The following is a 144,179-nucleotide window of genomic DNA, read 5'->3' on the forward strand; positions in this document are numbered from 1 at the left end:
TGAAGACAGGCACAGGTCAAGGCATTAGTCTTTTTTTTTTTTAAAGTAAAGAATACCTGTTAAGAGATACCATTAAGCCCAAAGGTGTGGGGCAAAGAAAGGCCTACTCACCTTTACACCATGCTGGCAGGGTAACAACTGTTGAGTGAGTACAATGGAAATGGCACCACAGTGCAATTGCCTTCAGCAATTGCAGTAAACAGATCGTGTAGTCTGTTTTTTTCTTTTCCACTAAGTCCAGAATGGGATCATAAACAGAAAGAAGACAGGAATGCAAGGGGCAGATAGAGGCACTTTTCCATCATATGTCCTGCCTGGTGCTGAGCTGTCACAGCTCAAAGGGCAGGGGGGCTGCGTGAAAGGGAGATAGCGTCCTACTCACGTTCTGAAAGAAAATAAACCTCGCTCGCTACAGATGGAGAGCTAGGGGAGACTAGCTGAGCCTGCAAGGAGGTGGCACCTTGCCAGTAGCGCTACTGAACATACTTGCAGCCTGCAAGCCTAGCTGAGGTGAATTCACCCATCCCGCATCTGTGCCCCATTATGAGCCATGCACTTTGTGACCTTCCCTTGAGCCAGACAGCACTATCTGTGACTGGGTGTAAAACACAAGCCTTGAAATAAGCATTCTCTTTAATGAGTCACCAGGTGCCACACCTCTTGCTGCATGCCTACCGCCTACATTTGGACAGAATGACCTGAATGGGAAGAAGAATTTGGAGCAATTCCTTGGGGGGCTGGTGACGTTTGATGACAACAAATAATTTAAAGTTTCCAATCCTAGTTGCTTGAAATTCAGTCTGTGAATACTCTGGTCCATCTGTTGCCCTGACTAAGGATAGGTACCTGTAAGAGGAAGGAGACAGGCAGTTGAACACAGCAGTGTATACAAGAGTTGTATTATTTAATCTGTCCACACTGTGCCTTCCGCACCTAAAAAGCCACAGATGGTGCTGCATAGACACTGGATCAATTAAACACACTTACCATGGCTAGGCCCAGCAACCTCTGGCTACTTAAACAAAGGCACTGTATCTGTGCCAAGAGGGCAACGCTCCCTTGATGAGCGATGCTAACAGTTGTGGGAGAACGCCCGGGGGGGGGGGGGGGGGAATATCATGGGAGATGGTATGGGAAGCCATTAACCAGCTATGAGTTATGTAGGGGGTGACGTTTAGAAGGGGAGGCTGTAAAGCAGCCTGAAAGGCATCAATGGCATGCAAAAGGGGCCTCCTGAGAGAGGCTTGTAAGAGAAAAGGGAAATAGGTACCTATATACCTCTGAATCGCTGACCTTTCCTGCCCCTGGTTGGGCTTTTGTGAGGCTTGTATCACACAGCAGCTTGCCCAGCACTCTCGCCGGGGGGGGGGGCTGCTCCTGTTTGCTCTCCACTGATGGCCTTCTGGCTTGTTTATGGCCCATGCCTAACCTAATTGCCTTGCATGAATTTAGGTACCCTCTCACTTCTTGGGCCCAGGCCTAATTCCTGCGCTAAAATCAAGCAGCACTAAGATGCAAGCCTGGGTTTCCCATATTCCACCTAGCCCCGTAGCCATTGGTTATAAACAAACACACACTCTTCCGCCACCCCCAGCTCTCGTTCAAGAATGCCCTGAGCCTGTTTGCTCAGTTCCCCCCCCCCCCAGCAAGATAGCGCAGGGGCTGCATAGTTTTACACTGCTGCTAGGTTTACATACGCCAGCGTGATGCACAGCCACATGGCATTAGGACGTAGGTGGTTTTTCCACATAGCCATACGTAGCAGGTTGGGGGCTACTTTACTGCCTGACCTCATCCTCATCCCCCCCCCCCCCCCCAAACCTGGTGACTGTAGGGGTATGTCACCTGTTCTGTGGCATCTAAATTATGGCCTTTAGCAGCTAAAGCCAGACATATAAAAGAAGAGTCCAGCCATATAAAAACAGCATGGTCCAAACTACTCTTCAGTTCCTTTGAGCCACTGAAGGTCAAATGAGCTTTGATTACATGTGCTGTTCTCCATGCTTCCCTTCTCATTTTAATTCTTTTGCCCTTATGAAGCAAATTGTATTTACCCTGAGTGTTAAGATGCTATAAGAAAAAGAAGAGGAGATACTCATCGCACAAAGCTTTGTCTGGACCTGCGGCAGCAGCAGCAGGGTTGCGCCTCATAGCCCTCCTGACGAGGGCGGCTCTTCAAGCCAGTTGACTAAGGTTGGCATTGTGCAAGCTCTGCATCAACCACAAACACTGGTGGGCCAGCTCAGACACCACCCGCTAGTAGAGGCTCTTCCTACATAGTTGATTAAGTTTGTCCATCTATAAAGTCAATATTGCTCTAAGCAGTCACGCACCATCAAGATCCTTCTGACTGTCATGAGCCTTAAGTTACTCTAGAAAGTCTGGCTGTGTGCCCAGACTGGCTTTCTAGCTGCTGACACCAGCTCCTGACGGAACTGGCTCTGTAAAGCCCACATCCAGCACTGAGCTGAGAGCTGTAAAAACTAGTACCAAGCACAGCCGTGGATGCAGGGCCTCAAAGCTCTGATCGACCTCCATATGTGGCCTCATAGAAGGGAATTTTATCAGCTTATTACCAAGCTCTGAGCTACCAACCTCCAATTTTAATTAGCTTTCCATTCTAAGCCAGAAGCCTTTTTTAGGTTGTGTACTGGCTTAGTTCCACTGTAAAATACACATCAATTCAGAGAATCAGCGCTAATCACCCCTTAATGCCAACAACTTCCTAGGTACTATCTCAATGCTTAAAATTTAGTAGTGGCTTTGTTAACCCGTTTGGAGCATCATCTTGGGATACTCATCCTGCATTGGCTCCAAAGATGGCTTGGTAAAGCAGAATATTTGGGTCCAATGGAGCAGTTGGCCTGCATATTTAAGACGGTCGCAGTAAATCAGCTTTGATTCCTCCCAATTTAGAAGGCACTATGGACTATTAGACTCTGAGTCAAGAAAGCCCTGGAATCAAGGCAGACCGCTATCAGTAAAACTGTACTTTATCCTTTGGCCGTTCTCTGGCAGCAAGTGTTCAATTAAATGCCTGGATGTCATAATTATTCATCCAGAATAATGGGTGGCTATAGCTGTCTAGATTTGACCCTCAGTAGAGTGTTTGTCCTTACACTTTATATAACTAAAGAAATTTTTATTCCTTCTTAAAATAAAATATCATTGAACCCTTGATATAGTCCAAAGCTGTATAAATTTCTTGCACTGGACAGATTCCTTGTCCAATTATGTGGTAACTTTAGGCTATGGCTGAGGCCTCAGCATGATGCTACCACCCAGCCTTGAACATCTGAAACAGCTGCCTTATTGTATAAGATGGGAAAACCATGCCCTCCAGAGCGTTCTGCCTGTCATCCACAGTGATAGTTCTAGCTGATGGAAGAGAATGGTTAGCATCAGCTCCATCCACTCCCAGATATGTGATCCCTGTGCAAGATGTGGCGCCACATAAAAGATCCTGGAGCTGAGACCATTTCTAATTGCAAGAAGGAAGTATTAATGCCATTGTACAAGGCACTGATAAGACCTCATCTGGACTACTGTGTACAATTCTGGTCACCCATGTACAAGCCAGATGCATTCATACTTGAACAGGTGCAGAGCATGGCTACTAGGGTGATCAAGGGAATGGAGAGGCTAGCTTATGAGCAGAACCTAAAAGAGCTGGTACTGTTTAGGCTAGCTAAAAAAGGCTCAGAGAGGATATGCTTGTTCTCGCTTCAGACATCAGGGGTATAAACACAAAGGCGTGAGAAGAGCCACTTAATGTAGCGCAAGCATAAATGGATAATAAATGACCATGAATAAATTTTGGCAGAAAATAGAAAGTTTCTAATCATCAGAGGACTGAGGCTCTGGAACAGCTGCCTAACAGGAGTTAAGGGACAAACAACCTAATTAAGGTTGATAGCGAGCTGAACAAATTTATGAATGCCCTTGTGTGATGGGGTTGCTTGTGATGAGAGGGGATAGGGCTCAGCAACCCTGGGGCTCACATCCAGTTTCTGTCTTCAGTTCCTATAAGCTCATGCGTCCAGATTTCAGCCAGCCAACAGCAAGTGTTAGGAAGGACTTCTCCCTGACTGCCCCCCCGCAAAGTATTTTGGGAGTGTTTTTTTAATCTCCTTCCTCGGCCGCATCAGGGATGGCCACGGCTGGAGATGGGACATTGGATGGGGAAGGCAAGGGCTCTGAGATGGCACCAATCATTCTCTCCTTCAGGCGTGGGTGACTGATTCTTGCTCACATGCTCGGGATCTGACTGATCACCATTTGTAGGGTTGGGAAGTAATCTCCCCCAGACTAGCGTGGCAGTGACTTTGGGGTTTTAGCTGCCTTCCCCTCCAGCAGGTGGGTGTGGGTTACTTGCCAGGATTATCTGAGTATAGCACACTTAATCATTCCCTACCATCCCTCCATTGGGCACTAGTGCACCTTGGTCCCTCCTATTCTCTGACCATAGCACATAATAGTCTAGTGTCTTGTGGGCTGTAATACTTTGGTCTAATTTTGGTTGCTGGGTTTAGTGTGCAGGTGCTGAGTGGGTGTTGGTGTTGGTGGGCTGTGATTAGTTGATCTGGTGGTCCCTTCTGTCTTTAAACTATGACAACTGCAGGAGATCTGAATACCATGGGGTACAGAGGCTATCAATATTACTGTGGCTTGGTCATGTTAGATATTTTTTCCAGGTCTCTGGACATTAAAGGAAATGGGGGAAAGGAATAATGAAGCTCTTTCTTCCAGCTAAGAAAGAATGCATCTGATGTCCATGCCTACCCTCAAGCAGAATTTTTGGTCTTTGTTGTAGTGTACTGCAAATAGGTCTAGATCTGGTTTACCCCACTGAATGAAGATCCAGTCTGCTATTAGATTGTTCAGGGCCCACTCGTGTTGAGCTTGTTGGTTCCTCCTCAATTGATCAGTTATAAGGTATCTTTCCCCAACAGGTGAATAATACCCAATAGGTGAATAATATAGGGTAAAATCTCTGAAAGCCATAACTTCCTTGCATAGCTAGCTGGAATAAATATTGCTGTGCCATTGTCCGTAGCCACTTTGCACTACGTTTCTTTGATACTGGGTGAGTTCAGTTTTGAGGACCCAAATGATTGCTCTCAGTTCCAAAATATTTAAATGACGCTTCAGATCAAATAAGTTCCAATGGTCATGGATCCTCAGGCCCTGACAGTTTGCATCCCAGCCTTGACTGGAAGCATCTGAGGTCACCATGGCAGAGGGAGGAGAATTGAAAGCCATCCTTCTGATAACATTTCTTCCTTTTGTCAATAGATGACAATTTCCAAACTCAAAGTGTTGCTCTCAACACAGGGGAATTCTATATTAAAACATCTTGACACATAAAGAGGAAGTGATTTCAAAACTAAAAATTTAGGTGCAAATGATCATGATTTGATTACATTTGTTATGTGCTTTAAAAGGGCAAATTTCAAAGTTGAAAACAATTATAACTCAGATCAGCTGAGAGAAAGAATTTAAACAGGAGAACTTTTAAAAACATTTTACTAGATACCCCAAAAGCCACAACAGAAAAAGAAGGCAACATTGGTTTAAAAAACAACCTGGTTTAAAAGGGAAGTAAAGGCAGCTATTTTTTAAAAAGCATAACAAATGGAGAAAAGGGGGAAGGAAGGTACTAGCAATGAATATAAATTAGAAGCTGGGAATTGTAGAAAATCAATAAGAAAAGCAAAAGGAAACAAGGAGACAATCCATGAACATCAGAGTTAAAGAGTTTTTTTTAATTATATCCTAAACAAAAGGAATCCTAACAATGATATTGGCCCATTACTAGACAGACATGTCAGAACTGTCAATAATAATCCAGACAAGGAACAACTGTTCAATGGATATTTCTGTTCTGTAATCGGGAAAAAGCCAAGTGATGTATTTATATCAGATGATGATGATGATGATGATGATGAAATACTTTCCACTCCAACAGTAACTCATGAATATGTGAAAATAGCACACTAAAAATATACTTTTTAAAATTGGCAGCTCCCGCTAACTTGAATTTTAAAAGAGCTGGCTGAGGAACTCTCTGGATTGTTAATGCTGATTTTCAATAAATCTTCAAATACTGGGGAAGTTCTAGAGACGTGGAAGAAAGGTAATCTTGTGTCAATATTTTAAAAAGGTGACCGGAGTGACCCGGATTCTTATGGATTGTCATCACTCACATGCAAGGTAACAGAGTGGCTTACATTTGCCACAAAGCTGAATATAATTATGAGCCAAATCAGCTGGTAGGAAGAATTTAATCAGAAAAATGTCAATGATAATTTGGAATCAATTAACAATATTTTAGCTGATGCCCCAGAAGCCACAATCCCACAATTGAGGAAGAAGGCTGTGCTGGTTAAATAAACCAACCTGGTTTAGAGGGGAAGTGAAGACAGCTGTAAAAATATAATATATAACAAATGGAAGAAAGGGGGAATTGAGAGTAATGAATAGAAATCAGAAGTTAGGAATTGTAGAAGCAAAGGGACACAAGAAGAAAGCTATGGCCAGTAGAGTTAAGGACAATAAGGAGGAGTTTTTTAAATACATTAAGAACAAAAAGAATCCTGATAATGGTATTGGTCCATTAGAAAATAAGAATGGCCATACTGGGTCAGACCAACAGTACATCTAGTCCAGTATCCTGTCTTCCAACAGTGGCAAATGCCAGCTGCTTCAGAGGGAGTGAACAGATCAGGGCACTCGCCAAGTGGATTAGACTAGATGACCTCCTGATGTCCCTTCTAACCCTAATCTTCCATGATTCTTCTAAGTGATACATCCCCTCTTGTCCATGCCCAGCTTCTAGCAGTCAGAGGCTAGGGACACCCGGAGCACACCATTGTATTCCTTACCATCTTGAATAATAACCATTGGCGGCTCAATCCTTCCTGAATTTATCTTAATTCTTTTTTTAATCCAGTTGAAGTTTTGGCCTTCACATCATCCCCTGGCAACAAGTTCCAGAGGTGACTGTGCGTTCAGTGAAAAAGGATTTCCTTCTGTTTATTTTAAACCTGTTGCCTGTTAATTTCATTGGCTGACACCTGGTTCTTGTGTTTTTGGAAGGAGTAAACATTTCTTTATTCACTTTCTCCACACCATTCATGATTTTATACACAGCTAGCATATCATAGAATCATAGAATATTAGAGTTGGAAGGGACCTCAGGAGGTCATCTAGTCCAACCCCCTGCTCAAAGCAGGACTAACCTCAGCTATATCATCCCAACCAGGGCTTTGTCAAGTCTCAGCTTAAAAACCTCTAAGGATGGAGATTCCACCACCTCCCTAGGTAACCTATTCCAGTGCTTCACCACCCTCCTAGTAAAAAACTTTTTCCTAATGTCCAACATAGACCTCCCGCCCTGCAACTTGAGACCGTTGCTCCTTGTTCGGTCATCTGCCACCACCGAGAACAGCCTAGCCCCATCCTCCCTGGAAGCCCCTTTCAGATAGTTAAAGGATGCTATCAAATCCCCCCTCACTCTTCTCTTTTGCAGACTAAACAAGCCCAGTTCCCTCAGCCTCTCCTCATAAGTCCTGTGCTCCAGCCCCCTAATCATTTTGGTTGCCCTCCGCTGCACTCTCTCCAACTTGTCCACATCCTTTTTGTAGTGGGGGGCCCAAATCTGGACACAATATTCTAAATGCGGCCTCACCAATGCCGAATAGAGGGGAATAATCACTTCCCATGACCTGCTGGCAATGCTCCTCCTAATGCAGCCCAATATGCCATTAGCCTTCTTGACAACCAGGGCACACTGCTGACTCATATCCAGCTTTTTATCCACCGTTACCCCCAGGTCCCTTTCTGCAGAGCTGCTGCCCAGTTCGTTGGTCCCCAGTCTATAGCTGTGCATGGGATTCTTCCTTCCTAAGTGGAGGACTCTGCACTTATCTTTGTTAAACCTCATTAGATTTCTTTTCGCCCAATCCTCCAGTTTGTTTAGGTCACTCTGTATCCTATCCCTACCTTGCAGGGTATCTACCACTCCCCCCAGCTTAGTGTCGTCCGCAAACTTGCTGAGGGTGCAATCTACCCCATCCTCCAGATCATTAATAAAGATGTTGAACAAAACCGGCCCCAGGACCGACCCCTGGGGAACTCCACTTGTGACCGGTTGCCAGCTAGACATGGAGCCATTGATCACTACTCGTTGAGCCCTATGCTCTAGCCAGTTCTCTATCCATTTTATAGTCCATTCATCCAACCCGTACTTCTTTAACTTGCTGATAAGAATACTGTGAGAGACAGTATCAAAAGCTTTGCTAAAGTCAAGGTATATCACGTCCACCGCCTTCCCTACATCCACAGAGCCAGTCACCTCATCATAGAAAGCAAGCAGGTTGGTCAGGCATGACTTTCCCTTGGTGAATCCGTGTTGACTGTTCCTGATCACCCTCCTCTCTTCCAAGTGCCTTAAAATGGATTCCTTAAGGACCTGCTCCATGATTTTTCCAGGGATTGAGGTGAGGCTGACCGGTCTGTAGTTCCCCGGATCCTCTTTCCTCCCTTTTTTGAAGATGAGCACTATATTTGCTTTTTTCCAGTCCTCAGGGACCTCCCCCTGTTGCCACGAGCTTTCAAAGATAATAGCCAATGGCTCTGAAATCACCTCAGCCAACTCCCTCAGCACCCTCGGGTGCATTGCATCCGGCCCCATGGACTTGTGAATGTCCAATCCTTCTAAATAGTCTTGAACCCGTTCCTTCAGCACTGCAGGATGTTCGCCTCCTTCCCATTCTGTGCCACTCAGTACGGCAGTCTGGGAGCTGATCTTGTCTGTGAAGACAGAGGCAAAAAAGGCATTGAGTACCTCAGCTTTCTCCACATCCTCCGTCACTAGGTCGCCTCCCTCATTCTCTAAGGGGCCCACACTTTCCCGAACCTTCCTCTTGTTGGCCACATGCCTGTAGAAACCCTTCTTGTTCCCCTTCACTTCCCTTGCTAGCTGCAACTCCAATTGCGCTTTGGCCTTCCTGATTTCATTCCTGCACGTTCGAGCAGTGTTTATGTACTCCTCCCTAGTCATCTGACCAAGCTTCCACTTCTTGTAAGCTTCTTTTTTGCGTTTAAGTTCACCAAGGACATCTTTGTTAAGCCAAGCTGGACGCCTACCATATTTGCTATTCTTTCTGCACACCGGGATGGTTTGCTCTTGTGCCCTCAATAAGGTCTCTTTAAAATACAGCCAGCTTTCTTGGGTTCCTTTCCCTCTCATATTAGCCTCCCAAGGAATCCTGCCCATCAGTTCCCTGAGGGAGTCAAAGTCCGCTTTTCTGAAGTCCATGGTCCGTATCCTGCTGTTCTCCTTTCTTCCTTTCGTCAGGATCCTGAACGCGACCATCTCATGGTCACTGCTGCCTAGGTTGCCACCCACTTCTACTTCCCCTACCAAATCTTCCCTGTTTGTGAGCAGCAGATCAAGAGAAGCTCGGCCCCTAGTTGGTTGCTCCAGCACTTGCACCAGGAAATTGTCAGCGACACTCTCCAAAAACTTCCTGGATTGTTTGTGCTCTGCTGTATTGCTCTTCCAGAAGATGTCAGGGTGATTGAAGTCTCCCATGAGAATCAGGTCCTGTGAACTGGAAACTTTCCCTAGTTGAGTAAAGAAAGCCTCATCTACCTCATCCTCCTGGTCTGGTGGTCTGTAACAGACACCCACCATGACATCACGCTTATTGTTCTTGCTTCTAAGCTTAACCCAGAGACTCTCAACTGGCTTATCTCCAGTTTCATGCTGGAGCTCAGAGCAGTCATAGTGCTGTCTTACATACAGTGCAACTCCTCCCCCTTTCGCCCCTGCCATATCTGCCCCTTAGTTGTCTCTTTTCTGAGCCAAGGAAATCAGTTCTAGATTACTTGGTTGGAGGCTAGCCCTACAGGAATCTGGCATGGAAATAATTCATATCAAGGAGAATGTAGTGAATGTCTTATCGAGAATGGGGAAATCCTAATTTGTATTCAGGAGTATCAGACTCTTCCTTTTGTACACTAGTTTTCTGTTGGGGATGTGACACCAGCAGACCAGGCCAATTCCCTTGTGTATTATTATAGATCAAAGTGACTAATATATAAATGTATATTCAGATGTTTAAACTTCATGACAACTAGTAGAATGTTACTTGTATTGTTTTCAATTATCTGTTCTTTTCATAATGTAATAACAGACATTTACATTGTAAATATCCCTGTAACTAAGTAACTCATCAGACATCAAAGAAGCCCTGGGGAATGCTAATGAAGGACTTTATGAGAAACCTGCATCCGATGAAGTGGGTTTTTGCCCATGAAAGCTTATGCCCAAATAAATTTGTTAGTCTTTAAGGTGCCACAGGACTCTCGCTGTTTATGAGAAAAGGTGTTAATTCCAAAGTAAATGGCCATGATGCATGATGAACTGAGCTCAGAGGCTCAAAGTGCATTCAGCACTCATCTCAGGAAAAGCCCATGTGGATAGAGACACTGTCAGTGTGCTTTCTGTGTGAATATACTATAAAAAAGGATTCGAAGAAAAATCCCTTATCTCTGGACTGATTGGATTCTAACAGGGCAGAACAACTGAACAAGAAGACAGAGATCCCCAGAAATATACTCTGGGTAGCTCTGAGAGACTTTTGGGAAACTGACAGATTACTATGTCTCTGCTACCATTTGGAATTATAGACTGTGATTATCCTGTTATATTTTACCTGCTTTAACCTCTCAATAACTCATTTCCTTTTCTTAGTTAATAAACCAGTAGTTAATTTACTGTAGACCTGACTGCCAGCATTGTCTTTGGTGTAAGATTCAGAGTACCAACTGATTTGGGGCAAAGTGACTGGGAGAAACCTGATGTCATGTGATTTTGGGTTTAAGTGACCTTTTATCACACAGTCCAGTTTGTCTGGGTGGCAAGATAATTGAAGAGTCTAAGCGGACTCTATGTAAGACTCAGTGGTAAGATTGGTATAGTGATGCAGGAGTTCACATTTATTACTAGCTTGGTGAAATCTAGTTATAGAACATACCAATGGTTTGGGTGTGTGCAAGTCTAGTCTCCCATGTTTAAGGAAAATGAATTCAAACTGAAACACATGCATAGAAGAGCTACTAGGATGATCTGAGGAATGGAAAATTTACCTTATGAGAGGAGACTCAAAGAGCTTGGCTTGTTTAGCCTAACCAAAAGAAGGCTGAGGGGAGATATAATTGCTCTGTATAAATACATCAGAGGGATAATACCAAGGAGGGAGAGAAGTTATTTAAATTCAGCACCAATGTGGACACAAGAACAAATGGATATAAACTGGCCATCAGGAAGTTTAGACTCGAAAATAGATGAAGATTTCTAACCATCAGGGGAGTGAAGTTCTGGAACAGCCTTCCAAGGGGAGCAGTGGAGGAAAGAAACCTAGCTGGTTACAAAACTGAGCTTGATAAATTTATGGAAGGGATGATATGATGGGACAGCCTAATCTGGCAACTGACTGATCATAGATTACTAGCAGTAAAGTGCCCAATGGCCTGTGAAGGGATGTTAGATGGGGTGGGTTCTGAGTTACTACAGCGACTCCTTTCTGGGTGTCTGGCTGGTGGGTCTTGCCCACGTGCTCAGAGTTTAACTGATTGCCATATTTGGAGTTGGGAAGGAATTTTCCCCCCAGGGCAGATAGGCAGAGACCCTGGGTGGTTTTCACCTTCCTCTGTAGCATGGGGCAAGGGTCACTTGTGGGTGGATTCTCTGTACCTTGAAGTCTTTAAATCATTATTTGAGGACTTCAATAATTCAGTCTTAGGTTACAGGTCTATTACAGAAGGTGGTCTGTGAAGTTCTGTGATATGCATTGTGCAGGAGGTCAGACTAAATGATTATAATGGTCCCTTCTGACCTTATAGTCTAGTACGGAGAGAATCCATCTCCTGGGTGAGAAGGCCCTCAGGAGAGGAGTCCCTCAAAAGTGGCAGGGAGGGTGGCGGAAGATAGTTGTGTGGAACTGGATTGCATAACCATAAAATGATTTCCAACATACACATGCCTATTGTTATTGAAGCCCATGTTCTGTATTAGGGAAAAAGGCTATTCCCAAAAGGAACCAGGGAAGAAGAGATAGCTATATCCAGTTGAATGATTGGTTTTCAGCTCCCATCAAAAGGACTGTTTGCTAGTGGATGCACTTGTGAAGAGAAAGTGGGAGCAGCAGTCTTCCTTTGCAGCCTCTGATTCTTCCTTGGTCTCTGGGGACAAAAAGCGTCTTGTTCTCTGCCCTGAGTAAAATTGAGATGTCCTGTATTTTCTTTTTGTTAAAGCAATATAATCTGATGAGGTTCAACAAGGACAAGTGCAGAGTCCTGCACTTAGAACGGAAGAATCCCATGCACAGCTACAGACTGGGAACCGACGGGCTAGGCAGCAGTTCTGCAGAAAAGGACCTGGGGGTAACAGTGGATAAGAAACTGGATATGAGTCAGCAGTGTGCCCTGGTTGCCAAAAAGGCTATTATCATATTGAGCTGCAATAGTAGGAGCATTGCCAGCAAATTGAGGGAAGTTATTATTCCCCTCTATTCAGCATTGGTGAGGCCGCATTTGGAGTATTGTGTCCAGTTTTGGGCCCCCCACTATAGGAAGGTTGTGGACAAATTGGAGAGAGTCCAGAGGAGGGCAACAAAAATGATTAGGGGGCTGGAGCACAAGACTTATGAGGAGAGGCTGAGGGAACTAGGCTTGTTTAGTCTGCAGAAGAGAAGAGTGAGGGGGGATTTGATAGCAGCCTTTAACTACCTGAAAGGTGGTTCCAGGGAGGATGGAGCTAGGCTGTTCTCAGTGGTGGCAGATGACAGAACTAGGAGCAATGGTCTTAAGTTGCAGTGGGAAAGGTCTAGGTTGGATATTATGAAAATCTTTTTCCCTAGGAAGGTGTTGAAGCACTGGAATGGGTTACCTAGGGAGGTGGTGGAATCTCCATCTTTAGAGGTTTTTAAGGTGCGGCTTGACAAAGCCCTGGCTGGGATGATTTAGCTGAGATTAGTCCTGCTTTGAGCAGGGGGTTGGACTAGATGACCTTCTGAAGTCCCTTCCAACTCTAATCTTCTATGATTCTATGATGCATCATTACAGAAGTTGCTATTGAACACAAAATGGTATCTCCTTCATCTAAAGCAACCTGCAATGAAAATCTTGCTATCAAATGACATCGTTATTAAAGATTGAAATTGCTCTGTGTTCCTGCAAAAATTTGTCAATAAATTCCCTGACATTGTTATAGTTAAGAAAATCATAGATTAGCTCTTTCCATCAAAGAGCTCTACATGCTTGGAGTCTTTTTCAAATGGGGTTGATTTGGAGTGGTGCTGCATGGTTCTCTCATTAGCCATAGATACGACTAGTGAGACTGACTCTGGGTGGGAATGCAGGTATGCAGCATTCTTAGTGAGAATATAGTATGTCTCAGTCTTCATTGCAGTGGGAGGAGTAGTAGCAGGAGTTTGCCATACAGTTTTTACAGGCTCCAAAAAGGCATCATTAATCAGCAGAGCAATGGATCTTGGATCTGGATGTGTGAAGGATGCCTAGCAACTCATGAAGAATCTCTTAGACTTCCTCTAAGAGAATTTTGAGTGAATCAGCTATCTTCTTCATAAATTCCTGAAAGTTCTCAGAGTTGTGATGGTGAGGCTGATATTACTGCTTCATCAGGAGAAGAGGAGGAAAGGGTTACAGGAGTCTAACTGTCTTCTCTGAGCTGGTCTTCCTCCTGATGATAAAACTCAACAGGAATCCTGAGGCTCTGCTTCTGAGTCTCTCTCTCTGACAGGGCACCTGAAAAGGATGTTCTGAAGGATCCCAATATGGCCACTGTAGGGTATTGTATAGATAAGGAGAAGGGACCCAGGAGGAAGGGTACTAGAATCATAGAACCATAAGGTTAGAAGGGATTGCAAGGGTCTAGTCTAACTCCCAGCCAAGATGCAGGATTTGTTGCATCTAAACCATCCAAGAGAGATGACTATTCATCCTCTTTTTAAAAACATCCAGTGAAGGAGCTTGCACGACTTCCCTAGGCAGTTTATTCCATTGTTCTACTGTCCTTACTGCCCTTACAGTGAGGAAGTTTTTCCTGAGATTTAATCTAAATCCTGATTGCGGCAGAAGGGAGCCGTTGCCTAAGGACCAAGGTGGAGAACATTGTCACAGAGCTAAAAGACCGGTGCAGGCTCCTTGCTGCAGCCAAGGGGAGGGGAGATCAGCGCTCCCCTCTCCCAGCTGTAGCAGGAAGCATGGCAAAGTGCTCTGCCTGGGTCCATAGGTGCTGGGGTCCCTGCTGGAGCTAGAGGAAGGGGAGCACTGATCTCTGTCCCCCTGGCTGCAGAAGGGAGCCACAACCTAGGGACTCAGGTGGAGCCCACAGGGCTACAGTACATGTGCAGTTTCCCTGCTGCAGCAGGGGGCCAAAAGATCAGTGAAGAGGGAGGCAGCCTCCTCACTGAACTCCTTCTACCTGGTGGCAGTGGGGGGTGGGGGGACCACAAGGAGGGCTGCTGACAGAGATTGGTGGCCCTTCAGGGTTGTAACAACTATATCTGTGGCCCTCGAGCTAAAAAGGTTGGGAACCACTGTGCTATGCTGTAGTTTGTACCTAGTACCTCTTGTCCTACCCTCTGTGGCAAGAGAGAACAACTTTTCTCCATCTTTTTCATGACAGCCTTTCAAGTATCTGCAGACTGCTATCATGTCCCTCCTTAATCTCCGCTTTTCCAAATGAAATATACCCAGTTCCTTCAACCACTGCTCATATGGCTTGCATTACATCCCTTTGATCATCTGTCACTTGCCTCTTGATCTTTTCCAGTTTCTCTACATCCTTTCTATACAGCTGTGACCAAAACTGGACACAATACTCAAGCTGAGGCCTAACCAGCGCAGAGTAGAGTGGTACTATCACTTCCTGTGACTTACATGCTATGCCTCTGTTAATGCAACTCAAAATTGCATTTGCTTTTTTTGCAACAGCATCACATGGTTGACTGATGTTGAGGTTGTGATCCACCACAACTCCCAGATCCTCCCCAGCAGTGCTGCTGCCAAACCAGTTATCCCCCATTTTGTATTTGTGCATTTGGATTTTCTTCTGTAAGTGTAGCAATTTACATGTGTCTTTACTGAATTTAATTTTGTTATCCATAGCCCAGTTCTCTAATTTATCAAGATCCCTTTGAATTTTAGCAATCCCCCCAGCTTTAAGTCACCTGCAAACTTGATCAGTATGCTCTCTATTCCTTATCTAGGTCACTAATAAAGATGTTTAACAACACCAGAACCAGAGCAGATCCCTGTGGAACCCCACTGGAGAACTCTTTCCAATCTGACATCATTCCATTAACTAGTTTTTTTTTTGTTTCTGGTTGTTGAACCAATTATGTATCCACTTAATGGTATTTCTACCAAGCCTACATTGAGCAGTGGATCTGCACCATCCCTGATCTCTCTTCTTTGTCTCACATATTTGTAGAACCCCTTCTACATATTGGGACCATATATTCCCTGTACCTAGAACACTGACAATACGAGTAGTGATCAATGGCTCCTTGTCTAGCTGGTCACTAACCGGTCACAAGCGGAGTGCCCCAGGGGTCGGTGCTGGGGCTGGTTTTGTTCAACATCTTCATTAATGATCTGGAGGATGGGGTAGATTGCACCCTCAGCAAGTTTGCGGATGACACTAAGATGGGGGGAGTGGTAGAAACCCTGGAAGGTAGGGATCGGATACAGAGTGACCTAAACAAACTGGAGGATTGGGCCAAAAGAAATCTAATGAGGTTCAACAAAGAAAAGTGCAGAGTCCTCCACTTAGGAAGGAAGAATCCCATGCACAGCTATAGACTGGGGACCTACGAGCTAGGCAGCAGCTCTGCAGAAAAGGACTGGGGGTAACGGTGGATAAAAAGCTGGATATGAGTCAGCAGTGTGCCCTGGTTGTCAAGAAGGCTAATAGCATATTGGGCTGCATTAGGAGGAGCATTGCCAGCAGGTCGCGGGAAGTGATTATTCCCCTCTATTAGGCATTGGTGAGACCCCATTTAGAGTATTGTGTCCAGATTTGGGCCCCCCACTACAAAAAGGATGTGGACAAGTTGGAGAGAGTCCAGCGGAGGGCAACAAAAATGATTGGTGGGCTGGAGCACAGGACTTATGAAGAGAGGCTGAGGGAACTAGGCTTGTTTAGTCTGCAAAAGAGAAGAATGAGGGGGATTTGATAGCGGCCTTTAAGGCTACTTGAAAGGTGGTCCCAGGGAGGATGGGGCTAGGCTGTTCTCGGTGGTGGCAGATGACAGAACAAGGAGCAATGGTCTCAAGTTGCAGTTGGGGAGGTCTAGGTTGGACATTAGGAAAAAGTTTTTCACTAAGAGGGTGGTGAAGTGCTGGAATGGGTTGCCTAGGGAAGTGGTGGAATCTCCATCTTTAGAGGTTTTTAAGCTGAGGCTTGACAAAGCCCTGGCTGGGATGATATAGCTGAGGTTAGTCCTACTCTGAGCAGGGGGTTGGACTAGATGACCTCCTGAGGTCCCTTCCAACTCTAATATTCTATGATTCTATGATTCTATCCTAGAAGCTACTGACGGAAGCTGGTGGTTTTTGTACTCAAGAGACATGGCTGTGGTTTGAGTTTATGATTATGTATCTCTGATACATGATAAGACAATTAACCAAGTTGACATTTAAAAAGTCATTGTTAGGTTTCAGAGTCAAATGCACCCCTGAATGAATAGCCAAGTTCACATACCTGATTGGGCATCAAGAGAGGAACTTGCAGGAAGCTTTACTTAGGGTGGAGGAACTTCTCAAATCCTAACCCTGGACAGTTATGGGCCAGTGTTGGGATGGTGGACGTAACAGTTTCTTCCCTTGGCTTGAAAAGAATAAATATTCCAGCAATGCTTTGGCCTTTCCCCAGAATTATAAGGGGAGAAAGCTGAAGGGCTGGATGTACCAGTCCCTCACCCCTAGGTATCTATAGCTAGATACTTATTTTGCCCTGGCCCTCATAACCTTAGTATCTGAGAATGGTGGGAAACAGAACTCTGGGGAAGAGGTGTTCAGCCTTCTCCCTGGCTTCCCAGGCTGGGAGTGGACAGGGCTGATATAGGGTGTAGAAATGTGCCATTCCCTTAGCCCGAGGCTGGGAAGGAATAGGGTTTGGTTGGAAGAGATGCCATTCCTCCATTGAAGATCATGGGTTTTACCATACCCAGCAATTCCTACCTTTCATTCTGCAATATCTGCCTGCTCAGAATTGCCTCAGCCAGTCCAGATTCGATTCCCTCCAGCTGCCTCTTCACAGCATCAAACATGTTTACTTCCATCATGTCAAACACCACTGGCTTTCCGTACCTAAGGGCAGAAGCGTGAACGATGGAACACACGTGCTACAGGACAGTCTAAGGTCCTTAGAACAAAAGATAGAACAAACAATCTCTCTTAATAATGGTGGGCCTCAAGCATTACATGCATGGCTAGCATTCCCTTTAGCAACATGTGGGATGGGGACTGGGAGAAAAGACCTGCCCCCCTCAGCGAGCATTCCATTTGATGAATGAAGACCAGAGGGGTTAACTGTGAGGAGCTGGCAGAGGGTATCAAAAAGCAACTCACTTTCTCACAGCCACATGCACTACCAGCTAAGTGTTTCATTCCTCCAGCTCCCTCATATGCACACGCCAAGATCATTAGAAGTACCAATCTATGCTGTGTCCAATCCTACCATCCTGCACTCCCACTCCTGGCGCTCTGCCACCAACCTAAGAGCCCCAAGCAAGGCCAGTCGAATGGTTTCCATGTTCATATCGTTTGGGTTCAGTGTGTTCAAGTAATTGGTGTCTCGATACCGCAGGAAAATTGCAGCCTGTCCAGATGGATCAATGATTAATGGCCACCTGCATGGGAAAAAGAGGAAGAGACACCCATCGTTAGTGGGGACAGGGAAATAAGCATCTGAACGAGAGCTGAAAGACCCAGTACCAAAACCCAATACCACCAGCAAATATTTCTCTCCTCCTGTTGGAGAATTAGCAACAACTAGATACTCCCTCCAGCCACCCAGGGAGGGACCTGATGGCACCAGGGAGATGATCCCTCAATAAAAACGTTCTTCTTATGTGATTCCCAGAAGTGAGGCTAAAATAAAGCCATTCTATATGTCTCATCCTTCCTTTGGGTTTCCCTCCTCTTCTCCATTTCTCTCTCCTCCTTTAGTTTATAAGGTGATCAGGGAATACACTAATTTTGTGTCTTGTACCAGAGCTGAGCAGATTTCATGCATTTAACAAATAAATAATAGAATTAGTAATAACAACAATAAAAGGGCCTTCTTCACTGGTATGATGGTACCAGTCCATATAAGTATTGATGTCAGCCCCTTTGCAAGAGCTCTCTTCCTCTGTGTTGAGGGAGACAGCATTGTTGTGAAGACATTTTTACTGGATACGAACATGACAACAAGGACAATTTCTGTATAACCATTGTCTTTTCTAACTCACCGTCCATCTGAATGGATTTTGCCTCCCACATCCTTCAATAGCACATCATCAAGCTCCTGTATGGAGCATTTTAGCCCTTGGAATTCATTCCCCGCCCCTGGTAAGGCACAGAAAAAGCACTGAATAGGATTATCTATTCTACACAAAAAACTGCAAGAACATTAATGTTGAATGATTAAGCATTTCCAAGAAAAGTGGTGAAAGCACTGTCAGTAGAAACTATTACTGACTATTTGTATTACCATACCGCCACTTCTGTTGGGAGTGAAGTCCATAGCCTAACAACACTCACAGTCAGGAAAATTTCCCAGATATTCACCCTAACGTCTTTCCTAATTTCATCCTATTGCTCTAGGTATACCCGCTTGGACTACTCTAAACAACTCTTCTTCCTTCAGGGTGTTTATACTCTTTGGAGATTTGAAGACTGTTATCTTCATATATGTCTACATTATAAAAGAGAACATTAGGAAGTCCATGGGGCCGGATGCAATGCACCCGAGGGTGCTGAGTGAGTTGGTTGATGTGATTTCAGAACCATTGGCTATTATCTTTGAAAACTCGTGGCAATTGGGGGAGGTCCCTGATGACTGGAAAAAAGCAAATATAATGCCCATCTTCAAGAAAGGGAGGAAAGAGGATCCAGGGAACTACAGACCGGTCAGCCTCACCTCAATCCCTGGAAAAATCATGGAGCAGGTCCTCAAGGAATCCATTTTAAGGCATTTGGAAGAGAGGAAGGTGATCAGGAACAGTCAACACGGATTCACCAAGGGAAAGTCATGCCTGACCAACCTGATTGCTTTCTATGAAGAGGTGACTGGCTCTGTGGGTGTGGGGAAAGCAGTGAACGTGATATACCTTGACTTTAGCAAAGCTTTTGATACGGTCTCTCACAGTATTCTTATCAGCAAGTTAAGGAAGTATGGGTTGGATGAATGGACTATAAAATGGATAGAGAACTGGCTAGAGCGTAGGGCTCAACGAGTAGTGACCAATGGCTCCACGTCTAGCTGGCAGCCGGTTTCAAGCGGAGTGCCCCAGGGGTCGGTCCTGGGGCCGGTTTTGTTCAACATCTTCATTAATGATCTGGAGGATGGGGTAGATTGCACCCTCAGCAAGTTTGCAGATGACACTAAGCTGGGGGGAGTGGTAGATACCCTGGAAGATAGAGATAGGATACAGAGTGACCTAAACAAACTGGAGGATTGGGCCAAAAGAAATCTGATGAGGTTCAACAAGGACAAGTGCAGAGTCCTGGCTGTTCTCAGTGGTGGCAGATGACAGAACAAAGAGAAATGGTCTCAAGTTGCAGGGGGGAAGGTCTAGGTTGGACATTAGGAAAAAGTTTTTCACTAGGAGGGCGGTGAAGCGCTGGAATGGGTTGCCTAGGGAAGTGGTGGAATGTCCATCTTTAGAGGTTTTTAAGCTGCGGCTTGACAAAACCCTTGCTGGGATTATTTAGCTGAGGTTAGTCCTGCTCTGAGCAGGGGGTTGGACTAGATGACCTCCTGAGGTCCCTTCCAACTCTATGATTCTATGAAGAGAACATTAAAATAATCTAATCTGACTTTCTGCCTAATACAGGCCAGGGAACATTACGCAGTAACTCTTGCATCATGGCCATTAATTTCCATTCCCCATATAGATACTTATTGACTGTGATCAAATATGCTATTTGAGTTCTCAAACTGGGATTTAAGGGCCTACATTGGATATTTGAGCTGAAATACAAGATTTAAGTGCCAAACGTAGGTGACGAGGTGTTTAAAATATGCTTAGGACTATAAAAGACATAAAGAAGTTGTATTAGATCCTCCACCTCAGACAAAGTCTCTCCTGAGACAGAGGATGCTCATTCCCTATTCCAATGCAGGCAAGGTGTCTTCAGCAACACACCTGAGGTCATACAGGTTAGAGCAGCCCTGACCACATTTCAGTTCCCTCTTAACCACCCATAGCAGCAAGATGGAACAAAAGTGTCTGTCCACTAACTCTAAGTTTACCATCATTTTTTCTAACAGTTTTAGTCTTAATAATTAATATAATTAGTATAGATAGTTTATGAAGCATCTTGTGCTCAGCTGGCAGGATTGTGGGGGGTTTTCTAGTTCTGACTAGTGGCTCATTGCAAAGGAACTTTCCTAGCTGGTCAAAAGATTCCAATCTCATATTCATGGAACATGTGTGCACCATGAGTAGAATCATATGGACAAAGACTCAAAGAACTATAGATACACATGGGTCCTGATCAAGAATCTTGCCACCCGCCTTCCCTCCAATCTACTCAATCAAGCAGTTAATGACCAAGGCCTAAACCTACCTTCCTGAGTCTGTTCTCGCAACCTAAGCCTGGCCAGGGACAGTTTCTCCTCTGCTTTCTCAGCAGCCAGACGTAGAGTCTCCACCAACTTCTCTGCATCACTAATTGCCTAAAGTAAAGAAATGCATTAGGATAAATTTTTAATAGATTTTAAGGCCAGATGGGATTATTGGATCATCTAGTCTGAACTCTTGTATAAAACAGGCTATAGAATTTCATTCAAGTATCGGTCTCACCAATACTGAATACAGAAATAAAATCATCACCCTACTTTTACTTACTACTTCTGTATACACCTAAGGATTGCATTAGCCCCTTTTGCCACAGCATCACACTGGGAGCCCATGTTCAGTTGCTTGTCCACTAAGACCCCTAAATCCTTTTCAGAGCCACTGATTTCGAGGATACAATGCCCCATTCTGTAATATGGGCTGATTTCTTTGTTCTAGACATATGACCTTCCATTTGCCTCTGTTATAACACATTTTGTTTGAATAGACCCAATTTACCAAGCAATCCAGATCACTCCACATGACTATCCTGTCCTGTCCTTGTCATGTTTATCACTCTGCCAATCTTTGTATCATCCGCAAATCTAATCAGTAGTGATTTTATAATTACTTCCAGATCAACAAAAATACTGAATAGCATCAGTCTTAGTGCAAATCCCTGCAGAACCCTCTAAAAACACTTCCATTCAATGATGATTCCTCATTGACAACATTTTAATCTCATCAGTTAATAATAGGTTTTTCTGAATAGACCTGTTCTGTGTGCTCTTTTGCACTATTGCCACACTACAGGCATTTGACCTCTTGAGGTCCCTTCAAGCCTAATCTTCTATGATTCTATGATTCATTCCTTCAGTCTTATAGAGTTTCTTCAGAATTACAATCAGTGGAGGGTGTGCCTGCACTGCACTGTACCCCCAATTTAGAATAATGGATTCAGAGTTTAAGACCAGAAGGGACTACCAGATTATCTAGTCTGACCAACACCACAAGAATGAACTGAAAGAGATTCCCCATCTGAGCAGCTACTAAGTGGGTGGACCTGGGAAGGTCCTCCTTGACTATTAAACTATTACATTTGGGATAGTGAAAAACTCTTTGACGTCTCCAAGGCATTTGGATCTCATCTCTCCCTCTGACTCACATACAAAGGTCAAAGGTCTTTTCTTACCCTGCAATAACTTTATTTATGACAGGGTTCCTTCCACTACCCCAGGGCAGCTTGGGGTAGTTAATTTGCTCTAACAGCTGCAGAAAAGGAGACTGAATTCTCAACTACAATATTTGAAATGTGCTGTGAATACTGCAGAAGAATAGGCTCTTACTCTGTTGAGTAACTTACTCAAGATTACTTACTTTGTCTTACTCTGTAGGTGTTCCATTCTAGTGTGAACTAAGGGACTGTAATTTTTATCCTCACAAAGCTCATAGGCTTTTATTTAAACATTGGTCAGATTGTTCTCTATACCATTTCTCTGTGAAGATGACATTCTTGATAGCCCAGAAAATTACTAAGATAGAGGTTTAATGACTATCTCCTGTAAATCACATTCTTACAGAACAGGTGGTCCCATCTGCATTTCCATCCAATCAATAGTCTCAAGAGGTTGGTGCTTTCCATTTTTTTCAGATCACTAGCTTGTGTATATGTTCCAAAGCCTCATTTACATTCAGGGAGGCAGGAATCACGCTTTGCACATTCAGAGAACTGTGCCATTAATCTCTATGGTGTGTGACAGGGCCAGACCTGATGGCTATAGGAGAGTACTGGAGAATATATATATTAGCCTCAGGACTAACAAATCCTTGTTCCCTGGGTGATTCAGCTGGGGTTACTCCAGCTCAATTAGTCCAGCGGAGGCCAATTAAGGAGCTTGCCTCAGCAGTTAAAAGCCTCCCTATCAGGCAGATAGGGGCAGCTGAAAGGGAGTTAAAGAGAAGCCTGTCTGGGCAGGGACAAGGGTCATAGGCACAGAGGCCTGAAGGAAGACCCAGCTGTTCAGACAACTGAGCAACGGAGTTGAGGTGGGGTGACCTCACCCAAACAGGGGAAGATCACAGGGACAGAGAGACCCACAGCAAGGAAGGGGGAAAAACCCTCGCTCTGGTTCCAGGAAGCGGACCGCGAGCAGTGGGGCCAAAGACAGGTGACCCAGGAAAGGTAGTAGCTCTCACGGACTAAGCAGTTTGAGGCTACTTCTCACAAGGGTCCCTGGGTTGAAGCCCAGGGTAGAGGGTGGGACCAGGTCCCCCCCCTGCTCCCACCCACCCATACCACCGGTGTAGCCGAAAAGAACGCAGGACCTGCAGAGGGGCAGAACAGGCCGCCCTCGCCACAGGTGCTAAAACCCATCTGCAGGTTTCCCAATATGAGGCTGAGACCAGGGAGTCAGTCCATCATGCGCCAAAGGTTGTCCAAGCATATCTGACCACATATCATAATTATGATAATAGTCAGGGGCTCAGCCCCATGTAATTGTCACAGTTCTCAGCCACAACAAAGGGATCTTTCATAGCAGTCTCCACACTAGGTTGTGTGACCATATTATGTGTGTTTTAGCAAAAATGTTTCCCTGATTGTGAGACCAGGTGCATGAGGTAATATCTTTTATTGGACCAACTTCTGTTGGTGAAAGAGACTAGTTTTCAAGCTTCCTCACCAACAGAAATTAGTCTAGTAAAAGATACTGCCTCACCCACCTTGTCTCTCTAGTATCCTGGGACCAACATGGCTACAACAATCCATGTTTTTTACTTAGTTTTGGGACTTTGAGAGGTGAAGTCACTTTTAATTCACTCTTAGAATCATAGAATCATAGAATATTAGAGTTGGAAGGGACCTCAGGAGGTCATCTAGTCCAACCCCCTGCTCAAAGCAGGACTAACCTCAGCTATATCATCCCAACCAGGGCTTTGTCAAGCCTCAGCTTAAAAACCTGTAAGGATGGAGATTCCACCACCTCCCTAGGTAACCCATTCCAATGCTTCACCACCCTCCTAGTAAAAAACTTTTTCCTAATGTCCAACCTAGACCTCCCCCTGCAACTTGAGACCGTTGCTCCTTGTTCTGTCATCTGCCACCACCGAGAACAGCCTAGCCCCATCCTCCCTGGAACCCCCTTTCAGGTAGTTAAAAGCCGCTATCAAATCCCCCCTCACTCTTCTCTTTTGCAGACTAAACAAGCCCAGTTCCCTCAGCCTCTCCTCATAAGTCCTGTGCTCCAGCCCCCTAATCATTTTGGTTGCCCTCCGCTGCACTCTCTCCAAATTGTCCACATCTTTTTTGTAGTGGGGGGCCCAAAACTGGACACAGTATTCTAAATGCGGCCTCACCAATGCCGAATAGAGGGGAATAATCACTTCCCGTGACCTGCTGGCAATGCCCCTCCTAATGCAGCCCAATATGCCATTAGCCTTCTTGACAACCAGGGCACACTGCTGTCTCATATCCAGCTTTTTATCCACCGTTACCCCCAGGTCCTTTTCTGCAGAGCTGCTGCCCAGCTCGTCGGTCCCCAGTCTATAGCTGTGCATGGGATTCTTCCTTCCTAAGTGGAGGACTCTGCACTTGTCCTTGTTGAACCTCATTAGATTTCTTTTGGCCCAATCCTCCAGTTTGTTTAGGTCACTCTGTATCCTATCCCTACCCTCCAGGGTATCTACCACTCCCCCCAGCTTAGTGTCATCCGCAAACTTGCTGAGGGTGCAATCTACCCCATCCTCCAGATCATTAATAAAGATGTTGAACAAAACCGGCCCCAGGACAGACCCCTGGGGAACTCCACTTGTGACCGGTTGCCAGCTAGACATGGAGCCATTGATCACTACACGTTGATCCCTATGCTCTAGCCAGTTCTCTATCCATTTTATAGTCCATTCATCCAACCCATACTTCTTTAACTTGCTGATAAGAATACTGTGCGAGACAGTATCAAAAGCTTTGCTAAAGTCAAGTTATATCACATCCACCGCCTTCCCTACATCCACAGAGCCAGTCACCTCATCATAGAAAGCAATCAGGTTGGTCAGGCATGACTTTCCCTTGACCTGGCATCCAGATCACTTGGCAGTTCTGCTGTCCTTGTTCACCTCATTTTGATTTAAAAATTTCCACTGATCCACCAAAACCCTTGGTAAATTGACTAAACAGTTAATTACACTCACTGTTCAAAATCTGTGCCTTATTTTTAGTTTGACTTTGTCTAGCTTCAGACTTAGATCTTGTTATACATTTGGCTGCTAGGCAGAAGTATCCTCTATTCTAAAATTTCTGTTCTCCATTTAGGTACTTATAGTGTAAGATTAATGCCCCATCACCACCACCACCATCACTTTCTCAAGATAAAGCAAATTGAACTTGAATGTAACACTGTAAGGTTGTTATGGTATAGGCACGCTCCCTGAAGATGGTACAGGGACACACTGACCCTTCCTAAAGATAAGATCAGGATGACAGGATGTTTTGCTCAAACCAACAGGTACAAGGTGTAGGGTTGTAACTAATTACATCAGAAGGGTAACGCGTCACTCTTTGTATCAATGTATAAAGGAGGGATCACAGAAGGGATTTGTCTGACCTAGGCAGCAGTGAAAAATCTCACCACGGACTGAGCTGGTCCATTGTAACGGGCATACCTGTACCTGTAGCATGTATGGGGAACTAGGACCGTGCTCCGTTAACAATAAACCTGGCCAACTGCCTTCACCACTGAAACAAGTCTGTGGTCTTTTTGGGAAGTTCAATCGAGGTCTGCTGGGCCAGCTACCTGGCCAGTGCTGAGACAGCACACAGAGAGAACACTTATGCAGACAACTGACAACAGTAGAAAAAGGTGTTAATAAGATCCACTGGTTGGAACCTAAAGCTAGACAAATTCAGATTAGGGCCACATTTTTTGCATTCAAGGTATTTAACCATTGGAACTTCTTATCCAGGGATGTGGAGGATTCTCCATTACCTGGAATCTTTAAGGCCAAGATGGATTATTTTTCTAAAAGATATACTTTAGTTGAAACAGAAGTTATGGATTTGACACAGAGATTACTGGGTGATGTTCTCTGGCCTGTGTTATGCAGATCATAATGTTCCCTTCTGGCTTTAAAGTCTATGAATCAGCCAAGGGAGGGGATGTCCAGTGCACATGTGGAGGTTTAATCCCCAGCACACCCAGACTTTGCCCTGGGAGAGCGTGTGCATGGGTCCAATCATATTTCCATTTGCAGAGATTCACCATAGTCAGTGAAAAGAGACATAAGTGATTACACAATGCTCAGATCCCTCAAGGGGTCAGAACAATGAATATAAATTACAAAGTAGGAACTCTAGAAAATTGCTAAAGGAACCAAACAAACAAGAAGAAATCAATGGCCAGCAGAGTTGAGGACAATAAGAACTTTAGAAAGTATATTAGGAACAAAAGGAATCCTAATAATATAAGAGTATTGATCCATTGCTAGATAGAAATGATACAACTGTCAATAATAATGAAGAAAAAAAGCAGAAATGTTCAATAAATATTTCTGTTGTGTATGTGAGGAAAAGCCAAATGGTATATTCGTATCAGATGATGATGATATACTTGCCATTCCAACAGTATTTTAGGATTAAGCTACTACACTTATATTTAGGACATTAATTTGTTCATTAATGTTGATTTTCAATAATTCCTGGAGCACTGGGGAAGTTCCAGAGGAGTGAAAGAAAGCTAATGTTGTGCCAATATTTAAAGAAGGTAAACAGGATGATCCAGGTAATTAGGCCTGTCACTCTGACACTAATCCTGGGCAAAATAACAGAATGGCTGATATGGGGCTCTGTTAATAAAGAATGAGAGGAGGGTCAATCAAAGAATGAGAGAAGGGTCAATGTCAAGCAAAATGGGTTTTTGGAACATAAATCTTGTCAAACTAAACTGATATAATTTTGTGATGAGATTACAAGATTGGTTGATAAAGGTAATAGTGTTGATATAGTATACTTAGACTTCTCTAAGGCATTTGACTTGGTACCACAAGACATTCCGATTAATAAACTAGAGTAATCAACATGGTACACATTAAATGGATTAAAAACTAGCTAACTAACTGGTCTCAAAATGTTGTATGTAGTGTTATTGTAGCTGTGTTGGTCCCAGGATATTAGAAAGACAAGGCAGGTGAGGTAATCTCTCTCACCAACAGAAGTTGGTCCAATAAAATATATTGCCTCACCCACCTTGTGTCTCTGGTCTCAAAATGTAATTATAAATGGCGAATAATCATCTGGCAGGTGTGTTTCTAGTTGGGTACACGAGGAATCAGTTCTTGGCACTACACGATTTAACATTTTTATTAGTCACCTGAAAAAAATCATTGTAAATTGCAAAGATTGAGGGAGCTGTAACTAATCTTAAACTGGGTGCAACAAACAATTTGCAGTTCAATGTGGCCCCATGAAAAGCCATACACCTAGAAACAAAGAATGCAGGTCATATTTACAAAATGGGGGGACTCTATCCTGGGAGGCAGTGACTCTGAAAAAGAAATGGTGGATAATCATCTGAACATGAGCTCCTAGTATGACACTGTGGCCAAAAGGGCTAATATAATCCTTGGATGCATAAACTGCAGAATCCTGAGTGGGATTGGAGAAGTTATATTACCTCTGTATTTGGCTTGTGACTGCTTGTGACTGCTACTGGTATACTGTGTCCAGTTCTGGTGTCCACAGTTCAAGAAGGATGTTGAATAATTGGACAGGATTTAGAAAAGAGATACAAGAAAGATTAGAACAGTGGTTCCCAACCTTTTCTCTGACGTCACAAACCTTGATACATTTAACTATTCTGAGGCACACCACCAGGTTGCCTCCAAATGAACTCATGGATATTCATCAGCCAATCCAGAACGAGGCTAATAGGGTTAAAATCAAAACAATCATGGAGGCTAGTATTAGATTGTAATCTGTCTTTTGTGCCAGAATTAACATTTTCAACAGTGGAAACTAACAAACATTAAAGCTAAATGTAAGAATTCTAGACAAAAGCACGCTCAGGGGAGAAAGTGACATTCAACCCCCACCTCCCACCAATTCTGCCCTCCCCCATCCTCTCTAGCTCACATCCAGGCCCCACCTCCAACTTCAGGCCCTCTGCCACACCTCTCCTTCTCCTGGGTTCTTCCCCCCTCCCAACTCTGGAGGACTCCCAGGGGGGTCCTCATTCCCGTTACAGGCTGGGGAGGGGGGCAGCTCCTGGGGCTCTTCCCTCCACCCCAGCCAACAGCTGCAAGAGGAAGGAGAAAGGGCAAAGGAGCCAACCCATTGTTCACAGGAAGAGAGAGGAAAGGAAAGAGAGATTCAGCTCTGATTGCTTGCTCTGCCCTGTCAGAGTATCCAAGGGGACTGTCTGTGACTCCATGTTAAGACTGTTATAGTGCCTGAGAAGTTTACACTTGATAATTGGTTGGTAAAATCTAAGTATAGAACTCATAACCAATTTGGAGTTTGTGCCCTGGTTTTTTTTTACAGTCTGCCCTGAGGCTGGTACTCATGCTATTAAGCCACTGCAGGACTGCTTGATGATGGGTACAAGAAATATCCCTAAGCTTTCATATCTATAAATGTTATGTATCTTTGTCAGATAGGGATTGTATTCTAGCTCCATGGGGAAGGGTTATAGAATTAATTCCAATAACTAAAATAAGTGGGGGTTGAATCCTGCAAATCCCAGGACAGGTAAACAATTCCAGATAATTACCAACCCTGAGGAGCATCGTATATACTGACTCAGCCCAGTTTCAAGAGACCTAGATGACAAAGAAAGGGGTTTCTGCAGAAAAGGACCTGGGGGTAACGGTGGATAAAAAGCTGGATATGAGTCAGCAGTGTGCCCTGGTTGTCAAGAAGGCTAATGGAATATTGGGCTGCATTAGGAGGGGCATTGCCAGCAGGTCACGGGAAGTGATTATTCCCCTCTATTCGGCATTGGTGAGGCCGCATTTAGAATACTGTGTCCAGTTTTGGGCCCCCCACTACAAAAAAGATGTGGACAATTTGGAGAGAGTGCAGCGGAGGGCAACCAAAATGATTAGGGGGCTGGAGCACAGGACTTATGAGGAGAGGCTGAGGGAACTGGGCTTGTTTAGTCTGCAAAAGAGAAGAGTGAGGGGGATTTGATAGCGGCTTTTAACTACCTGAAAGGGGGTTCTAGGGAGGATGGGGCTAGGCTGTTCTCGGTGGTGGCAGATGACAGAACAAGGAGCAACGGTCTCAAGTTGCAGGGGGAGGTCTAGGTTGGACATTAGGAAAAAGTTTTTTACTAGGAGGGTGGTGAAGCATTGGAATGGGTTACCTAGGGAGGTGGTGGAATCTCCATCCTTACAGGTTTTTAAGCTGAGGCTTGACAAAGCCCTGGTTGGGATGATATAGCTGAGGTTAGTCCTGCTTTGAGCAGGGGGTTGGACTAGATGACCTCCTGAGGTCCCTTCCAACTCTAATATTCTATGATTCTATGATTCTATGATTCTATGTTTGGTATAAAGTCCCAGCCTGAACTGACTCAGTGATCCTCATATTAACATGAGACTGTAACTGAGAAGGAAAAACCCTTCTGTAAGGTTTGAAGAACTGGAAACCTACCAGGGTCTCCATGTGGATGATGGTTGACACCTGGTAAGCTTAGCATGCATGTAGATAATTTTTTTTATTATATGTACTCTGTAATACTTTTGTCCTATATATATCTATATCTATACATATTGTGCTTTGTGAAACAACCATCAGAGCCACTGGGAGAGAGCAGAACTGCAGGCACTGAACTAAAGTCAGACCTGCTGGGATAAGCACAGTGAATTGGAAGGGGGAATTCAAGCCTAAACATCTAGTTTGGAGGGAGAGAAACATGGGTCCCTACCCATAGAGAGATGGTGGTTGGAAGCCTGAGACTTAAAGGGGTGCCTTTGGGCAGACTGAGGCAGAGGTGCAGTTAACTCTGGAACTGTGATATTTCTATCACTGGACATTTTAAACAAAGTCTGGATATTTTCTAAAAGATATGCTCTAGTGTAAATAAGAATTCATTCAGGAAAGTCCAATGGCCTGTGTTATGCAGGTCAGACTAGATAATCATAATGGTCCCCTCTGGCCTAATAATATATGAGCCCTACCTTCCAGTGAGACACGATGTTGGGGGCATGCTCTAATGAGCTCCTATCCCAAAAACCCTGAAATTCCCAAGTTACCCCTCAGGTCCAATGGAACAAAGGAAGCTTGTAACCTCTGGGGAGTCCCTGCTCCTCAGGCCTAAAGGGGCAGAGGGGCCTGAGAACCTCACCTGAAGGGTCAGCTCTGTATTGAACATCTGCTTTCTCTGACACTTGTCATGCTCTGTGATTCTCCTGTTCAGTTCACAATAGGCCTGCTGCAGCTGCATGGGAGGAAAAAGTAGGAAACAGATGGGGAAGAAGAAGGTGGCCCTCAACACAACTTTGTACTAGGTGAGGAGGAAAAAACAAGGTTATTTACCAGTAACTGATGATCTTCGAGATGTGTTGCTCATGTCCATTCCATTATAGGTGAGTGCATGCCACTGCGCATGGTTCCCAGAACTTTCTTCCCCTTAGCAGATCCCGTAGGGCCGGCTCTGGTGCCCCCTGGAGTCCCACACATATGCCACAGTATATGAGGCACTGCCGGCCCTATGCTCCCTCTGGCAGCAGGGACGGGAGGTGGGTTGTGGAATTGACATGAGCAACACATCTCGAAGAACATCAGTTACTGGCAAGTAACCTAGTTTTCTTCTTCGAGTGATTGCTCATGTCCATTCCACTATAGGTGATCAACAAACAATACCTTGGAGGTGGATAGGAGTTACTGGTGAGCTGCCCTCACAGCACGGCTCTGCCAAATCCTGCGTCCTCTCTCGCCTGCTGGACGATGGCGTAGTGGGACGTGAAGGTATGCACTGACGACCAGGTGGCGGCTTTGCAGATGTCTTGCAGGGGCACTCTCCAGGAAGGCTGTAGACGAGGCTTGAGCTCTGGTTGAGTGTGCTGTGATGGTTCCCAGAAGCGGCACCCTCGCCTGCTTGTAGCAGAACTTGATGCACAATGTAATCCACAAGGAGATGCGCTGGGTGGAGACAGGTGAGCCTTTCATCCAGTCCGCCACTGCAACAAAGAGCTGTGTCGATTTTCGGAACAGCTTTGTACGCTCAATGTAGAAGGCCAGGGCTCGTCTCACATCAAGCAAATGTCATCTCCTCTTCTCCTCCGAACTGTGCGATTTGGGAAAAAACATGGGGAGAAAAATATCTTGGTTATAATGAAATTGGGAAACCACCTTGGGCAGGAAGGCTGGGTGTGGCCTCAACTGCACCTTATCCTTATAGAATACTGTATAAGGGGGCTCCGAGGTCAAGGCCCTAATTTCAGAGACCCTAATTTCGGAGCTGAGGTAATGGCCACCAGGAAGGCTACCTTCCATGAAAGCATGAGCAGAGGGGCATGAAGTCATGGGTTCAGAGGGGGGCCCCGTGAGTCTCAAGAGGACCAGATTGAGATCCCAGGGCGGCACCGGGTCGCGGACCTGCGGATACTGTCTCTCCACCCCCTTGAGGAAACTGACCGACATGGGATGGGAGAACAGGGATCTCCCCTCTAGCGGCTGATGGAAGGCCGAAATGGCCGCCAAGTGAACCTTCAACGATGCCAGCCCCAGACCCTGGAGCTTTAGCTGGAGCAGGTACTCCAGGATCGCCTGCAGAGGCAAGAGGCTGGGTGGAATGCCCTGGGACTCCGCCCAAGAGGTAAACCGTTTCCACTTAGCCCAATACACGACCTGTGTAGAAGGTTTCTTGATGCCCAGCAGGACTTGTTGGACCTGCACCAAGCAGGCTTTCTCTCCCTCCATCAGCCACAGAGCCTCCAGGCTGTGAGATGCAGGAAGTACAGGTCCGGGGGCAACAGGCGACCATGGTACTGGGAGAGAAGGTCGTGCCGCCTAGGGAGTTCCATGGGCGGGGCGATTGAGAGGTCCAGCAGCATGCTGAACCAGTGCTGTCTTGGCCAAGCTGGAGCAATGAGTATGACGTCTGCCCTCTCCCTCTTTATTTTCAGTAGGGCCTTGGGCAGGAGTGAAATGGGCAGGAACGTATACATGAGGGTCCCCGTCCAGTTGATGAGGAACGCGTCAGAAATTGACCCGGTCTCAGGACCCCGGAGCGAGCAAAACCTCGGGCACTTCGCATTCCAGGCTGATGCAAATAGGTCCAGTTGGGAAACACCCCACTTTTGGAAGATCATAGTCACTACCTCTGGGTGCAGTAGTGGCAGGGTAGAAATGACCTGCTGAGGCGATCCGCCTCGTTGTTCCTCACTCCCGGGAGGTGAGAGGCAGTCAAGTGGAAATCGTCTCTCATGGCAAAGTCCCACAGGCGGATAGCTTCCTCGCAGAGAGCTGAGGAGCACACCCCTCCCTGCCTGTTTATATAAAACATAGCTGCGGTGTTGTCGGTCAGCACCTGCACCACTCTGCCTGTCAGGAATTGGAAGAACACCCTGCACGCTAGGCGAATAGCCCTCTGCTCCTTCACGTTGATGTGCAGGCGCCTGTCCTCCCCCAACCAGAGCCCCTGAGTGCTCAGGTTGACGCTGATGTGGGCTCCCCATCCCACGTCCGAGGCATTGGAGATTAGTGTGACCGACAGGACCAGTTCCCTGAACGGAACGCCCTTCAAAACTGCCCTGGGAGACCTCCACTAGTCTAGGGAGGCTAGGATGGGTGGGGGAACTGTGACCAGCCAATTCAGTGAGTGTCTGCTCGGCACATATACTGAGCACTGAGAGAGGGACTCCTTGTCCTGAGTCGACACAGACCGATGACAACACCGACCTGGATCGACTGCTAGGGGAGTGTCCTCGCTCTACCCCGGTGGCCATCTGGCGGGAGATCTTTCTACCTATTACGGAGATCTCCACCGCCCTTCGGGGGACCCGAGTGGGATTGTCCCAGGACACCGGCCCCTTCTCCTTCGGCGGGGGGGAGGGGTGTGTGGAGGTGGCGTAGGCAAAGCCAACAAGGTTCTTGCCGCCTGAAAAGCCTCCGGTGTTGACGGCGTTTGCAGGGGCACTCTCCCGCTCCCAGGAGTCCAGGGAGGCTCCCTGCACGGAGATGCCAGCACCAGAGAAGACTTGACGGGCTGTATTTGATGCATCTCCACACTTGACCCTGCCCTTACCAGTGGTGCAGGGGAGTGTCCACACTTCATGCACTGTTTCTTCTTCTTCAGCACCGGGGATATCATTCGGTGCCGAGTTGAGGGTGGTGCCGCCAGTGTGCTCTGCACTGAGGCTACGCTCGGTGCCGAGGTAGAGTGGGATGGCTCAGATGCCATAAGCAGGGCTTTTAACTGAATCCCTTGGTCCTTCTGGGTCCTCAGTTTAAAAGTCCTGCGGAACTTACATTTATCTTTCTTGTGCTCTTCCCCCAGGCACTTAAGGCACCGATCATGGGGGTCGCTGACCGGGAAAGCGTTCCCGCAGGAGGCACATGGCTTAAATCCAGGCGACCGGGGCATATCCCAGCTGCCCTAAGTCCCTCAGGGACTTCTTATCTAACTAAATTTAACACTACTTAACAACTACTTAAAACTAACTAAAGTACTTCAAATAACAGTTCAAACAATGGGGAATGGTACTTGCAGAGAGCAAGGCTAGTTCCAGCAACCGTCACGGGCAGAAAGAAGGAACTGAGGGGGCATAGGGCCGGCAGTGCCTCATATACCGCAACATGCATGCAGGACTCCAGGGGCACCAGAGTCAGCCCTATGGGATCTGCTAAGGGGAAAAAAGTTCCGGGAACTGTGTATGGTGGCGTGCACTCACCTATAGTGGAATGGACATGAGCAATCACTCGAAGAAGAACAGAATTCTTTATACCACCTATAAGGGTTAAATTCCATGTCCCCATGCACAAGATGGGGATGCAACTTTCCTGCCACACAGAGGGGATAAATTCCAACCTACTGTTCTCAGAAGGGACAGTAACCCTTTGGTCTGATCAGAGGTTGGGATCAGTTGGTTGGCTCGGTAAAAAGATCAAAGAGGGCTGACTAGCAGATAGGGCAGTATGGCTGGCAGTGTCTATGCAAGTTTCTTTAGCTGAAGTTAGTCCTGCTCTGAGCAGGAAGTTGGACTAGATGACTTCCTGAGGTCCCTTCCAACTCTATGATTCTATGATTCTAAGTGCAACTGAGCAGCATGAATGTCTGTCCCAGGCATCCACCATGAGTATAGAACATATTCCATCAACTCTGTCTTGGAGAGAGAAAAGGTGGAACTGGGTTTTCTCTCTGCAGGTACAATCCAATCTTGCACAAATGACACCAATTAGCAAGTGCTGCCCCTCTCTTTAAGACTAGAAGGGCTGACAACTGTAAGTCCAGGGATCAGCATCTAAATTTGTACCAACTCCAACTCAATCCTTTCAGGGAACAGTTGAGCAGGAAAGTTGGGCACTGAAGAGTAAAAAGAAGTACAGCCTCTACAGGGGAGGGCTGGAAATAGGGAAACAATGACACCCTGGTGGCTGTTTAATGGTTTCTAAAAAGAGCAGTTCTGACCTCCTTGTTACATCTCTCTTGCTCTTTAGCCAGCTGCTCCACTTCTTCGCTCATTCTGTGGGAAAGAATAACACATTTCAGTCTCTGAGTCCCTCACAGGGGGGAGGAGCAGGGCAGCACTGCAGTTTCTGGACCCCCTCCCCTGAGTCTAAAAGATGTCCTGATCAGACAAGGTGAGGAAAAGGAACCAAATGACATCCCCCCCTGCACTGGGTCAAACTCTTGGGCAACACCTGGGCCATTAAGAGAGGGTTACTCACCTTGTGCAGTAACTGAGGTTCTTTGAGATGTGTGTCCCTAGGGAGCTCCACTGTAGGTGCAGCAGCACCTTTGCGTCTGGAGTCTGAGATCTTCAATAGCAGTACCCATTGGACCACATATGCACACTTCCCCTCCCTCACATAGTACACAGGAAGTACATATAGCGCTGTGTGGTCTGACCACCCTCAGTTCCTTCTCTGCCACAGATCCCATAAGTTACGCTCCGAAGCAGAGAGGAGGAGGGCAGGTAGAGGAGCACCATGGACAGACATCTCAAAGAATCTCAGTTACTGCACAAGGTGAGTAACTCTCTCTTCTTCTTTGAGTGATGTCCCCATGGGTGCTCCACTGTAGAGGACTACAAAGCAGTGCCGCTAGCTGGAAGGCTGGAGCTTCGGAGCGGCTTATGTGTTTGAGGCTAGGACTATGTCTGAAGATGGTGTCTGCAGAGGAATCCTGCATGATGGCGTAGTGTTGGGCGAATGTATCATAGGACACACATGTGGCAGCCTTAAATGTGTGTATTATTGGAACATTATTAAGAAATGCAATGGAGGTTGACAGTGCTTGTGTGGCGTGTGTCCTTATTGATATAGCAGGTTGCTTATTACGAAATTCATATGATAGGTACATGCACTGTGAAATCCATTTAGAGAGGCATTGTTTCAATATAGCATCCTAACCTTTCGGTGTTGGATATGAACAGTCGTGGCGATTTCCAGAATGGCCTAGTTCTATCCAAATAGAATGATAATATGTGTTTCACGTCTAGAGTATGAAGAGCTGTGTCCTGTTGACTAGTGAGTGGTTTTGGAAAAAAGGAATGGAGGTGTATGGGTTGGTTTAAATGAAAAGATATTATGACTTTTGGTAGAAATTTTGGATGTGGGTGAAAAGTCACTTTGTCCTTATAAAAACACAGTATATGACAGGTATGCCATGAGGAGCGAGATTTCTCCCTCTGTCGAGCTGAAATGATGGCAACAAGAAAGGCCGTTTTCATTGCTAGATATAGGTGTGAGCAAGTTGCCATTGATTCAAACGGGGGTCTAGTCAAGGAGTGTAAGACTAGTCTTGGACTTGAGGTTGTGGTGGGGACTCATCTGTGGGTATAGGTTTTGAATGGCCTTTATAAAACACTTAAAGAGGGGGTGTGTGAATACCGAGTGTCCCTCAATAGGGTAATAAAATGTGCATCTAGGTGCACCCTAACTGAACTATTTGTAGTCCACCTTCTTTGAGTCAACGGAGGTAGTCCAATATAAGTGGCAATGGAGCGTGAGTTGCATTGATATATCTTGAGGCTCACCAATGTTGGAATCCATTCCATTAATGTACATAGGTGCGTCTCGTGGTGTCGCGTTTGCTATGTAATAATATATGCTTTAGTGAGGCAGATCAGGCTATTTCTGGACCCCTGAACCAAGAATGAGCTACGCTTTCAGATCAAGTGTTTGTGAATTGGGATGATGAACGCACCCAGTGTCCTGTGAAAGGAGCCATGATGCTAGAAGAAGATTGATTGGCCAGCATAGCATCATACGAAGCAGGTAATTGTACCAAACTTGTCATGGCCATGTTGGGACTATCAGTATGATCCAAAATCAGACTTCCTGTATCTTGCATAAGACTCGGAACAGGAGGGGAAAAAAGGGGGGAAGGCATACAAAAGTGATCCATTCCAGGTCATGAGAAATGCATCCCCTAGTGATCCGTGTCCCAGTCCTACTCGCCAGCAAAACTGGGGGCAGTAGGTGTTCTGTTGAGTGGTGACAAGGTCTATGGCAGGATGATTCCATTGATGGAATATGGATATCTAGTTCCCATTCATGTTTGTGAGAAAAAGTCCTGCTCAATGTGTCCACGGTGGTGTTCTGGCATCCGGGAAGGTATACAGCAAAAATGAGATATTGTTTTGGAAACAAAAATTCCATAACTTGATCACCTTGGAACATAGAGAATGGGATCTTGCTCCTCCCTGTCTGTTGATATTCTACATGCAAGTGAGATTGTCTGTCATGACTCGTATAGTCTGGCGCTTGAGAAGTGGTAGGAAAGATCAGCACGCGTTGCGGATCACTCTTAATTCTAGAAGGTTGATGTGTAGGGTGGACTCGGTGGATGTCCATCTGCCCTTTATTTTGTGTTCAAGTAAGTGTGCTCCCCCGCTGATGGGGAAGGCATCGGTAGTTAAAATCATGGTAGGCAAAGATTGGAGAAAAGGGACCCTGACACAAACATTGAGATATGTCCACAAGAGCAGGTAGTCCTTTACTTATCTTGGCATGGACAAGAGTTTCTGCATGCTGTTTGTGAGGAAGGTACAGAGTGTGGAGCCAGTTCTGGAGACATCACATATGGAAACTTTTTAAAGACACCATAATAGATGCTCAATTTAAATGTATACCCCAAATTAAAAAACATAGTAAGAGAGCTAAAAAAGTGCCACCATGGCTATACGACAAAGTAAAAGAAGCATTGGAGGCAAAAAGACACCTTTTAAAAAGTGGAAATTTAAATTCTTTTGGGGAAAATAGAAAGGAACATAAACTCTGGCAAGTGAAGTGTAAAAATATAATTAGGAAGACCAAAACAGAATCTGAAGAACAGCTAGCCAAAGACTCAAAAAGTCAGCAAAAATGTTTTAAAGTACATCAGAAGCAGGAAGTCTGCTAAACAACCAGTGGGGCCACTGGTCGATCGAAATTCTAAAGGAGCACTCAAAGAAAATAAGGCTATTGCGGAGACACTAAATGAATTCCTTGCATTGGTGTTCATGGCTGAGGATGTGAGCGAGATTCCCAAACCTGAGCCATTCTTTTTAGGTTACAAATCTGAGGACCTGTCTCAGACTGAGGCTTTGAAACAAATAGATAAATTAAACAGTAATAAGTCACCAGGATTCACCCAAGAGTTCTGAAGTAACTCAAATGTGAAATTGCACAAGTACTAACTGTGGTATGTAACTTATCATTTAAATCAGCTTCTGTACCAGATGACTGGAGGATAGCTAATGTGAAGCCAATTTTTTAAAAAGTTCCAGAAGCGAACCTGGCAATTACAGGCTGATAAGCCTAACTTCAGTACCAGGCAAATTGGTTAAAACTATAGTAAAGAACAGAATTATCAGACACATAGATTAATACAATTTGTTGGGGAAGAGTCAACATGGTTTCTGTAAAGGTAAATCATGCCTCACCAATCTACCAGAGTTCTTTGAGGAGGTCAAAGGATAGGAAACAAAGAGTAGGAATAAATGGTCAGTTTTCAGAATGGAGAGAGGTAAATAGTGGTGTTCCTCAGGGGTCTGTACTGGGACCAGTACTGTTCCACATATTCACAAATGATCTGGAAAAGGGGATAAACAATAAGGTGGCAAAATTTGCAGATGATACAAAACTACTCAAGATAATTAAGTCCAAAGCAGAGAGAGAAGAATTACAAAGGGATCTCACAAAACTGGGTGACTGGGCAACAAAATGGCAGATGAATGTCAACATTGATAAATGCAAAGTAATGCACATTGGAAAACATAATCCAAACTATACATATAAAATGATGGGATCTAAATTAGCTGTTACCACTCAAGAAAGAGTTCTTGGAGTCATTGTGGATAGTTCTCTGAAAACATCCACTCAATGTGCAGCGGCAGTCAAAAAAGCTAACAGAATGTAGGCAGCAGATTTAAAACAAACAAAAGTGTTTCTTCACATAATGCACAGTCAACCTATGGAATTCCTTGTCAGAGGATGTTGTGAAGGCCAAGACTATAACGGGTTAAAAAAAAAACTAAATAAATTCATGGAGAATAGGTCCATCAATCACTATAAACCAGGATAGGCAGGGATTGCTGTTTGGCAGAGGCTGGGAATGGCTGACGGGATGGATTTCTTGATGATTACCTGTTCTATTCATTCACTCTGAAGCACCTGGCCTGGGCCACTGTCGGAAGACAGGATGCTGGGCTAGATGGACCATTGGCCTGACCCAATATGGTCGTTCTTATGTTTTTATATGTAGTCTTGCGTGTTTGACCACGAAAGTGGCTACAGCCATAAGTCCAAGGAGTTGAAGACATGTGCGTGCTGAGACTATGGGGCACACTCGAGCATTAGATATCAAGTCTATTATGGATGTGAACATGTGTGGCAGTAGGAATGCTCTTGCTTGTATGGCACTGAGTTGAGCACTAATGAATTCCAGTTTTTGCAACGGTCTCAAGGTGGATTTTTCTAGATTGATGAGGAAACCTATGTTTTGAAGACGTTCATTGTTATGTGAACTGCTTAGAGCACTTTGGCATCAGATGAGGCTTTGAGGAGGCAATCATCCAGGTATGGAAAGATTGTGATTCTTTCCTTTCTTAGGCAGACCACGACCTCTGCGAGTACCTTGCAAAAAACGTATGGAGCTGTAGATAGGCCAAAGGACAGTACTTTGTATTGGTAGTGATTGTTTCCTACAGTGAATCGTAGAACGTGTCTGTGAGCAGGATGTGTGGTGATATGGAAGTATACATCCTGTAGGTTGAGGGCCGGGAACCAATCCCCCAGTTCCAGTGCTGGGATGTGGGAGAGGGTGATCACCTTGAATCACTGCAGTTTCACAAACTTGTTTAGGTTGCAGAGATCCAGGATGGGACACCAACTGCCAAATTTCTTCTGAACCAGGAAGTAGTAGGAATAGAAGCCTTGCCCTCTGTGTTGTACAGGGACCAGCTCTATAGCTCATAGCTGCAGAAGATGGTTTACTCCTCTCTTAGGATGGGCTCATGAGAGTGGTCTCTGAAGAGAAACAGGGAGGGGGGTGGTGGGATAGAATATCCTTCCTTGACAATCTCCAGGATCCATTTGTCTGAAGTGATGAGCATCCAAGATGGTAGCAATGGAGCTAATTGGTTGCCAAACTGTTGATTTGTTCATAATGTTACAGATGGTGGGGACAGCTAGAACAGAGGGGAAGTTCTCAGGCCCTCAACCACACCTTCAATATTGTTGTTTGGTAGAAGGTGTTGAGACATTGCCCCTTGTACAGTGGGCTGTCTGCAATTATTGGGAGGGCATTGATGGTGGCGTTGATTGTCCAACTGCCACTGTGGATAGTAAGATTGAGACCGGGATCATGGGGGAAGCTGGTATTTTCTTGATCTACTCTTAGGCTGTGCAGTGCATATACCCAGGGATCTTAGTGTACCTCTGGAGGCTTTTAAGGAGTGTAATGAATTGTTGGTACACGCCGAGAATCTTTTGTCCTTCAAAACGGTAGGTCTTCAACCATCGTTTGTACCTCCTTGGGGAATCCTGAAACGTGTAACCAGTATGCCTGTCTCATTACTACTGCGGTACCAATGGATTGAGTTGCCTTTTGCCATTAGGGGCAAGAATTGTTCCTTTTTGACCTCTGGGAAGTCCTGACATAATTCCTCCAATTTACTATAGTCCATATAGCTGTATTTAGCCATGAGGACCTCATAGCTGGAAATTCTAAACTGGAGGGTGGCAGACAACTAGGATTATCTCCTGAATAGATCTAGTCATTTACAATCTCATTCAGGATATGCAGATCAGGATTGGTATTGACGATTCTTTTCCTGCAGAGTAAACAATGAAGGAGTTTGGAGTACGGTGTGAAAGCAAAATTTCCATGTTTTTTGCTGGCACATAGTATTTCCTATCTGCCTGTTTACATGTGGACGGGATAGAGGCTGAGGTGCCCATTGATAGGCAGTGCAATTTTTGCTGTAGAGGAAGTGTGGAGGATATCAATAAGCTCATGTTGCTATTCCTTGACCTTCTCTAGTTGGAGGTGTGGCGCGTCTGCCACTCTGCAAAAGAGGTCCTGAAAGTGTCTAAAATCATAGGCCACTGTGGGAACTCGTGGCATGATGGCCTCATCTGGTGAGGATGATGAGAAGCGTACAACTAGTAGTACCTCTTCTTCCTGTTCATGCTCATGCTGCTCCACATGTTCTTCTTCTTGTGATCATATTTGTGGAGGTTGTGCCTTTGGCGGTTGGGAGAGTGATGAGGATGGGATGGACGGAGGATGCTGTATCTGTTGTGTTGGGGGATTTCCAAATTGGGCCTTCTACATGGCCCAAAGGTCCCAGGATGACCAGTTCGGTGGGAGAAGAATGTGAACTTGCATCCAAAGAGGCATCTGTAATGACTAGATTCCCTGAGATGCTGAAGGATAAGTCTAGAAGGCTGGTGCTATTAGTGTCAATAGATGATCTTGCTGACCATGAGGGTCTCTCCAGAGAGGAGTAGGAACCCGCATCCGACACTGAGCAAAGGGACATTTCCATTAGGAAAAGTTTAAGTCTAATATCCCTGTCCTTCCTTGCCTTTGGTTTTAAGTCAAGGCAGTGGAAGCACTTCTGGGGAATGTGTTCCTCTCCCAGGCAACAAATACACTGCGTGGCCATCAATTATCAGGAAGGTGACCCCGCATGTCACTCACCTTTTAAATCCATGAGAGCTGGGCATAAGGGTGAGGGAATAGCTTCCCTATTGGGAAGGGAGGGAAGCAGGAGAATGAAAACATACGCTATACTAAAACTGTAGAACTGTGGAAGTTAATATAAAATAGTAAGGAAAAAAGTTTTAATTGGAAAGAAGAAAGAGAAAGAGAAATGAAGAACTGAGTATCTAAGGAAGAGTTTACTATCACACTGAGGAGAAGAGAAAAACCGGGCTCTGATAAGAGCTCTGTTCCAGACCACAGGCAGTAGAGAAGGAACTGAGGGTGGTAGGACTATACAGCACTATATATACTTTCTGCACACTGTGCGAGGGAGGAGAGGTGTGCACGTGCGGTCCGATGGGCAATGCTATTGAATATCTCCGACTCCAGACACAAAGGTGCTGCCGCACCTACAGTGGTGCACCCATGCAGATATCACTCGAAGAATTACTTGAAATTCCTTCTTTTACCCCCTCCTATTTTACTATTTCTGCCACTTTCTTAGCTTTCTCTTTTTGCCTTTTGTCTCATAAATTCCAAGTTCTCAAACTGTAACCCATTCAAAAGGTAAAACCTTTTCAGTTAACAGTGTTGTGACTGCTGTATCTAACCATCTTCCTTTTCCTGGCTATGGCTGGAGTGCAGATCTCACCGGTGAGTTTCAGCTTCTTTCTGCTTTTTTTCCACCAGGGCTCTTCTTTGCTGTTCAGCCTCCAGCTTCTGTAGCATCAGCTCTGTCAGGTTGATGTCCCAGGAGTGCAGAATGGCAACCAAGCTGTCCAAAGAAGCAACCTTATTGGAAACAAACACCATTGTGGCTGAAAATACATAAATTAATGGCTAGGAACAACCCTCCAAACTCAGCAGCACCAACAATGGATACTAGGGCTGGGAACACAAGCCCTCTTCTCAGCAGCATTCATACTGATCATTAAGGCTGGGAACTCGTCTCACAGAAGTGGAACCAAAGAAAGGGCAATCTGCATCACTAATCTCATAGGGACTGTTAACCCAGTGTAGTTTCCTTAATCCAAATAATCAATCTTAATTTGAGGTACTGTCCTGTTGACACTATTTTACTCTTTGTGAACCCGATAGGATGATTTATCTCAACCTTATAATTAAACTGTCTGCATCACTGCAACGTACGAGTGCCTGTCAATCAGCCTTTGCTTACATAAAGTATGGTGACTGTGATACGACCCGTGCCCAGGGTTGCCAACTGATAATGCCAAGGTCAGGGCAGGCTGCAAAAGGACAGCAGATTCTCCCCACGCTGTTGGGTGACACTGAAGCCCGACACGAACTGCTCCTGATTTCCCCACACTGGGCATCAAGAAGCCAGTCCACAAATGCCCACAGCCCCCTTTACTGCATTTCAGCTCCAGGCTCCCAAATCAACACCAGGTCCAGTAAAGAGATCGGTTACTAGAACTCTCTGCTCTTTACTAAAAAGGTTCCCTCTGACCCCAAGGGGTCAGCCACAGCACCAGTTCAATATAAGTTTGGATCTCACCTAAAATACCCACTGGCAGCCAATCCTTTAGTATCTAAAACTAAAGGTTTATTGTAAAAAGAAAGAAATAAACCATGAGAGAAATGTTAAAGGGTTAAAGTAAATCACAGATATACAAATGATTAAAAGTCCATTTACATCAGGTTTCTGGAAGAAATGTGGATTTGCAGGCTTGTGTAGTTCTCTCTGGTTCACATCCAGTACCTGGATGGGTCTAAGTCCTTCGGTTCAGTTGCAAGATGAATAGATCCAGAGATAGGTGTGTGTCTGCAGACTGGACAGGAGCAAAGACAAGATGGTTTCTCTGGCTTGATCTTATAAACCCCCTCCTCCGGCCATGCGGCCTGTGGGAGTCACAAGACCCAAAATGGAGTCCATAGTCACATGGGCCAATCCTGGTAACTCCTCTGGTGTGCCTCGGGTCCATAGTCACATGGGACAGTCCTGATGCTTCATCAGGTAGGCTGCCTTCAATGGAGTCCAGAGTCAAGCAGGTTCTGGTGACTCAGTGGTGATGCTGGCTTCTCCCTCAGGGCCCCTTGCACCTGGGAATGCCTTAATGGGCCATTATGCAGGCCATTGTTATGCAGGCCTTCCTATCTGGGGTGTTGCCCAGGCAGAACAATTTGAAATACAGATATCTCAAATACATCTATAACTTCCATTTCAAATATTACACATGAACAAAAGTATTATTATCTTACTTAGCACATTATAACCTTCCTAACAGTACCTGACATGGCATATCCCACATGGATTATTATGATTCTGCCATATTGATGTCACCCAATATACTAAATGCCCCCCCACTCAAGCCAGCCCGCATGACAGTGACTTACCCTACGTTAACTGTAGCTCGAGATGTGTTGTCGGCATTGGATTCCACTCTTGGTGCTCATGTGCCCCATGCATGTAAGATTGGATTATTCTAATAGCTGTGTCTGTTGGAGTCATGCCTGTATCGTGGGCACTCTTACAACTCTCACAGCTGAGGATGACCTCTTAGATCTCTTGTCAATAAGGATCCCTAGAGTCAGGACTTTTACTTGCAAAGACAGACAGCAGATCATGGAATCTGTGTGGACAATAAACCTAAGAACCACAGATACTGTAGGGTAAATAACTGTACTTTCTTCTTCAAGCAATTGTCCATACTGATTCCACTCTTCATCACTAGCAAGCAATATCCTTCCTTAGAGGTGAGTAAGAGGAGTATCACCTGGAGAACCGCTCTACTGAAGTTTTGAATCTGACCTTGAGGCCTGCACCAAGGTATAGTGTGTAATAAACATGTGGACCAAATACCATCTTGCTATTCCACAAATCTCTGTTAAAGGGAACTCAAATTGAATGGGATCTGATATGTCCAGGTAGATCCTTCTTGGCCAGAACATAGCAAGTATGCATGTAGTTCAAAACCAACTTGAATAGTCTCTCTGGGAAAATATCATCTGTCCCCTTCCCCAATTGTGTATGTGACATTTGCAGAATAGGTAAGTCCTATTCAGTTCAGTCTTGTTTAGATACAAATTACAAGGTCCTAATAACATCTAGGGTGTTTTGCTTCTGCTGGTGAAGAAAGAGATTTAGGAAGAAGACTGGGAGGTGAATTGATTAGTTAATATTAAATTCAGAGACAATTTTAGGTAGGAATTTAGGATGAGGTCTCAGAGTGACCTTATTCTTATGAAGGATGATATAAGGAGTACCTGACAGGAGAGCCTGAATCTCCCCTTTTCTCCTGATCAAAGCTATGGCAACCAGGAAGGCTGTCTTCATCAAAAGGAGATGGATGGGCTCAAATGGAGGTTCCATCAATCACACCAACACTACGTTGAGATATCAAGGAGGAAGTTCTCTAACTGGCAGAAAGGCATGGGTCAATTCTTTGAGGAATCTTGCCAGTGTGGGGTGAGAGAATATTGTCTGGGCCAGTACTGGGAGATGGGGAGGCATAACAGTGGCTAAATGTACCTTAATTGAGTTAAGAGATAGTCCCAAATGTTTTAGTGAGAGCAAACAGTCCAGTATGTTCAAGGGGATGACAACTGTGGCTCTTCAGATCAAATGGAAAAAATAGATTCCATTTAGCTTGATAAGTTTGTCTCATGGATGGTTTCCTACTCTGAAGTAAGATGTAAAGGATTACTAAGCAGCTCCTCTCATTTGGCATCAGCCAGCCAGCATCCAAGCTGTCAGATACAGTGACTCTGGCTTCAGGTGTAGGACCTGGTAGTTGTTATGAGACAGCAGGTCAGGCACACTCTAAGGTGTTCAGTTTCCAAACTGACAGTCTCATCCAGACTGATTGCAAGAACTCTTTCACCTAAGCTGGGGCTATCATGATGATAGTCCCTAAGTCCTGTATGGAACCTTGGTATTAATGAAAAAGTGTACATGAAGTTTGGAGCCCAATGGATGCGAATAGCATCAGTGATAGATCCCAAGCTCCTGCCTCCTCTGTTGTTGCTGTCTTATCCCATGACATTCATATCAGGCCATGAAGTTCAAGAATTAATTTGGTGGCTCTTACAGGGTCCTTTGTAAAGGCTTGACCATCTGTGTCAAATTTGAAGAGTAACACTTGCCTTCCAATATTACATTTAAAATTGTGGGCAGGTCTGAAAGTCTGCTGCCGAAAAAATTTGTAAACTGGATTCCATTTCTATTGATTTTCAGTCCTGTAGTGTGCCACATCTGGGATCTTGTGATAAGGGATGTTATAGTCTGAAATGTTTTAATATCGATCAGAGGTTCTTTTATCTTTCAACCATTTATTTCAGTTAATGTTTTCCTTGACAGGGAAACAATATCCTCGACCACTGTCACTTCTGAGTTTCCAATCTTCCAGCTTTGGACAGATCACTAGCTACCTTGCTCCTGTATATACCAACCTATGATGGAATCCATTGAAAAGTCAATTTATTGTGTTGCTCTCCAATCCTCTGAGCCTCCTTATGAATTTCACTGATAATGTTCTAGTTTCTTCAAAAGGAACAGAGGATCGCTTCCAATAAGTCAATAAATATCACTACATCTATCTCTGCTTCCACTCTGTTTAATTTTACCATGCTATAAGAATAGCTTTCATTTCAGCCATATAATTCAAGTTGATAAAACCTAAACTAAAGCTCTTTCTTGTACTCTCTCCATCACACCACTGGATGAAAGCACAATAACCACCATTCTTGAAGTATTTGTCTGATGTACCATCAGTATACATATTAATCTGTTTTCCTTGTGACTAATAATGGTTGTAATAGAAAGGGAGAGCCTGAGATATGAGGCCTGGTGTAAGGGGCCTGGTATGAGGCCTAAGGCCTGAACTAAAATCAGGTCCTGCTGATATAAAGCAAAGTTAGCAAGAGTCAGGCTATGAGCAAAAATCAGGTCCGGATACAAAGCAGATGCCTGCTTGCAGGTTCACTGTCCAATACATGAACTTGGCAAGAACAGGGCTGGCATTACAAAAACAAAAGCACTCCTAGGCTCTAAATATTCCTGTGAACACATTCCAGAAGGGTAGACTAAGAGATTTTAAGGTCAGCAGGGACCATTATGATCATCTAGTCAACCTCCTGCACATTGAAGGCCACAGAACGTCACCTGCCCACTCCTGAAATAGACTTCTGGCTGAGTTACTGAAGTCCTCAAATCATGATGTGACACCCTGCACCCCCATGTTCACCCTTACAGTACAATTGTGTATTGTTTAATGCAAAGTATGTCATAGAAGATGTTTTTGGAATGCTCATGATGTACTGAGCACTATTGTTATAATAATATGTTTGTTGCAGTGTCATGTGTATGGTTGTGAGGCTTCACTATGAAATATTTCCAAAGATGTAGCCTCATGGCTTGAAACACATCCAGGCAAAACTCTCCAGGAGCAGAGGGACAGTTCACACCTTGTCAAGGCTTGAATAGGACAAACCCAGCTCAGCTTTCCAGGAACAAAGAACTGGCCTAGGCATCAACGAAGAACTAATTGGTCTCCCCATTCCCTTGGTCAGCTTGGAACCACAATGAGGTAATGCTCACTATCTCAGGACATGGATGAGTTCATGTAAGAACATTATTTGTCACCTGATCCTGAGAGGGGGGGCAAAGCCACAGAGGGGAGAAGGAACATTATAATAAAGGGAGACATTTGCCATGCTCTCTCTCTCTTCCACTTCTATCTACAAATACCACCAAGCAACTGAAATGCTGACCAAAGGGGAGAGCCTGGCTGAAGGGAAACCAGCCAGCCTGTGGGGAAAAACACCTAAGTTTGTAAGGTCGCTGGAAGTGTTAAGCTTAGTTTATAATGCATTTTGCTTTTGTTTCCGCTTGACCAAATCTGACTTGCTATTTTTGACTTATAACTGCTTAAAATCCTTCTGTAGTTAATTAATTTGTTTGTTTTATCTAAAGCAATGTTTTGGGTTTGAAGTGTATGGGAGACTTCACTGGGATTAACAAAGCTGATGCATATCAATTTCTTTGTTAAACTGATGAATTTATATGAGTTTACATTGTTGGGCAGCACTGAACATTGTAAGACAGAAGTTCCTAGGGTTACATCTGGGACTGGGGATATGGCTGAGGTCATTCTGTTGTATAATGCAAAGAATGGCTGGCTAGAAGCACTTACTCACTTGGTTAAAAGCCACTTATATGCTGAAGGCTGTGCATGAACTGCCCAGGAGTGGGGGTTCTCAAAGCAGAGAAGAGTAAGATGGGCTCCAGGAGTGGAGGACTGGGGTTACACAGCAATTCACCAGTCCAGTTTGCACTAGGGGGAATGTCACATATGGTGTAAAGACTTCAAGTTACAGAGAATTCACCATTTACAGTAGTTTAAACCTGCAAGTGACCTTTACCCCATGCTGCATAGGAAGGCAAAAAAACCCAAAGGGAAGAAAATTCCTTCTCGACCCCAAATATGGTGATCAGTTAGTCCCTGAGCATGTGGGCAAGATCCACCAGGCATATACCCGAGAAAGAATTCTCTTTAGTAACTCAGAGTCCTCCCTATCTAGTGTCCCATCTCCAGTTTGGTATTTTTGCTACTGGCAGTCACTGATGGGCGAGATGCCATCATAGGCAGTCCCATCTTACCATCCCCTGCATAAACTTATCAAGCTCAGTCTTGAAGCCAATTAGGATTTTTGCCCCCACTACTTCCCTTAGAAGGCTGTTCCAGAACTTCACTCCTCTTATGGCAAGAAATCTATGTCTAATTTCAAACGTAAGCTTGTTGATGGCCAATTTATATCCATTTGTTCTTGTGCCCAAATTGGCGCTTAACTTAAATAACTCCTTTCCTTCCCTGGTATTTATCCCTCTGATGTATTTAGAGAGAGCAATCATATCTCCCCTCAGCCTTCTTTTGTTAGGCTAAACAAGCTAAGCTCTTTGAGTTTCCTCTCATAAGGTAGGTTTTCCATTCCTCAGATCATCCTAATAGCCCTTCTATTGTGCCTGTTCCAGTTTGAATTCATCTTTCTTAAACATGGGATACCAGACTTGCACACAATATTCCAGATGAAGTCTAACCAGTGCCTTGTATAATGGTACTAACACTTCCCTTTCTCTACTGGAAACACCTCACCTGATGCATCATAGGACTGTATTAGCCTTTTTCACAGCCATATCACATTGACAGCTCATTGTCATCCTGTGACCAACCCATACACTTAGGTCTTTCCCTTCCTTTGTCGCTTCCAACTGATACGTCCCCAGCTATAGCAAAAATTCTTCTTTTTAGTCCCTAAATGCATGATCTTTGTACTATTAAATTTCATCCCACTTCTATTACTCCAGTTTACGAGGTCATCCAGATCTTCTTGTATGATATTCCAGTCCTCTTCCATATCGGCTATCCCTCCCAACTTCGTGTTATCCACAAATTTTAATAGCACATTCTCACTTTTTGTGCCAAGGTCAGTAATAAAAATGTTAAATAAGATTAGTCCCTAGATCTATCCCATAGGAACTCCACTAATAACCTCCCTTCAGCCTGCCAGTTCACCTTTAAGTATGACCCATTGTAGTCACCATTTTAACCAGTTCCTTATCTACCTTTCAAGTCTCACATTAGTCCTCATCTTCTCCAATTTAATTAATAATTAAATTGAGATGTGGAACTATCTCAAATGCCTTACTGAAATCCAGGTAGATTAGATCTATTGCATTTCCTTTGTCTAAAAAAGAAATGTTATCTTCTTGAAGAAGGAAATCAGGCTGGTCTGGCATGATCTACCATTTGTAAAACCATGTTGTATTTTATCCTGATTATTATTCACTCACCTCTAACTACTTTCTTTTTCAAAATTTGTTCCAAACCTTGCATACAACTGAGGTCAAACTATGAGACCTGTAGTTTCCTGGATCACTTTTTTTTTTTTACTTTCTTAAAAATAGGAACTATATTAGCAATTCTCCAGTCAAAGGGTACAACACCCGAGTTTACAGATTCATTAAAAATCCTTGTTATTGGGCTTGTATCTTCATGCGCCAATTCCTTTAATATTCTTGGATGGAAATTATTCGCCACACTCTCTCGATTTAGTCTCATTAAGCTGTTTGAGTTTGACTTCCACCTCGGATGTGTTTCTTCCTCCATATCCTTGTTGCCATTAGCCACCCTGTCACCAAACCTAAGTTCTTCATCAGCTCATTAAAAACTGAAGCAAAGTATTTGTTTAGGTGTTGGGCCATGGCTAAATAATTTTGAATCTCCACCCCAACTTCAGTGCTTAGCAGTGCTACTTCTTATTTCCTTGCTTTCTTCTTATTTATATGGCTATAGAACTTATAAGTTAAAATTTAATTCCCTTTGCAAGGTTCAACTCTGCTTGGCTTTTGGCAGTTCTCCATACACTTTTTTTTTTTTTTTTTTTTTTTTGGGGGGGGGGAGGGGGGAGAGGCAGTTTTTTTTTTTTTTTGGCAGTTATCCATACACTTTCTGACCTCCAAGAAGTAGCTTTCCTTGTTGAATCCTCCCATCTTCCATTTCCTGTAGGCTTTCCGCTTTCTCATAATCACCTGTTTAAGATGCTTGCTCATCCAGCTTGGTCTGCAACCCTTCCCTACAAAGTACAAGAACACCCCAATACGAGCTTATAGTGTAAACACACTCCCTGAAGATAATACAAGGACACAATGATCCCTCCTAAAGATAAGGTCAGGATGTCAGGGTGATTGATAGAGATGTTTTGATAGCACCAACAGATACAAGGGTAAAGGGTAGTAACTAACCACATCAGAGATGCAATACCTAACTTGTCTGTATCAGTGTATAAAAGAGGAGTCACAGAAGGGGTGTCTTTGTCTGGGCGAGTGAGGTGTGGAAAGTCCTGCTGCTCATTGAGCTGGTCCATTGTAATGGGCATACATGTGTTAGTGGTCCTGTAGAGGCTACAGGATACTAGGACTGTGCTTTGTTTCCAACCAGGGCCAGTTCACCCCTCCTTAGCAACCCGGTGACCCTGAGCTTCCAGGGATCACCATATTGGTGCCAAACTTAGTGCGGGCACTCAATTGGTGTAGCACACTGAAGCCTAGAACTCCTGAGCTTAAGCGATCCACCAGTCTTTTCTGCAATTTTTCTTAGTGTAGCCAAGTCCATGTATTTTTTCAAGTAAGGCTCCAAAAAGAGACATTTACTGAAGTAAATGAGTTCATGTGAAGGAATTATTGGGCATACAAGCTTCTTCATGCACTTTACCCTCCTGTCATCAAAATGCTTTTGTTTCTTCTTTGTAGCTTTTATACACCTTCTGAAATAAAAAGATTGTTTCAGCCTTGATTTGGTTTTCCAATTCCTGAAGAAGCCTGAACAGTGATGACATTCAGGTAGGGAAGACGATTTCCGTATCAAATTAGCTGTTCTTTCCTACTATTCTCAAGAAGTTGAACATCAGACTTTTGTTCACAAATTGCAGTTGGAATAGATCCTACACTTCCAATTTCCTCTGGCACTTTTTGTAGCATGTTGTAACAAGCCAACCACAGAATATCTGCGTGGATGACTACCTGGAGGAACAAGGGCTTGAGGGACTACTCATGATTCTCAAATCTCTGCTGAGGTGATCCATTTGGGTGTTCTGAAGGCCTGGAAGATGGAAAGATTCCAGGGTCACCTGATGTTGAACGCTCTACAACCACAGGCTCAAAACCTCTTGGCAGGGGAGGGAAAATTATCACATCCAATCTTGCCAGTTGATGTAGTGGATCACTGTGGTGTTGTCTGTAAGCACTTGCATGGTGAGACCACAAAAGAGAGGTAGGAATGCTTTGCATGCCAATCAAATAGCTTGGAACTCTAGCACACTGATGTAAAGGGAAATCTTGAGAAGTGATTCCTTCCCCTGGATCTGGAGTTGACATAGGTGCACGCTCCCCACCCCTAGGTGGAGGCATCTACAATCAGGATCTTTGAAAGGAGGAATACAGAGAGTGGAACTCCTTTGTATACCTGGTCCAGTTGCATCCAACAGTTTAATGATGATAGGATCTCCCTGGGAAGGGTAATCCATTTGCCCATGCTGTCTCAGTTGGATTGATATGCTGAACTCAACCATCTTTGTAGCACACAAAGGTGTGTCCTGCATCATGCCAGGCTACATGTTCATGCCAACATGTGCTCCAGAAGTTTCATACAAATTTTCAATTGTGTTACCAGCCACCCTCTAAGTTATTATCTGATGTTTGTCATCCTTTGAATTCTTTGTTATGGAAAGTAAGTGCTTGCTGATTTGGAATCTAACTCTGCTCCTTTGAATTCTATGCTTTGTGTTGGAGTCAGTGAAAAATTGTCCTTGAGACCCACGGTGGTGAAGAGGTACCAGGTCTTTTGGAGCGTCTTTGACCTATTGTGGAGGACAGCCTCTGATCAGCCAAACATCCAAGTCCAGGTACACCTGAATCATTTTTCTTCTTCAGTGTTCTGCCACCACTGTGAAGACCTTGGTAAAGACCCTCGGGGCTATGGACAGACCTAAGGGTAGGCGCCTGTACTGACAGTGCTGGTAACATCAAGATATGGAAATAAAAGCATCCTGTAAGTCAAGAGCCAAAAACCAGTCCACAGGATCCAATAAGGGGATGATGGAGGCTAAAGTGACCATCCAAAACTTGAAACAGGTGAAGATGCTGAGATGTCAGAGGTCTAACATGGGTCCCTACCCACCCTTCTTCTTTTGGATCAGGAAGTAGTGGGAGTAGAAGACTTTCCCTCTGAAGTCTTGAGGAATTTCTTCCTCTTCTCCCATCTGTAGGAGGGAGTCAACTTCTTGTTGAAGTGTCTCAGGAGAAGGGCCCCCAAAGAGAGCCAGGGAGGGAGTTGGAACAGCCTGAAACAGTATGATCTCAAGTATGATCATTGTTCATGACCTCAAGGACCACCATGGTCTGAGGTACTCTCAACCTAAGCTTCTTTGAAATAATAAAGGCAATTGCTGAGGAGGATGGACCCACAGGTGGTCCATTTGGGCTCTCCACTGTCCTATCAAAATTGTTTCCTTGGCCATTCCAGAGGTTGTTATTGGAATTGTTGCTGTGGCCTGTATCTAAATGAAAACTAGGCCTTCTGTTGATGATGTTGTTTAAGCCTGGGCACTACGATATATAGCTCTAGTAAGCAGAAAGTGGCCCTCAAATCTTTTAACAAGTGGAGTGCCTCACTGGTGTCACTATTGAATATCATCATAGTGCCTAGGAGCTCAGCCATGGACCAGGAGCCAATTGTGTCAGGCACTGTACAAACAGAACAAAAATGCAGTTCCTGCCCAAAAGAACTTATAATCTAAAGTATAAGACAAGAGACAACAGATAGCTACAGACAGATCATAGATCATAGAATCATAGAGTTGGAAGGGACCTCAGGAGGTCATCTAGTCCAATCCCCTGCTCAAAGCAGGACTAACCAGGATTAACCTCAGCTAAATAATCCCAGCCAGGGCTTTGTCAAGACACAGCTTAAAAACCTCCAAAGATGGAGATTCCACCACCTCCCTAGGTACCAAAGATGGAGATTCCACCACCTCCCTAGGTGGGGGAGTACAAGGAAACAATGAGACAATATTAGTCAGCATGATAGATAGCGGTCTCAGCACACCAGTGGTCTACCTATTGTCAAATTTTTTGTAGACCTGACAGCAGAGTAGAGAGTTTTTAGGAGGATTTTGAAGGAAGATGAGTTAGTTTTACAGATATTTCAGGGGAGCTTATTCCAAGCATGAAAGGGTGGCATGGGAGAAAGCACAAAGATGCTTATTTGAAAATTTAACAAATGGATAATGGAGGCTGACATCATGGGATGATCAGAGGTGGGAGTCAACTTTTCTATATGGAATCAGAGATGCCTTCAATGAGGGAAATGTTGTCTAGATGACATTACAATAAGATGGATGCATGACTGGTTGAAAGACCATACTCAAAGAGTAGTTATCAATGGTTCACAGTCAAACTCAGAGGAACTATCTAGTGGGGTCCTACAGGGGTCAGTCATGGATCCGGCACTATTCAATATTTGAATTAACGAGTAGATGATGGAATGGAGACTATGTTTACAAAATTTGTAGATGACACCAACCTGGTGTTATTTTGGAACACAGGATTAGAACTCAAAACCACCTTGACACATAGAATGATATTAGCCTTTTTCACAACTCCATCACATCACTGACTTGTAGTCAATTTGTAATCCATTATAACCCCCAGATCCTTTTCAGCAGTATTACCATTTAGCCAATTATTCCCCATTTTGTAGTTCTGCATTAATTTTTTCTTTGCACTTGTTTTTATTGAATTTCATCTTGTTAATTTCAGACCAATTCTAAGTGTATTAACAAGAGCATCATATGTAAATACGAGGTAACTGTCCTGCTCTACTTAGCACTGGAGAAGCCTCAGCTGGAGAATTGTGTCCAGTGTTGGATGCCACATTTTAGGAAAAATGTGGACAAATTGGAGTCAGTCCAGAGGAGAGCAACAAAAATGAGAAAAGGTTTAGAAAATCTGATCTATGAAGAAAGGTTTAAAAACTGGGTATGTATAGTCTTGAGAAAAGAAGACTGAGAGGGAATCTGAAAACAGTCTTCAAATATGTTAAGGGCTGTTATAAAAAGAGGACAATGATCAATTGTTCTCCATATCTACTGAAGAAGTAATGGGCTTAATTTGCAGCAAGGGAGATTTAGGTTAGATATTAGGGAAAAAACCTCTTACTATAAGGAATATAGTTTGGAATAGGCTTCCAAGGAAGGTTGTGGAATCCCCACCACTGTAGGTTTTTAAAAACAGTTGGGACAAAACACCTGTCAGGGATGGTCTAGATTTCTTTGGTCCTGCTTTAGTGCAAGGGGTTGAACTGGATGACTTCAAGGTCCCTTCCAGCCCTACAATTCTATAATTTTATGATTCTACGATAGGAGGGGTAGGTATAGGTTAGGAAGGGCTTTGAATGTGAACAGAAGTAGCTTATGATCTATATAAAATAAAGAGGAGGGAGCCAGTGAAGAGATGCAAAGAAAGAGGCAATGCAGTCAAAGTGACGAGTTAGGAAAAGTATCTTTGCAGGAGCATTCTAAAAGGATTTCTTTGAAATGGAAGATTTTCAATGGTTGCTTGGACCTTGCAAGAAATGCCTCATATCTGTAGACAGGAGAAGCATCTCATTGTGACTGTAGAAAGCATAGTTCTGCCACTGTCTGACATGTCCAGTGCTGCCTGGAGCACTGTTCTGGTGGCAAGATGTCTTTCTATCAAGATGGATTTTAGATCCTCCTGATACTTGTTGGAAAGCTTGTCCATCATTGAATAGAATTGGTCCCATATGAAAAAATCATATTTATCGAGGAGCACCTGACAGGTGGCAACTAACTCACTGATGATTATATTTTGTGTCCAAAAAGGTTCGGATCCTTTTCTCTCAGGATCATTCTGATCTGTTGTTTCGATTGCTCCTGGGTGATTTTGATGATTGAAGATTCCCAAGTAGGTTGTCAGAAAAAGTATTCAAATCTCTTTGCCAGTACATCATACTTTCTATCTGCACACTCAGAGATGACTGGTATAGATGAAGGGTTTGTCAGATGATCTTGGCAAGTTCTAGGAGCCCTTCATAAATGGTCAGGGTTATTCTGCCCAACTGGCAGGTCTGGAGAATGTATACCAACTTGTGCTACCTCTCCTGGATGATTTTGAGGGGAATGTAGCAATCATCCACCAGCCATCTCATAAAACACTGAAGACCTTGTGTTCACCTGATAAGGGAACTCACAGAGGGTTGGTTCCTTTATCCAAGGATAAAAAGTATATGGACAGTGTTTGCTGGTGCTCTGGGGGCAGCTCTTCCCCCGACCTCTTACTCTTCCTCCACTATGGCAGTTGGGATGTTGGTACCATGGCTGATTGCGTGAGGTGCACCAATGAAGGGGATCTTGGATTGTAGATCATCTGAGCACCTGGATTTTTGATGCATGGATTCTCCCCCAAGAGTCCCCCGCCCCCAATGTCCATAGCTGCTAGGGCTACTGAGGAGAAGCAGGGCACATACAAGCTCAGGGCTCTGAAGAAGAGCTTGCTGATCTGCAGGTTCCTCTTGTGGATTCCTCCCTAGATCGTCTTTCAACATCCCATGTAGAATACAGGTTACTGCCAAAACATAATAGTCTGCTATGGTCTTCAAAATATACGGAGAAGGCAAAATCCCCTTCCATTAGAGGGGCACGGTTTTCTGAGGAGTCCTGCACAGTCAAGTCTATAGCCAGTGCTGTTGGAATATGAGATGGACCTGGTCTCTCCGTTGCCTCCCTAAGCATCTAATGTTGGGAATTCCAGTACTGCTCTTACTGCCAGCGCAGAGAAGTATATGGGTATGATGACCCCATCGATATCATTAAAGCACTCTGTTTTCCTGATGCCTTCAGCACCATGGTGTTCTATGTTGACAAGCTTTGGGTCAGTTTCCTCAGCGACAGGGTGGTCTGCAACGGGTCTTTTTTATACTGGTGTGCATGGTAATAGCACAGGGTAAGTAGCATGAGCAGTACGAGGTGCAGCGCAGTGCATGCTTTGGACAGCAACTGACAGTGCCAGATTTGCCTGCGCACTTGTATAGGGCTTAGGATAGGAACTCCATCTTCCAGTGGATGAGGGAGATCTACATCTCACTTGGTGCTGGATGCCTTGGAGCCTCGGTGTTGGGTTGCAGTACAAGCAGAAGAGAAATAGAGTTTGTGAACATCTCTGGTGTTTGGGATAGTATTACAGCTCACAGGAGCACTGATGGAATGAGACTGACTGATGGAGACGTTTCTTGGCCAGCTTGCCTGGATCAGACAACACTTGCATCAAAGCCACCAGATGATGTAACTTCAGTCTTACCTCTCTGAATTAAAGTATGTACTTTGAAATTTTTATGTTGAATAGTGCACAGGCTAATATGAGGGGGAAAGGAGTCCAAGAGAGTTGGTTCTATTTTAAAGAAACCTTACTGAGATTGCAGGAACAAACCATCCCGATGTGCAGAAAGAATAGCAAATATGGCAAGTGACCAACTTAGCTTAACAACAAAGTCTTCGGTGAGCATAAACAAAAAAAGGAAGCTTAAAGACAAGGACCCTTGGTCAGATGATTAGGGAGGAGTATAAAAATACTGCTTGAGCATGCAGGAGTGAAATCGATTCTATGATTCTATAAGTGAAATCAGGAAGGCCAAAGCACAATTGGAGATACAGCTAACAAGGGACGTAAAGGGTAACAAGAAGAGTTTCTACAGGTATGTTAGCAACAAAAAGGTGGTCAGGGAAAGGATGGGCCCCTTACAGAATGGGGGAGACAACCTAGTGACAGATGATGTGGAAAAAGCTGAAGTACTCAATACTTTTTTGCCTCTGTCTTCACAGACAAGGTAAGCTCCCAGACTATTTCTCTGGGGAGCACAGAATGGGAAGGAGGTGAGCAGCCCTCAGTGGTGAAAGAACAGGTTCAGGACTATTTAGAAAGGCTGGACATACACAAGTCCATGGGGCCGGATGCAATGCACCCGAGGGTGCTGAGGGAGTTGGCTGAGGTGATTTCAGAGCCGTTGGCTATTATCTTTGAAAGCTCGTGGGAACAGGGGAGGTCCCTGACGACTGGAAAAAAGCAAATATAGTGCCCATCTTCAAAAAAGGGAGGAAAGAGGATCCAGGGAACTACAGACCGGTCAACCTCAATCAATCCCTGGAAAAATCATGGAGCAGGTCCTTAAGGAATCCATTTTAAGGCACTTGGAGGAGAGGAAGGTGATCAGGAACAGTCAACATGGATTCACTAAGGGAAAGTCATGCCTGACCAACCTGATTGCTTTCTATGATGAGGTGACTGGCTCTGTGGATGTAGGGAAGGCCGTGGATGTGATATACCTTGACTTTAGCAAAGCTTTTGATACTGTCTCACACAGTATTCTTATCAGCAAGTTAAAGAAGTATGGGTTGGATGAATGGTCTATAAAATGGATAGAGAACTGGCTAGAGCATAGGGCTCAACGAGTAGTGATCAATGGCTCCATGTCTAGCTGGCAACCGGTCACAAGCGGAGTGCCCCAGGGGTCAGTCCTGGGGCCGGTTTTGTTCAACATCTTTATTAATGATCTGGAGGATGGGGTAGATAGCACCCTCAGCAAGTTTGCGGATGACACTAAGCTGGGGGGAGTGGTAGATACCCTGGAGGGTAGGGATAGGATACAGAGTGACCTAAACAAACTGGAGGATTGGGCCAAAAGAAATCTAATGAGGTTCAACAAGGACAAGTGCAGAGTCCTCCACTTAGGAAGGAAGAATCCCATGCACAGCTATAGACTGGGGACCGACGAGCTGGGCAGCAGCTCTGCAGAAAAGGACCTGGGGGTAACGGTGGATAAAAAGCTGGATATGAGTCAGCAGTGTGCCCTGGTTGTCAAGAAGGCTAATGGCATATTGGGCTGCATTAGGAGGGGCATTGCCAGCAGGTCACGGGAAGTGATTATTCCCCTCTATTCGGCATTGGTGAGGCCGCATTTAGAATATTGTGTCCAGTTTTGGGCCCCCCACTACAAAAAGGACGTGGACAAGTTGGAGAGAGTCCAGCGGAGGGCAACAAAAATGATTAGGGGGCTGGAGCACAGGACTTATGAGGAGAGGCTGAGGGAACTGGGCTTGTTTAGTCTGCAAAAGAGAAGAGTGAGGGGGGATTTGATAGCGGCCTTTAACTACCTGAAAGGGGGTTCCAGGGAGGATGGGGCTAGGCTGTTCTCGGTGGTGGCAGATGACCGAACAAGGAGCAACGGTCTCAAGTTGCAGGGCGGGAGGTCTAAGTTGGACATTAGGAAAAAGTTTTTTACTAGGAGGGTGGTGAAGCACTGGAATGGGTTACCTAGGGAGGTGGTGGAATCTCCATCCTTAGAGGTTTTTAAGGTGAGGCTTGACAAAGCCCTGGTTGGGATGATATAGCTGAGGTTAGTCCTGCTTTGAGCAGGGGATTGGACTAGATGACCTCCTGAGGTCCCTTCCAACTCTAATATTCTATGATTCTATGATTCGAAAAAGGCAATATAGTGCCCATCTTCAAAAAAGGGAAGAAAGAGGATCAGGGGAACTACAGATCAGTCAGCCTCACTTCAGTCCCCGGAAAAATCATGGAGCAGCTGCTCAAGGAATCCATTTTGAGGCTCTTGAAAGAGAGGAAGGTGATCAGGAACAGCCAGCATGGATTCACCAAAGGCAAGTCATGCCTGACCAACCTGATTGCCTTCTATGATGAGAGGACTGGCTCTGTGGATGTGGGGAAAGCAGTAGATGTGATATACATTGACTTTAGCAAAGCTTTTGATATGGTCTTCCACAGTATTCTTATCAGCAAGTTAAAGAAGTATGGGTTGGATGAATGGACTATAAGATAGATAGAAAGCTGTCTAGATCATTGGGCTCAACAGGTAGTGATCAACGGCTCTATGTCTAGTTGGCAGCCAGTAAAAAGTGGAGTGCCCCAGGGGTTGGTGCTGGGGTCAGTTTTGTTCAACATCTTCATTAATGATCTGGTGCATGGGGTGGATTGCACCCTCAGAAGTTTGCAGATGACACTAAGCTGGGGGAGGGAGTGGTAGATACCTGGAGGGTAGGGATAGGCTACAGAGTGACCTAGACAAATTGGAGGATTGGGCCAAAAAAATTCTGATGAGGTTCAACAAGGACAAGTGCAGAGTCCAGCACCTAGGACGGAAGAATCCCATGCACTGCTACAGACTGGGGACCAACTGGCTAGGCAGCAGTTCTGCAGAAAAGGACCTGGGGGTTACAGTGGACAAGAACCTGGATATGAGTCAACAGTGTGCCCTTGCTGCCAAGAAGCCTAATGGCGTATTGGGCTGGATTAGTAGGAACATTGCTAGCAGATCGAGGGAAGTGATTATTCCCCTCTATTAGGCACGGGTGAAGCCACATTTGGAGTATTGTGTCCAGTTTTTGGCCCCCTCTACAAAAAGGATGTGGACAAATTGGAGAGAGTCCAGTGGAGGGCAACAGAAATTATTAGGGGGATGGAGCATATGACTTACGAGAAGAGACTAAGGGAACTGGACTTGTTTAGTATGCAGAAGAAAAGAATGAGGGGGAATTTGATAGCAGCCGTTAACTACCTGAAAGGGGGTTCCAGGGAGGATGGAACTAGGCTGTTCTCAGTGGTAGGAGATGACAGAACAAGGAGTAATGGTATCAAATTGCAGTGTGGGAAGTCTACATTCGATATTAGAAAATAGTTTTTCACTAGGAGGGTGGTGAAGCACTGGAATGGGTTACCTAGGGAGGTGGTGGAATCTCCATCCTTAGAGGTTTTTAAGTTGCGGCTTGACAAAGCCCTGGCTGGGATGATTTAGTTGGGGTTGGCTCTGCTTTGAGCAGGGGGTTGGACTAAATGACATCCTGAGGTCCCTTCCCATGCTAATCTTCTATGATTCTATGATATGCCTTTTGCCTAAGCACAGGAAGCACTGAGCGTCAATCATGGGCTTTGCTGAGTTGCAGGTGGAAGAGATCTTGGATTCTGGAGCCTTGTCTTCAGAGATTATGGTTTTATGTATGAGTGGGGGCTATCTAACCATGTACAGAGGCTGGTATGGGGAGTGTGGGGATAGAAATCCTATCAACACACTGTTTCCACAGGGAATTATTACTTTTTTTAAACAGAGGACAGGTACGCTAAGTAATGAACAACTATAAATAGGGAATCGGAAAACAATAGCTAAATAATCTCTTGCAATATGGAGGTTGCAGATACCACAGGGCTCCATGTTGCAGACATGGGTGTAAGAAGAAACTGAAAAGCCATTCAGACTGCCCTGCTTTTTATACCCTCATCTATGGTGGTTGTGAGGGCTCCCAGTATGCAGGGGAGTCCCCAGTGGACACAGCTATTCAAAACAATACGATCACATGTGCACAGAGCAGATGTGCACCAAGAGTGGAATCTGTGTGCACAATCACTCAAAGAAATTAAACAATATTTAAATTGAAATTAAATAGACACTCTACTCAACACAAAGTCACTTGCTTTGGTGAAAATGCTTTACCTGTTCTTGCTACAAGTAACACCTGAGATCACTAGAGCTAAGTTTAGAGGAAAAAAGGATGTTTTCCCCCCTCTGTTTTCAGGTTTACTTCCCCACAGTTTATAGCACTTTGGGTAGAGTTAGTGCCACTGTTCTCCCTGTATAGTCAGACAATATCCACTCTTGTTCGTGAGAGTCATTCACAGAGCAACAGAGAACACAATATAATAGACCAAAAACAAGAAAGAATATTATTGTAATGCAAAGGGAAACAGAACGAATTGCTTCTACCTGTTCAGGCGTGTTGCCATCATCAGCATAAAGCCTGGGGTCTGCTCCATATTGAAGAAGCATCTCCACTGCAGCCATGTGCCCACCAAAAGCAGCACGATAAAGAGGGGTCCTGCCAAAAGCTCCCTAACACAAAAACAATAAACATGAGAAAAATAATGTCTGACAGTCACGTATAACAATCTGCTGTCATCAAGGCTCTGTACATCTCCATCCCACCCTGCATAAAGGACACCCTGTAAAGCTCCATCTCTCTCTGGAGAGGTGGGCACCAGCAGGGCCTGAATTAAAGCAATTTGGGGCCGTAGACACAGCCGCTCATGGGGATCTCTTCTGTGCCACAGCCCTACTCCTTCACACCATCATCTCATCCCTGACTAGGGTTGTAACAGCCCAGGCCATTGTCACCTGATTATAGTCTAGAGGGCCAGGATGACCTAACAATCTCAGAAATGGGGGGCTGGTGTGGGGGAGGAAGCCAGAGAAGGTAGCAATTCTTTTAGAAGGGTGTGTCAGAATTTATTTTATCTCCATCAATTTACTTTTAGGCCTATTTCCTTGTAAGTTCCCCATATTTCATGTGCCCAAAGTCTTTTTACTCTCTAGAAAGTCCAAAGTCTTTACAGGGAGGCAGAGCCCAGCCTGTGCCCAGACTCAGTACCTTCTTTTCCAAAATGTTGCTGCTCCTCAGACAATGGTGCTGTCTTTAGAAATCCCTTCTCTGGGGTTGTTCTTCCAAACACAGAATGAACCCTAGATCCCTCCAACTCCCAGCAGCTTTTCAGCGGATATGTGATTGATTAGAACCAGATGGACCACACTTTAGTTCTAACTTTCTGGGGTAGTCCATTGCCTACAGATGCTTGGGGTTGTTTGTTTTTTTTCAGCCTTGTGACAGTTCACTCTGTTGTAGTCACATATATAAGAGCAACCTGCTGGGCTAGTGGGTGGACTGCCATTGCTCCTCTTTGTGCAGGCTGTTGTCTCCCTTCCTTTCTAGAACATCACCAACTTCATACAAGCTGGGTTCTGTCCAGAGGAAAGGAGGACTGAGCCCCTATTCATCAAATGCTATGTATACACCTTCCCCATTCATACTACGAAGGGGCAGCTGCAGAGAGTACACAGAGTCCCCTTTTTGGGTGGTGTCAGCAAAGGCCCCTATGCAGAAGAGATAGCAACCAATGTTCCCTTTGGGTTTTTTTTCCTGTGTGGGGAAGAAATGACTGCCCAAGCTCATTTCACATCTACAAGCACAGCCTTTGCCACCCTCACACATTCCCTTCTTCCTCTATCCCCTCCCTCATTACATCGAATTTCATTCATCCTCCTTCCTGCCTCTTCATTCATTCCAGATCCCATATTCATTTCAATGAGACTTTATTAGCATAACAAGCTATTCAAGTGTTACCAAAGTGCAAGAGACAGACTGCTCAGATCTGTGTCAAGAGTGGATGCAGTCCACCCATAATAGGGTCTCACACTGCATCTGAGGTTTGAACTTGTGTCCAGTTATCATTCCTATCCATTCCTGAGCTGCTAGCAGGTTGCTCCACCGCATGATGCTCTGTCACTCTTTTCTCTCCTAGGGCTTGTAGCATGTTGGTAAGGTGCTGGAAGTGTTCTTCCCAGCTGGAACTGTAGACAACAAAATCATCAAAGTATACAACCATGTACTAGTTTTCTGGCTGTAATATTTGACTCATCAGCTGCTGGAAGGTGGCTGTGGCCCTGTGCAGTCCACATGGCATCATGACAAATTGGTATGAGCCTTAACAGAGTCGGGAAGGCCACCTTCTCATAGGAGGCTAGAGCCAGGGGTATCTGCCAATATCCCTTAGTTAGATCTAACATTGAGATGAACTCAGCACTACCCAGCCACTCGAGGAGCTCATCTACCAGAGGCATTGGGAAGGGAACAAATCTTGAGATAGCGTTAATTTTCCTGAAGTCAACACAAAATCTCATGGCCCAATTGGGCTTTGGGACCAGGATTACTGGACTCTGCTACTCACTCCAAGATTCCTCTACTATCCCTAAGGCCAGCATAATTTCTAGATCTTTTTGGACAGCTCCCCACATCCTCTTAGGGAGTGGTCAGTGGTTGTTTTGTACCTTCTGATCCAGGATGGTGGTGATATGATGGCTAATCACATGCATCTGTCCCAGACAGGTTGACAAAATGGCGGAGAAGGCCTATATTAGCCGCTGTACCTGTTCCCACTGTTCAGAGGTGAGCTCTTGTCCAATTGCAATGGGCCCCAAAAAAGAGGTACCGTCGGCCAGCAGCCCCAACTCAAGTTCTGGTGGACAAGGAGCAATCAGCAGGCCTTCCAGGCTTTCAGTAGGTTCATGTGGTAGGTCCGTACCTCTCTCTGCCATCCTGGTAACTGGATCTTGTAATCTATGGATCCCTACCCACCACATCATCTCTAAGGGGCATTGCCACTTGGCAAGTAACTTGGATTTGGAGAATGGCAATAAAAGTAGGACCCTGTCCCCAGGCTCAAAGATCCATAGCTTTGTCCTCTGGTTGTATTGGAGATCTTGTGCTTGCTGTGCACGCAGCAGATTCTCTTGGGCAATCATCCCTAGAGCCTGGAGCCACTCTCGCAATTGCAATATGTAGTGGACTGACCCCATAACCCTAGTTCCTGGCTCATCCCTAGTCTCTCTCAGGAAGTCTAGGATTCCCCTAAGCTGCCTCCTGTAGAGGAATTCAAATGGAAAGAAACCAATGGATGCTTGGGAGAATCTATCGCACAGTGAAGAGCAGGACAGGCAATAGTTAATTCCAGTGCTGTGGGTCATCCTCCATGAACCTCTCTACAAGCCCATCTGTCTGGGGGTGATAAACATCTAGGCCCTCAGGATGTCAGTTTAACAGGCAACACAGTTCTGCCATTAATTTTGATGACATGTTAATCCTGTAGTTGGTAAATATCTCCCAAGATATTCCAACCCTGGCAAAGATCTTCAGGAGCTCGGTGGCAATGGTGGGGGTCGTGGCCTTTCATAGAGGGATGATCTTGGGATACTTGGTCATGTAGTCTACAACCACAAGAATATAATGGTAACCCAATCTCTTTTCTCCAGGCCAATATGCTCAAAAGGTACTCCAACCAGGGGAAATGGTATCGGGGAGCCCTTTCGTCTGGGTCTCTGGCATTCTGGACTGGAGGCACAATAGTCCCAGACTTCTCAGTATATGATGGGCCAAAAGAATCTTTTGTAGAGTTTCCTCCATTCCAGGTGTCCTGCCTAGCGCACCAAGTGGGTTAGGTGTAGCAGACCCTGTCGAATCCTCCATGGGAGTAACAACTGCTGGATGTCTTCCTGTGTCTGGAGGTCCTTGGCTATCCAGTAAAAGTGGTCATCCTGGATCTCAAATTGTGGCCCGTGTGGTAGCCTTGAGGGGTTGCCCTTCCCTGATCCAAATACCAATACTGCTTGGTCCAAGGAGGAGCTATCATGATAATCAATCCTGCATCCTGGCTCTGTTTCATCAGGACAGGAGTATCAGGGGGGGAAGATATATATCAATCTCAGAGTCCAGGGAATGAGAGAGGCATCTGACTGGATTTGGTCTGGAGCACCACCCCAAAGCAGAACATTTGGTAGTTCTTATTCTGGTCTTTGGTAAATAGTTTTATAGATGGGTATCACAACTTGCAATAGATGCTCTGCAACACTGGGTCCTTGATGACCACTCGAGATTGTCTGAGATTGTCTGCTTAATAAATGGAAAATTCATGGCCAGCATGTGATCTAGTGACAAATATACCAGGTTCAGAGCCAAAAGGCCTCCTGACAGATTGAAGATAACTCTATTTGATGACATAATGCATAGCCATGGTATGTTCTGTCCAATCCTAGATGTGCATCCCTATAATAAAGACAGGAATGCTTTGCATGCCAGGCAGAAGACACTGCATTCCAATATGTTTATCTAAAGACAAGCTTCCCACTTATCTTGGGCTTCAAGGTGGTCTAGATCCCTAAGTAGAGGTGTCCGTCACTAGAGTCTTGGTAGACAGAGGTTTAGAGAAGGGTACTTTGTTGCACATCTGAAGAGGGTCTTGTGGGACCATGATCATAATACCCATGCACTGGCTTGCTGGGGAAATATATTAATTATACCATCCTTGCATGGAGCATATATGAAATCTGGAAAAGTGCATCACATAGGTGCATGAGGCCATGTGTCCCAGAAGTCTGAGTCATATTTTTACTGATGTCTCTGGATGAGTTTGAAGTTGGTTGATGAGTTTCACTATAGTTTAGAATCTATCCTGTGGAAAGCAAGCTCTCACTGACCTGGAATTTAACACAGCTCCTATAACTCTATGCAATTAGTCAGAGTAAGTGTAGATAATCTCTGTTGACTTTTGAGGCCCAATGTGGCAAAAAATGTTTTAAGGTTCCTTGAATCAAGTTGGTCTGGTAATCTTCCTCTGATCAGACAATCACAGATGTGTGTAGTGTGAAGCAAACCTGCAGTCAAACCAGATCTGCTTGTTCAGCTGTCCCTCCACCAGAACTACAATGAGTAACTGCTCAAGCATGCAGCAACAATCCAACTGCATTAACATAGGGCTTGTCTTCATGTACAGCACCACAGCGGGTACAGCTGCACTGCTGTAGCGCTTTAGTGAAGACGTTACTATGCCGACAGGAGAGCTTCTCCCATCTGTGTAGTTAATCCATCCCCCCAAGAGGCAGTAGCTACATCAACAGGAGAAGCTCTCCCATTGACATAGTGCTGTCTACACGGGGGAAGAGGGAGTTAGATTAGTAGAACTATGGCACTCAGGGGTGTGGATTTTTCACACTCCTGTGCAACATATTTATATCTATATAAGGTCTGTAGTGCAGACCTAGCCTTACCCATCCCACAAACCCTACAGTGACTCAAGTTTTCAGGCATGCAACAGCAACCTATCACTGAGTGGAGCCTGGATCAGATGACCTCCTCTCCCCAGGCCTAGGTATTTTCCCTACCCCAACACAGCTGCAGATCAGTCTGTGCAACAGCACTACCTGGCCAAGAACCATCCTACTGACTTGCAGTGTATCAGACTCTATCAACTCCCCGCCTGCTCCTGATCCATTTCCTGCCCTAGCCTTGCCCAAGCCCTGTTGCAGTTTTGTCCTTGCCCTACTGTGAATGCTGACCCCCTTTTTTCTTTGGCATCAAAAAAAAGTGCAAATAAAAACACCTGTCCCTGAACTCTAAGGGCACTTCCTCTGCTGCTCCAAGTTGTACAAGGTACACATTAGTCAAACACAAGTTACTGGGCCCAATACAGAAATAACTGGGCGAAATTGAATGGCCTGTGACATACTACATGGAGGTCTGTGATGGGGCTCCTATCACCTGCTAGACAAAGAATTAAGAGTGAATTAGTGCACCTGTAACTGTCTGACTGCCTCCTGGCCACAGCAGGTGGAGATACATAAGGATCAGTAGGTATGTGGCCCTTATAAGGAAGCTTAGGGAACTCAGTAAGGGGAGACTGCAGGGGAGACAATTCTCCTGCAGAGTGAAACCCACAGAGACCTGGTCAGGTTCCTGAGGGGGACAGCCCAAAGATGGGGCTTAAACAGACAGGAAGCCAGGTAGAAAGATCCACTGGGAACAGGTTAGGCTTCCATGGTGGAAGCCCTGGGTAGGATCAGGTAAACACACTTCAGTGGAGCACATGAGGGACAGAAGACTGGTTAGTTCAACAGAGAAAGGAGAAGCTGGGATGATCTAAGAAGAAGCCAGAGACCTGAGAATCAAAGACTGTGTTAAGCACAGTCTGCTGGGAAGCAGCACAAGGGGGGTTAGAGGTAGGAAGCGGACCAAGAAAACAGCAGCATGCCTGAAGAAGTAGACCTAGTTGCTTAATACAGGTCCCTGTGCTGCAACCCAGAGTAGGGGTTAGGCCTGTGCTCCCCAACCAGCCCCAGAGGAAGGGAATAAGGAATATTGAGCCCTGGGGGGGGCTGAAGACTGACCCCAAAGGATGGGCGAAGGAATAGCTGAGGAGGGGGGCCAAAGGGTTCTTTTGTTTTGGGACTTTTGTGAACTTTCAGATGAACCTTCTTGTTATCCCAGGAGGGGACTAAACTTTATGTGACTTAGCTGGGGGGGGGGGGGAGGGAGGGAGCGGTCAGAATCATGGAAGACCTGATGAGAGGCAGGCGGCCTGTGGGAAGCAAAAGAGTCATGGATCCCTTGCAGAATTGCACCCTGACAACATGGGGGCACTACAGGTGGTGAATACACTACCTTACAAGGTCAGACTAAATGATCTAATGGGCTCTTCTGGCCTTAAACTGTCTGACTGTGACTGGAAATTGTCAACAAGAGATATTCTATCCAATTTCAGTTCCTTTTTACTCTCTACTTTACTTCCCCATTCTTCTCCAGCAATACTTCTCACAACATACTGTTAAAACAAAAACTCTTTTCTACACTTTGAGAGTCAATGGATATGTCTACAACAAACAGCAACCCATAGCAACAAGTCTCAGATACCAGATCTACAGACTTGGAACTCACACCAGGGCTCTAAAAATAGTCCACTCCCCTCCCTAAACTTCAGAACCAGACTGCAATGTCTACACAGCTATTTTTAACACCAAAGTGCTAACCCCATAAGCCTGTAGACCTTGGGTCTCAGATATGCAGTGTAGATATACCCTTTGAATCTATGAATTGTAGATGAGTTATCTTGATTTTACAGTACCTTAGGAGAAGGGTCCCTGAAAAGGAATGGGATAGAGAGAACGAAGGGAATGGAACTGGATAGAATATCCGTTGTTGACAATTTCTAGGACTCAATGATCTAAGGTGATGAGTCCAGATTTCCTGAAAGTAAAAGACACAGTTGCCAAAGGTGTAGTGGATGGGAAGAGGTCCTCAAGAAGTTCTATCAGGCTCTTGACACTGGCATCAAACCTGCTGCTTGGCAGAAAACACAGACTGTGCAGGAGCAAAAAAAGAGGTGAACTGTCTTTATCATTGGAACCTATAGGCTGATACTAGTACTGGAGAGAGGGACATCACCTGAAAGAGTACTGAGGTCTTGCTTGCTTCCATCTTGTGGCTGGGGAATACAGGCCCAGGGAACACAAGGTAGCCCTGGAGGCCTTTAATGAGTGTCAGACCTCATCAGTCTTTGAATTAAGAAGTTCATTGCCTTCAAAGAGAAAGTCCTTCATTGTCACTTGGATCTCACTAGGTAGCCTCAATACTTGGAGCTAGGACAATCTCCCCTTCGCCACAGAAGTGGCTACAGCGGATGTCTCTGTATCTGACACATCTAGTCCTGCTTGTTGGGAAGTGGAGGCTATCAACTGCCACTCATTCATTATAAACTTTTAAATCTTCCTTATGTTCAGGAGGAAACCTGCCCATAAATTGAGACAACTTGTTGAAGTGCAAATAACTATGTTTTGTGAGTAGCACTGGATAATTATCTGCTCATATCTGGAGGCTGGCTGATGTATAGTCTTTACTTCCAAACAGGTCCAGCTTTTTAGAGTCTTTCTCCCTGGCTGTTGATTTGCTGTTTGGACTTCTCATGGACAGCTGCTACAAGAAGAAATCCTGATACTGGGTGAGACTAAAAGTACTCAAATCCCTTGGAAGGGACTTGGAACCTTTTGTTTGCACACTTGGAATCAATGCTGGAGTCTGTCACAGGTCTTTTGCAGAATCTAACAGCCCCTGTTAAAAGCACAGCAAGCCTATCAGGCATGGAATAGTGCAGAATGTCATAAGAACATACATAAGAAAGGCCATGCTGGGTCAGATCTGGGGTCCATATAGACCAGTATCCTGTCTTTCAACAGAGACTGGTGCCAGATTCTTCAGAGGCAATGAACAGAACAAGGCAATTATAGAGTGATCCGTCCTATTGTCCCGTCCCAACTTCTGGCAGTCAGAAGTTTAGGGACACCCAGAGGACAGGATTGAAACCCTGACCATCATGGCTAATAGCCATCGATGGACCTATCTTCCAGGATCTTGTCTTATCTCAACCTCTTGGCCTTCACAATATCCCCTGCCAATGAGTTCCACTAGTTGACTCTGCGTTGTGTGAAGCAGTACTTCCTTGTGTATGTTTTAAACTTGCTGCCTATTTATTTAATCAGGTGTTATATGAAGGGGTAAATAACACTTCATCCAGACTATTCATAAATTTATACACCTCTATCATTTCCCCTTGTAATAATCTATTTTCTAAACTGAACAGTTCTAGTCTTTTTAATCTCTTTTCATATAGAAGCTGTTCCATGATGTTAATCTTTTTATTGCCCTTCTCTGTACTTATTCCAATTCTAATATATCTTTTTTGAGATGGGACAACCAGAACTGCACACAGCATTCAAGGTGTGGGCATACCATGGATTCATATAGTGGCATGATATTTTCTGTCTTCTTATCCATTCCTTTCCTAACGATACCTAACATTCTTTTCACTCTTTTGATTGCTGCTAAATATGGAGCAGATGTTTTCAGAGAACTATCCACAATGACTCCAAGATCTCTTTCTTGAGAGGTAGCAGCTAATTTAGAGCCCATCATTTTGTATCTATAGTTGGGATGCTGTTTTCCCATGTGCATTATTTTGCATAGATCAACACTGAACTTCATCTGCCATTTGGTTGTCCAGTCACCTAGTTTTATAAGATCCCTTTATAACTCTTTGCAGTCAGCTTTGAACTTAACTATCTTGAGTAATTTTGTATCATCTGAAAACTTTGTAACCTCCCTGTTTACCCCCTTTCCCAGATCGTTTATGAGTACATTGAATAGCACTGATCCCAGTACAGATCCCTGGGGGACCCTGCTGTTTACCATAACATGCTGCTATGTGATTTCTCTTGTAATGCCTCCAGTGGAATGTCAAGAGCCTCTGTCATGTACTTCATAAGATCTTAGAGTCCCGTAAAATTGTTGTCTGAAGAAGATGTAGAGGATAGGGAAATTGCAGACTGGATTAGTTGTTCTCCCTCACCTGCCCGATCTTCATTGCTCTCCTCCTCCTGTCTCTAGCATCTGAGGCTACAGTAGTTGACCTGTCTGGGAAAGTCTATTCTGTCTCTTGGGAGAAAGGGATCTAGTCCTGGAGGGAGGCAGTAGACACTGGCTTCAAGGTATGGGATTGCATGTCCCATGGTGTCCACCAAGGTTGATAGGCATATGGATACTGCACTGATAGACATACAGGAGACTATCATGGGGCCTGTTCTCTATGAGATTCACGCCTTTTCCTACCACGAGACCAATCCCACACAGATTCTCCCAGTGATCCCTATAGAAGGGAGGGAGGGAAAACAAGTGGGAGATGAGCCCCTACTATGCATTGACAATGAAAATGAAAAGTAGTACCCCTGCTTTGAAGGTAGGGCTAAACTTTCAAGTACTCTAGTAGGGATGAAGTTGATACCACTGACACTTCTAATCTGCAGTACAGAGGTCTTGGTAACTGGTGGTCCAGCCAGCCTCACCATCAACCTATCTAGCAATGATGATTCCAGTACCTCGCCTACAACTAAATCCCTTGGTACCATATATGTTCTAGGTACTGACAGGTACTGTACATATGTACTGGATACCAATGAGCAGGTTACTGAAGTGATGGGTATCATGGTTGTTGCTGGAGGAAAGACAATCCATAGGGTTAGAGGGTACCCCTGATACATATTTAACTGTTGGCACCAAGCTGGCAGAGGGAGCTTTGGCTGCTCTTTGACTGTTGAGCCTGAGATGACTAAGACACTTACTGACTAACAATTAACTAATTAACAATAATAAGGGCTGATTTACATGGCAAATTAACGTATGGGAAACCAGGGTGTGAATCTACAGGACACTAGCTTGCCATGCATTATCTCACTGTGTGGCCAAGTCCTAAGAACTTTAACACTAATGCTAGCACAGTGAGCAGAGAAGCAGATGAACACTGCAGATTCCGTCTCACTGCCATTAGTGGTAAGAAAGAACTGAGGAACAGTTGAGCACCCTCCACACTTGATGGTCTTGGTTGTGGGGGGAAGCAAGGACATCCTGAGCATAGGCATGGCCCCAATGGACTCTGCAGGCCAAAATAATCCAATCTCATGTACATGTGCACAAAGAATACAATCCATGTGGAAAGTCATACGAAGAACCCCCTGAATTACTATGCTGGGGATTCTGCTAGTAGATGATTTAACACAGCTCCTCCTTTTAACTATTTAGCCCCTTGGAGATCTCTCCCACATGGATATCAATTCTGGACCCCCAATTATTGTTCTGGGGGTTAATTACCTGCTAAGGATTAAACCTTGCCCTCTTATCCCCACTATAGCAAGTAAGGCACAATGAGTTGAGTGCTGAAGGGCAATTAGCCACATACCACATTGGCTGAGCCCCCACATTAGTTGGCCAAGCTAGCTTTCATAACCTTGTTTATATAGGTTGCTGTGAGCCTTGTTCTATTCAATCTCAGGCAATTTCCATTTCAGTTGTGGCCTTGTTGCCATCCTATTCCTTCCACCATCACTATTTCGTACCTTGCAGTTGGGATTGGCACCATTTTCTATCAGCAGCTTGATAGCATTGGGGTGGCCTCCTCCTGCTGCCTCCGAGAGGGGGGTGTTCCCACTGGCATCAGTGCATTCCACCATGTCGATGTGATTATGGAGACGTATGGCCTTCCCTTTTTCATCGCTACCCACACCATTCTTAATATCCAAATCGGACACCTTGATAGAGACAGACAAATGGACAGGATTAACATGGAGAATGGGAAAAGAATGCCTTCTGCTCTGCGTAGTCATAGGAATTGTTTATTAGTTGAAAGATTAGCAAAGAGAGATTTTTGGTACAGTTTATCTATGCCTATATTCCAGACACACAAAAACCATACTCCCTACACCAAAGAGCTCATAATCAAAGTAGGCAATGTACAGAAAAAGATTAAAGGCAAGAAGAGACAAACACAGCATAAAGCAACCCAGATGCATGACACACACCTTACTAGCTCCCTGCTTCATTTATGTTTTATCCTTTGTTACCTAATGAACAAGGCTCTGAGGGGAGGAACCAGGGCCTCTTACACAAAGTGTGTTTCAGAAGGAACTATTTCTACAGCCTTCAGCAATGGACTATCCTAATAAATGAATTTGGACATGAACAGAGCTCACAGAAAAAGATATGAGGTCCCGCCCTTTCCAATGTGTATTCCAATTCCTATGGAATCTCTCCCCCTACCATGTACTAACTTCCTTTAGCACAGCATTCATCTCTTCCACATCCCCATCAAATGCTGCCTCCAGCATCCGTTTCTTCATTTGTTGTTTTTCTTGCTGCTTCTTCCTTTCTTCTTCCTCTTTCTGTCTCTCCCGTTCAGCTTCTTTTTGCTCTTTCTTCACCATCGCAATGAAGGCCTGCAATGAAACAGTCATGACAGCTCAAAACTAAAGGTACTCTCAACCATGTGCACCAGAAGACAAAGGCTCCAAGCACCCATAAGGAAAGTGAGGTGGGCTGAAGGTGGCTGCTCCATTGTTATTACTTATAATGCAGCAGCACCTGGAAGCAATCAGGGCCCTGTTGTGCTAGGCTATGTACACAAACATAACATAACAAAGACACAGTGCCTGCCTGTAAGAATTTACAATCTAGGTGCACAATCATAGAACAATAGAGTTGGAAGGGACCTCAGGAGGTCATCTAGTCCAACCCCCTGCTCAGAGCAGGACCAACCTCAGCTAAATAATCCCAGCGAGGGTTTTGTCAAGCTGCAGTTTAAAAACCTCAAAAGATGGAGATTCCACCACTTCCTTAGGCAACCCATTCCAGCGCTTCATCACCCTCCTAGTGAAAAACTTTTTCCTAATTTCCAACCTAGACCTCCCCCTCTGCAACTTGAGACCATTGCTCCTTGTCCTGTCATCTGCCACCACTGAGAACAGCCTAGCTCCATCCTCCCTGGAACCCCCTTTTAGGTAGTTAAAGGCTGCTATCAAATCCCCCCTCATTCTTCTCTTCTCTTCTGCAGATTGAACAAGCCTAGTTTCTTCAGCCTCTCCTCATAAGTTTGGTGCTCGAGCCCCCTAATCATTTTTGCTGCCCTCCGCTGGACTCTCTCTAACTTGTCCACATCCTTGTTGTAGTGGGGGGGCCCAAAACTGGACACAATACTCCAAATGCGGCCTCACCAATGCCGAATAGAGGGGAATGATCACTTCCCGTGATCTGCTGACAATGCTCCTACTAATGCAGCCCAATATACCATTAGCCTTCTTGGCAACCAGGGCACACTGCTGACTCATATCCAGCTGCTTATCCACTGTAACCCCTAGGTCCTTTTCTGCACAACTGCTGCCTAGCTCGTCGGTCCACAGTCTGTAGCTGTGCATGGGATTCTTCCATCCTAAGTGCAGGACTCTGCACTTGTCCTTGTTGAACCTCATCAGATTTCTTTTGGCCCAATCCTCCAGTTTGTTTAGGTCCTTCTGTATCCTATCCCTATCTTCCAGCATATCTACCACTCCCCCCAGCTTAGTGTCATCTGCAAACTTGCTGAGGGTGCAATCTACCCCATCCTCCAGGTCATTGATGAAGATGTTGAACAAAACCGGCCCCAGGACTGACCCCTGGGGCACTCCGCTTGTGACCGGCTGCCAGCTAGACATGGAGCCATTGATCACTATTTGTTCAGCCCTATGCTCTAGCCAGTTCTCTATCCATTTTATAGTCCATTCATCCAACCCACACTTCCTTAACTTGCTGATAAGAATACTGTAAGACAATAGGAGACACCTGAATGATACAACAAACAGACAGGGATTCACAAAGTAACACTGAGACAATTACAGTTTTCACAAACAGCATGATACAGGGAGAAAATTTCTGATATCGGAGAGAGCTTTAATCAAGCAGATAAAGACATAAAATCCAAAGTCTAGAAGTTGAAACTAGACAAATTTAAATGGAAAATAAGGCACAGATTTTTAACAGAATAATTAAGCACTGGAATAGATTACCAAAGGATATGGTGGACTGTCTATCACTTGAAATCTTTAAATCTAGATTGGGTGTCTTTCTAAAAGATGCTCCAGTTCAACCACAAGTTATATAAAAACATAAGAACAGCCATGCTGGGTCAGACCAAAGGTCCATCTAGCATAGTATCCTGTCTTCCAACAGTGGCTGTTGCCTGGTGCTTCAGAAGGAATAAACAGAACGGGCAATCATTGAGTGATCCATCCCCTGTTATTCACTCCCAACTTCTGTCAATCAGAGACTAGGGACAACCAGAGGATAGCGTTGCATCCCTGACCATCTTGGCTAATAGCCATTGATGGATGTATCCTTCATGAACTTATCTAGTTCTTTTTTGAACCCCGCTGTAGTTTTGGCTTCACAACATCTTCTAGCAGTGAGTTCCACAGGTTGACTATGCATTATGTGAAGAAGTACACAACTTATTAGGCTCAATGTATGAATCACTGAGTGAAATTCTATCTCCTGTGTTGTGCAGATCAGTCTAGATGATTATAATGGTCCCATCTGTCCATCTAATCCAGTGGTTCTCAACCTATTTACCACTGTGCACTGCATATGCAGCTCTCTATGTGCTATGTGGACCACATCCACTAATATATACACTATCTGTACATCTATCAAAAAAATAAGGTTTAGTATTTGTTATCTGAGAGCAATGCAATTAAAATTGATATAGTACCTTTCATTTGAACATGTAGCTGTGGCTAGCGGGGGAGGAGGGGCAGGGGGCACATATCTCAAGATGCCTCTGACATGGACACCCAGAAGACAGGAGGCAGTGCTCCCCCTGGCAGTGGCACACTCAGTCATTTCCTTCTCTTCCTCCTGCTGCATCCCCTCCCCACCCTATTCCCTTTCCTCTCCACTGTCCTCTGCCCCATCTCACTACCACCTGCCCCATTGCCCCATCCTGTTCTCTTTCCCCACCTTATCCCATCCAACTACCCCACCTCTTCTCTTTCCCACTCCTCCATCCAACTACCATCTTCCCCATTGCTTCTTCCTTTCACCCCACCCACTTTCCCTGCTGCAACGCACTGCACCCCCATGCACATATATATGGTGTGATTGTGTATCATTCATGTTCACCTTTATAGTGTAACTGTATTGTTTAATGCAAGGTATGTTATGTAAGATGTTTTTGGAATGCTCATGGCATACTGAATATTATTGTTATAGTAGTATGTTTGTTGCAATGTCATGTGTGTGGTTATGAGGCTTCACTATGTAATCTTCCCAAATATGTGTCTTATGGCTTAAGGCTGATCTAGGCAAAACTCTACAGAGCTGGAGGACCATTCACACCTCACTAAGACTTGTATAAAACAACTCAGCTCAGCATTCCAAGAACAAAGGACCAGCCCAGATGTCACCAAGAGAATCCACAAAGAACCACAGTGCCTCAGGACACGGGGAAAATGACGTACAAATACTGTTATCACGTGACCCTGAAAGGGAAGGGGAAGGAGATGGTACAAAGGGGGACATTTTGGCTGTTAGCTCTCTCTTCCATTCCCATCTATGAACAACATCAAGCAACTGAAGCGTTGACCACAGGAGAAGGGCCTGGCTGAAGGTGGACCAGCCAGCCTGAGGTGAGAATCATCTAAGATTGTAAGGTTGCTGAAAGTGTTAAACTTAGTTTAGGATGCAATTTACCTTTTATTTACTTTTGATCAAATCTGACCTGCTTTCCTTTGACTTATAATCACTTAAAATCCTTCTGTACTGAATAAATTTGTTTGTTTGTTTTATCTAAAACAGTGCATGTGGTTTAAGGTGTGTGGAGACTCATTTGAAATAACAAGGAAGGTGCATATCAATTTCTTTGATAAATTGACAACTGGTTATGAGCTTGCAGTGTCCAGTGAGCAGCACTGAATGTTGTAAAATGGCACTTCCTAGGGTTGCATCTGGGACTGGGGATATTAGCTGGATCCCATTGCATAATCCCATGAGCGTCTGGCTATAGGCACTCACTCACCGAGTCAGGGGTGCAACTTGCTTCTGGTGGCTGTGCATCAGCTACCCAGGAGTGGAGGTTCACACAGCAAAGCAGAGTGAGACGTGCTTCAGGAGTGAGGGATTGGGGTGAAACAGTGATATACCAGTCCAGAATGCAGAGGGCGGAACGTCACAGTGAGCACAGGGTATATGTACAGCTTGTTACTTTGAATGAAGTTCGCACTTTGAGCACTGATATTTGTGATTTTAAGTGAGCCTTAAGTGCAATGGCTAAGAACAGTCAGCAGGAGGTCAAAGTTTTGTTGTTTTCTGTTTGTTTATTTCAGGTGAGGGAAATAAGCACAGGAAAATATAAAAATGCCTACCAGTAAGACAGCTGCAAAATTGGAACTTGCAAGGCTGGAATCACAGGAGAAAGAGAGGGACCATGGGTTCCAAAGGTGGCAGGCAGAAATGAAGCTTAAAGAAGCAGCTGGAGCCAGGGAAACTGAGGAAGCTGTACACCGGCGGGCCTTAGAACTGAAGCAGCAAGAAGTGACTGCAGCCAGGGAAGCTGAGAAGATTGCTTACTGGCATGCCAGGGAAACTGAGGAAGCTACTCACAGACGTGCCTTAGATCAAAAACAGCAAGAAGCAACTTTTACTGCAGCCAAAGAAGCCACAGAGAGAGTCAAAGAAGCTGAGGAGAAGGCCATGGAAGCTCATGGAGCCCACCAGTGAGTCTTGGAGGACAAGGAGCGTGAGAGAAAACACCAACTGGAGATGGAGAAACATGGGAGGAACCCAGGTACCCCAACATCTTCCTCACCACCTAAAACGCCAAGCTTTGATAAGCTGTGTCCTGCTTACAAAGAGACAGACTGCATTGAGGAGTACTTCACTACTTTTGAAAAGCTCTGTGAGGTGGACAAGTTTCCTGAGGAGCAGCAAATCCCCACCCTCATTGCAAAACTGTCTGGTAAAGCTTTGTCTGTTTTTAATGAAATGCCAATTAAGGAGGCTTTAAGGTATGCTGCATTTAAGAGGGCTGTCTTGCAAAGATTTCAGATTACTCCTGAAGTGTACAGAATGAAATTTAGAAATCTTAAGAGGGATACAGGCATGATTCATAGTGAATATGCTTATAAACTGTGTGATTTGTTAAAGAAATGGGTGAAAGGAAAAGGTGTGGAAATATATGATGAATTATTTGACCTCATAGCACAAGAAAAGTTTTTAAGCATGTGTACAGACAATGTACAGAATAGCCTGTGGGATAAAGATTTGAAATCTGTAATAGAAATGGCTGCAGTGACAGGTGCCTTTGAACAAGCACAGATGTCTACAGGCCACAAGCCTCAGAAGGTGGAGCATAAACCCAATTTTAAAGGGGGATTCCATTTTACCCCTGTAAAGAAGGAGGGTGGATGGGAGGGTAGGCAATCATCCCCCAAGAGTCCTTCCTCTTCTAGAAAACTCCACCATTAATCACCCTTGAAGGAGGAAAGTCCGAAGAGATGTTATCAATGCAACTCCACTGAGCATTTGAAAAATCATTACCCACTGCTGAAGGGGGCTAGCGCCCCCTCCCCCAGCCCATGTGAATGCAATGATTCTAGCTCCTAAGGCCCAGGAGGCACCTGTTGTGTATTTTGTGTCTTGCCTAATTCCTCAGGCTGCCCTAGCACTAGAGCTCAGCTTGTTGCCATAGCAATAGAGTTAAACTATTAGGGGATAGCTCAGCCAGTCCTGGCTCATTTTAGTGTAGTTCAAGACTTTTCATGGGTTTGCATCTCTGTGTTCCATGATGATTTCTCTCTGAACACAAGTACTTTCCAAGGATTTAACATAACAAAAGCGGTGATGGAGGACGGGATCAACCTGTACTGCACTGGCAAAGAAGTAAAAGTCAAGGTAAGAAAAAAATCCTTTTTGCTGTTTTGGGGGCTAGGCTGTTTACACTCACAATTCAAACTGAAACTAAAACAGGCTCTGCTTTGTTCTGACCGAAGTGAAACAGACAGTCTGGGAATGGGGAAGAAACAGAAGCAGCGCTAGTGAATGGAAATCACCAGCAATTGTGTGCGAATGACCCCAACGCACATGAATAAAAGACAGTAAAAGACAAGAGAAAGAAAAGAAAAAGAGGAGCAGCAATGGCTACACTTACGGGGCCCCTGGGGCCTTTTGATGAGACTCTAGAGCATAGTTTCTCAACCTGTGGTATGCGTACCCCTGGGAGTACATGAGACACAGGCAGGGGGTATCCGGGGAAAAACAGAGTGAAGGAGAAGTGGGTGGCAGCTGCCAACTTCTGGGAAGCCGGACGGCAGCAGTCCACTTCCCGCCCAGTCACAGCTCCCAGCTGGGAGGTGGGCGGTAGCCATCAGCTTTTGGGGGAGGTGGGTAGCAGCCCTCTGCTTCCCCCCGGGTCCCAGCTCCCAGGTGGGAGCCCAGTGGCAGCCTCCTGTGTCTCGTGAGCTGGGCTTGCGGCTGGATGGCAGCCACCCGCGCCCCAGCTCTGAGCCGAGGAACAGCCTCCAGCGCCCTGGCTTGAAGACGGGCAGCAGCCGCCTGCCCATATCCCTAGGTCCTAGCCAGCATGAAAGCCTCCTCTGCCCCACCTCAGATTGGGTGGCAATTGCCCACCTCCCAGGCTGGCAGCCAGCCGGCAGCCACCTGCAACTTGCCCAGGTGGCAGCCTCCCTCCCTGTCTCAAAGCCCAGTGCCCAGAAAACTTGTCTTTCACTCTAGCTGAGCAGTGAAATTGACAACTATGACAGCTCCAGATTTTACCAATTACCCACTTTTCCTGTCTCTTTCTCTCGCCCTCCTTCCCTGTCTTTCTCTCACCCCTTCCTCCTCTCAATCTACGGCAAAAAATTTGGCACAGCGCTTTATGTTCCCCAGCATTGGCATGCCGCTCAAAGCCTCCTAGCTTTGGCCAACATTACCTACTCACAAGGTCACGGGAAGTGATTATTCCCCTCTATTCGGCATTGGTGAGGCCGCATTTAGAGTATTGTGTCCAGTTTTGGGCCCCCCACTACAAAAAGGATGTGGACAAGTTTAAGAGAGTCCAGCGGAGGGCAACAAAAATGATTAGGGGGCTGGAGCACAAGACTTATGAGGAGAGGCTGAGGGAACTGGGCTTGTTTAGTCTGCAAAAGAGAAGAATGAGGGGGGATTTGATAGCGGCCTTTAACTACCTGAAAGGGTGTTCCAGGGAGGATGGAGCTAGGCTGTTCTCAGTGGTGGCAGATGACAGAACAAGGAGCAACGGTCTCAAGTTGCAGGGCGGGAGGTCTAGGTTGGACATTAGGAAAAAGTTTTTCACTAGGAGGGTGGTGAAGCATTGGAATGGGTTACCTAGGGAGGTGGTGGAATCTCCATCCTTAGAGGTTTTTAAGCTGAGGCTTGACAAAGCCCTGGTTGGGATGATATAGCTGAGGTTAGTCCTGCTTTGAGCAGGGGGTTGGACTAGATGACCTCCTGAGGTCCTAAACAAACTGGAGGATTGGGCCAAAAGAAATCTAATGAGGTTCAACAAGGACAAGTGCAGAGTCCTCCACTTAGGAAGGAAGAATCCCATGCACAGCTATAGACTGGGGACTGACGAGCTGGGCAGCAGCTCTGCAGAAAAGGACCTGGGGGTAACGGTGGATAAAAAGCTGGATATGAGACAGCAGTGTGCCCTGGTTGTCAAGAAGGCTAATGGCATATTGGGCTGCATTAGGAGGGGCATTGCCAGCAGGTCACGGGAAGTGATTATTCCCCTCTATTCGGCATTGGTGAGGCCGCATTTAGAATACTGTGTCCAGTTTTGGGCCCCCCACTACAAAAAAGATGTGGACAATTTGGAGAGAGTGCAGCGGAGGGCAACCAAAATGATTAGGGGGCTGGAGCACAGGACTTATGAGGAGAGGCTGAGGGAACTGGGCTTGTTTAGTCTGCAAAAGAGAAGAGTGAGGGGGATTTGATAGCGGCCTTTAACTACCTGAAAGGGGGTTCCAGGGAGGATGGGGCTAGGCTGTTCTCGGTGGTGGCAGATGACAGAACAAGGAGCAACGGTCTCAAGTTGCAGGGTGGGAGGTCTAGGTTGGACATTAGGAAAAAGTTTTTCACTAGGAGGGTGGTGAAGCATTGGAATGGGTTACCTAGGGAGGTGGTGGAATCTCCATCCTTAGAGGTTTTTAAGCTGAGGCTTGACAAAGCCCTGGTTGGGATGATATAGCTGAGGTTAGTCCTGCTTTGAGCAGGGGGTTGGACTAGATGACCTCCTGAGGTCCCTTCCAACTCTAATATTCTATGATTCTATGATTCTATGAAGCACTGGAATGGGCTACCTAGAGAGGTGGTGGAATCTCCATCTTTAGAGGTTTTTAAGCTGAGGCTTGACAACCCTGATATAGCTGAAGTTAGTCCTGCTTTGAGCAGGGGTTGGACTAGATGACCTCCTGAGGTCCCTTCCGACTCTAATATTCTATGATTCTATGATTCTAAGACAGTGGGGAGCCAGGAATGCTACCGCTGTGGAACGCCGGGTCATCAAGCATCAGAATGCTAGTGTAAAAACCTAGTGTGTTGACAATGTGGCAAAAAGAGACACACTGAGCATGCCTGCAAACAAAAGAAAAAAGAGTCAAACAGAACAGGCAAACCGGAGAAAAAGAAGCCTACTGTCTGGCAGACAAAACAGGAAAATCTGCACGCGGTAGAGCAGACTCAGGGATGGAGTGTCCATGGCAGTTGGTTCACATGAATAGCGGGTAACCCCACTGTTGAAAGATAAACCTGTACGTATGGAACTGGACCTCGGTGCAGCAGTTTCGCTGGTCTCAGACACAGTGTATAAGGAGAAGCTAACACATCTCCCGCTTAAGGCAACAAAAACTGTTCTGAAGATGTACACTGGAGAAGCTGAGCCCATGTTGGGCACTACTGATGTTAAGGTGGTGCTCAATGGACAGACTGCTAAATTGCCACTGTTTGTGGTGGAAGGCAATTACCCAGCCTTAATGGGAAGGTCATGGCTTAGGAAGATCCAGCTGCACTGGGCAGAAGTGCACAGGATGGCTAAAGAAGAAACAGGTCTGATAGCTGTATTTAAGAAACATGCTGCTGTTTTGGGAGAGGACCTGGGAAGTATGAAGGGAATCACTGTGAAACTGAACATTAAGCCTGACAGCCAACCAAAATATCTGAAAGCCAGAACTGTGCCTTATGCCATCAGGTCAAAAGCTGAAGCGGACCTGGAGTGCCTGGTCAAAAATGGAGTACTAGTACAAGTTACCCACAGCCAATGGGCAGCCCCAATCGTTACAGTATTGAAGAAAGATGGCTCCATTCGGATTTGTGGGGATTTTAAGGTCACTGATAACCTGGTGGTGTGTGCAGAGCAATACCCTCATCCCTACATCGACGACCTCTTCGCTGGCTTGGCTGGTGGACAAAAGTTCAGCAAGATTGAGCTGAGTCAAGCGTATTTACACATGCACATCGATGAGAAGCCCCAAGTGGTGTTGACTATTGTGACACATAAAGGGCTGTGCCCATACTGTCGCTTGCCCTTTGGAATAACATCTGCTCCAGCTTTGTTCCAGAGGGCTATGGACCAGATCTGGAGTGGCTTGCCAGGAGTCCAGTGCTATCTTGATGACATCCTGGTCACTGGCAAGAATGAGGAGGATCACTTTAAGAACTTGGAGACTGCCGTACAAAGACTGGAAGAGTATGGCTTACGAGTCCGCAAAGACAAATGTGAATTCTTCCAGCCCGCTGTTGATTATTTGGGACATATCATGGATGCTACTGGCCTTCATAAGGCTCCTGCAAAAGTCAAGACTATTGTGGCAGCTCCATCTCCTCAAAACGTAAGCCAACTTTGCTCTTTTTTAGGGCTATTGAACTACTATGGAAAGTTTATTCCACAGATAGCAACACTACTAAAACCACTATATGAACTCCTTGGCCAGAACAAGGTCTGGAAATGCATTGAAGCCTGGAATGTTGCATTTAAGAAGGCTAAATATGCATTGCTAAATTCAGAGGTTCTGATGCATTTTGATCTGTCCTTACCTCTACAGTTGGCCTATGTATTTATGGAGTGGGAGCGGTTGTGTTATACATTATGCCTTCGGGAGAGGAGAGACCCATTGCTTCTACCTCACGCACTTTAGCAAAGCAGAAACTTTTAAATCTTTTAAATTCCCTCTCTGCATTTCCAATTAAACTTATTTCTTACCTCTTGCTGGAGGCGCTCCATTAATTCTGTGTATTCTCTCTGCTCCCTCAGGCGCTTCTCCCTCTCTCTACATGCCAGGATGCGACGGAAAGCACACTGCAATGTTAGCACAGCCCTTTCCTTCTGGTTCAGTTCTGTATGGTGCATAGAGAATGAATGGAGAGAGACTGCAATCCAATGTGGATATGAGACAGTAGAATGGCAGACCAGAACTCAGTGTTCACAAATGCAAGGTAATGCACAGTGGAAATAATAATTTAAATTTCTCATATACCTTACCAAGTTTAAAAGTAACTAGCCACTCAGAAAAAAGATCTGGTAATCATTGTGAACAACTGGTCGACGTACAACAGCGGTCAAAGATTGGAAACAGATAGGACATCCACCATTGTGACTCAAAACAATGATTTGTGCATGCAAATGACAAAACACATCTTTTTCAGCTCTAATTTATGACTCCATAAAATTCCAATCAGACCAGGGAGATTATTCAAATGGAATCCTATTTCCTTTCACTCTGCTAGACTCCCTGGGATAATTGTTTTGCTCTTTATTATCCTGGAGGTAGAAGGAAATACAGTAATTAATCATGGACCCAGGCTGACACTTCAAAAAACAAAAACAAAAAAATACCAATTTCCTCCAGTTTGTGATTAACATGGGACTGGAAGCCGAAAATTTAAGTGCCTTATTATTAGTTAGGCTGCATCTTGGATGATCAACATGTTGCTGGCACTCAATATGAATAAACAGTACTGTTTTAATGGGTAAAAGTGCTCTGTACTATTTACCATATCAGCTTGAGTGAAAATGTCCTTAAGACTTAGGTTTAATATTATTTCTTTTTTAAATATTGATAGTAATCATGTCGCAGGACCTGAAAAATTTACCATGGGTAAAAAGCATGTTTTCAAAAAGAAAAAGAGGTAAACAGTGAAGTGGCAAAATTTGCAGATGATACAAAACTACTCAAGATAGTTAAGTACAAAGCAGACTGCTAAGAGTTACAAAGGGATTTTACAAAACTGGGTGACTGGGCAACAAAATGGCAGATGAAATTGACTGTTGATAAATGCAAAGTAAAGTACATTGGAAAAAATAATCCCAACTATACAGATAAAATGATGGGGTCTAAATTAGCTGTTACCACTCAAGAAAGATCTTGGAGTCATTGTGGATAGTTCTCTGAAAACATCCACTCAATCAGCAGCAGCAGTCAAAAAATTTTAGGAAACATTAGGAAAGAGATAGAGAATAAAACAGAAAATATCATATTACCTCTTTATATATCCAAGGCATGCCCACATCTTGAATACTGTGTACAGATCTAGTTGCCCCATGTCAAAAAAGATGCATCAGAATTGGAAAAAATATAGAAAAGGCCAACAAAAATTATTAGAGGTATGGAAAAGCTTCCATGTAAGGAGAGATTAATAAGACTCAGACTTTTCAGCTTGGAAAAGAGACAACTAAGGGAGAATATGATAGAAGTCTATAAAATCATGACTGGTGTGGAGAAAATAAATAAGGAAGTGTTATTTACTCCTTTTCCTAACACCAGAACTAGGAGTCACCAAATTAAATTAATAGGCAGCAAGTTTAAAATGAAGAAAAGGAAATATTTCTTCAAACAACGCAAAGTCAACCTGTGGAGATCCTTGCCAGAGGATATTGTGAAGGCCAAGATTATAACTGGGTTCAAAAAAGAACTAGATAAATTCATCAATGGCTATTAGCCAGATAGGCAGGGATTGCAGTTTGCCAGAAGCTGGGAATGGGCAATGGGATGAATCACTTGATGACGGCTTATTCTGGTTATTCCCTGGTATCTGGCATTGGCCACTGTCGGAAGACAAGATACTGAGATAGATGGAGCATTGGTCTGACCCAGTAGGGCCATTCTTATGTTCTGATGTTCTCCAATGGCAGCACGGTGAGTTATAATAATGAGAGGGCCATCACTTAGTAATTTATAGAATATTAGGGTTGGAAGGGATCTCAGGAGGTCATCTACTCCAAACTCCTATGGAAAGTAGGACCAACCCAAACTAAATCATCCCGGCCAGGGCTTTGTCAAATGGGCCTTAAAAACTTCTAAGGATGGAGATTCCACCACCTCCCTACATAACCTATTCCAGTGCTTCACCAGCCTCCTAGGGGAAAAGTTTTTCCTAATATCCAATCTAGACCTCCCCCACTTCAACTTGAGACCATTGCTCCTTGTTCTCCCATCTACCACCACTGAGAACATCCTAGTTTTATCCTCCCTGGAACCCCCCTTTGGGTAGATGAAGATCGCTATCAAATCCCTCCTCACTCTTCTCTTCTGCAAACTAAACAGCCCAGTTTCCTCAGCCTCTTCTCATAAGTCATTATTGTCAGTGAGTCAGGACATGCGTGCTGGTGTGAATTCCCCTCTGGACGCTGTCTCAGCTTCTGCAGTTAGCTGAATCGATAGACCATGTTAAGCATGACCCATAAATTACCACAGACTCAGATAAGCGGTGAAAGTATTCGGCCAGATTTATTGCAAGTGAAGCACGGTGCTAGCACCCCATAGCAGCTACAGGTACAGTAGGACATGTATGCTAATCACAATGGACCCGCCCAGTTAACAACGGGACTTTCCATTATCCCCTCAGCCGGACAAAGATACTCCTGCTAGGATTCCCTTCTTATACCCTGATGTAAACAGATTACACAATACCTCTTTGATATTGGTTATTGTACCTTGCCTCCAAGTCAAGCATAACAGCTTCATCCATCCTCCTGTCTCCTACTTTAAGATCAGGTGGCTCTGTACTATCCTTCATGATTATGTTTATGCACTACTACATCTTGGGGAGAGCTTGTACTGCCTCTCTGTATTGTACTGCTGTTCAAGGAGTACTTGGACTGTCTCCCAGGATTATGTTTCTGCAATCACTATGTATCTAGGGAGTTAGGATTACTACTGCTCTTAACAATACTGTGTTATTCTGTTACTGCTTTTTAGGAATGCCAATGCATTAATAATGCTGTGGTTCTGCCAAGTTCCTGCATCAGTCAGTGAACCTGTAAGCAGGCAAGCAGCTGCTGTTTCCCAAAGTCAGACTTTGGTTCAGGCCTCAGCTCTTGCATCTAGGCCTGTTATACTAGGCCCCAGGCTCTCATTTTCTACTATAGTCATGTGCTCCAGCCCCCTAATCATTTTGGTTGTCCTCCACTGGACTCTCTCTAATTTGTCTACATCCTTCCTGTAGAGAGAGGCCCAAAACTGGACACAGTACTCCAAATGTGGCCTCACCAATGCTGAATAAAGGGGAATAATCACTTCTCTTGATCTGCTGGCAATGCTCCTACTAATGCAGCCCAATACCCCATTAGCCTTCTTGGCAAGAAGGACACACTGTTGGCTCATATCCAGCTTCTTGTCCACTGTAACCCCCAAGTCATTTTCTGCAGAATTGCTGTCTACCCAGTTGGTCCTTAGTTCATAGCAGTGCATGGGATTCTTCCATTCTAAATGCAGATAGATCTTTCCTTTATATTTTTAAGATTGATATAATAATGGTTATTGCTTAGAATATAATATTGTTTACTGATTAATTTCTTTATTGCTTGACATAAATGGATTTCATTTTGTTAGTTTTCTCCATTTTGCAGTTTTTCTGAACCTTGTACTATTGAACCTAAAAACATTGCTTTTTGGATATGAGTGAGGAATGTGTGTATAGGGTGAAAATAGATAAGGAGAATGGCATCAGCCCAAACCATTTGGACAAGAAAGAGGGGAGTGAAGACTCCAGCTGCAGCTATCATCCGGACTCTGAGGGCCAAAGAGTACAGATAAACCCCTAAAGCATGACAGAATCCATTCTGAGAATGGAACAAAGTGTGAAATCTCGGTCATGCTTGCAATTGACTGGTGATTAACTACCATACAGAATCCGGAGGCTGCATGATGCAGCAAGACTCATAAGATTGTATGGGGCTAACTATCATAAAAGACGGTGAAAACATGAGAACTTTGGGTTTGTTCTGCAATCAATCATCATCATCATCAAGGAGCATCAGATTGTGACCAACAGAGGCCCAGCTCCCCCCACATGCTCAGACTAGCTGACCACTGGGCTGATTTGAGTAACACATAGGACTGGTAACTATATTATACCAGCTTGCAGAACTTTTGGGCGTGAATGGGTGTGTGAAAGCTATAGTTTTTAAGATTCTTGTGTTTACAGTAAATGCAGTGTATTGCCTTATCCCCTGAATAAGATCCTGAGGTCTTTTCTTTTACAAGTATAACAGAGCCCGATAATCTAGCCAACTTTATATCCACCTTATAGAATTGCAAATAGGGGCAAAGTTGTGGAATTACAAAGCTTTCCCCAGATTCCAGAGTTAGTATATCTTAGCTTAGGCAGAGGCCTGCTCCAGGTATGACAAATTTAGTACAGCCTGGGAGTTTCTTAGTGAAACACTAACTATTCCATTAGTAATTAGAGAGAGTGTTAAACTGCAGCTATTTTTAATTTGTAATACTGAGGATAAATAGCCATTGGCCCAAATTACCTAAGGATGTGGTGGGTTCTTGATCATCTTAAGTCTGCAAATAAATATTGGATATCTTTTTTAAAAATATATTAGTTCTAAAAAAGTACTTGACATAAGCTTCATAAAGCACAGTCAACCTGTCCAACTCGTTGCCAGGGGATACTGTGAAGGTCAAAAGTACAATTGGATTAAAAAAAGAATTAGATAATTTCATGGAGAAAGGTCCATCAATGATTATTAGCCAAGATAGTTAGGGACATAACCCTATTCTCTGGGTGTACCTAATCCTCTGATTGCCATAAACTGGGACTGGACAACAGGGGATGAATCACTTAATAATTGCCGTTCTGTTCATTCCTTCTGAAGCATCTGGCACCAGCCACTGTCAGAAGACAGGACACTGGACTAGATGGATTATTGGTTCGATCCAGTATGACCATTATTATGTTCTTATATAGAAATTACTGGGTGAGAGTCTTTGACCTGTGTAATGCATTAGGCCAGATTATATGATCATAATGGTAGTGTAACACACAGATGATTTGTGTGCCAATTGGCTATAGTAGAAAGTGAGAGCCTGAGACATGAGGCCTGGTATAACAGGCCAGATCTGAGCCCTGAGCTAAAGTAACAGTCAAACCCTGCCATTAGAAAGCAAAGTTAGCAGGAGTCAGGTTATGAGCCTGACTGTAAGTTCACAGAAACTGGCAAACACACCTTCTAAAAAATGCTAGGTACAGAACACTCACGCAAGCACATTTCAGAAAGGTACCAGAACATCCCAATACCCCAAAGATAACGAGGGCTATTGCCCCCTCAGAACAATATGATGGATAGAGATGTTTTGGCTGAACCATCCGGTACAAGATAAAAGTGGTATCTTACCACATCAGAGGGTGGAGACTATATACATCAGAGGGGCAATACGCAATTTGTTTGTATCAGTGTATAAAGGAGGGTCTCAAAAGGAGTGTCTTTGTCTGGCTGAGTGAGGAATAGAAAGTCCCGCTGTTTACTGAGCTGGTCCATTGTCATGGGCATAGTTTATTAACTGTACTTGTAGTATGCATAGGGCACTTTTTACCATGCTCGGCTGACAATAAACCTGGCCTGGTGCCTTTAAACTGAAATGGATCTGTGGTCTTATTGGACAATCCAATCATGGTTTGGTGTCCCTGATATCTGCACAGAGCTGGGACAGCATACACACTGGGAGAACACACATGCAGCCAACAACTGACAACACTGGCAAAAGGTTCGCTGTTCTTTACAAGCAACTCCTGTCTCAGACCTGACAAACTCATTACACCTAATATACTGCTTTCATGGTATTTATCCATAAACGGTAGAATGTGAGGTCTATACTGAAAGCTTATAATTTATTGATACTCATACTCACTATGAAATGTGTACAGATAATATTTAAGGAATAATGTAAATATATTGAAAATTGTATCCTTATGATCTTGGAATGAAAGTGAGTCATGAGGGAATAATATGTCTCGGTGATGGCCCAGTCAAGTGGGAAGGAGTTGTCTCCCTCTCTGGTTAGTGGATTATTTAATGTATTGCTCAGTTATCTACTTTGCACCAACCCAGAAATGTCAATGGAAAACCATCAAAGAAACTATAAACATTGAAACCATTTGGAAGTGAAAAGAAACAATGTGACAGCAAAGGATCATGGTGTCTGCAAATAAACTCAAGAGACTTATTCAATGTATCACAGGGTGGAGGAAGACACTTTGGCTCCATTCACTGAGGAGCTAACTTGATTAGCAAGGGTGCTTCATGAAAGACTGAGTCCTAACTCTTTGGGGCTAGAAAGCACTGCAAAAGTCTGAACTTTGGGATGAGAATCCCCTCTACGAGATAGGAAAGGTAATTATTAATAAGCATAGGCGCTAGTTCACATTTTATGATTTTGTTTTGTATGTAAGCATTTGTTTCCATCACTCAGGACTGGTCTATACCGACAATTTAGGTTGACGTAATGCAGCTTATGTCAACCACATAAAGTATGCGTCTCCACTGGCATGTCAGTTCTAAATTGTGGTAAAATTCAACTTAATAAAATCACCTCCACAAGTGGCGTAGCGCTGAAGTAGAATTCTATGGGGTGAATGAGCGTCAGTATAGGCAGAGCACAATGTAAATTGACGTCATTGGCCTCTGGGAGGTATCCCATAATGCTCTGTTGTGACCACTCTGGACAGTCACACTCTGCTGCATCACAGCTATGTGCACAGGATACAGCCCCTTCCCTGAAGCCCCGATAAATTTTGAATTTCCATTTCCTGTTTGGTCAGTGTGGAGAGAGCTTTGTAGCTGAACTGCTCATGGCAACTGCATGCCCCAAACATGCTTCAGCACGGAGTCAACTTGAGGTCTTGGATCTCATCAGCCTCTGGGGCGAAGAATCCATTCTGGTTCAGCTCCGAGCCAGCAAAAGAAATTTAGATATGTTTGAGAAGATATTGCATGTTCTGGTGGACAAGGGCCACAACGGGGACATGCAGCAGTGCTGCATTAAAATCAAAGAACTGAGGCAGGCATATCAGAAAACTAGGGAGGTGAACAGTTGTTTTGGTTCGCCACCGAAGACATGCCGCTTTTATGAGGCGTTGCATGCGATTCTCGGTGGTGATCCCACCACTGTGCCACCACGCAGCATTGATACTTCCAAAGAATCCCAGTCCAAGATGAATGAGAACTCCTCTGTGGATGAGGAGGATGAGGAGAACATAGGGCAGAAGAGCGGGGTATCCATTTTCTCTGAGAACCAGGACCTGTTTGTTACCGCAGAGCAGCCTAGCTGGACACAGGACAGTGATACTGACTGAGATGCTGGGGAGGGCACATCTGGTGAGTATGTATAGCAAATCACATTTCTTTGTGGTTATGTTCCCAGTCTGCTTCTTATTTGTTGGAAAAAAGGAGTTTGTGTTTTTGTGGGGATGGGCTTCCTGGGTGTTGGTACACTTCAGCACAGGATTACTCCCAGAAAAGACTATATATTGGCACAGGGATGCTTCAAGAATCCTCCGTGGATATCTCCAGGAAACTTTCATGTAGGTACTCTACAATCCTTTGCAGAAGGTTTCTGGGGAGGCAGCCCTATTTCTTCCACCACGGTAGGACACTTTTCACCGCCACTCTCCTATTAAATGAGCAGGCATCATTGCAGAACACAGCAGAGCAGCATAAGGGCCAGGCCTGTATCCTGATGCGTGCAGCAAATCTTCCCTTTCCGCCTGCGTTACCCTCAGACTGGTATCACACATGGTCACCTAGGAAAGATGGCGCAAGTTTACAGTACCCGACCAATATAGTCACTGCATGTTATTCCTCTGCCGTGGAATTCCTAGCCATGATATTGTTGGCATAGGTGTTAGGGGTCCAGGAACAGGCACCCCTGTTTTTTCTTCAGTGGCACTTTGCCCACACCCCCCTCCAATCCCTTTTGACCACCTCCTCCCAAACTGGTCTTTGGAAAGGTAAAGGGGAACCCAATGATCTTTCTCCTTGGTTAAGTGCGGATTGGGGAATGTAGTGCTACAGAGACTTCCCTATAATGGATGCAAGGGCCCCTTACTTACCATAGATGGAACTCCACTCTAACCCATGCAATAGTATGGTATGTGGTATGGTAGATTGGTATGTGGGTCTGATTTTGCCTTGTGAATATAAAAGGGAGTTCTTTTTACATTATAACTTTTTTTAGTCCATTGGCCCAGCTAACAATGGCAACATTGTGGTTTGCTTGCCTTATAGTGGACATCTCAGTCTTCACCCCAGCTTCAAATCCTGCAGAGTGCCTTTCACAGATTAGAAAGCAAAAAAACAACAACTTGGGACGACATGTTCAACGAACTAATGAACGCCTCCGCGGCTGCTGACACAGAGCTCAGAGCCTGGAGGATGTCATTGTCAGAGAAACTAAACATGAACATGGAAAACCGAAAATCAGCGCAGGAGCATGCAACACAACAGGATATATTGCATATTATGAGGGGTCAGTCCGACATGCTGAGGCATCTGGTAGAACTCCAGGAAGAGCAGCGGCAGAACATACTCCCTCTGCAGACCCTCCAAAACGCTCAAAAACCAAGCGCTCTAGGAGGAGGTTGATCAGGGTGCAGTACGTGCTCCTCTCCATGCCAGTGGAGGGGAGCAGAAAGAGGTGACAGCCCCTTTAAGAACTGGGAATGTGCATGCTTTGCTGTTTGCACAGTCACACTTTGCTCTGGATGGCCAAGCAGCCTTATGAGAATGTTAAATTATGTTCCTTCCCCCCATTGTAGTGGGTCACCGATAAAACTGAACTGCTTTAAAAAAACATTACTCTTTATTCACTGAGAGCTCGGGGATTGTCAGGGGGGAAAGAAGGGGACGGGACCAATGGTGCGAGGGTGAGGGATGGGAGGGGAAGGCACAGCACTGACAGAGACATATATTACTGCAGTTCATTGCAGAAATGAAGTTTCAATGCTTCCCTGAGGTGCAGCGCTCTGCCGTTGGCTCTCAGCTTAGCACTGGAATCTGTCTGCTCAGAATTTGTGGCCAGCCTATCAGCCTCCACTACTCAACTTTTCTCCCTTTGTTTCACACACATTATGGAGCACACAGGCAGAGATAACAGTTGGGATGTTGCGTTCACTGAGGTCTAACCTAGTGAGCAAACTGTGTAATCTTGCCTTTAAGCGACCAAATGAACATTCCATCACCATTCTGCACTTGCTAAGCCTATTATTGAAACGCTCCTTCTCACTGTCCAGAAGCCCAGTGTAGGGCTTCATTAGCCAGGGAAGCAAGGGGTAGGCAGGATCCCCCAGAATCACTATTGGCATTTCATCATTGCCAATATTTATTTTTAGGTCGGGGAGAAAGTGCCCATCTGCATCTTTTTGAACAGACCCGAGTTCCTAAAGATGTGCACATCATGCACCTTTCCAAACCACCCCACACTGATGTCAGTGAAACATCACCTGTGATCCACAAGGGCCTGCAATACCATTGAGAAGTAGCTCTTTTGGTTTATGTACTCTGACAAGGTGGTCTGGTGCTAAGATAGTGATATGTGTGCCATCTATTGCCCCGCCACAGTTTGAGAACTCCATTGCATCAAACCCATCCACGATGTCCTGCACATTTCCCAAAGTCACTACCCTTCTTAGCAAAAGTCTATTAATGGCCCGGCACACATGCATCACAGCAGCTCCCACAGTAGATTTACCGACTCCAAATTGATTCCCAACTGACTGGTAGCAGTCTGGGGTTGCTAGCTTCCACAGAGCAATGGCCATTTGCTTCTCCACTGTCAGAGCAGGTCTCAAGTGAGTATTCATGCACTTCAGGGCTGGGGAGAGCGCGGCACAAACTTCAATGAAAGTGGCCTTTTGTATATGAAAGTTCTGCAGTCATTGATCATCATCCCACACCTTCATAATGATGCAATCCCACCAGTCTGTGCTTGTTTTCTGGGAGCAGAACCGGCGGTCCACCAACTGAAGATGTTGTGTGACAGCCTGCAGCAGACGGGAATTGTTTCGCTCTATTGCTTGTAGCAGGGCGGCTTCAGTAACATCGCAATTTTCCATGCTGCAGCTCCTGTCTCAGCCTTGAAAATACCACAGTATAAGTATTTGTGATTATAGTGCCCAGCTGAATGGGCTCTGTGCCTCTCCAGCAATGGTGTGCATGCGGCAAAGATGGGTATTGAAAAATGGCACCAAAAAAGTTCGCCTGTTTTGGACGCGAGGGGCGGTGCGGGGGCGGTGCTGGGCGGGGGAGGGGACGGGGGGTTGGAACCCATTGCATCATGGAAGGATGACAACTTTCCCAAAAAAGCACTGCAGGTAGTTGCATTGTGGGATAGCTACCCATAGTGCACTGCTTTGATTATTGATGCAAGCGCGGCTGGTGGGGACACAAATACTCAAAACAATCAAAGAATCATAGGATATTAGAGTTGGAAGGGACCTCAGGAGGTCATCTAGTCCAACCACCTGCTCAAAGCAGCACTAACCTCAGCTAAATAATCCCAGCCAGGGCTTTGTCAAGCTGCAGCTTAAAAACCTCTAAAGATGGTGATTCCACCACCTCCCTAGGTAACCCATTCCAGTGCTTTACCACCCTCCTAATGAAAAACTTTTTCCTAATATACAACCTAGACTTCCCCCACTGCAACTTGAGACCATTGCTCCTTGTTCTGTCATCTCCTACCATTGAGAGCAACCTAGCTCCATCCTCCCTGGAACCCCCTTTCAGGTAGTTAAAGGCTGCTATCAAATCCCCCCTCATTATTCTCTTCTGCAGACTAAACAAGCCCAGATCCCTCAGCCTCTCCTCATAAGTCTTGTGCTCCAGCCCCCTCATCATTTTTGTTGCCCTCCGTCGGACTCTCTCCAACTTGTCCACATCCTTTTTGTGGTGGGGGGGGGCCAAAACTGGACACAATACTCCAAATGCGGCCCCACCAATGCCAAATAGAGGGGAATGATCACTTCCCGTGATGTGCTGGCAATGCTCCTACTAATGCAGCCCAATATGCTATTAGCCTTCTTAGTAACCAGGGCACACTGCTGACTCATATCCAGCTTCTTATCCACTGTAACCCCCAGGTCCTTTTCTGCACAACTGCTGCCTAGCTCGTCGGTCCACAGTCTGTAGCTGTGCATAGGATTCTTCCGTCCTAAGTGGAGGACTCTGCACTTGTCCTTTTTGAACCTCATCAGATTTCTTTGGCCCAATCCTCCAATTTGTCTAGATCACTCTGTATCCTATCCCTGCCTTCCAGGTTATCTACCACTCCCCCTAGCTTAGTGTCTTCTGCAAACTTGCTGAGGGTGTAATCTACCCCATTCTCCAGATCATTAATGAAGACGTTTTAGCTCTATTTTCCGAAGTATTGGAACCTCCCCCCCACAACCTTTGTGTCATCTTCAAATTTGATCAGTAGGCTTTCTAGTCCAACATCCAGGTCATTAATAAAGATGTTAAACAACACCAGACCCAGAACAGAGCCCTGGGGAATCCTACTTGAGATCTCCCGCCAATCTGACATTATTCCATTAACAGTTAATCTTTGTTTGCAGTTTAACCAATTATGTATCCACTTAACGGTAGTTCTGCTGAGCCCGCATATCTCCAGTTTATGTATCAGATTGTGTCAAAAACCTTGCTGAAGTCCAGGCATGTTACGTCCACCACATTCCCCCATCTACTAAACCAGTTACCCAGTCAAAGAAGAAAATCAAGCTGGTTTGTCATGATTTGTTTTTAGTAAATCCATGCTGAATGCTAGTGATTACCCCTTCATGCTCGAGGTATTTGCAAACTGAATGTTTTATACATAGCTCTAGTAGCTTCTCAGGTATCAAGTCAGGCTGACTTGCCTGTAGTTCTCCAGCTGCTCCTTTTTCCCCTTTTTAAAGATGGGCACTACGTTAGCCCTTTTACAATCTTCCAGGGCCTCTCCTTTCATGTATGAGTTTGCAAATATTATTGCCAGTGGCTCCAAGATTTCTTCAGCTAATTCCTTCAGTACCCTTGGGGATATAGCATCGGTCACCGCTGACTTGAATTCATTCAAATGTTCAAAAGATCTCTGGCATGTTCTTTACTTATCCTGATCTGCACCCTTTCCCCTTTATTGTCTATGATAACTTTTCTAGTCATTCAGTCTCCTGCTCTATTTTGTGAGAAGACTGAAGCAAAGTAGGCATTGAGTAGCTCTGCCTTTCTATCATCTTCCGTTAAGAGCTCACCTTCTCCTTTGAGCAGCAGACCCACACCAACCCCAATCTTTCTCTTTTGTCTGACATATTTGAAGAATCCCTTCTTGTTGTCCCTAACATTCCTTGCCAGCTGTAACTACTTCTTTGCCTTTGCTTTCCTGATTTTGTCCCTACACGCTCACACTATTCCTATGTACACCTCCTTGGTGACATGCCCCTCCTTCCATTTTCTGTATGTATCCCCTTTGGGTTTTTACATAGCTATAAAGCTCCCTTTGAAGCCACATTGGCCTCATTTGGTTCTTTCATCTTTCCACTGCAACAGAATAATTTGATGTGGAGCCTCCAGTATTACATCTTTTAGGAACCGTCAGCCCCCTTCAACTCCTTTTCTTCCTAATTGGTCATTCCATGGAACCTTGCCTACTATTTCTCTGAGTTGGCTGAAATCTGCTTTTTTGAAGTTCAGTTTCCTTGTTTTGCTATTCTCATATCCTCCTGTCATATCTTGAATCCTATCAGACCATGATCTCTTCCTCCCAAGTTCCCACCCTCCTTCACGTTCAAAACTAATTCACCCCTGTTGGTCAAAACCAGATCCAAAATGGTTGACCACCTAGTTGTTTCCTCACTACACATGCTAAGAATTTGCAGGACATATTATATTTCGCTGTAATAGTCTTCCAGCACATAACAGGGAAGTTAAAAATCCCCCATTAATACTAGTTCATGTGCGTTAGCTAATATTGTTACCTGCTTCAAGAATGACTCATCTTCTTTCTCTTCCTGATTTAGTGGTCTATAATAGACTCCCACCATAACATTGCTACTGTCAGTCTATTACCAACTAAAGGTAATTCTGTATTATATCTCTTTCTAACCAATAAAAATTAATTGATCACTGAACTAAAAATTAGTAATGGCCAAAGTATAAGTAATCACAACCTGATTACAGTCATCATGTGCAAACCAAAAATTCTCAAAACTGAAAACAATTATGAGGAAAACAAATTAGGAGAAGAAACAAACAAAAACATGTTAACAATAACAGAGCCATTAAGAACATTTTACTAGATAATGGAGCAAATAATCAAGCAATCTATTTGCAAACATCTAGACAATAATAAAATGATAACTAACAGTCAGCATGGATTTGTCAAGAACAAATCATGTCAAATTAACTTAATGGCTCTCTTTGACGGGGTAACAAGCCTTGTGGAGGGGGGAAGCAGTAGATGTGGCATATCAACTTTAGTAAGGCTTTTGATACTGTCTTGCACGACTTTCTCATAAACAAACTAGGGAAAAACATCCTAGATGGAGCTATTATAAGGAGAGTGCATAACTGGTTGGAAAACTGTTCCCAGAGAGTAGTTATCAGTGGTTCACAGTCCAACTCGAATGGTGGAAGGGCATATTGAGTAGGGTCCTGCAGGGGTCAGTTCTGGGTCCAGTTTTGTTCAGTATCTTCATTAATGATTTAGATAATGACATAGAGAATACACTAAATTTTGTGGATGATACCAAGCTGGGAGAGGTTGCAAACGCTTTGGAGGATAAGATTAAAATTCAAAATTATCTGGATAAACTGGAGAAATTGTCTGAAGTAAATAGGATGAAATTCAATAAGAACAAATGCAAAGTACTCCACTTAAGAAGAAACTATCAATTGCACACATACAAAATGGGAAATGACTGCCTAGAAAGGAGTACTGCAGAAAAGGGATCTGGGGGTTATAGTGGATCACAAGCTAAATATGAGTCAACAGTGTCACACAGTTGCAAAAAAAAAAAAAAAAAGCAACCATCCTTCTGGAATGTATTAGCAGGAGTGTTGTAAGCAAGACATGAGAAATAATTCTTCTGCTCTTTTCCGCACTGATAAGTCCTCAAGTGCAATATTGTGTCCAGTTCTGGGCCCCACATGACAGGAAAGATGTGGACAAATTGGAGAAAATCCAGAGAACAACAACAAAAATTATTAAAGATCTAAGAAACATGACTTAAGAGGGAAGATTGAAAAAACTGGGTTTATTTACTCTGGAGAAAAGGAGGTTGAGAGTGGGACATGATAATAGTCTTCAAGTATGTAAAATGTTGTTTCAAGAAGGAAGAAGAAAAATTGTTCTCTGAGGATAGGACAAGAGGAAATGGGCTTAAATTGCAACAAGGGTTGGACATTAGGAAAAACTTCCTAACTGTTAGGGTAGTGAAGCACTGCAGAATAAATTTCCTAGGGAGGTGGTGGAATCTCCGTGATCAGAGATTTTTAAGAGCAGATTGGACATAAGAACGGCCATATGTGGTCAGACCAATGGTCAACCTAACCCAATATCGTTTCTTCTCACAGTGGTCACCGCCGGGTGCTTCAGGGGAAATGAACTGAATAGGTCATCATCAAGTGATCCATCCTGTTGCCCATTCCCAGCTTCTGGCTAACATCCATTGATGGACCGATCCGCCATTAACTTAACTAGTTCTTTTTTGAACCCCCTTATAGTCTTGGCCTTCACAACATCCTCTGGCAAGGAGTTCCACAGGTTGACTGTGCACTGTGTGAAGAAACACTTCCTTTTGTTCGTTTTAAACCTGCTGCCTATTAATTTCATTTGGTGACCCATAGGTTCTTGTGTTAGGGCAAGGAGTAAATAACACTTCCTTATTTACTTTCTCCACACCAGTCATCATTTTATAGACCTGTATCACATTCCCCCTTTGTCTTCTCTTTTCCAAGATGAAAAGTCCCAATCTTATTAATTTCTCCTCATATGGAAGCTTTTCCATACCCCTAATCATTTTTGTTGCCCTCTTCTGTATTTTTCCAAATCCAATGCATCTTTTTTGAGATGGGGCGACCAGATCTGCATGCAGCATTTACGGTGTGGGTGTACCATGGATATATAAAGAGGCAATACAATATTTTCTATCTTATTATCTATCCCTTTCCAAATGATTCACAACATTCTGTTAGCTTTTTATCAATTTGTTCCAAAACCTCCTTTAATGACACCTCAATCCGGGATAGTTCCTCAGATTTGTCACCTAAAAAGAATGGCTCAGGTTTGGAAATCTGCCTCACATCCTCAGCCATGAAGACCGATGCAAAAATTAATTTATTTTCTCTGCAATGGCCTTATCTTCCTTGAGTGTTGCTTTGGCATCTTGATCCTCCAGTGGCCCTATTGGTTGTTTAGCAGATTTCCTACTTCCAATGCACTTAAAAAATTTTTCCTATTACTTTCTGAGTCTTTGGCTAACTGTTCTTCAGAGTCTGTTTTGGCCTTCCTAATTATATTTCTACACTTCACGTGCCAGAGTTTATGCTTCTTTTTATTTTCCTCAATAGGATTTAACTTCCACTTTTGAAAGGATGCCTTTTTGCATTTAACTGCTTCTTTTACTTTGCTGTTAGCCACGGTGGCACCTTTCTGGTCCTCTTACTATGTTTTTTAAATAGGGGTATACATTTAAATTGAGCCTCTACTATGGTGTCTTGAAAAAGTTTCCTTACAGCTTGCAGGGATTTCATTTTTGGCACTGTGCCTTTTAATTTCTGTTGAACTAACTTCCTCATTTTTGTGTAGTTCCTCTTTCTGAAATTAAATGCTACTGTGGTGGGCTGCTTCTCTTCCTTCTGCCCCCCACAGGGATGTTACATTTTATTATGTTATGGTCACTATTACCAAGCGGTTCAGCTATAGTCACCTTTTGGACCAGATCCTGTGTTCCACTTAGGACTAAATCAAGAATTGCCTCTCCTCTTGTGGGTTCCAGGACTAGCTGGTCCAAGAATCAGTCATTTAAGATGTCATGAAACTTTATCTCTGCATCACGTCCTGAGGTGACATGTGCCCAGTCAATAAGGGGATAGTTGAAATCCCTTATTATTGACGTCTTTATTTTTATAGCCTCTCTAATCTCCCTGAGTATGTCACAGTCATTATCACATCCTGATCAGGTGGTTGATATTATATCCCTACTGCTATATTATTATTCAAGAATGCAATTATTATCCATAGAGATTCTATGGCATAGTTTGTTTCATTTATCATTTTTATTTCATTTGACTTTATCCTGTCTTTCACATATAGTGCCACTCCTGCACCAGTATGACCTATTCTGTCCTTCCAATATATTTTGTAACCTGGTATTATTATGTCCCATTGATTATCCTGATTCCACCAAGTTTCTGTGATGCCTATTATATCAATACCTTCATTTAATATGAGGCACTCAAGTTCACCCATCTTAGTATTTAGACTTCTAGCATTTGTATATAAACATTTTTTAAATTGTCACTTTTTAGCTGTCTGCCATTATGTGATGTAAGTGAATGGGATTCTTTTCATTTGACTATTTCTCATCAGATCCTACTCATATTTTATCCTCTTCCATCCTCTCCTCATTAGGAGGGAAGGATCTATTAATGGAGATTCTCTAAGGGATATCTGTCCAAACCATGTGCTCCTCCACACCTGTCAGATTTCCCCCAGACCTTAGTTTAAAAACTGCTTCTACGCCCTTTTTATTTTTATGTGTCAGCAATCCAGTTCTACTTTGTTTTATGTGAAGCCCATCCTTCCTGTATAGCCTCCCCCTTTCTCAAAAGGCTCCATGGAACTGGAAGCATTTCAGAGAATGCTACCATGGAGATCCTGGATTTCAATCTCTTACCTAACAGCCTAAATTTGGCCTCCAGGATCTCTGTCCTATTCTCCCCTATGTCATTGGTACCTACATGTACCACGACCACCAGCTCCTCCTCCACACTACACATAAGTCCGTCTAGATGTCTTGAAAGATCTGCAACCTTTGCACTCGGCAGGCAAGTCAACATGTGGTTCTCCCGCTCATCACAAACCCAGTTATCTATGTTTCTAATGATTGAATCCCCCATTACTATTACTTGTCTTTTCCTAATAACAGGAGTTCCCTCCCCTAGAGGGGTACACTTAGTGCAAGAGGATACAATGACATTATCTGGAAGGAGAGTCCCAACTATGGGATCGTTTCCCTCTGCTCCAGTTTAATGTTCTCCTTCCCTGAGACTTTCATCCTCCAGAACAGTACAGAGGTTTACATATGGGGGGTGGGACTCTTCTACTGTGTCCCAGAAAGTCTCATCTTTGTACCTCTCTGTCTCCCTTAATTCCTCCAGTTCAGCCACCCTGGTCTCCAAAGCCCATATGCGGTCTCTGAGGGCCAGGAGCTACTTACCCATACAGCAGGTAATCATACATGTTGCATTCAGTGCAATAAACTGGATAGCCCTCTCTGTTGCTGGACTTCTGACTGCATTCTCTTTTTACTCCTGCAGCTCTTTCTTTTATTGTTGTTTGTTTTTTTTATCAGGGAGGATTTATTGTTGTTAGTTTACAGAATGTTAATGAAGGGTATCTACGCTCCACTCTCCCACTCCCCCCGTTAGTTAAGCTCCTCTGGTGGCTTAGGAGTGAGCTTTTTAAACACTGGTCCTCCCTGAATAGCCCCGCCTCCTGGCTAAGGGTTGATGGGTGCTAAAGGGTTTGGGGATCAAAGCCTCATTAAGAAGCTCTCAGCCTTGCCAGGCAGGCCACTAGGATCAGCACATGGTCCCCCAAACAAACAGACCACATGATATACTTCAGGCAAGCAGCAAGCATACCACAAACACACACACATTACAGATAACAAACTCACTCCAAGGGTCACGTAGATGCTCCTCCTTCACCTGGAGAACTCCCTTGCAGAATTCCCCCGTTAGCTGTCCCTGTTCATTAGCTAGACACCTGTCAGGGATGATCTAGATAATGCTTGGTCCTGCACTGAGTGCTGGGGACTGGATTAAAAGACCTCTCGAGGGCCCTTCCAGTCCTATGATTCTAGATGCCCAAAAACTCACAATTCTGCAGTCACAAAACTTACTTCGCTTAAACATGCTGATTAAGAAGTGAAGTGAAAGCAGCAACAAAAAACGCTCAAACAACTTTAACAAATGGAAAAAGAGGAAGTTAATATCAATTAACATAAATTAGAAGTTATGAAATACAGACAAAAGAGAAGGAAAACTAAACGTATCTATGAAAAACCAGAAGAGTTAAGGTCTATAGAAGGAATTTTAAAAATAGGTTATTAGAAACAAAAGGAATTCTTAAAAGTGGTAATGGTCTGCTAACAAATGGAGATGGTAAAAGTGGATTATGTATTCATATCTTAAAGTATTTGTATAAAGTATACTTTCTATTCCAACATTAATGAGGGAGGATATCAAACAGCTTCTACTAAGGCTAAACATTTTTTAATCTGCATGACCACATAACCTGCACACAAGAATTTAAAAGAATTTGCCAAGGAGCTCTCACATTAGAGGGAGCAGGCTCTTCATATTGTATTTGCCAAAGTACATTGATGCCCAATTGCCACTTTAAGCACATAAATCCCAGAATACCTCAGCCCCAGCTCAGCTGCACCCAAATCTTGTAGGCACCTAAAACTGTTTGGCATCTAAATTTTTGCAGTAAAAGTTACCTAGACACCTATGTTTCTGCTTCTGAGCTTGTGCACTGGAGCTCTACATAAGGCATTCAGATGTCTAAGCCGCACAGCAATGAATGGACTGGGGAAATATAGATGTCCTCCACTTAACTTGCCTGTGGAGCTCAATCCAGTAAGTGTGCTCAGACCTCACCTATCAGGTTGGGCCCCACTAGACAAGATACCACAAAATGTCCAGGGGAAGCAAGAGGAAGACCTCCCTTATAATTTTTAGCCCAGTGGCTAGGATACTCACCTGGGATGTGGGAGACCCTGGTTCAAGCCTCCTCTCCACCTGAGAGGGAACAAGGGATTTGAACTGGGATCTGCCACTTCTCAGGGAAGTGCCCTAGACACTGGGCTATGGGATACTCTGATATGAGGATCCTTCAGTCTCTTCTGTTGATTCTGTTCCACTATGATTTGCACTAGTTTAAATTTAAATTATTTAAAATAATTATTGAATTAAAACGATGCAAAATAGTGTCAACAATCTTTAAACTAAATTGATTGAAGCCTGGTTGAAGTCAATTCCTTCCTAAATTAAGGTAAATAAATATAAGCCCAGGTTAAAGTGTATTGAGTGTCCCCAGAGGGTTTTACATTGGGTTAACTAAATCAGTTTAAAAATCACACCCTTCGTTAAACCATTACACCTTTATAGATAGACCAGGCCTGTATACCTCTTATAAGCAAGCACTCCCACTACAACTCTATATTGCATCTACCTTTATGTGGGCTGTTTATCAGGGCTGGTTCACTCTGCTTATTATTGCTGAATTTCCTTGGGAGTTTGGAGCTGCTCTCTTGCTTAGCTGTGCCTTTCCTCTCAGTATGCTGGCCTAACACTGGGAGAAGATGAAAAAAACAAACAAACCTTTAGTCATCTTATTTACCCGAGGCTACTTGATGCCTAAAGACAAGCTCCTAAATCTGTAAGTAACCCAATTTCCAAAAGTGCTGAGCACCCACAAATCCCACTAAAGACAACAGTCAGGTCAGAACATAGAACAGCATTGGTGATGCCGATGAATGATCTCTTGAAGTTGATGGATGGAGGGCAGACATGCATTCTCATACTCCTGGGCCTCTCTTCAGCAATCAACACGGTCAGTCATGAGATACTGTTATTCCACCTGAGGGAGACGGCAGGAGTCCAGGGAAATATGCTAAAACAGTTTGAATCCTCCCAGACGGAATGCACCTAAAGGACAGTAGTGGGAAACTGGACCTCCACTCTCAGACCCCTCACTTGTGAAGTTCCAAAATTATCAATTCTCTCTTAGGTTTTATTCAACATCTGCATACAGCTACTGGGAGAACTGGTGAGATGACACTGACTCAAGTACCAACAACATGTAGATGTCAGACGTCTCTACCAAGCTTCAGCACATACAATAATATCACTGTCAGTTAGCTGGTCCAATACTTGGACAAGAGCACCGGGCTGAAGCTGAACCCAAGAAAGTCAGAGATTATGATGCAGAGAAAAGCACTTTGAAAAGTGTGCAGTATCCATTGGTTGCAGATACACAACCATAACTGGTCAATTCAGGTCACAGTATAGGAGTGCTCCTGAATTCCTTTCGGACACTGTGCTCTGACATACAGCAATGTTTAGAAGGTAACATGTTCTATCATCTATGTCTGACCAGGGGATTGTGTCCCATCCTGGAAGATGATGATCTGGCCTCAGTTACACAAACTTCAGTCATCTTGCAGCTGGCTTACAGCAATGTGATCACCTGAAAATTAAGATGTCAGCCCCCTGGAAACTTTGACTAATACAGAATGAAACTGCCTACCACAGCAACACAAGCTATCATGAGCACATCAGACATGTCCTCCACTCAATACCCTGGCTTCTCATCCAAGAATAAATGAAGTTCAAGGTCTGAGTACTTATCTTCAATGGTCTGAGCCAAGGATACCTAGATTGCCTAAAACTCCAGGATGAGGACAGTAGTCAACAGGTCCACTCCCTTCAGCACAATGGAACTGTCTACAGCAAGGGTAAACTTGCCTGTGCGGTAAGCTGGAGCTGGTCCAAGACTATGGAACAAGCTTCCATAAGAAATAAGAACTACCACAAGCCTCACCACCTTCTGATCCATGTGCAAAGTGCACTTCTTCAACCTGCCTTCTTTAATATAAGACAGCACAACGCATATATAATTACCCTCACAAAAAAAATCACTCCGCACACTACCTTAATGTATTGTGTTAAAAGAACATTAAGATTACAAAGTCAAATGTACAAAATTTAGGATATAACAGAATTAAGGTTGCTGGTGCAATCTTAATTCAGCTCCCTTGTGCATACTCATTATTATAATGTAAGGATTTGTACTGGGACCAACACATTTATAAGTGATCTGGAAAAGGGGTAAACAGCGAGGTGGCAAAGATTGCAGATGACACAAAACTAATCAAGATAGCTAAGTCAAAAGCTGACTGCAAAAAGTTACAAAGGGATCCCAGAAAAATGGGCAACTGGGCAACAAAATGGAAGATGAAATTAAGTGTTGATAAATGCAAAATAATGCATATTGAAAAACATAATCCCAACAATACATACAAAATGATAGGATCTAAATTAGCTGTTACTATTCAAGAAAGAGATCTTGGAGTCATTGTGGATAGTTCTCTGAAAACATCTGTTCAATGTGCAGTGGCAGTCAAAAAAAGAATATTAGGAACCATTAGGAAAGGGATAATTAATAAGAGAATACCATGTTGCCACAATAACTGCATGCAGTATTCAAGGTGTGGGCATACCAAATGCATGGTATGCCCACACCTTGAATACTGCATGCAGTTATTGTTTCCCCATCTCAAAAGAAATATATTAGAATTGGAAAATGTACAGAGAAAGGCAACAAAAATTATTAGGAACCATTTCCATATGAGGAGAGAGTAAAAAGACTGGGACTGGTCACCTTGAAAGAGAGACAACTAAGGGGGCATATGATAGAGGTCTATAAAATCATGAAAAGGATGGAGAAAGTGAATAAGGAAGTGTGACTTACCCCTTCACATAACACACGAACCAGGGGTCACTCAATGAAATTAATAGGCAGCAGATTCAAAACGAACATAAGGAAGTACTGCTTCACACAACATTCAAGTCGACTTGTGGAACTCGTTGCCAGGGGATGTTGTGAAGACGAAAGTATAATTGGGTTTAAAAAAGATTTATTGTAAGTTCATGGAAGAAAAGTCCATGAATGGCTATTAGCCTAGATGGTTAGGTACACAACCCAAGCTCTGGGTATCCCTAAACCTCCAACAGCCAGCAGCTGGGACTGGATAACAGGATAAATCACTCGATAATGGCCTTGTTCTGTTCATTCCCTCAGAAGCATCTGGCACTAACCCCTGTTGGAAGTCAAGATACTGGGTTAGATGGACCATTGGTCTGACCCACTATGGTCTTTCTTATGTTCTTCAAGCCAGTTTGAGGAAAAAAAAGACAAAAAGAAGAAAGAAATATGGCAGTGCTCATTATCCGTCACATTATTTAGTGTTAAATAATGAAGAGGACAGGTCACTAATAGAAAGCTATCTATCACTTGGTGAACTGGGCACAGGCAAACAATATGCATTTTAAAACAGTCAAAGTTATACAACGAATGTCTGACAGGAGGGGGGACTCTATCCTGGGAATCAGTGACTCTAAAAAGGAGTTGGGAGTGAGGATGGATAATTAGCTGTACCATGAGCTCCCACTGCAAAGCTGTGGTCAAAAGGACTACTGCAATCCTTGGATGTCCAGGGAAATCTTGATTAGGAGTAGGGAGGCTATGTTACCTTTGTATTTGGGATTGGTGTGATCACAACTGGAATATTGTGTCTAGTTTTGGTGTCCACAATTGGAGCAGGAAGTTGATAAATTGGAGAGGGTTTAAAGAAGAGGCAGGAGACTGATTAGAGGTTTGAAAAACACATCTTATAGTGGTAGGTGTGAGGAGTTCAATCTTAACAAAAGAGATGGTTAAGAAGTGACTTGATCACGATCTGTGAGTTCCTATATGGGGAATAAAAATTTGATAATGGGCTCAATCTAGCAGACAAAGATATCACAAGATTCAGTGGCTAGAAGTTGAAGCTAGACAAATTCAGACTAGAAATAAGGCATGCCTTTTTTTTTTTTTTTTGAAGCAGTGAAGGTAATTAATCTTGGAACATCTTACCAAGAATTGTGATGGATTATCCATCACTGACAATTTTTAAATCAATATGGACTATTTTTCTATAAAGATATGCTCTTGTTTAAACAGGAATTATTTCAATTAAATCCTATGGCCTGTGTTATACAGGAAGTCAGACTAGATGATCACAGTGGTCCTTTCTGGCCTTAGAATCTATAGTACAGTTTTAAAATACAATTTCTCTTGCTTATTGCCCAGACTCCTAGTGTTTGTATAAAAGCAACTGAATCCCGCCCCCATTATATTCTTTCCCATCTCATCTCAATATGTTCATGACACCCTGAGCGATATATTTAAGCATTTGTAGCACATCTGCCGTTTTAGCACCCTCTCCTGGCACTGCTAGTTTAATGCACTTAAAGCTATTCCAACTTGGCTTCAACTGAGCTTAGCACACATACTTCTGTGATGCTGGCTGTCCAGGCCCCTCTCTCACTGGCATGTGGCCCAATGTTCCACAAAACCAAAACCTTCAGTTTCACACCAACTACATAGATAATGGTGCACCTCCACTATTTTCTGCCTTCTGTCTTCCCACAGCCCTTCCAAGATGAATGAGCCTTTGATCCAATGGTTACAGCACTAGCTTAGGACTTAAAAGATGTGTTCAAATCCATGCTCCACCAAAGATATCCTTGTGACTTTGGGCAAGTCACTTAGCCACTCAGCTTCCCATATGTGAAATGGGGATAAAAGCACTTCTTTACCTCCCAGGGGTGTTTTAAGGATAAATACAATAATGATTGTGAGGTGCTCAGATGGCCATAATATCTAGAGACTCACAGCCCTGAAGTCTTCAATAATCTTTGTAGCTCCATGTGATGTTGTGTATTATCTAATGTATATCATCACCAGGAGACTTGCCAACCAACATTAGATCCCATCCAATCGTACAGTTATATCCCATGGCAGTTGACCATGTGTGTGATTGATTGATTGAAAAGTGTGAATTGGGAGTGCTTTGTTCCAGGTGGACCTTGAGTGGTTGATTGCAGAGGGAGACACTGAGGTGGGGCAACTGCTTCGAGTCAGTAGCCTTATAAGCACCAGCCAGTTGCGAACCAAGTGAGTGGTGTTGGAAAAAGATTCCAACTGTGGTTCGTTACCTTGCACCAATAAGAGACCCACACAGGATTTCAGGCTGGACAGTCTCCAAAAGAGTTTATTCTGCAGAAGGTCAATTCCCAAGCCCACAAGTGGACAGTGGAAAAAGACCCCGAACATAGGATTACAGACAGTTTTATACCTTATTGCTACTTAAACATTCATGACAAGACCATACATATCCCCCTTACAAGGGCACAAACCTATTTTCTCTATAACTATTGGTCTATATTATTATTCATAAGATACTTTTACAGATGTTTTGCAGCTAACTACAACTTATCTATCAAGGTTGCAGAGCTTGCTGAATTCAGCCGAGGCTTATCTCCTTCTGCATTCCTAAGAATTTTCCATGATCTGTGCACAGAGTGAAATGGCCTTGCCTTATAAACAAAGAAGCTGCAAAAATGGAGTAACTATAGTCAAGCAGACAATTATTTTCCTTCAGCGGCAAACAGATGAGAGGCAAATATAGGAGTTCGCCTGGGGGGAGAGCCCACAGCGGGTTTTTGCCTTTCATACTTTGCTGAGCATTAAATACAGCATCAGAAGAGGCTCTCAGAGGAAAGATGTGGAAGGTGAGTGATCTGTTGTTGTCACCTGCACTGGATGTGCTATGTTTGTCTTTCTCCCACAGGATAGAGCCGACTTCATCTGTACAAAGTGCAGGCTGGTTTCCATATTGGAAGAGAAGGTTAAAGGACTAGAGACCCAAGTATCAACCCTGCACTGAATTAAAGAAAACAAAGTCTTTCTCGACTGAAGACATGATTTGCTACTGCAGGCACAGTGTGAGGAAGATTCAGAGAAGGCAGGGCAGGGGAAACTGAAGAACGGGGAAGAAAATTGGCAGCATGTGATCTGCCGAAGAAAGAGAACCTACATGTCCACCATGCAGATAGAGGTAAGGAATCTTTTTCAGGCTCTCTGCACAGATACTACAGCAGAGATCGATTTGGAAGACTCATCTCAGGGAATGGATCAGAAGGAGACCCTGATGATCAGAAGGCAAGGGATGCATTGTCCTAGAGATGGGGGTTCCATGACCACCACTCCCAAGAGGAAGAGAAGGGTGATGGTGGTCGGGGACTTCCTCCTAAGGGGGACGGAGTCATCCATCTGCCGTCCAGACCGGGAAACTAGAGAAGTGTGCTGCTTGCCTGGAGCTAGGATTCAGGATGTGACGGAGAGACTGCCAAGACTCATCAAGTCCTCAGACTATTTAGAAAGATTGGACATACACAAGTCTATGGGGCCAGATGCAATGCACCCAAGGGTGCTGAAGGAGTTGGCTAATGTGATTTCAGAGCCATTGGCTATTATCTTTGAAAGCTCGTGGCAATTGGGGGAGGTCCCTGATGACTGGAAAAAGGCAAGTATAGTGCCCATCTTCAAGAAAAAGAAGAAAGAGGATCCAGGGAACTACAGATCGGTCAGCCTCACCTCAATCCCTGGAAAAATCATGGAGCATGTTCGCAAGGAATCCATTTTAAGGCACTTGGAAGAGAGGAAGGTGATCAGGAACAGTCAACATGGATTCACCAAGGGAAAGTCATGCCTGAGCAACCTGATTGCTTTCTATGAAGAGGTGACTGGCTCTGTGGATGTTGGGAAAGCGGTGGACAGGATATACCTTGACTTTAGCAAAGCTTTTGATACAGTCTCTCACAGTATTCTTATTGGCAAGTTAAAGAAGTATGGATTGGATGAATGGACTATAAAATGGATAGAGAACTGGCTAGAGCGTAGGGCTCAACGAGTAGCGATCAATGGCCCCATGTCTAGCTGGCAGCCGGTCACAAGTGGAGTGCCCCAGGGGTCGGTCCTGGGGCTGGTTTTGTTTAACATCTTCATTAATGATCTGGAGGATGGGGTAGATTGCACCCTCAGCAAGTTTGAAGATGACACTAAGCTAGGGGGAGTGGTAGATACCCTGGGAAGGTAGGGATAGGATACAGAAGGACCTAAATAAACTGGAAGATTGGGCCAAAAGAAATCTGATGAGGTTCAACAAGGACAAGTGCACAGTCCTGCACCTAGGACGGAAGAATCCCATGCACAGCTACAGACTGGGGACCGACAAGCTAGGCAGCAGTTCTGCAGAAAAGGTCCTGGGGGTAACAGTGGATAAGAAGCTGGATATGAGTCAGCAGTGTGCCCTGGTTGCCAAGAAGGTTAATAGCATATTGGACTGCATTAGTAGGAGCATTGCCAGCAGATCGCAGGAAGTGATTATTCCCCTCTATTCGGCATTGGTGAGGCCACATTTGGAGTAGTGTGTCCAGTTTTGGGCCTCCCACTACAAAAAGGATGTGGACAAGTTGGAGAGAGTACAGCGGAGGGCAACAAAAATGATTAGGGAGCTGGAGCACAAGACTTATGAGATGAGGCTGAGGGAACTAGGCTTGTTCAGTCTACAGAAGAAAAGAATGAGGGGGGATTTGATAGCAGCCTTTAACTACCTGAAAGGGGGTTCCAGGGAGGATGGAGCTAGGCCGTTCTCAGTGGTGGCAGATGACAGAACAAGGAGCAACGGTCTTGCAGCGGGGGAGGCCTGGGTTGGACATTAGGAAAAAGTTTTTCACTAGAAGGGTGGTGAAGCACTGGAATGGGTTACCTAAGAAGGTGGTGGAATCTCCATCTTTAGAGGTTTTTAAGATGAGGCTTGACAAAACCCTCGCTGGGATTATTTAGCTGAGGTTAGTCCTGCTCTGAGCAGGGGTTTGGACTAGATGACCTCTTGAAGTCCCTTCCAACTCTATGATTCTATATCTTTGTTCTAAGGAAACTACACATCATCCTACTGAAGTCTCTGTCCACTCTTCGTGATATGGAATCATTGATGATGGTTGTTTGTCATTTTACGACAGTTGAAAAATCTCTTGGTCATCTTTGCCAGTAAGAAGCAAGCAACTACTCCTGTAACTCTGTTCCATTCCTCCAGATGAACGTTCAGACACATTTTCTGTAGTTGCCTCACTGAGTACTGCAATTCAATACTTTTAGAAGAGTTGAATCCCTCCAGGTTCTCTTTTCTCTGTTGGTTGCAAATTGCCAGACATCTTCTTTAACTTTTACAGTCTTATGTTCCTTCTTCACAATCCTTCCCAGTAGCATCTGTGGCAAAGTTTCCCAAGTCTTGTTGTCCAATAAGTCTTTGTCATCTCGGTTGCTATGCAGCATTGATACCAGTGCTTCCAAAACATGTATCATCTCTGCCAGCATAGCTATTAAGTTGCAATTCCTACACAAGAAACCTCTGCTCTCTTCAGGCATGTAGAAAAACAAAGCACATCCTCCACAGGTCATAATGACTATTCCATTGTTGGCCATATCCACTGTATGGAGTAGCACTTTACCTAAAGATAAAGAAACCACACCCCGCGAAACTCCCAAACTGGAGTGCATATTGATGCAGCAGGCTGAAAGATAACAGCAACAGTCATAAAGCCAGGATTCCCCCACCAGCATCACTTCCGGCAGAACTGGTTTGCCATTGACCACTCTACCTGGTTTCCTAGATGTTGTTCCTGATTTCTTCACCAGTGAAGCTGGTTTGGAACATTTCTGAGCAGCAGCTTTTCCTGGTGCTTTCCTATCACTCATTTCCCTGAAACAGAATAGAGGCCATCAGGTTTCTTATTAACTTTAAAGCACTAATGAGCTCAGCTTTGCATGAGTGAAGAGACAGCAACACACCCGAGGAGTCCTACCAACACATATGAATGTGAGTAATCCCAATACATTCAATGGCATTACTTGAGTGTGTCTGCAGTATCAGGCCCACTTGTGGCATGGGTGAGGGAAGTAGAAGATAATTTTGGTGCTAAGAAGCCTCAGCAACATTGTAGGGTATCTTGGTCCCTGTTGCCCAATGTTTGTCAAAAACATTTGTAAAGTGTTGTAGAATTTAAGGGAATTTTCAACAGAAAAAATTCCAAATGTGTAGTGAAGAATAAAAGAGTGCATATCAGTAATTTAGAGATTTAAAAAAACTACAAGAATACTATACTTAAAAAAAAAACCAGCCAGAAATTTCAGAATTTAATTTAAACACAAACGTTTGAAAATACAGAAATGTCATTAAGGCACCTAATCTAACTTTACCCCTTACTTTTTATTACAGTAATGTCCATAGATCCCAGGCAAGATCCCAGAATGATGCCCTCAGAAAAACGGCAAAGAAAACTGCTACAGCCTTCCCCCTCCCTCTAAACCACTTCCGACTCGAGGGCTCCCCGGCCTGGAACCCTCCGCCCTTACCAGTAGAGCAGGGGCGTCAGTTTACAGGCCTGCCGTTCAGCCGCAAGGCGCCCACCGAGACCCAGACACAGACGGCTCGTTCCTGAGATAAACAGCCACCTGCCCCAGATCATTCTCCGCCCCACCCCAGCCCCGCCCTCGGCCCCGCGTGCACCCCAGCCCCGACCTCTCGCGGCCCCGGCTCTGCCCCACGCCTCCAACACGGCCCCCAACCCCGGCTCCCCCCGTCTGAGGTACACCCTGGGCCCGCGAGTCCGCGACCTGCCGTCAAGCTGTCTGCCGCGGGAGAGCCGGGCCCGCCCGCCAAGGTCTCCCTCAGGCTCGCCTCCGCCAGTAACTACAACCGCCCGCCCCCAACAGTCCCAACCGTCTCCAGGCAACGGCGACGCCGGAAGCGAACCGGCTGAGTTCCGGTCCCATCCGGAACTGGAAGGGCGGTGCTGAACCCATCACGTCACACCCCGGTCCCGGCCCCAGAATCAGGGCCCCACCCATTTCTTACAGCGTCGGGACGGATTTACACCCTGTCCCCCAGCTGCCACGCTTCCCTGGCTCCACCACTCCCGCTCCGATACCACACTCCTGTTCCCCCTCCACGCCCGTGCAGGTGCCAACCCCGCTCCCACCTCCTCCCGCCACTCCCGTGCAGGTACCAATGCCCCTTCCCCCAGCCTCCGCCACGCCCGTGCAGGTACCAATGCCCCTTCCCTCACCCCCCCGTACAGGTACTACCCGCCTCTCCCCTCCCCGCTCAATGCTCAGGCACGTACCAACCCGCCTTTCTCCTCCGCCTGCAACGCCTGTGCAGGTACCAGCCCTCCTCCCTTATCCCCCACAACGACCTGTGCAGGTACCGACCGCTCTTCTCCTACCCCTCCCAACACCCGTGCAGGTGCCCTGGTGTTGGATACCAAGAGATCCTGTGAGACTTTCACCTGCCTCGCTGCTATCCCAGATCTGCAAAGTGATTCTTCATTGGGAATCAGTCATCTGGTCACTTGATTAGGCCAGATCATTTAGGGAAAATTATCCTCATTCTTTACTCCACCCATCATACCTACTCCAAGAGGGGAAAGTAACAGCTGAACACTCAGAAAGGGAAAAAAAAATGCTGGTAACAAAAAAAGGCTGATTCTTGCTCCCTCCCTCCTTGCTCCAGCCTATTCAAACAAGGAAATTTTCTGTGCAAACAACCAACCCCCCCTTAACTGACAGGTGAAACTAGAGGGGGCTAATGCCAATTCCAGCCTTCTGCTCCCAGACCCAGTTCAGCTGTGAATCTCGTTTATTAATAAGATGGTGTCCTCCACCAGCTATACCTATGAAGGAAAATGCAATACAATTGAAAATCACTTTGCAGATCTGGCATGCAGTGAAGCAGGTGAGAGTCTCACAGAGTCTCTTGGGGCTTGTCTACACTTACCTTGGAGATTCGGCGGCAGTTGACCGGAGTTACGCAAACTACGCAAAAAACTTGCATAACTCCCATCAACTTCTGTGCTTCTGTTCTGCGTGCTGTCTTCACTGCGCCACTTGAGAAGATGGTCTTAATACGTCGATTTCTGGATCGACTGAGCGGGTCTTCACTGAGTGCTCAGTCGATCCAGATAAGTTGATCTGGTGGCAACAAATTTGCCATCCTCAGTGAAGACATAACCAATGTATCAAACACCAGGGCAGAGATGTGGAGATAGACTGGAAACCAATCAATGGGTTCACCAGTGCTGTAGAGAGAATGGATATGGATTTGGATTACAATTAATAGTTTCTATGGTAAGAGCCAGTCAAGATTAGAGTCTGTATTTAGACAGGAAGGATCTCCGTGATACTGACATGAGAGATACTGGATACTGACTCGGGATAAAAACTGGCAGGGCTTGTTAGGCAGCTTCAGAATGAGGAGGAAAGGAAGCTTGCATTTAACCCAGATAATCTTGTATGTGCTATACTTCTTATATGCAAAATAAGAAGTGACTGGAATGGATCAGAAACAAAAGAGGAATGAGAATTAGTAACAGACTTTAAGGCCAAAGGGATCATTATGATCACCTAGTTTGACTTCCTGCATAACACAGGCCAGAAAAATTAAAACTCGAGGACGTGTCCCCATGCACAAACACAAGGAGCACAGGAAAGAATCAAGAAAAACTAGACGTGACTCTGCCCACTGGGTCTCTAGGGCTTTCCATTTGTCTTCAGTAACAAGTTCTTTGGGATAGATACTCTCTTTTTATTTGTTTCTTGTACATGGTTGGCCTTTAACAAGTAATACATTTTTCATATGTCTATTTCCCTCTATTCCTGTCTTTCTCCTGTACAGGTTGTTTCTAGTGAAAGTGACATTCCAATCTGAGAATTATTCCACTATATTTCATTTAGGTCCATAGATCACAATTGCTGTATATAAAATTGGGTGATTGTGAGGCTAAGATACTAAACTGGGGGGTGGGGAGGAGGAGAGAGAGAGCGCACATGGAAAAAAAGGTTGTGGGAAACAAGATGAGACATGCAGAGTGGGGGTTGCACACAGGGTGGAAAAACATTTGCAGGGAGAGTGCACATTATGTGTGCAAAAAATAAATTAATTCCTACCCTTTTTACACATCATACACAAAGAGGTTCTCAGCCAAAGTTCCATAAAACAACATGTCTCCGCCCAGTCAACCCAAAATAAGAGAGCAACATATCCTATTTTCCTTCCTTCCAGCCTCTTTCCTTTTTTTTTCCCCCTGGGAAATGTATTAATTCCCCACAGCTAGTTTTGCCCCGCTGCCTTGCACATCCTTGTAGTAGAGGCCAGCAGCAACAGCCCTTTCTAAAGAAAATAGGCTAACCTTTTTGCTGGTGACCTAGGGACAGGGCATTTACACCCCATCACAAAAGAACAGAGTCATTTATGGGGGAAAAGGTTTATAGCCATTTCAATCTCTATTTCCCATTTGGTTTGTTAATGGACATATCTTCTTTCCATCAAAATAAATAAAGAACAGAAACAATACAATATCTCAGGAAAGCTCATACTGAACCCATGAAAGTGGGGAGCTGAGATAAACTCCCATGTGGGGCAGTGGGGAGAAGGGAGGAGATAGGTAAGCTCTCATCATGACAAGTTTCTGTGGTGCTGGCCAACCTGAGTAAATTATTGGTGATAAAATTCATGAAGGGTTTATCAACCAAAGATCTTGTTGCATAGATCATTAGGAGGCTGAGATCCTGCTGTACAGCTATGGGATGCTTGTGTGAAGCAGCTGTTTGCTAATTGGGTTTAACTAGCCAACGGTCTTTCCTTGAACCGGTTGGTGTTTCCTTTGTCTGTTTCTTCTTATTATGACTTGTAGAAGGGAGGGATGAATTAATACCTTGAGTATGAGGGGTCTGTCTCTCTTTTCCACTTTGGCAACTCTCACGTTGTATGTCATGCCAATAAAGTCCTGGAACAGAACTGGATAGTCAGCCTTACAGACAGTGGTACGCTAGTTACCCAGAGAGTAGCTATACAGCTTCACTCCCAGGAAATGGAGTTAAAATGAGCTGCTGGTGATGCATCACATGCCAATGTATGGAAAATGTTCTCAACAACCCTGAGTGCTAGGCTGCTGCTGTGTTCTGGAAAGGGACAAATAGGAAGTTTACATTATATTCCCTCTCCATTTACTTGCTCCAAGCAACCCATGTCCTGATGCAGTGCAGGTACCTGGCAGCATAGCAAGGGAATTGGAGAGACCAAGGTACTGCTTCATGGGTCACAACTTAAAAACTTCCACACCCAAGATATTGAGCTGCTGAGCTGGTTCTTAGAGGTGAGGGAGGGATCCAGGCTCTGCTGCCTCTTGAGAAGGTGGAGTTCCTCTGGCTATTGGAGGCATCTCATTGGTGGAGGGAAGTTTTATATAGACTATGTATTTTAAGAGCTATAGCAATTGCAATTTTGCTCATTTGATGACTGTGTCCTACCCGCTCTGCTGCTGGGAAAAAGGTAGAAAGAGATGATGCTATAGAGCCTGTTAAGCTCTTCTCTAGCTGCAGTAGCTGGTTTTTCCAGTCCTAGAGGAAAGGTCTTTCCCTTTGTGCTGCTGCAGCAAAGGAAGGAGAAAATGTTTTGTCCTACTTTACAGAAAAGATCAATCAAATACAAGACGAGCCAGACTAGGTAGGAAACTCCAATCCAGACCAACAGTGTTACCCTCCCCACCATCCCTCACACACATTCATCCTATGACACCATCTGAAGCATAGCAAGCCCTAAGAAATATTTGAGCCACCACTTGTGAGGCCTGGTCTATGCTTAAAACTTATACTAGCAAAGCTATATTGGTGCAGGGTGGGCTCCTAGAGTGTGTGAGGAGTCTCCCCTGCACAGCTTTGGCTCTGGAAGGTGAGGAGGAGGGGAAGCCACAGCTATGCCCCATTTTATCCTCTTCCCCCCACCCAGTGCAGCAGTCACTCCTTTGGCTGCTTCTACTAACTGCAGTCTGGCTCATTCCTCCTTGTTTACCTTTTCTTTCTTTCATCCCCTGTTGCATTCATTAACTTAGATTGAAAGCTATCTGGCTACGGACTGTGCCTCTCCAACTACTACCCCATTTCCCTTCTCTTTTTCATCTCTAAGCATACTGAATGTGCTGTTTACAATCACTTTCTGGAGTTCTTCTCCTCCAATTCCATCCAAGACCTTCTCCAATCTGGCTTCTACCTCTTGCACTCAACTAAAATCACTCTCACCAAAATCTCTAATGATCTCTTCTTAGCCAAATTTCAGAACCAGTACTCCATCCTTTTATATATTCTAAGCCAGAGGAGGCCACTCTGATCATCTCACTTAATGAGTGATAGGTTAGTGCACTGTACATTCATACACAAGCTTGCCGTGAACTAAGTCTCTGAGTAGACAAGCCCCAAGAGTTGTGGTGGATTCTCCATCACTGGCACTTTTAAAACGCAATTAAATGTTTTTCTAAAAGATGTGCTCAAGTTCAAACAGGAACTAATTCAGGGAGATCCTGTGGCCTATGTTATTCATGAGATTACAAATCCATCCACACAGCTAAAACTCTCATCCCAACTCTCATCATTTCTTTCCTCTGGCCTTGATAAAGGTCATCTCATATCCATTCAGAATGCTGCTGCAAATATAATTTTCCTAGCCTGTTGCTGTGACCATGTCACCCCTCTTTTTGCATCCCTCCACTGGCTTCCCCTTCTCTCGTATCAAATGTCAGCTACTTGTCCTCACTTTCAAAGCCCAGCATAGCCTATCCCCATGCTACCTATTATCTTCCAATTAATATCAAATGGTTGACTCATGCCTCCGATCAGCCCGAGATGCCAGCTCTGTCACCTGTTTGTTAAAGTTTCATGTAAGCACCTTTGTGCTTTCTCTGACCATTGAAGGGGTAACAAAACTATGAACACTAAAGAACAAGAGTGATTTTATGGATAAAAGATCGTGCCAAACCAACTCAATAGGATCAGACTAGTGTCCAAGGGGTTCAGTGCAGATATGATGGATGTGGATTTTATTAATATATTAGATAGGGTGACTCATGAAAGTTTAGCTTTCCAATACATCTGATTATCACTCATCCTGTGGATTGATGATTTTCTGAAGGACTATAAGCAAAGAGTAACAATAAAGGGCAATGTATAGAGTGGTAGGGGAGAGGGGCCTGCAAGGCATCCAGTGGAGGCTACAGAGCTGTGTACGCCTCATTAATAACCAGGATGAGGGATTAAACAAGTTAATGAGATTCTCAGTGGATAATAAATTGAGAGACGCCACAAATCCCAGTCAGGACAGAGCAATGATCCAATGCAACCCTGAAGAGTTAGAGACCTAGGCAAGGATGGCAGAATAAGGCTCACCATAGACACATGCAGCTACTACACATGGGGACGGTGAACCCAGATCAGGGACCAGTGATCATAAACTGATTACATTCATTATGGGCAAACAGATTAATGGATTCCAAGGTCAGAAGAGATAATTGTGATCATCTAGTCTGATCTCCTGTATAACACAGGCCACAAAACTTCCCCAAAATAATTCCAAGAGTAGATCTTTCAGAAAAACATCCAATCTTGACTTCAAAATTGTCAATGATGGAGAATCCATTATGATCCTTGGTAAATTGTTCAAATGGTTAATTACTCTCACTGTTAAAAATTTACACCTTACTTTGTCTGAATTTGTCTAGCTTCAACTTCCAGCCACTGGATTGACCCTCTGCTAGATTGAAGAGCCCATTATTAACTACTTGTTCCTCATGTAGATATTTATAGATTGTAATCAAGACATCCTTAAAATTTTCTGTGTTAAACTAAATCAATTGAGCTCTTTCAGTCTATCGCTATAAGGCATATTTGCTACTCTTTTAATCATTCTCATGGCTTTTCTCTGAACCCTCTCCAATTTATCAACATCCTTCTTGAATTGTGGGCACAAGAAACTGGACACAATATTCCAATAGCCATCACACCAGTGCCAAATATAAAGGTAAAATAACTCCTACATAAGATTCTGCTGTTTACGGGGATCATATTAGCTCTTTTGGCCACAGCAACACACGGGGGCTGATTATCCACCACGCCCCACAAATCTTTTTCAGTCATTGCATCTGAGGATAGAGTCCCCCATCTAGAAGTATGATGATCTACATTCTTTGTTACTAGATGTATATGTTTACATTTAGCTTTATTCAAAGGCATAGTTTGTTTGTGCCCAGTTTACCAAGCAATTCAGATTGCTCTGAATCAATGACCTGTCCGCTTCATAATTTACCACTCCCCCTATTTTTGTGTCATCTGCAAACTTTATCAATAATGATTTTATGTTTTCTACCAGATCACTGACAAAAATGATAAATAGCCTAGGACCAAGAATGGATCCCTGTGGACTCACTGGAAATATAACTGCTCAATGACGATTTCCTGTTTACAATTAAATTTTGAAACCTGTAAATTAGCCTGTTTTTAATCTATGTAATATGTGCCACGTTAATTTTATATCATTCTAGTTTTTTAAATCAATATGGTGTGCAGTAACAAGTCAAGTGCCTTACAGAAGTCTAAATATATTACATCAACAATATTACTTTTATCAACCAAACTTGTAATCTCATCCAAAAAAGACATCAAGTTAGTCAGGACCAATCCCTGGGACAGTCTGCTTGATACCAGCTGCCAACTAGACATCGAGCCATTGATCACTATCTGTTGAACCTGACAATTCAGACAGCTTTCTATCCACCTTATAGTCCAGTCATCCAATCCATACTTCTTTAAATTGCTGGCAAGAATACTGTGGGAGACCATAACAAAAGCTTTGCTAAAATCAAGGTATATCATTGTTCATCGCTTTCCCAACATCCACAGAGCCAGTCATCTCATCATAAAAGGCAATCAGGTTGGTCAAGCATGACTTCCCCTTGGTGAATCCATGCTGACTTTTCCTGATTGCCTTCGTCTCCTCCAAGTGATTCAAAATGGATTCCTTCAGGACCTGCTCCATGATTTTTCCAGGGACTGAGGTGAGGCTGACAAATCTGTAATTCCCCAGCTCCTCCTTCTTCCCTTTTTTGAAGATGGGCACTATATTTGCCTTTTTCCAATCATCCAGGACCTCCCCCAGTCGCCACGAGTTTACAAAGATAATGGCCAATGGCTCTGCAATCACATCAGCCAACTCCCTCAACACCCTCGGATGCAGTCCCCATGGACTTGTGCATGTCCAGCTTTTCTAAATTATCCTGAATCTGTTCCTTCAGCACTGAGGGCTGCTCACCTCCTCCCCATTCTGTGCTGCCCAGTACAGTAGTCTGGGAGTTGACCTTGTCTGTGAAGACAGGCAAAAATGCATTGTGTACTTCAGCTTTTTCCACATCACCTATCATTAGGTTGCCTCCCCCATCCTGTAAGGGGCCCACACTTTTCCTGACCTTCTTCTTGTTGCTAACATCCTAGTTGCAACTCCAGTTGTGCTTTGGCCTTCCTGATTTCACCCCTGCATTCTCAAACAATATTTTTATACTCCTCCCTAGTCATCTGTCCAAGCTTCCACTTCTTGTAAGATTAATTTTGGGTTTAAGCTCACCTAATATTTCTCTGTTAAGCCAAGCTGGTCACCTGCCATATTTGCTATTTTTTCTGCACATTGGGGTGGTTTGTTCCTGCATCCTGAATAAGGTTTCTTTAAAATACAGCCTGCTCTTTTGGACTCCTTTCCCCCCATATTAACTTCCCAAGGGATCCTGCTCATCAGCTCCCTGAGGGAGTCAGAGTCTACTTTTCTGAAGTCTAGAGTTCGTATCCTGCTGTTCTCCTTTCTTCCTTTTGCCAGGATCCAGAACCCTACCATCTCATGGTCATCGCTTCCTACTCTGCCATCCACTTCTACTTCCCCTACCAATTCTTCCCTGTTTGTGAGCAGCACAGCAAGAGGAGCACAGCCCCTAATTGGTTCCTCCAGCACTTACACCAGGAAGTTGTCCCCAACACTCCCAAAAATCTCTACCAGCAGATGTCATAGACTCATAGACTCTAAGGTTAGAAGGGACCAATATGATCATCTAGTCTGACCTCCTGCACAATGCAGGCCATGGAACCTCACACATCCACTCCTGTAATAAATCCCTAACCTATGACTGAGTTATTAAAGACCTCAAATCATGGTTTAAAGATTTTAAAAGTATAGAGAATCCACCAGCAAGTGAGCCGTGCCACATGCTACAGAGGAAGGCGAAAAACCCCCAGAGCCTTTGCCAACCTGCCCTGGGGGAAAATTCCTTCCCAAACCCAAATATGGCAATCAGTTAAATCCTGAACATGTGGGCAAGACTCACCAGCCAGACACTCAAGAAAGAATTCTCTGTAATAACTCATAACCCACCCCATCTAACATCCCTTCACAGGCCACTGGCATATCTACCACCAGTAGTCAAAGATCAGTCAATTGCCAAACTAGGCTATCCCATCATATCATCCCCTCCTTAAATTTATAAAGCTCAGTTTTAAAGCCAGCTAGGTTTTTTGCCCCCCCTGCTCCCCTTGGAAGGCTGTTCCAGAACTTCACTCCTCTGATGGTTAGAAACCTGCATCTAATTTCAAGTCTAAACTTCTTGATGGACAATTTATATCCATTAGTTCTTTTGTCCACATTGGCACTGAATTTAAATAATTCCTCTCCCTCCCTGGTATTTATTCCTCTGATGTATTTATAGAGCGCAATCATATCTCCCCTCAACCTTCTTTTGGTTAGGCTAAACAAGCCAAGCTCTTTGAGTCTCCTCTCATAAGGCAGGTTTTCCATGTCACGGATCATCCTAGTAGGCCTTCTCTGCACCTGTTCCAGTTTGAATTTATCTTTTCTTAAATGTGGGGGAACAGAACTGCACACAGTATTCCAAATTAGGTCTCACCAGCACCTTGTGTAACGGTACTAACACCGCCCAATCTCTACTAGAAATACCTCGTCTGATGCATCTAAGGACTACATTAGCTTTTTTCACAGCCACATCACATTGGTGGCTCATAGTCATCCTGTGATCAATCAATACGCCCAGGCCCTTCTCCTCATCTGTCCCTTCCAATTTATGCGTCCCCATCTTATAGCAGAAATTCTTGTTATTAGTCCCTAAATGAATGAACTTGCACTTTCCACCTTTAAATTTCATGCTATTTCTATTACTCCAGTTTAAAAGGTCATCCAGATCTTCCTGTATGATATCCCAATCCTTCTCTGTATTGGCAATACCTCCCAACTATGTGTCATCCATAAACTTTATTAGTACACTCTCACTTTTTGTGCCAAGGTTAGTAATAAAAAGATTAAATAAGATCGGTCCCAAGACTGATCACTGAGGAACTCCACTAGTAACCTCCCTCCAGCCTGACAGTTCACCTTTCAGTATGACCCATTGTAGTCTCCCCTTTGAACCAATTCCTTATTCACCTTTCAATTTTCATATTAATCTCCATCTTTTCCAATTTAACTAATAATTCCCCATGTGGAACTGTATCAAATGCCTTACTGAAATCTAGGTAAATTAGATCCACTGCATTTTCTTTGTCTAAAAAATCTGTTATCTTCTCAAAAAAGGAGATCAGGGTGATCTGGCACGATCTACCTTTTGTAAAGCCATGTTGTATTTTATCCCAATTACCGTTAACCCTGATGTTCTTTACTTTCTCTTTCAAAATTTTTTCCAACACCTTGCATACTACTGAGGTCAAACTAACAGGCCTTTAGTTTCCTGGATCACCTTTTTTCCCTTTCTTAAAAATAGGAACTATGTTAGCAATTCTCCAGTCATACAGTACAGCCCCTGACTTTAGAGATTCATTAAAAATCCTTGCTAATGGACTTCCAATTTCATGTGCTAGTTCCTTTAATATTCTTGGATGGAGATTAGCTGGCCACCCCTGAATTAGTCTCATTAAGCTGTTCGAGTTTGGTTTCTACCTCGGATGTGGTAATGTCTACCTCCATATCCTCATTCTCATTAGCCACCCTACCAATACCCCAAACTCATCATTAACCTCATTAGAGATGGAGGCAAAGTATATTTTTAGATATTCGGTCATGCCTAGATTACCCTTAACTTCCACCCCATCTTCAGTGCTTAGTGGTCCCACTTCTTCTTTCTTTGTTTTCTTACTACTTATATGGCTATAGAACCTTTTACTATTGGTTTTAATTCCCTTTGCAAGGTCCAAGTCTACTTGGCTTTTGGCCTTTCTCACTTTATCTCTACATGTTCTGACCTCCAAGATGTAGCTTTCCTTGCTAATCCCTCCCATCTTCCACTCCTTGTAGGCTTTCTGCTTTCTTTTAATCACCTGTCTGAGATGCTTATTCATCCAGCTTGGTCTACAACTCTTGCCTATGAATTTTTTCCCTTTCCTTGGGATACAGGCTTTAGATCAGGGGTGTCAAACTCGCTGATGGTGACGGGCCAAATTCTCATAAACTGCACTTCACAGAGGCCATGCAATACCCTCCGCCGAAAAATTCGGGCCATCTTCCCCTTTTTGGCAGCGCGGCATCAGCCCTTTTCGGCAGCGGGATTTCGCGGGGGACTGTGTTGCCAGACTGAGTGCATTGCCGCTTTAAGGGATTTCTCTGTGTCCAGCATCGACGCTTTATGATATTTCACGGACTCTTAAACCGGCAATGCCGTAGGCAGAGAAATCTCTTTAAGTGCCAATGCCCTCACTTTGGGCGGCAGCACGTCTCAAAAAAACTGGCAGGACGTGGGCCGGATCAAAAAGGTTCATGGGCCGGATGTTTGACACCCCTGCTTTAGATAGTTTCTGCAACTTTGACTTGAAGTAATTCCAAACCTCCTCCATCTTAAGATCCATGAGTTCTTCAATCCAGTCCACTTCCCCAACTAATTCCCTTAATTTTTTAAAGTTAGCCCTTTTGAAGTCAAAGACCCTAGTCACAGATCTATTTTTGTTTATCCTTCCATTTAGTTTGAACTGATTTAGCTCATGGTTGCTCAAACCAAGGCTGTCCCCTATAACCAGTTCTTCTGTGAGGTCCTCACTACTCACCAATACCAAATCTAAAATGGCATCCCCACTCGTTGGTTCAGTAACTATTTGGTGAAGGGATCCATCAACTATCACATCCAGGAAAATCTGGGCCCTATTATTATCACTAGCACTTGTCCTCCAGTCTATATCTGGGAAGTCAAAGTCTCCCATAATCACACAGTTCCCAGTAGTATTTACTTCATTAAAAGCCTTAAAGAGGTCTCTATCCATGTCCAAATCAGATCCTGGTGGTCTGTAGCACACCCCAAGCACTACCCCAGAGGAAATTCTAGTAGTTTTCTTCCCCAATGTGATTTTTACCCAGACAGACTCTGTCTCATCAATTCCATCACTTCTAATTTCTTTACAGTCTACCTCATCATTGATATACAGTGCTACTCTACCACCTTTGCCTTTATATCTGTTTTTCCTAAACAGCACATACACTTCAATACTTGGCGGGAGGGAGAGTGAGAGAGAGGACTGTGCCAGGACTTCCAGTTCTTCCTGCTGGTTTCCCAGGCTTTTTGCATTCATGTACAGGCATCTAATATAACTAGCTGATTGCCCTAGTTTAGGTCTTAGGTCTCCATCCCCCAGTGAACTTAGTTTAAGCCCTCTTCATTAGGTTAGTAAGCCTGTCTGTGAAGATGCTCTTCCTTCTTTTTGTTAGGTTTCCTGTCTCTTCCTAGCAATCCTTCTTGGAACAGCATCCCATAGTCAAAGAATCCAAAGCCTCTCTCCGACACCACCTGCATAACAACACATTTACTTCCACAATTTGATGGTCCCTACCTGGGCCTTTTTCTTTCATGGAGAGGCTGGACAAGAACATCACTTGCACCTCAAACTCCTTTATCCTTCTTCTCAGATACACATAGTCCACAGTGATCCACTCAAGGTCATTCTTGGCAGTATCATTGATGCCCATGTGGAGAAGTAGGAAGAGTAGCGGTCTGAGGGCTTGATGAGCCTTGGCAGACTCTCCGTCACATCTTGAATTCTAGCTCCAGGCAAGCAGCACATTTCTCAAGTTTCCCGGTCTAGATAGCAGTTGGATGACTCTTGACCACCACCACCTGTCTCCTCCTCTTGGGTGTGGTGGTTGTGGAACCCCCATCCCTAGGACAATGCATCCTATGCCTTCCGAATGATGGGGTCTCCTTCTAATCCCTTCCCTCAGATGACTCATCCAAACCATTCTCCGCAGTCATATCTGTGCAGAGAGCCTGAAAATGGTTGCTTACCTCTATCTGTATTTTCTTCCCCATGCTTCAGTCCCCTCTGCACTGCCCGCTCTGATTCTGGGAGAAGGAATTTAGATAAAAATTGTGAATGAAAATTGGGAATTGTTTAAGAAGAGTTTATTAGATGGCCAAAATGCCATCATTCCATGAATGAGAAAGAAGACAACTTTGGGTAAAAGCCCATCCTGATTTAGTGGAGAAATGAAGATAACAACTGGAAATAAAACTAAGAATGCTAGAGAAATGAGGGAAAATTCCATGGCTGGTAGGGCTAAGGACAATAAGAAAGAGTTTTTAAATTATATATTAAAAACAAAAGAATCCTAGTGATGGCTTAGGCCCATTACTTGATAGAGATGGTAAAATTGTGAATAATGACGCAGAATAGGCAGAAGTGTTCAATGAATATTTCTATTTTGTATTGAAAAGACACAGGATAATGTACTCATATCAGACAGAGGTTATGCTCATGGACAGAAGAAAGCACTTTAAAGAGTTTGCAGCCATGGTGCAGTCCCCTTTGGTCAATGGTACACATCCACAATTAGTGAATTAATTCCATAGTTTAGGAGTACTCTTAGATTCCACAGATGCTAAACCTTCACATAGCAGAATCCATGATTAATGCATTCTACTATCTCTGATCGGCTAGAGGACTCCATCCCAGCCTGATGGATGATGACTTGGCCACAGTTATACATGCCTTCATCACCTTGCATCTGAGCTACAGCAGTGCGATACACCTGGGCATGAAGTTTTCAGCCATTAGGAATTACAACTTGTACAGACTCTTGTGGCCCATTGCCTCAGCATTATGTGTTACCAAAACCACATCTCCACCCGGGCTGCCAATAGAATCTCAAGAAAAGTTCAAGGTCAGAGTCCTTATCTTCAAGGCACTCAATGGCCTGGGCCCAGAATATCCAAAAGATCATCTAAATCTTTAGGATAAATATTATGACAGACAACTCGACTCCTTTGGCACAACAGAACTTTCTACCATAATGGTAGAGCTCTATTGTGTGGGAGCCAATTCCACAGCATGCAACAAATTCCTACAGGAACTAAGGACCGTCACAAATCTCACCACCTTCCACTACAAGTGCAAGATGCACTTCTTGGACCTTGGCTTCTATATCATAAATATACAGCAATACATACGTAAGAAACAAAACTAAAAAAAACCCCACTAAAATAAAGTACTCCAGCTCACTCGCAATTCTCCTGCTGGGAAGAAGATGAGAAAAAGAACAAACCAAGTATAAAAGATGTGAATTTTCATAGAATCATAGACTATTAGAGTTGGAAGGGATCTCAGGAGGTCATCTAGTCCAACCCCCTGCTCAAAGCAGCACTAACCTCAGCTAAATCATCCCAGCCAGGACTTTGTCAAGCCGCAGCTTAAAAACCTCTAAAGTTGGAGATTCCACCACCTCCCTAGGTAACCCATTCCAGTGCTTCACCACCCTCCTAGAGAAAAAGTTTTTCCTAATGTCCAACCTAGACCTCCCACCCTGCAACTTGAGACCGTTGCTCCTTGTTCTGTCATCTCCTACCATTGAGAACTGCCTAGCTCCATCCTCCCTTTCAGGTAGTTAAAAGCTGCTATCAAATCCCCCCTCATTCTTCTCTTTTGCAGACTAAACAAGCCTAGTTCCCTCAGCCTCTCCTCATAAGTCCTGTGCTCCTGCCCCCTAATCATTTTTGTTACCCTCCACTGTACTCTCTCCAACTTGTCCACATCCTTTTTGCAGTGGGGGGGTGGGGGGGACCCTAAACTGGACACAATACTCCAAATGCAGCCTCACCAGTGCTGAATAGAGGGGAATAATCACTTCCCGTGATCTGCTGGCAATGCTCCTACTAATGCAGCCCAATATGCCATTAGCCTTCTTGGCAACCAGGGCACACTGTTGACTCATATCCAGCTTCTTATCCACTGTAACCCCCAGGTCCTTTTCTGCACAACTGCTGTCTAGCTCATCGATCCCCAATCTGTAGCTGTGCATGGGATTCTTCCGTCCTAAGTGCAGGACTCTGCACTTGTCCTTGTTGAACCTCATCAGTTTTCTTTTGGTCCAATTCTCCAATTTGTCTAGGTCACTCTGTATCCTATCCCTACCTTCCATGGTATCTACCACTCCCCCTAGTTAAGTGTCATCTGCAAACTTGCTGAGGGTGCAATCTACCCCATCCTCCAGATCATTAATGAAGATGCTGAACAAAACCGGCCCCAGGACCGACCCCTGGGGCATTCCGTTTGTGACCAGCTACCAGCTAGACATCAAGCCATTGATTACTACCAGTTGAGCCCGATGATCTAGCCAGTTCTCTCTCCATTTTATCGTCCATTCATCCAAACCATACTTCTTTAACTTGCCAATTAGAATACTGTGGGAGACTGTATAAAAAGCTTTGCTAAAGTCAAGGTATATCATGTCCACCACTTCCCCCACATCCACAGAGCCAGTCACCTCTTCATAAAAGTCAATCAGGTTGGTCAGCATGACTTGCCCTTGGTGAATCCATGTTGACTGTTCCTGATCACCTTCCTCTCTTCCAAGTGCCTTAAAATGGATTCCTTGCGAACATGCTCCATGATTTTTCCAGGGATTGAGTTGACGCTGACCGGTCTGTAGTTCCCTGGATCCTCTTTCTTCCCTTTCTTGAAGATGGGCACTAGATTTGCCTTTTTCCAGTCATCAGGTACCTTCCCCAATTGCCACGAGCTTTCAAAGTTAATAGCTAATGGCTCTGAAATCACATCAGCCAACTCCTTCAGCACCCTCGGATGCATTGCATCTGGCCCCATAAACTTGTGTATGTCCAGTCTTTCCAAATAGTCCCGAACCTGTTCCTTCAGCATTGAGGGATGTTCTCCTCCTCCCCATTCTGTGATGCCCAGTGCAGTAGTCTGGGAGCTGACCTTGTCTGTGAAAACAGAGGCAAAAAAGGCATTGAGTACCTCAGCTTTCTCCACATCCTCTGCCACTAGGTTGCCTCCCCCATTCTGTAAGGGGCCCACACTTTCCCTAATCTTCCTCTTGTTGGTAACATACCTGTATAAACCCTTGTTGTTCCCTTCACGTTCCTTGCTAGCTGCAATTGCACTCCAATTGCACTTTGGCTTCCTGATTTCATTCCTGCATGTTTGAGCAGTATTTTTATAATCCTCCCTAGTCATCTGACCAAGCTTCCACTTCTTGTAAGCTTTTAATGCACTATTGGAAGGTACTCAAATACTATGGTGGTTAGGTGGTATAAGACCATATGTAGAACAGAAAAGCAGCAGTGAAAAGTTGTGAAGTGCCAGAATTAAGGTAGTCCATACAAAATTAACTCACCCCTAGATAAGTATGCATACTGATAAAGTTTTAATTACCTGATCACATTCTTTTTTCCCACAGAAGCCCTGTCTCAATCTGATGGACAGTGCTCTGGGAGTGAATTGGAGTTGTGTAGAGAAGGAGGCTGTTGTCTGCTGGACCTTTGCCTCCCATTTGTTGCAGAAGTTGGAAGATGTTCAGTGACAAGGCAGGAGTTTGCAGGCAGCGAGGATGGTTGTGCGGCTAATGCAACTGAATGACACCCTGGAAAACTGGATTCTGTCCCTGTCTCTTCCATAAATTCCTGCGTGATGGTGGGCAAGTCACTTAAACCAAACTTTTCATAAGTGGCTACTAATTGTGTATTCCTCATTTCTTTGGGTACCCAACTTAAATAAATATTTATATATTCATTGGGTTGAAGGTCAAGAATCACTGTAGGTTAGAGCACTTATGTGTGAAGCAGGAGACCGAGGTTCCAGTACACATGCAACAATTAATTAGTTATTTATACACAGTGGAGGAGTTTCAACAGGAGAGATTTCTGCTTCAGAGTACTCCCTAGCCCAGTGATTAGGACACTTTCCTGAGAGAAGAGAATCTCAAGTCACCGCTTCACATGAGAAAGAGGGGGCTGGATTTGAATTTGAGGTCTCCTACATGCTGGGTGAATGCTCTGGCCACTGGATTAAAGGTTATGGGGGTCAGAGAAGGACACCTCCATTTTTCACAAAAGCACACTAACCCAACTTAAACATCTAACGCCAGGAGAGAGTTCACAACTATGAATTCCAAGTTAAGGGAGGCACCTCCCTTTGGCCTGGCTTTAGGTACCTAAGTCCCTTTGAAGAGTGGCTCTGAGGCCACCCCCATTCTCCTTGGCATTTCCTACTGGCTAGCTTAGGTGGTTCCCTATTCAGCATGCTGGCTTTTATAAAGCCCATTCTTAGGCCACTGTCTATCATGCTGACCAATATTGTTTCCTTGTACTCCCCCCATCCATCTGTAGCCATCTGTTGTCTCTTGTCTTATACTTACATTGTAAGCTCTTGGGGGCAGGGTGTCTTTTTGTTCTGTTTGTGCAGCACCAAGAACAATGGGATTCTGGTCCACACTACAGTAATAGGCTCCTAACCTTCCCCATGCATTGTATAAGGCGCCTGCCTCAGGGTTGTAAATTCCACTGGATGGCAGGGAGCCTAAGTCCCCTTGTAAATCCTGCCTTAAGCACCTAGCCTTCCCCTCCCCTGCCTCCCTTACTACAGCTGGGGTCTTGGTCTGTCTATCTCTAAGCAATTTTTAGTCCACTTCAATGAAATTTTATCCACATGCCCAGCTCTCTGAGTGCTGCTATAAGCAAAGAGGCAGAGAACCCTCAGGTCTCTGTCAAGGTGTGCATGTGGGTGGGTGGGGGGAGGGGTATGCTCTCACAAAGGCAACACACTGTGTGGAGTGTGATCCCTTGTGTCCACTTTCAGAGCAAATCCACAGCACACTCCCCCACCACAGAGAAGTTCCTGTGTTTGTCAGGAATTGGGTTACCAAGGTGTGAATCAGCTCTCAGCTTCTGTCATTGGAGCTGCCTCACTAGGCTGCTCCCTCTGCTGCAGTCCTGGGCACCACCCCTTGCACAACCAGTCACAGCTGTTGCCAAGCTTAATAAGGTAGAACATGAAAGAGAAAATAACATGCAGCTGCCCCACCTTCAACTGAGGGAAAGCTCATTTACTTAACCCTTTCGGGTCTGGAGTAGAATCTTTTGCCCAGCTACTTCCTTTCACCCAGGGCAGCAGCCTCCTCCCCCATCTTAGACCCTCCACCCTGGAACATGGTGTATTTTTCTTCTCAGCATTTTAGCCATTCCCTGGCTCTGACTGTGGGGGTTGGTGGTACACACACAGTTTGCGTGTGGGGCAACCCCTGTGGGAATGATTATTAGTAGAATTACAGTCGTGCTGAAAGCTCCAATTGCTCCTAGGTGCTGCAGGGATAGGTAGAGAGACACAGGCTCTGCCCCCCAAAAACAGCTCACATGCTGAGTGATACTTTGCAAGTCAATAATCTGCAAGTAGCTGCAGTTTCCCAATGTGGTGAATTTTTAGGTCTCTCCCTTCCAAAGGGGGATGCTAGCCCACAGTGTGGGCTGGCCCTGGCCCTCGCAGCTGTGCTGGGTGCAGATAAGAGCAGCATTTTAGGGCTCTAAGAATAATCTGGGTGTGTGTTTATGCCCCTCACTGTCTGGGGTTGGTGTCATAGTTATTGTATCCGATTCTACTCACCCATCACTTTGAGGCCAGTGAGTCTAGGAGACGTCAAAGTGACCATAAGCCCCTCAGGGCTTGAACATTTTTGCCAATTTAAGCCTATGCTTGGGAAGGCCAAAATGCAAGGTTGGCTAGAAATCCTCTTTAGAGCAATGAGTGGCCACAGGGCCAGCTGCTGTTAAGTACAGATTGTCCTGTCTCACTGTGGGGGATACAGGAGGCGCAGTGGGCCTGATCAGATCTCACCCTTGGTCATCTGCTGGGTGAAAGGGATGGGAACACACTCCCAAAAAGAACTGTGCAGGGCTCAGTCAGGGCATGTCTAAATCACTTTCTTTTCAGTCTGTGAAGTGTTGAATTTCAGAATCCCTGGGAGCCACTGCAGGAGGAGAGTTGGAGATAGGATAGGCTGCAGGGAAGACAGGAAGGGAGAGGCAGAGAGCCTCTGGCTCAGGAATGCACAGCCCTTATCGCTCACTCTCAATCCTGGGGAATAACTCTCCAGAGTTTGTGCCTTTCTCTCGCTCGCTCGCTTGCTTACTCACCCTCTGCCCTGGGTGGAGCTTCACTCTGCCTTGCTCGGAGGTGCCAGTGAATCAGGCTTCAGGCACGTCAGGGGGAGAGAGGCAGAGCCGGAAGAGAGCGAGACCCACCACCTGCACTGGCTCACCTGGGAAGGTAGGAAAAGTTTAGGCTTCCTAAATTACTTACTTTGAGGGTCTTAGCTGGCTCACTGAGGCTATGGCCCTGGAGTGAGCAAGCCAAAGGCTGCAGGTGAGGGGGAGCTTGGGAACTAGGAGTGACTCTCCTAGTTTGCAGTGGGGGTTGGGTCGCCTCAGGCTGTTGCTCCAGTGCTAAAACAGCATTCAGACACAGCTTATGAAGTACTGATCTGCGGGAAAGAGTGTTTCTGAGGGGAAGGCCCCTGCAGTGGACTTAGGGAAAGATCCGAGCAGACTGGCTGGGAGGGAAAGGGGATCGCAGCAGAGACTAGCCAAAAATTCTTGTTGGGGGGAAGAGAATCTCTGCAGAGACCAGATGGTGTTGGGGAGATGGGGTAGTGGAGGGAAGCTGAGTCCGGCAGAGATAAGAACCATAGGTGATAGAGATGGAAAAGCCTCATCAGTTCTCTTCTATCCCAGCCCCAGGAGCAGGATTCTTCCTTACAGCTTTTTGTCAGGTCTCTGTCCAGTCTACTTCTGAATGCCCCAAGGGAAGTAACTTTTCTGATTCCACCTGAGAGGGGATCCACTGCCTAATAGAAGCTGCATGCATCTGGCTCATTCCTCGGAGAGGCACCTAGTGCCTGCAGCATATCTGCAGTCATGGAGGCAGGGACTTGAAGGAAGAGCAGTGTCTATGGTGACCTGATTTAGTTGGAGACACCTTGTTTATAAAGGTTGCACTCAGTTTCAGATGGAATAGAGTCCTGAGACATGTATGGGTAGCACCACACAATGGCAGTCTTTGAGAAAGAGGCAAAGAATCTACTGGGTAGAACAGCCATAGCACACTTTAACTGGGGCCATGGTGGGAAGGACATAACACACCTTTACCTATCCAGCCATGGGCCCAAAATAGCATATCATCTTCTGGCTGGAAACTGTGGAGGAACTGTCATGCCCTGTCAGAGATAGAGGTGGAATACTGTGATGCCATTATGAGAAGGCAACATTATTCTCATTGTGTGGCAGTAGGGAGATAATCTGTCCAAGTAGGCAGGTGATTATATCACACTCCAAAGTCTGGTATGATTGCACCAGGGGACAGTCATGGCTCAGGAGACACCCATATTCCAAGCCCTTATTTTCATGTGTTCAAAATATTCTGAACTAAAAAAGCCTGCAGGTGTCCCTTGTACATTTTCAATCCAAGTGAGATATTTTTGAATTTTTAGTAAAATCCCATTTGGCAAGTTTTGTACAGTTCCATTAAGGATGGGGAGTTTTACTAGTAAACTCCTATTTGCCAGACCCTCCCCACCCCAAATTACACCTTCTCTTGTTACTTTCCCACACTCTCTATTACAGAAATCCCTCCAGTGGTTCCCTGATACGTACAAATCCAGCGTGAGGGTCCAACTTTGGCACTTCAGGCCCTTTGCTTGGGGCTGCTATCTCCCTGTATAACTTGCTTTCTGTACAGACCCTTTCCACACACAGTCTGTTTTAATGTGCAGAAAATAACCAGTCCTAAACATCAGACTTTGTCCTGATCAAAACCACCTGCATCTTCCAAATATCTTGCTCACCTTCTATCCCCAATGAGGGAACATTCCATGAGTCCCTCCTGAACAGAATGGGAAGGTAGAATTGAATGGGGTTCTAGTAGGGTCACTCAGGTGTTGAGCAGGGTCCCCCATCACTGCCCTCCTGGGCTCTATCTTCGGTCTAACTGTACCCAATAAATTACTAACTTGGATGTTGGAGTTTGTTAACCTAGTTATGGACTGAAGTGTGTATATGCACATACTAGGGATGATAAGAGGAACTGAATGAAATGGAGAGATTAGATGAATTAATACAGGAGAGTCAGTTCCTCACCCACTAACCATGACCTCAGAGAGCATGAAACTCCCTCTAGACCAGTGGTTCTCAACCTGCAGCCCGCTTGCAGCCCAATCAGCACACAGCTGCAGCCCATGTGACATTTTCAGCGTCATACAGATAGTATATATATATTGGGTGGATGCGGCCCACATAACACATAGAGAGCTACATATGTGTTGAGTCACATAGGTTGAGAACCACTGCTCTAGACTAAAGCAGGCATGTATCCCTCATTTTTTCCACTGCATCATGCGGCACAGATGGGGTTGATTGCCTCATGTGAAACTACTATTTGCTAGGAATGGGATTGTACTCCAGTCAAATGCACTAACCTAGGGTGGCAATACTAGCCAGTCAGAAGCCCAGAGAGGAGATCTGGGGTGAGAGTCAATAACATAACACTGTCACACGAAGGCACATGCCATGTTGATCTGCCTCACTAGGAGCCTCCCCTGTAGTCCAAGCAAGGATGTTAACCCCCAGATCAGGCTCCATCCTGCAGGCAGACAGAACCATAAGAGTAGCCATACTGAGTCAGACCAATAGTCCATCTAGTTCAGGATCCTGCCTTCTGACAGTGGCCAATGGCAGGTGCTTCAAAGAGAATGAACAGAACAGGTATTCATCAAGTGATCCATCCCGTCACCCATTCCCAGCTTCTGGCAAAGCGAGAGGTCAGTAGAAAGCACAAGAACAGAAATTAAAGGGAAAGAATAATTGCTGTCAGGACATGGCAGAGACAACTGCTGGAGCTAGGAAGGTCCAAATGTGGCCCCCAAACCAGCATCCCCAGCAACAAGCCAGTCCCAAACGATTCCTTCCTATGAAGGGTATCCATTCCCATCCCCTGGAAAGCAGGTCCTATTTCTTCTCACTTGTGTAGGGGCAGGCACTTTGGGTCTCTGATGTGCTCCAGAATCATTTACAAGGACTGCTGCAAAACCTCCTTGGAAGCAGCACCATGGCCAGTGCAAAGGATTCTGGAAAATGTTTGGGAGCTAAAGGCGGTGGCTGAGACAACCTTTCCCTTTAAGAAGAAGTGGTAAAGAGTGAGGCCTGGGTTAGCAGGAGCCTCTGTTGGTGGGAATTAAATCTTTTGTAAAGGAAGTCAGTGCATCTAGAGCCAAGCATTGGGAGGGCTGAGTTAAGATCCCAAATCTCTGGGTGGATATAGGAATCCATTCTTTCTACAGCAGAAGGACTAGAAAGCACCAGTAGTCCCTAGAGCTGGAGAAGTCTTAGCAGCCCATCACACCCAGCTTTTGGCGGAGCAGGCAGAGCATGAGTATCCACTACAGAACATTTTCTAGAGTGTTCTTTGGTCTCATTTTAATTTCCATTACATTTCATTGCCCCCTTAATCAAACCACACAGGTTTAATTATTTAAATCTCTCCCCATAACTCAGGTCTTCTGACCCTCTGCTTGTTTCTGTGGCTCTTCTGAGCTCCCTTCAATTTGTCAGTGTCTTTCTGTTAATGTGCCCAGCACTGAACATGATCTTTCAGGTGTGAGCAAACCAGTGCCACAGATAGAGACTATTCACATGAAGCCTCTGGAAATGAAGCTTCAAAATCACCCTGGCCTGTTTGCTGCCATCACCCAATGCAAATTCAGGTCTAAGTATTATGTTAGCTGAATGTATCCAGACTGCATCTCCCTCTGCTTCCCTGCCCAGATCTCTGACCCCTTTAGGTCTTTTTGAATCACATCTCTGTCCTCACTGGGATTTGGAAACTTTGCCTGTTTGAGTAGGATCTAGGAATTTCATTGGTATCTCAACTGACAAGATCCAACAAGTCAAGGAGTTATTTGGGGAAGTCAGTTCTTCTCCACATGCTTCTTATGTTCTGAAAGGCTGGGGCTCTGAGAAAGGTAAGGTGCCAATACCCAACAAACTGTGTGTATGTGTGTGTGTGCATGCAGGGCTGATACTAGGAACAGGCAGAGAGAGCACATGGAACCGCTCCTCTGGGGAATTATCCCCATATTCTGCTGCCTCACAGCCAGTTCTTTCTGCTGGTGCATGCAGCAGCACCACGAAGGCCTCAATGTTTGGGAGTGTCTGAGGCCGACAAGCAGGTCTAGTCAGGGACGGGCTCAGGTAAGAGAGAGGCAGACTGGAAACTAGCTGTGCAAGTGAGACACGTAACAACAAGCACTAGAGACACAGCACAATGCAGGAAGGCAGCAGAGTGAGCCCGGAGCGCTAAGACTTCAGTGGGAGCTGACATCAGGTAGTAGAATATAAAAGTGAGAAAGGAATCACTCTGACCTAGTTCTCCTTTTACTTAGAGCAGATTTATACTGGCATATAACACTGCAGTGATTTCAGGGACCTCATTCCTGGGTCAGATGAGGGTGAGAGAAAAATTGAGTCCTGTGGCGTTGCTCCTGATTTATAGACTTAAGGCCAGATGGGACCATTATTATCATCTAGTCTGACCTCCTGTATTTACAGGCCAGAGAGTTTCACTCAGTGAATATTATGTTGAGCCTATTACCCTGGTTGAACTAGAGGATTTTCTTTAGAAAAACATCCAGTCTTGATTTAAAGACTTCAAGTGATATAGAATCTACCACGTCCCTATAAGTTGTTCCAATGGTTAATTACCCTCCCTATTTAAAAAGTGCACCTTATTTCTTATCTGAATTTATCTAGCTTCAGCTTTCGATCATATATAATTCTGCCTTAGGTTGCTCAGATTAAAAAAGAAGCTCAGTCTAAGGCAGGTTTTCCAGGCTGATCAATCTTGTGGGTCACACTTGGCTGAATGAGTGAGAAAATAATTGGGCTTAATGGAGTCACTTGCAGTTACACGAGAGCATGTGAATTGGGGTTGGTCCTGCTTTGAGCAGGGGGTTGGACTAGATGACCTCCTGAGGTCCCTTCCAACCCTAATCTTCTATGATTCTACATGGGAGTAGAACTGGGCCCTAGCCCAGAAGGAAACTTCCCAGAAGGCTCATAGACTGAAAGGCCTCCCAAGGTACTCTTGGATACTTATGAACTGTAACCCTTCAAAGGAGAGGGTTCAGAGGCCATCAGTGCTTCCCCCAGCTACCACCGGGAATGGTGGGTTCACGCTTGCTATTCTCCTCTTTCCCCTCCCCTACTAGCCTCCTCTGGGTATGTAGAGAAGTGGAAAGGACACTGCTTCCTACACAGAGGTCCCCAGAAGCAGCAACCAGTGCAGTTTATTCAGACAAGGACTAGTTGAATTGGGGGAAGATAGGCCTCTGGAGTTAATTGGAGAAGGAAGAAAGACTGGTGGACTTGATTCTGTTGCCCTATATAAGCATGTCTATACTTGGTCAGACCAATGGCCCATCTAGTCCAGTATCCTGTCTTCTGACAGTGGCTAATGCCAGCTGCTTTAGAGGGAATGAACAGAACAGGCGATCATAAAATGATTCATCCCCTGTCATCCACTCCCACATTCTGGCAAACAGAGGCTAAGAACACTCAGAACATGGTGTTGTATCCCTGATCATCCTGACTAATAGCCATTGATGGACCTATCCTCCATGAACTTATCATATTCTTTTTTGAATCCTGTTATAGTTCTGGCCTTCGTAACAGCCACTGGCAACAAGTTCCACAGGTTGACTGTGCGTTGTGTGAAGAAGTACTTCCTTTTTTTTGTTTTAAACCTGCTGCCTATTAATTTATTGGGTGATCCCTAGTTCTTGTGTTATGTGAAGGGTTAAATAACACTTCCTTGTTCACTTTCTCCACACCATTCATGGTTATATAGACCTCTGTCATATCGCCCCTTACTCCTCTCTTTTCCAAACTGAAAAGTCCCAGTCTCTTTAATCTCTCCTCATATGGAAACTGTTACACACTCCTAATCATTTTAGCTGCCCTTCTCTGTACCTTTTCCAATTCCAATATATCTTTTTTTAAATGGCATGTCCAGATCTGCACACAGTATTCAAGATGTGGGCATATCATGGATTTATATAGCGGGATTATGATATTTTCTCTTTTATTATCTATCTCTTTCCTAATGGTTCCTAACATTCTGTTAGCTTGATTGACTGCCACTGCACATCAAAGGGATGTTTTCAGAGAACTATCCACAGTGACTCCAAGATCTCTTCCTTGAGTGGTAACAGCTAATTTAGACTCCATCATTTTGTATGTATAGTTGGGATTATGTTTTCCAATGTGCACTATTTTGTATTTATCAACATTGAATTTCATCTGCTGTTATGTTGCCCTGTAACACAGTATTGTGAGATCCCTTTTAGCTCTTCACAGTCTGGTTTGGACTGAACTATCTTGAGTAGTTTTCTATCATCTGAAAATTTTGCCACCTCACTGTTTACCCCTTTATCTACATCTTTTATGAATATGTTGAACAGTCTGGTCCCAGTAAACCCCCCTGGGGGATACCACTATTTATCTCTCTCCGTTCTGAAAATTGACCATTTATTCCTTATTTTTATGCCCTTTGCCTTATGTGGCTGTTTATAGCAATGCAAAAGTGACTGTGAACCAAAGAATCACTCTGCCAGAACGACTCCAGCACTTGTATCAAGACTGAGAACTCCAGAAAGACCTAGCCAAGCTGGCTGACTGGGAAGTAATGGCAGGTGAAATTCACAGTGGAAGGGTGATTTTGGACTCCTCATACACATTGCTTCACAGGTGCCTCATCTTGACCCTTCAGGCCCTTCATGATTTAGCCTTACCCTACTTAATATTTCTATTATCTTGCCATTGACCTTGCCTCCAAACTCTGCTATGCCAACAGTGCTAGTCATATGTCTGCTAGTTCACTTGTGCCACCAGAACCTTTGTGTTTTCTCCCATGCTGCCCTTACACATAGGGAAATCTCCTTGTCCTCCTTCAAATCCCTCCTTAACTTCTGCTGTGCCTGGAAGATACTCATCCTACAAGAGCTAGGCAACTCCTATGCTAAACTTGCTCATCTTACTGTTAACATGGCCATAATCCATTTCTCTCTTTCATCCATCAGTTGTATTTTATGAGACCTAGGTTAGGAGATCTCTCAGGCAGGAACTGACATTAATGGCTTGTACAGAACCTGGCACAATGAGATCCTTGATAAGATTCCCTAGCTCTTACTGTAATACAGACTATAAACAAATAGCAACATTGCTGGCTTCTCATAGTTAAATTAGAAGTCAAGAAAATGACCTTCTCAGTGGACATCAGGGGCCAAAGCAGAAAACAAAATGTTAGGATTAGTATGCGGCAAGTGTTATGCCTTTTGTATAAATCTACAGGATGTTCTGATCTGGGATACAGTGTTCAGTTCTGGTTACCCTATTTCAGAAAGGATAAAATAAAAAGAGAGGGCTCAGAGGCAGTTGATTAGAACATTTGTCCACAAATAGATTGAAGAGATGAGGACTTTACAGGAACCAGGAAGGCAAGAACTTAACTGGTTAGGCTAAACAGGAGATTCAAAAGATTATTCAAGACAAAGAGAGGTCCTTCACAATATGGAAATTTAACCCTAGTGAAGCCAATAAGCAGGTGCATGAATTACAACACCCAATATGTAAGAAGGAAATTAGGAAGACTGAGATGGATTTTGAAGAGCATGTACCTAAAAGGATTTTTTTAACCTTTCCTCTTAGGTCAGGTTTTCTAAACTTTTTATTATTTTTGTTTTTCTCCTCTGGACTCTCTCCAATTTATCAACATCTTTCTTAAAGACACAATACTCCAGCTGAAGCCTCACCAGTGCCGAGTAAAGTGGAACAATTACATCTTGTGTTGTACATATGACACTGCTGTTAAATACATCCCAGAATGATATTAGCCTTTTTCACAACTGCATCACATTGTTGACTCATTCCGTTTGTGGTCCACTGTAACCCTCACATCCTTTTCAGTATTACCACCTATCCAGTTTTTCTCCATTTTGTAGCTATGCATTTGATTTTTCCTTTCAAAATGTAGTACTTTACACTGGTCTTTAGGAAACTAGTCTGAAATCAACAAGATAAAATTCAACAATTTGTCAAGTTCATTTTGAATACTAATCATGTCCTTCAAAATGCTTGCAACCTCTCCCAGCTCGGTGTCATCTGCAAATGACTAGACTAGGACCAATGCTGTTCCACATATTCATAAATAATCTGGAAAAAGGGGTAAGCAGTGAGGTGGCAAAATCTGCAGATGATAAAAACTACTCAAAATAGTTAAGTCCAAAGCAGACTGCCAAGAATTAAAAAGCATGTCAGTAAACTATATAACTGGGCAACAAAATGACAGATGAAATTCGGTGTTTATAAATGCAAAGTAATGCACATTGGAAAATGTAATTCCACCTATACATACAAAATGATGGGGTCTAAATTAGCTGTTACCACTCAAGAAAGAGATCTTGGAGTCATAGTGGATAGTTAGAATCATAGAATCATAGAATATTAGAGTTGGAAGGGACCTCAGGAGGTCATCTAGTCCAACCCCCTGCTCAAAGCAGGACTAACCTCAGCTATATCATCCCAACCAGGGCTTTGTCAAGCCTCAGCTTAAAAACCTCTAAGGATGGAGATTCCACCACCTCCCTAGGTAACCCATTCCAATGCTTCACCACCCTCCTAGTGAAAAAGTTTTTCTTAATGTCCAACCTAGACCTCCCACCCTGCAACTTGAGACCGTTGCTCCTTGTTCTGTCATCTGCCACCACCGAGAACAGCCTAGCCCCATCCTCCCTGGAACCCCCTTTCAGGTAGTTAAAAGCTGCTATCAAATCCCCCCCCCTCTCTTCTCTTTTGCAGACTAAACAAGCCCAGTTCCCTCAGCCTCTCCTCATAAGTCCTGTGCTCCAGCCCCCTAATCATTTTGGTTGCCCTCCGCTGCACTCTCTCCAAATTGTCCACATCTTTTTTGTAGTGGGGGGCCCAAAACTGGACACAGTATTCTAAATGCGGCCTCACCAATGCCGAATAGAGGGGAATAATCACTTCCCGTGACCTGCTGGCAATGCCCCTCCTAATGCAGCCCAATATGCCATTAGCCTTCTTGACAACCAGGGCACACTGCTGTCTCATATCCAGCTTTTTATCCACCGTTACCCCCAGGTCCTTTTCTGCAGAGCTGCTGCCCAGCTCGTCGGTCCCCAGTCTATAGCTGTGCATGGGATTCTTCCTTCCTAAGTGGAGGACTCTGCACTTGTCCTTGTTGAACCTCATTAGATTTCTTTTGGCCCAATCCTCCAGTTTGTTTAGGTCACTCTGTATCCTATCCCTACCCTCCAGGGTATCTACCACTCCCCCCAGCTTAGTGTCGTCCGCAAACTTGCTGAGGGTGCAATCTACCCCATCCTCCAGATCATTAATAAAGATGTTGAACAAAACCGGCCCCAGGACCGACCCCTGGGGAACTCCACTTGTGACCGGTTGCCAGCTAGACATGGAGCCATTGATCACTACACGTTGAGCCCTATGCTCTAGCCAGTTCTCTATCCATTTTATAGTCCATTCATCCAACCCATACTTCTTTAACTTGCTGATAAGAATACTGTGCGAGACAGTATCAAAAGCTTTGCTAAAGTCAAGTTCTCTGAAAACAATTGCTCAGTGTGCAGTGGCAGTCAAAAAAGCTAACAGAATATTAGGAATCATTAGGAAAAGGATAGATAACACAGGAAATTTCATAATACCTCTATGTAAATCTTTGGTACACCCACACCTTAAGTACTATGTGCAGTTCTAGTCGCCCCATTTCAAAAAAGATACATTAGAATTAGAAAAAGTACAAAGAAGGGCAACAAATATTATTAGGGGTATGGAACAGCTTCCATGTGAGTGGAGATTAAAAAGACTGGGACTGTTCATCTTAAAAAAGAGACAACTAAGGGGGGATATCATAGAGATCTATAAAATCATGAATAGTGTGGAGAAAAAGTGTTAATTACCCCTTCACATAACACACAAACCATGAGTCGTCCAATGAAATTAACAGGCAGCGGGTTTAACACAAACATAAGGAAGTACTGCTTAACACAATGCATAGTCAACCTGAGGAACTCATTGCCAGGGGATGTTGTGAAGGTCAAAAGTATAATTGGGTTCAGAAAAGAAATAGATAAATTCATGGAGAATAGTCTATCAATGCCTATTAGCCAAGATGGTCAGGGATGCAACCCTATGATCTGGATATCTGTAAATCTCTGGGTGCTAGAAACTGAGACTGTATGACGGGGATGGATCACTTGATAAATCGGACTGTTCTATTGATTCCCATAAAGTAGCTTGTGTATCTCCCATCAATGTACTTACATTGCCGTACCATGGCATCTTCATGGCGCCGCGTCAACAGGAGACACCCTCTTGTCGATGCAGCCTTATTCCTTTTGGGGAGGTGGATTACCGGTGTCAATTGGACAGCCCATCTGGGATCGATTGAGCAGGTCTCCACGAACCGCTTAATTGATCCTGCTACATCGATCGCCGCAGAGCCAACAGTGTAGAGATACACCTTCTGATGTAACGTTTTTGGCTTTAGTTAATTCAATTTGCCTAGGATAAATTGGGTCCTAAGTGCTTGCTTCTTAAATCCAGCTGGTGTCTTAGGTATGAAATGCACCCCAGGAACCTGTTTCTCTTCCCCAGGGTTTCAGGTCTCCAAGTCAGGTAAATTAGGTCTCTGGCTCTTCAGGAAGCAGTGAGCAGACTCCATCCTTGTCTCAAGGGATAGTTTTAAACCCTTTGTGCCTGGTAGTACAAGAATTCATAGAAGATGCCTCTCTCTAAACAAATGATGATTTCTTGCTATTGCTGGTCAGCCTCTCATAGCTCTTAGTGCCCCAATCTGAGCAGCCCAATACTTTATCCCATCTTAGATGCACTTAATGCAGGCATGAGGGGTAGACAAAGGTGGCCTTAAGTCACGCCTCAGTATTCCAGGCCTTACTATGGCAGCCTGGGCTCCTGAAGGTATGGCTTAGAGTTGGTCACTGAGCACCCTCATGCTAGGGAAATTCCAGTAGGGGGTCTGAGGGGTTTGTGACTTAAATGGCATAAAGGGCCTTAGAGCAATAATAAGTTAGACCCCTGGCCTCTGTAAAGCACTGTTCGTTTGCTCTCTTATTTCACAGGGTCTAAACTTACAGCTTCTTAAACTTAGGGCTAATTGATGAGGCTTCCCTCTTTGAAGCCCCCATTGGCTACATGGCTTTTGAGTTGCTGGGGCTGGCTCTGCTTGGACACCAGAGAGAATCAGGATGTCAATGGTTACACCAGCATACCAGCAGTGTAAGTGGGATCAGAATCTGGCTGGCTGTCAGTAACTAATGCTTCTCCCCCTCCCCCTTGCTTCAGATTCCTTCCCAACTTCTTGAACAAGTTGGACCATTTCATACTGCTCATGCTCTCATGGGGATGAGAAGTGTTAGTAACATGCCAGCCTCTCTCATCTATCCTTGCATTACAGATAAGGGGAGCAGCCTCCTTTGCCTTGTTCAACTCTATTAAAAAGATTAAAGCTTGAGTGCAGACAGGGCTCAGAGACCACTCACAGCTTCAATACCTCTGCAAAAAAAAAACCTGACTGCATTTCCCAGCCTCTTGCTAGTTTGCCTGATGAAACTTGGATGTAAAGTTTCCTAACTATATGTATCTGAATATGTGCCAGGCCAGTCCTCTGGGTTCATGTGCACTAAAATAGCAAATGGTAATTTCTCACTCCCTGGAAGGGCAATTGGTCCTACACCCATAATATTAAATTGAGTGTCTTAACACCATACAGAGTAAAGAGGGCAAAAGATGCCCTACCCCAAAGGTCTTAGGGTCTAACCAGACAGAACAATTCACCTGCACATGTTCATAAACTGAAAGTCCAGGATTCATATGATTATTTTTAAAATAGGATGGAGGTGTTGGTAGCAACTTCAGAGCTAAGGTGGTGCCACTTCTGCTCTGAGCAGGACTAAAATCATTCCAGTTTGTATTTTAGTGATTGAATTTAATCTCCACAGTTTAGCCACTAACTGACCAAGGGAAAACTGGATTTGCCAGTTAACTTTTTCAGTTAAAATTTAAACTCATTTTTGTACAACGAACTTTTTAAAATGCTGGTTTTAAAAAAAATTTTATTCTATTTTGCTTTGGGTTCCTTTGGCTAACAAATAGGCCTCACAAACTCTGTACAGAGCCTGACACAAGCCACTTTTGAAATTTCATAATTAATCAAATTATTTCCTCAATTAGAAAAAACAAAACTGAAAAGCTGAGATCCATTAGTTACTTCTATTTAATGCAGCCTTCCTAAGTTCTTCTCTAAATCACACAAGCGTGACATAAGCCTGATGAAAGTGTGTCAATCAGTTAAATAGCGCTGTCCGCTTGAGATCAGAATTCATCTTTTGCCTCAGTGTGAAGCAAAGGATGGGATGCATGCAATGCAGATGGTGGTACACAAGATGCCAAAAGGAGAATACTGTGGAGGTGACAAAGATAAGTTTGCTAGATGGGTGGGAAGGCTGTGCTGGATGTTTAACACATAGGGATTCCACTGGTTTTTAGCAACTGTGCCTAGGATTTTCAAAAGGTGCCAAAGGGAATTAAGTGACCAAATCCCATTCAGAGCAAAACATTGATCCAGGCAGAGACAAAGAAGCCTTCTCAGTCTCACGATGACTAAGAATTCCTCATTAAGGAATTGCTTTCATTTTGGCTCCAGATCAGAGAAGTGAAGGAAGCTGCCAATTGATTCTGTAGCAGAGGGAGCTACACACAAAAAAAGAATCTCACTATCCTCTTTGTTAGCTAAGCTTCTTGCTAGTTTGGTAAATAGTATTAGCTACAAACTCTCTAAAGTACCTGGCGATAGGCAGCTTCAAGGAAAGATGTTATGCAGAATAAAGGTGCATTTAATTGTATGTCTTGGTTTCCAGCTATTGACTTCATCATGCAACTGATGTCATTATGGAAACTGGCATTGCATGGCTAGCTCGCAAGCTTGGAGATTAAAATTTTTCAGATGAAAGTTGTCTTATTTATAAATCAGTTGATGATATGCAGTGAGACAAATGATCTTGCAAATAGGTCTTATCAATAAATCAAAGACAAACTAATTTTATAACTTCTATCTACCAATGCTTTCATCTGCTTGGAAGAATGGGATGTCTTGAAGGCATCACAATACTAGTGAGTGCACGTTTACTTTAAAGTCCAGAATACACGAAGCCAGTATTGTATTTCAAAAATATAATATAGTATGGAAGTCCAGTTGTAATTAGAAAACACAACACTTTTTAGATGCAAAATCCTAAATGTCCTCTTATATGGAGCAGAGTCCTGGAAAAATGAGTAAGTCCATCCATAGAATATTCAACATAAAATGTATAGATAGAATAATTAACAAAGAGGTTCAACTACCTATAACAATACAAGTAGTACAGAAGAAGAAGAGATGGACGTATTTGAGACATCTTTTATGAATGTCTGTTACAGGCTACCTAAAAAAACATTTATTTAGCAACCCCAGGGCAATTGATGAGAGTCTGACCTACAGGCACACTGTAGCATAATAAAGGCTGAAGTGGCATTACTACATCTGAATATAGAAGACCTAGAAAAATTAGCCCAGGATAGGGACAACTGGTATTCTTTGACAGCTACTTTATGTACCTAATGGTGTGAGAAGGAGGATAATGGAGTTTCATGCAGTTTAAGGCTAAAAACCACCATTAGATCATCAAGTCTGACTTCCTGTGTATCACAGGCCATTAGATTTCATCCAAGTAGCCCTGTGTTGAACCCAATTACTTCAGTTAGACCAAAATATTTTAGCCCTCAAGTGGCTGAACAGTTGTGTCCCCCAGGCAGAGAACAGAAGAAACCAAGGTGTCATCAATGAGACCCCTGCAGTGGGTGGGAATTGATTAGGTGAGATAAGCCCAGATGATCCCTGTAATCGATCCACACCACATCCTACAGAGGAAGGCAAAAAACAAACCAACCAAACACACACACCAAAGGTCCCTGACAATCTGACTGGGGGAAAAAATCCTTCTTGACCCTAAATCTGGCAATCAAATTGACCCTGAGCATGTGAGCAAGACACACCAGCCAGGCACCTAAAAAGAGGTTTCTCTGTACTGCCTTAGAGCACTGGTCCACCTCTTCCTGCAAACTGGTTCCAGATGGGGCCAATCTAATGCTTCAGAGGATCGGGAAAAAGCCAAAATACATCTGGCCAGTTGTACATCAGGAGAGAAAAAATTCCCTCCTAACTCCTGCAGGTGACCAGATAAAGCACTGAAACTGGAGATTTTAGTACTTATTGTCTTAATGCAGAGTTGCAAGTGTTATGAGGAAGTTGAGGGCAATACAGAATTATTTATTCTTCTGATGGCCCTGAAGGACTTTAGCAAAGCTTTTGATACTGTCTCTCACAGTATTCTTATCAGCAAGTTAAAGAAGTATGGGTTGGATGAATGGACTATAAAATGGATAGAGAACTGGCTAGAGCATAGGGCTCAACGAGTAGTGATCAATGGCTCCATGTCTAACTTGAAACCGGTCACAAGCGGAGTTCCCCAGGGGTCGGTTCTGGGGCCAGTTTTGTTCAACATCTTTATTAATGATCTGGAGGATGGGGTAGATTGCACCCTCAGCAAGTTTGCGGATGACACTAAGCTGGGAGGGGAGTGGTAGATACCCTGGAAGGTAGGAATAGGATACAGAGTTACCTAAACAAACTGGAGGATTGGGCCAAAAGAAATCTAATGAGGTTCAACAAAGAAAAGTGCAGAGTCCTCCACTTAAGAAGGAAGAATCCCATGCACAGCTATAGACTGGGGACCAATGAGCTAGGCAGCAGCTCTGCAGAAAAGGACCTGGGGGTAACAGTGGATAAAAGGCTGGATATGAGTCAGCAGTGTGCCCTGCTTGTCAAGAAGGCTAACAGCATATTGGGCTGCATTAGGAGGGGCATTGCCAGCAGGTCACGGGGATCCAATCAATCACTCAAACAGACAAACCCCCAACTGCCAAAATGGTGCCTGTAACTGCACCAGTCACAAGCACCCACCCACAGTCAGCTGTACTTGCACCAGTCACACACCTGGTCTCCCAGGTACTCCC

General features: G+C 44.4%; 1 protein-coding gene across 1 annotated transcript; it reads right to left on the reverse strand.

Annotated features, from left to right (window-relative positions):
- Window positions 1-671: 671 nt before the first annotated feature.
- Window positions 672-109,524, reverse strand: IQANK1 (IQ motif and ankyrin repeat containing 1). Its single transcript, XM_067560060.1, has 14 exons — window positions 109,428-109,524; window positions 101,332-101,451; window positions 81,816-81,949; window positions 71,839-72,003; window positions 71,128-71,319; window positions 60,574-60,699; window positions 41,862-42,001; window positions 34,484-34,538; window positions 30,197-30,289; window positions 20,875-20,983; window positions 18,552-18,648; window positions 17,814-17,948; window positions 17,278-17,406; window positions 672-846 (listed from the first exon to the last, which is right to left on the reverse strand). Exons 1-14 carry the CDS (start codon window positions 109,522-109,524, stop codon window positions 672-674), a joined length of 1,767 nt encoding a protein of 588 aa, XP_067416161.1.
- Window positions 109,525-144,179: the final 34,655 nt, after the last annotated feature.

The sequence above is a fragment of the Emydura macquarii genome, unplaced genomic scaffold (genome assembly GCF_026122565.2).
Source record: "Emydura macquarii macquarii isolate MOO-44397 ecotype Brisbane River unplaced genomic scaffold, CSIRO-AGI_Emac_v2 contig_2246, whole genome shotgun sequence".
In the NCBI taxonomy this organism is placed as follows: domain Eukaryota; kingdom Metazoa; phylum Chordata; order Testudines; family Chelidae; genus Emydura; species Emydura macquarii.

Coding starts and splice junctions, on each gene's coding strand:
- IQANK1 (XM_067560060.1), bottom strand. CDS start 109,524: ATGAGTGATAGGAAAGCACCAGGAAAAGCTGCTGCTCAGAAATGTTCC. Junction 101,452..109,427: donor AACAACATCTAGGAAACCAG/GTAGAGTGGTCA, acceptor ATCTTCTCCCAG/TGTTAGGCCAGCATACTGAG. Junction 72,004..81,815: donor TGGAGCGCCTCCAGCAAGAG/GTAAGAAATAAG, acceptor GTTTCATTGCAG/GCCTTCATTGCGATGGTGAA.